General features: G+C 42.1%; 9 protein-coding genes and 2 long non-coding RNA genes across 23 annotated transcripts; 5 read left to right on the forward strand and 6 right to left on the reverse strand.

Moving 5' to 3' along the window:
- Positions 1-3,373: 3,373 nt before the first annotated feature.
- Positions 3,374-14,557, reverse strand: edn3b (endothelin 3b). Of its 2 annotated transcripts, none has more exons than XM_040194383.2 (4): positions 14,080-14,557; positions 13,786-14,002; positions 6,106-6,264; positions 3,374-5,916 (listed from the first exon to the last, which is right to left on the reverse strand). In XM_040194383.2, the coding sequence occupies exons 1-4, from the start codon at positions 14,147-14,149 to the stop codon at positions 5,862-5,864; spliced, it is 501 nt and encodes a 166-aa protein (XP_040050317.2). In that variant the 5' UTR covers positions 14,150-14,557; the 3' UTR covers positions 3,374-5,861. The 2 variants fall into 2 exon arrangements, with proteins under 2 accessions (XP_040050317.2, XP_040050318.2); XM_040194384.2 differs by having other exon boundaries at positions 4,756-5,880; positions 14,080-14,550.
- Positions 10,498-11,033, reverse strand: LOC144384522 (uncharacterized). Its single transcript, XR_013451306.1, has 2 exons — positions 10,922-11,033; positions 10,498-10,728 (listed from the first exon to the last, which is right to left on the reverse strand). It is a non-coding gene; the product is annotated as an uncharacterized LOC144384522 (long non-coding RNA).
- LOC144384516 (uncharacterized) lies at positions 10,662-13,140 on the forward strand. Its single transcript, XM_078083663.1, has 7 exons — positions 10,662-10,801; positions 10,959-11,092; positions 11,224-11,317; positions 11,546-11,875; positions 12,081-12,240; positions 12,314-12,441; positions 12,570-13,140. The coding sequence occupies exons 1-7, from the start codon at positions 10,778-10,780 to the stop codon at positions 12,723-12,725; spliced, it is 1,026 nt and encodes a 341-aa protein (XP_077939789.1). The 5' UTR covers positions 10,662-10,777; the 3' UTR covers positions 12,726-13,140.
- Positions 14,558-18,473: 3,916 nt separating the features above from the next.
- LOC144384984 (uncharacterized) lies at positions 18,474-19,639 on the reverse strand. The gene is made up of 2 exons (XR_013451455.1): positions 18,760-19,639; positions 18,474-18,621 (listed from the first exon to the last, which is right to left on the reverse strand). It is a non-coding gene; the product is annotated as an uncharacterized LOC144384984 (long non-coding RNA).
- Positions 19,640-21,580: 1,941 nt separating this feature from the next.
- Positions 21,581-25,573, forward strand: ttll9 (tubulin tyrosine ligase-like family, member 9). The gene is made up of 14 exons (XM_040193743.2): positions 21,581-21,739; positions 22,083-22,129; positions 22,224-22,317; positions 22,404-22,515; positions 22,639-22,824; positions 22,962-23,030; positions 23,193-23,283; positions 23,596-23,636; positions 23,738-23,825; positions 24,011-24,069; positions 24,195-24,391; positions 24,672-24,785; positions 25,069-25,193; positions 25,359-25,573. Exons 2-14 carry the CDS (start codon positions 22,105-22,107, stop codon positions 25,427-25,429), a joined length of 1,272 nt encoding a protein of 423 aa, XP_040049677.1. The 5' UTR covers positions 21,581-21,739; positions 22,083-22,104; the 3' UTR covers positions 25,430-25,573.
- A 152-nt stretch (positions 25,574-25,725) lies between these two features.
- fam217ba (family with sequence similarity 217 member Ba) lies at positions 25,726-29,610 on the reverse strand. Of its 2 annotated transcripts, none has more exons than XM_078083681.1 (4): positions 29,094-29,610; positions 28,883-28,982; positions 28,642-28,706; positions 25,726-28,523 (listed from the first exon to the last, which is right to left on the reverse strand). In XM_078083681.1, the coding sequence occupies exons 1-4, from the start codon at positions 29,198-29,200 to the stop codon at positions 27,053-27,055; spliced, it is 1,743 nt and encodes a 580-aa protein (XP_077939807.1). In that variant the 5' UTR covers positions 29,201-29,610; the 3' UTR covers positions 25,726-27,052. The 2 variants fall into 2 exon arrangements, with proteins under 2 accessions (XP_077939807.1, XP_077939803.1); XM_078083677.1 differs by having other exon boundaries at positions 29,122-29,578.
- Positions 29,611-29,689: 79 nt separating this feature from the next.
- ppp1r3da (protein phosphatase 1, regulatory subunit 3Da) lies at positions 29,690-31,884 on the forward strand. 2 transcript variants are annotated; one of them, XM_040193744.2, is made up of 2 exons: positions 29,690-30,087; positions 30,423-31,884. In XM_040193744.2, the coding sequence occupies exon 2, from the start codon at positions 30,451-30,453 to the stop codon at positions 31,366-31,368; it is 918 nt and encodes a 305-aa protein (XP_040049678.1). In that variant the 5' UTR covers positions 29,690-30,087; positions 30,423-30,450; the 3' UTR covers positions 31,369-31,884. The 2 variants fall into 2 exon arrangements, with proteins under 2 accessions (XP_040049678.1, XP_040049679.1); XM_040193745.2 differs by having other exon boundaries at positions 29,959-30,303.
- An 897-nt stretch (positions 31,885-32,781) lies between these two features.
- Positions 32,782-52,415, forward strand: sycp2 (synaptonemal complex protein 2). Of its 9 annotated transcripts, none has more exons than XM_078083721.1 (46): positions 32,782-32,870; positions 33,424-33,492; positions 33,607-33,747; positions 33,832-34,167; positions 34,266-34,290; positions 34,513-34,598; positions 34,691-34,785; positions 34,875-34,909; positions 34,999-35,141; positions 35,291-35,343; positions 35,862-35,907; positions 36,089-36,193; positions 36,305-36,365; positions 36,571-36,719; positions 36,830-36,904; positions 37,145-37,231; positions 37,646-37,754; positions 38,315-38,472; positions 38,545-38,613; positions 38,888-38,951; positions 39,054-39,099; positions 39,194-39,258; positions 39,395-39,843; positions 40,262-40,389; positions 40,490-40,526; positions 40,598-40,668; positions 40,744-40,786; positions 40,891-40,934; positions 41,030-41,090; positions 41,384-41,543; positions 41,655-41,719; positions 41,808-42,014; positions 42,168-42,323; positions 42,731-42,871; positions 43,241-43,394; positions 43,940-44,250; positions 45,033-45,314; positions 45,491-45,539; positions 45,798-45,926; positions 46,524-46,684; positions 46,864-46,958; positions 48,237-48,336; positions 49,112-49,170; positions 49,512-49,587; positions 51,723-51,779; positions 51,947-52,415. In XM_078083721.1, the coding sequence occupies exons 2-46, from the start codon at positions 33,469-33,471 to the stop codon at positions 52,001-52,003; spliced, it is 5,064 nt and encodes a 1,687-aa protein (XP_077939847.1). In that variant the 5' UTR covers positions 32,782-32,870; positions 33,424-33,468; the 3' UTR covers positions 52,004-52,415. The 9 variants fall into 9 exon arrangements, with proteins under 9 accessions (XP_077939847.1, XP_077939854.1, XP_077939865.1 ...); XM_078083728.1 differs by having other exon boundaries at positions 42,734-42,871; XM_078083739.1 differs by having other exon boundaries at positions 41,811-42,014.
- Positions 52,243-76,222, reverse strand: phactr3a (phosphatase and actin regulator 3a). Of its 2 annotated transcripts, none has more exons than XM_040193052.2 (12): positions 75,752-76,222; positions 61,422-61,586; positions 60,860-61,027; positions 60,287-60,496; positions 59,423-59,651; positions 58,988-59,238; positions 58,221-58,374; positions 54,506-54,561; positions 54,124-54,185; positions 53,863-54,003; positions 53,548-53,624; positions 52,243-53,124 (listed from the first exon to the last, which is right to left on the reverse strand). In XM_040193052.2, exons 1-12 carry the CDS (start codon positions 75,852-75,854, stop codon positions 53,109-53,111), a joined length of 1,632 nt encoding a protein of 543 aa, XP_040048986.2. In that variant the 5' UTR covers positions 75,855-76,222; the 3' UTR covers positions 52,243-53,108. The 2 variants fall into 2 exon arrangements, with proteins under 2 accessions (XP_040048986.2, XP_040048985.2); XM_040193051.2 differs by having other exon boundaries at positions 60,287-60,499.
- A 468-nt stretch (positions 76,223-76,690) lies between these two features.
- Positions 76,691-83,002, forward strand: pigt (phosphatidylinositol glycan anchor biosynthesis, class T). Its single transcript, XM_040193050.2, has 11 exons — positions 76,691-77,207; positions 77,474-77,651; positions 77,778-77,905; positions 78,276-78,376; positions 78,515-78,689; positions 78,763-78,860; positions 79,270-79,426; positions 79,747-79,947; positions 80,168-80,333; positions 80,500-80,583; positions 80,680-83,002. The coding sequence occupies exons 1-11, from the start codon at positions 76,787-76,789 to the stop codon at positions 80,927-80,929; spliced, it is 1,959 nt and encodes a 652-aa protein (XP_040048984.1). The 5' UTR covers positions 76,691-76,786; the 3' UTR covers positions 80,930-83,002.
- An 8,732-nt stretch (positions 83,003-91,734) lies between these two features.
- wfdc2 (WAP four-disulfide core domain 2) lies at positions 91,735-93,240 on the reverse strand. The gene is made up of 4 exons (XM_040193053.2): positions 93,068-93,240; positions 92,736-92,879; positions 92,470-92,607; positions 91,735-92,382 (listed from the first exon to the last, which is right to left on the reverse strand). Exons 1-4 carry the CDS (start codon positions 93,168-93,170, stop codon positions 92,249-92,251), a joined length of 519 nt encoding a protein of 172 aa, XP_040048987.2. The 5' UTR covers positions 93,171-93,240; the 3' UTR covers positions 91,735-92,248.
- Between the last annotated feature and the right edge of the window lie 14,440 nt (positions 93,241-107,680).

The raw sequence follows: 107,680 nt of genomic DNA on the forward strand, positions 1-107,680 counted from the left end.
GATACTAACTTGCAGATGCCAGGTGCAGTGTGTGGTCAGTTTACTCGTCAGTGTGCGTATCTGCAATGACTACTGCTGTCCCGTGTGATTGAATGAATATAAATGGTAGTACACAGTGAATAAACAGTGTGCAGGATGAACCGTGGATAACAAAGAGGTATACGGTCGCTCACACACAGACGGGCGGACCCACACGAAGATAAAACACAAAAACAATGAGGGTGAAATGGAGGTAATAGTGCATAATGAGGTAATGGGGCAGAATGGAGGTAGTAGACTGAGTGGAAAGAAGCTGTTCTGGTGTCTGGTTGTTTTTCCGTTCAGCGCTGTGCGGCGCCTACCAGAGGGGAGGACCTGGAACTGGTTGTGTCCAGGGTGTGAAGGGTCTGCAGTGTCTCCTGACTCCGAAGTCTTGGGTGGAGGGCCGGCTGGAACCGATTGTTTTCTCCGCAGACGTGACCGCGCGTCGTACTAACTGGTCTGGCACGGAGTGCACAGCCTCCGCTGGCTTCGTCTTCAAAATTGGTGTTGATATTCGTCCAATATTTAGATGCTGGGAGATTGTGGATCCACGAAACCCCAGGGGCTCCACAGCAGACACGGTGTTGAAGAACGTGGTTAGGAGGGCAGGGTTCTCATCTCCACAGGTTTGAGCGTGTTCAGGTCCAGGTTGTTCTGGACCACACTAGAAGGCCAGCTGTTCTCCAACTTATCACCTCCTCTGATGAGGCCAATGACCCGTGGTGTCATCAGAGAACGTCCGAAGCTTAACACGAGGTGTTATCCTTAGCTTAGAGGCAGAAGAGCTGTGGGGAAAGGCACACATCCCTGGGGTGCGCTTGTATGGGCTAGATGGGAATTTTCCCAGCATCTCCCGGTGGTGGAGGATGGCTCAGTGAGCTGGGAGAGTTGGGGTTTCAAGATCTTCATGCACAGTAGCCTAACACAGCAGGGTGACTATTTACTTTGTACACACTTCAGAAGGAAACATGCCGATTATTGCATACCAGGCACACATTGGGCTAACCAACCTACCCCATGAAACAAAAGCAAAAACACCATCTGCACTCATTTGCTGTGTGATAAATATGTTTGTGGATTGATATGTCGTTTATTTTCACTGATGAAAATGCACATGACATTTTATTTTCCCAACTCCGCACGTCAAATAATTGTGTTGGGTAGCACAAAATGGCAGGAAAATATTAAATGTCCATATTAGCTACTCAACATACATACATCTATATACATACACTATACATCTTTGCTCAATTTAATGAGTATTAGCAGCAGAGGTGGACAGTGATCAAACCCGAGTCAGCTTATTGGCCTGACAGCATTTGTCACGGTTCGTGTTTGGACACAAATGCACGACACACGACTCGGGGGCTCTTTGACCTTTTATTAAAGCTCCGGAACAACACGCAGAATAACGACGGGACAGAAGGGCTGTTAGGTTCACCGGGAGTTGGGCTAACGGAGTAAACAGGGGCAGGCAAGGTGAGCAACAGGAGCTCCAGGCTGAGCATAAACACTGGAGAGTCTGACATGGAAGCAGAATAACCATCTGGCTGTGAGTGAGTGAGTGACTGGGGTTTAAACACTGAAGGGAGTGAGTAGAGTAGACAGGTGAGAGTGATTGGGCTGACGAGGTGAATGTGCCCAGCAGGTGTAGAGAATGAACTGATTAGGTGGAGTGAGGGGGATGTGGAGCTAAACTGTGACAAGGTTGGTACGTAGAGAGGGTCCTTCAATCAGCTTACAGTTACAGGAGATAGATGATAGATGGGTGAAAGCGTAACAGTTTACATAATTGCTAATGTTTAATGGTAAGAGTTTCGTTTTTCCAAAACTTTATGAGGTTGAAAGCCTAATAAAATATAATAAAATCTACCCAAAGATGATTACTCTGTAGTACAATGTGCGCGTGGGCTTTGGCCTTGTGGCAGTTTCACATCCAAATCATTCATCTTTTCATCCTCCGTGCATGTATCTGTGTTCACAGTATAACACAATGACTTTGTAAAGGATCATGATAAACGGTATATGTCTGATACATCGACTCAAAAACCAACACTATGACAACTAGCAACACAATAGTATTGTGTCTGGAAAGAGCAGGGGTTGTCACAGAAGTTTATAAATAAAGAGGGGCTTTTCTGCCTTCTCGTTTAATTAACCAGAACACAAACTGTAAGCCGTGGTACCGGTCCTGAACCTGCCGACAAAATGTCAGGTTGTTCGCACAGAAATATTTCCCAGGGAGATCTGTGGGAATGAAGGCTGCCTCTCTGAGCGATATTATTGGTGCTCGTTGCAGAAGGTTCATATTGAGGCTCCAGGGTAAGCTTATTTAGGGCAGACTCAGCATGACATTCCAGGAGGATACGTGGTATTAGGGCATCAAAGGGTCTGGTTGGTCTCACGTTCTATCTAGCGGTAAACAGTGTTTGTATGGCAGAAATTAAGCGTGAAATCAATCTGATAACCTAGAAGAATAATGACTTTATAAAAATATGACAAATGAAAGTTCATGCTCCAGCAATCAACATTATTTTTCATTCTCTAAACAGCAAAGTAGGCTTTTTGGAACAGCAGCAACACAATCGTTTTCCAATTGTCTTGGCCAAACAAATTGCCATTTTCTTAGTAACTTTCGAGATAACCTAACTTTCTGCCTTTGTGTGTTTTATTACCGTTTTCTGCACCGCCCTTGATTGTATCCACTTTTATTTATCCATCCACAACATCCAGCGTATTTATAACAAGTTCACGTGTCAAGCGTTCCAACCATTTCCTACAATCCACGTTGCTGGTTTTTGATATAACTGCCTAGTTTTTCTAAACCACGTTTTTTCCCTCGTTCCTGCCTCATTGGTTTTCCATTTCTGCCAGTCTACCTGTGTACCGTATCTGATCTGATAAGCAAAGACAAGTGTTACCTGCACCTTATCTTCCATTATGGGTCGTGCAATCCAGTCCTGTTTTTCCTGCGGTTCGTGCATGTGAGTTCCCCCATTGTTTTGCTTATTTTTCACAATGCTTTTTACAATCATCACTTTCTTCAAATGTCAGAGATACCTACTGATATGGGCATGCTAAGCAACTAGCCCCAACTGTTTTTTGCTCTTGTATGACCACTTGAAGTCCTTGAGATGTAGGCTACTAGTGAGTCACTGCAGCGTCCAATCTGCCGTCAGTCCAACCAGGGCCTGAGGGCCTGTCAATCAGGTTGACGCCACTGGGTAGCCTACATTTAAGTTCTGATTGCCTCTCCACTGGAACAATTCCAAAGCGGCAGAAACAAGAAAATAACTCAACCTTGCCTCGCACTGTTGGCCTCTTGTTATCTAAAAAGGATGAAATTTGTAGGTAGTGGTATTTTTTTTTATTTTTATGGTGGTGTATAGTCGTATAGGTCGTATAAGTCTTAAATCAGCATCACAGTCCCACTGGCCAGCAACACTGAAGGTCTGTAAACACTATTAAGGTATTACTGGTACAAATAATTAAACAAAATGCATTTAACAAAATGTAGCCATCTCCAGTTTTTTGTGTGTATCTCAACAATGGCTGAAATCAATCAGATCAAGAAATGGGATTAACCTTGGAAACTTTGGAAAGTTTTCATGGTTACGATGGCGGTTACCTTTTTACCAAAGAAGATCGCTATGGTAACTTATGCTGCTCAAGTAACCTGCTGCGGAGAAACCAGCCTGTTTAGGCCATACGTGCTTTAAAAAAAATCATTCTCCCTAACCTGTCTGTGGCACTCAGATCCAGCCAATACGTTTTCAATGAGATGTCAATCTGTAAGAGAATTAGCCACAAATTCACAATATACAAAAGCTAAACTCTGCCTTTGTTTAGACATTACCTACACACCTGTAAAGTTTTAACTTCATCTTGCATGGTTGCAACGCTATCATGGTAACAAAATATGTTCACAGGCACACAATTTTAACCCACCTGGCCGAGACACACACTCACAAGTTGACACCAGTATTGCTGTTGTGACCCGTAAACATAACAATCTGCTGAACTGATAAGCTGTGTAAGAATGAAACCAAAGCTGGGGGAGACACAGTAGTTGCTGTTAGTAGAAAAAATGTACAACAATGCAATAAGATGAATTATTACATCCTTACTGGGTATTGTTAGCAATCATATTACTGTACCTCGGTATTGTTGCATGTAACATAATTAAAATGAATAATTTATGCTCTACCAGACGAGTATGCTAAATTACCTAAAGTCAACACACCCGTAACACTGCATCACTAACAGGTACATTCTGGATATTGACAACATGCTAAATACTAGCATTTCATGGTGGATCCTGCAGCGCGTAACTTTTGCGTACACTCAGAAACCTTTTTACTTCTGTGTGGCCTATTCTTTTGTTTGTGTCACTGACATGACTGCGGAACACAGGGGGACGGAGAGGCCGAAGAAATCAACAAACCTTCAGGTTAATTATAGAGCAATCAGCGATAGAAATTAATTGTACATTTATAATTGATGATCAGTGGTATGCAAAGTGAGATCTATAGAAATGTGTTGTTGGTTTGGACATGGGCTCATGTTACTCACAATATTCCAGTTATGTAAATGTGGGCCTTAAATTGCAATTTTATATTTATATTTTATTTATATTATATTCATTATTATTTTATATTTAGTTTAACAGTAGTATCACATATAATCATAACCCCCATTTTGCATACAAATTACAGGAAGAAATAAAATATGATGTTTTTCACAAGTTAAATTTATGCATAAGTACATTTGAAGCAATTAGTGGATTAAAAAAAAAGATAAGCAGCATCTTAATCAATAATGTAAATAATAGTAAATTGAAGTTCAAGAAGAGGTTTTAAATTAAAGATCCTCAACCACCTCAACCAACTACAACACTAAACTTGAGTATAATAATTTAGTGATATGCTACAAAAACAATACACACACAGACATGTTATGTTTAATACTTTACGTATTTTTTCCTGATTAAACTTAAATGCTTTTATTAATTTAATGTATTAATATAGTCCTTTTAATTGTCATCTTTTTTAGGGCTTAGCACTGGGTAATCAGATAAACAAGGCAAGCTGTCAGAATGGGATTGGAAAACATTGTTATTGGACTAATTTGAGCAGAACACAACCATAGACAGCTCATTATAAGGGTCATGACAAGTAACAAGTGATGTGACTTATTGTTTCCTTGCAAAGAGCGCAAATTATTGCTGCTGAAAGAGTGTTCAGACAAAATATGCAAACAGCTTATGAATGCTTTCCAAACTGACTGTAAATAGTCTCATAAATCAACGCTCAATAATATGCACCAGAGCACACTGAACCAAAACCTCTCCCATATTTTTGTTGTTATGTTTCAATATTCCCATGGCAAGATTTTGCACCATCCCTTGCTTCAACTTTACATGGCTTATTGTGCCACTCTTTGATTCCCAACATTGTCATACATGTGCCTTTTTCATCCCTTATAAGTTGGTACAAGTTTACAACAAGCATAGTCCTCAACACTATCAGGTATGAATTTTTGATCAAGTTTGATCAAGAGAGGTCTTAGGCTATTATTTCAGGGTGGAAGTAATCCTCATGGTGCTCTTAGGAGGGGGAAAAAAAGAGCCTCTGGGAATCTGTATTGAATTTGCTGAGGAGTGCTGGAAACCAGATGGAACCTGTTCCAAGAGTTGTGATGCGGAGGAATGTCTACTGTTAAACTCCAAAGTGTTTTCTTTGAATGTGTATCTGTGGAGGCAAGGGTTGCAAATGGGAAGGGAAGACGGTGAAGAGGAGGAAAGGGTCCATGGAGAGGGAGGATGGAGAGGTATCAAACTGTCATCCAGGACCAGGGACTCTGTGGAGACTCCTGATTGTCACTGTCTGCAGGGGGCTTTAAAGCAAATGTTTCCCATTAAATAAGTAATATCCTAATAAATGGATAAACCTTTTAATCATTTTTTCTTTTACCATGGTTAATTCATTTTACTCTTCACTTTTAATTAGCATGACGTGATGATTTAAAACTAATAACATTTAGGATCCGGTGAATGGCATTTTTTCCAGAAAGGAGTAGACTGACCTCGATAGGCAAAAATCACGGCACTGAGGGTCTGCATGGAGCACAGCGCAAACGCAGCGCTGAGCCTTTGCCTCCTCGTGGTCGGCCGCCTGTCTGCTGACGGCACGTCTGCTTCGCTGGGATCCTCTGTAGCTTGACATCCCATAGGGCACAGTGCGTCTGGGGAAGTAAAACAGACAGAAGCCATTCTCAAAGTAAGTAAGTAAAACCGGAGATTATTCACATACTTGGGGAAGAGAATAACAAGAGGTATTTAATACGGTTGGTTTTATTGAGAGTTCAAACATTAACATAACCAAAAGTGATATATAGGTTTTCACAGGGTCAAGACCTGCACAAGTGATGTTACGGCAGTTTTGCTTTACAAAAGAGAGGCTCCCTGCTTCTGCTGATGGATGACCTGCTCCGTAGGCTTCAAGAATACCAACTGAAATCCAATTTAGTAGAAATTGCACATTTAGAATTCATGTGTAATTAAAACGTTTTAATCCAAGCAGCACCTTTTTGTAATAACATTAGCAGTAGATGTTTCACTCAACAGCTCGTGTTTTGCTGTCAATTATTGATGAAAACTTTTGACAGTAAACATTTGCTTTTAGTTAAATGACCATAAAGTATTGTTAATGTAAAAATAAACGTAGTCTCAAATTGAAGTGAATAATAAATCTGAAATACAACTTTCAAGGATTAAATTGCTTATCATCTCTCCAATTTCTCCTTGACTCTCTAATCTCATAAAATCCGTGATGAAAATGACGAATGGCCAAAGAGGACGGGGAGTCTTTAAGCACCCGAGTTACGTTTGTGCACAGTTGAGAAAGGTCTGAAAAAGCTCCTGATCCATTAAGTCTGTTTTTACAACATTTTAAATAAATTGCTTTCTCATATAGATCTGCCAGATAGTAACGGACTGTCTGCTGCTTTGTTTGATTGAATACCTGCCAGTTTGGCACGCTAAGCGAAATTATAATTGTAGTGTATAGACTAGCTGTCAGGGGAGACGACGGACTGACAGTTGGTTGCTGAGCCAAAGTCTTATGAGCCAATATTAAGCTTGTATGAAATATATAGCTTGAAAAAGTCAGAGCATTTTGTGATAGTATCTTCTACCCCAGTTCACCGCTTTACCAAACGTAAGCATTCATTGCGCACCTACCACCTACTTCAAATTGTCCAAACATGCAGTACTAAAGTGTGCTAGTGGCAGAAGAAGAAAGAGGAAGCAAGAATGCCTTCTTAATGTTTTGCCAAGGATTGTAATATGCGGTTAATATGTAGCAAAGAAAATTCCTTTAAACGAGGAGTTGAAAATAACATTTCATGGAATTGCTGATAATTTGTGGTGAGCTAAGCCACATGTTGAACACACGTTGTTTGAGCACATGTGTGAAAAAATAATGTAAGCTTACACCTCCACCCGTCCCTATACCTTTGCAAGCTGCGGTGGCCTTAAGAGAGGGATGAATATATTTAGCAATCTATTACTGCTACAAACTACTTTTATTGATACTTTTTTAAACTAAATTGGATGTTCTTTTTGAGACTAAATTGTTGCTTATGTTACATTTATACATTTTTAAACTTAAACAAATTTCGAAGAGACTTACAATTAAAGAGTATTGAATTGCATTTTGAATATAATTATTATATTGTTTCTGAAGCAACAATAGTAATGTTTACAACTAAGTCATATATTTCTCGTTCAATGTCAAAAAATATTAGCTAAAATTCCTCAGTGAAGTTCATTAGAAATACATAACATCAGTAACATTTATTCCTCTTGTCCTTAGATGTAAATCGCTGTCTGTGTGTGTTTGTGTGCGTGTGCTTGTGTGTATTTGGAGAAGCTCAGCACGGACAGACAGAGCAGAGGGGATGCATGTTACAACGTGACAATGAGTGACACTGAGACAAAGCATCTGTTACTTCAAAGCCTGTATTTAACAATTTAGCACCATAGAGCCCGTTTTCATGATGATGATGTTTCAGATTTCTTCCCCTCCCCTTAGGTAACGTTGGTATTGCGAAAGCCTCTCGCCATAAGCCTATGTTTGGTTTGCTCGTTTTGGGCTGCTGCAGAAACATGGAGGTGTAACGTTGTGGACATTGAGGAAGAGGACCCACTATGTGTATATAAATGGCTTTAACTAAAGAAAACTCTTGGATTCATGTCAATATTATATCATAAAACAAAGTAACAAAGAATGTGTAAAAGATTCAGACAGAGGAAGAGTGACAGCATGAAAAACGCTCAAGGTTAAAATTTTCAAAGAGCCTGCATCCCTTATAGCTTTGGGGAAGGAATTCCACGGGCTGCTCCTCCTCCTCATGTTGCAGGAGACATGGAGGACGTCACATTAACGCCAGTGGTAAAGAACCTGGACCAAGTGAGAGTGCCGTTGCTGTCCAAAAGCTGAGCATTCAGGAGAGGAGGATAGCTGGGATAAAGATGTCTAGGAACAGGACTGATGTACTGTTTTCACGTTTGAAACTCCATAATTGATTTTCCAAATGTTATTTTGGTCTATTTCAAGGAGGCTGATGTTGGTTTTCAGCTTGGAGTAAGCAGGTAGACGTAACACGTCAACCATCAGGCTATCGGGTGACTCACTTTTGTGCGCCTATATTAAAGCAAACCTGAAAGAATTATCCTTGGAGTGAAGTCATGATAGATGTTCCAATATTCCCTCCCAGACGCCTAATGCCAGACATTGAGGAGGCGAGAGCTGACCAGTGTGCTCCATTTATTTTGAGTGGCTGGTGAGTTTGTACAGCAGCGTGGTTTCTTTCTTCGGACTGGCAGTGTGTCCCCCGCGACTATAAACCCTTCTGCCTCTCTAGCGGCTTTGCAATGCACTTCATTGTAAGTGACGTTGCATTTGAGTGGACAATAACGCACTTATGTCTAATTTGAAGTGTTTTTAATTAGTTTCCCTTCTCCACCTCCAATGGAGAGCAGCAGACGGCCGCTTATGTAAACTGTGTCAGACCCAAAATTCTGAGTGGCAAACAGGGTTTATGTGTATCTGAATAATGTCATGCACCGCAGACTATACAGCAGGTAGATTGTCTTATATTTTGATTTCATTCTCATTAAGGAGAAGGAAATATCACCAAAAAACTACCCCAGTTTATTATTTCCCCTTAAGGACTAAAATGTTACACAGCAAATTGAGCAGAGTTAAATTTCTGGTGTTGATAAAGATAGAGTCAATCGAACTCTATTTGGAATTGATCTAAATCTCTATGTTGTTAAATCTGTTTGATTTCACACTGCACCACAAAAGAGTTGGTGTCAAAATGGAGTGTTATTACTGTTATTGTGAAACCAACTCTATGGGTCGTCAGTCTCTCAGCTCGGGTGTAAGGAGTGACTACTCTCTGGCATCGCGCGAACAATAATCTCGTGAGAGCAACAATCTGGCGGGATTCAAGTAATTTACCTGCACAACTCAACTGGAGCAACGAGCAGCACAACGTTTTCGAGGACAGTTTGTTCAAAATTGAAGAAAACGTGTTGCATTGTGTCGGTAAGTAACAGTTAATTAGATAACCTAATGAGTGCTATTATTATATACAGATGGACATATATTTAGACATTAGTAATATATTTATAGCCGCTCTAATGTAGGTTAACTGTTATGCTGCCACCTTTACTGCAGCCAGGCTAATGTCAGCTAGCTAGCAACCGTAACCTACGCCCAGAGCGGACAAACTACTGTAGACTACGGTAACTGGCAAGCTAACGTTGGCAAGCTAATTTTGCCAAGCTAACGTTAGCAAGAGTTTGTTTCTTCTACTTTCACACGTTTTCTGTTTACTGGTCTATTGAGTCTGACTGTGAGCAAAATAGAATTCCTGTTGAGTGTTTCAAGTTTGTTAATGTAACGTTAAGTTACGTGACGGTACTTTAGTAATGCCAACATTCTTTCAAATAAATAAATGCTAGTTAGCTGGCTAGCTAAGAGCCAGAACCGGTTCCCACGTCTTAGCTGCATGGAAGCAAATATTCTCATACGAGGACTGGGTATATGTATATCTAAATTACATTTTGATTATCAGAAGTGTCGGTAGTTAATATGAAGTTACTATCGGAAAGTTAATCGGAAGGACTCCTTTCTCAAATACGTTTTACTGTGCTTATAGTTACTCAACGCCGCAGGGCTCAAGTTTTGAAGAATGGGGGGCTGAACGCTACGGCTGACCGGGCGTGGACACTACGTGCAGCGGTTACGGTTACAGACACCGTCTGGAAGGTTGGAGGGGAGCCAGCGCGGACTTTTTTTTCAGCGTGAGAAATACGATGTGTGGCGTAACACTTGACAATCATTGTCTTAAATACATATGATCTATCACTGGGTAGTAATTAAGGAAGAATATAATATGCTTAGTACTTTTTAAATGCTTTATTTAAGATTGAGATTGTTTTGTTACTGATAGGTACATTTAAATTGTCTTTGTTCTGTCTGCCATTTTGTAGATCTGGATGTTGAGCTGGTTGCAGATCAAGCATCCTCCTCTGTATTGACATCGCTGTCCCCAACTTCATCCCATTCATCCTTGGTAGTGGCACAGACTGCACTATCCCCAGCTTTATCCCATTCATCTGATTCCACCGTTATTCTGGAGTCCACAAGAAAAAGGAAAAAAAAGAAAGAACCCAACAGGGTTAATGGACCAGAATGAAGCAAAACAGGTAGAGCTTTGAATAAATACATTTGAAATCCAAAATTAATTATTTTTTGTAAATGTATTCGCAGTATAAAGTAATGTCATTAGAAAAGTTAAATTCTTTAAAAAAAAAACTAATTTTTACCGTAAGCATGCCATAACAATGTAATATTTCTTGGCAGATGGTTGAGGGTGTTCTGAGGGCCAATCCAAAGGGTGAAGAAGTCTTCAATGAGTATGATAAGACTAAAACACTAATAAACACTAGTAAACAAATGGTGAACATCCTGGTTGCAGATATGATAGAGCTACATGGGTAAGAATTGCAGGTCACTTGGTTATGTCATGTGTTGTAGCTAAATAATGCTGTTCTGTATAAGTGGTAAGGGTGTATTTATTCTTACAAAACATACATGCTTAAAAGTAAACTATGACTTATTTTTAAAGGAGGGTTCCACCGTCAAGTGTAAGGACCAATTATGCACTGGGAATTGTGACTCTTTTTCCATACCTCCGTGATCCATTCTCCAAACTTGGATATGTAAGTTCTATCTGAAAACCAAATCAGTGTGATTTCAATATCTTCTTCACTTTTCTAGTTTGTACTCATCTTGTTTCAGATGAGTTTTTGTAGGTTGCTCACCCTTGCATTTTCAACCTGTTTTTTAAAATGTTTTGCAGTCTATTCACTGTCTACAATTTTTGTGTTGAGTAACTTATTCTTAAATTGAAGCATGAGATGCCTCTGTTTGGGTCTTTCTTTAAAAAGGAACACTACTATGATCCTGAGGGTAATACTGGCTTCATTTCACGGAGGATCAAGACGGTTCAACGCAACACCTTTGCTGGCTTGCGGGGTCGTTCCAAGACCGTTCTTCAGGATGGTCCAAAAACCAGGCGAGAATCTCTATCAACCTGCCAACAGCTATTTGGTGAGGAGTGCAAGGAGGCGATATCTACAATAAGACATTCCAGCGATGAATCTGTGGTCAAAGAGAAGATGAGAGCGACTTTCCAGTATCGACAGAAGATGGTTGGGGATGATGCATCATCTTCATTCCTGGATGTGTTCCCTCGTTTTCTTGATGTACCTGGATTGGTAAGAAAACTCTTTTGCTTTGGTTGTAGTTGTCCAGTGTAGAACAGTAATATAGTCCAGTGCAGAACAATATAATATTTTTCGGCACTATACTATAATCTCTTTAATCTTCTTTTCAATCTTCCATTTCAGTATTTGACCTTTCATTCATTTTGTGATGTATGCTTGAACCTGTATATTAAAATATTGTTTTCCTTGTTTATAGATCGACCAGGATTTCTCAATGATGTTTGGTGACGAAGTGTCTCAGAAGTTCCTGTCCAAGTGGTCAACTTTCTTCAAGCCAAACATCACAGACTGCAAGACTGCAAAGAATATGGATGAGTTGCTGTCAGCAACTGAATCTGAGTCTGAAGATAACAATGGTCAGTATAAAACGTTTTCTTGAAATATATATTTCAGTGTTGTACTAAATAAATACATTTTTTATGCCTTTAGGATGGGACAGTGATCTGTCTTCAATCCTTTTGCTGCTGCATCTACTCCCTCCAACTTCAAGGGGCCAGAAAAAAACTACCAAGATCAGTTCAGCTCAAGCAACCAGCCGTCTTGTTAGATATCTTACGGTATGCAAAAGTTCCTACACCAAGAATCCCTTAATAGATGTTGGGATTCTGAGACAGTTTTGCTCTGTATATCTGCAGAAATGTGATCAAGATGTTATAGTAATTTATGTCTCTTAACTGACCTACAGGAAGGAGCCAGTATTCCTACCTTCCTTGAGAGTGTCGACGCAAACAACCGTTCCTCCTTTGCATCGGTGAGCAAAAGAAGAATATCCAAAGGTTCTACCTTATTATCGACCGAAAACCACTCCCGTGCAAGGCACACACATCAGTGGCAGCTTTAGACATTACATTTGGACGCCTGTTCAAATGTTACAAGTACAAGGTGGGTCAGATATTACGGTACTGAGTACCAGGTTGGGTTGTACTTATGCACTGGATGTACCGATGATCTTCCTGTGTTCAAAAAGATCTGTGATATTATAATACATGAACAGCACGCTTTCATAATATCCTGTAATGTACAAACAATGTACTATGATGACCACTTTAGTGCATACTGTATAGAAGACCAAATGAATGTGTTTTCTGTCATATCTGTGAAGGCACTGACTTATTTTAGACCATTTGACAAGCAATGCTCTAATGACAATAGTCAAAGATACATAGTGCCTTATTGTTACATTTAGATAAATGTACAGCAATGAAAAAAGATTTGGTAATGTTGATGCATTTGAAGAAATAAAAATGTTAAAGTAGTGAACTTGTCATTCGTATTTCTAATTATTGACATTTCATTTAAAGATTTTTTTTTTGTGTGGGGGGGCGGGGCAGCAATAACACTTTATAGTGTTAATGGGGCAACTCCTTTTATAGTATGCACATCACACTATAAGAGTTAATTAATGACTCCGATGAGTATTAATTTCTAACACTACCCACTGGTGTTGAGAAACTAACGCTTGAGTATTGTTAAATTTCAACTATATAAGTGTTAAAATTAACTCTATAACAGTGTTAAAATGGCAACACTTTAAAAAGTGTTACATTGACACTGCGTAGTGTGGACCCCATGGGACACTTTAAAAGTGTTGAAATTAACTCCAATAGTGTTAATTTGAGTCTGTCCATTTTGCTGTGTATGTTTAACCATATGCAAATGAAGAATTTGCATATAACATGCTGAACATTGAATAGTGTCAGGTTCAACAACTATTTGAAAGGTTGTTGACAGTGTGGGCACCTCACTGCACTATTTTCCAACACAAAATGATGCTCAAAAATTCTTTAGAATGCAAAAAAAAGCATTTGAAATGTGTCCAATGGTCAAACGAAGCGTCCTTGCTTGCACAATAGTTATTGGTAAAAACAGCAATTTTATAAGATTTAACAAGCCATCCTTACTCGGGAGTGTTGATCCAGATGATATCCAGGTGGCAGTAGTAGACGCACTCTTTATCCTTGTAAGAATAGCAGGTACAGCGCTTCGGTCTGGACTTTGGCTCGGTGGCATCAGACATCTGTAAACCTCTGGATCTCCCGGAGCCAAACGCACCGCTGGGCTGTGGGAGACGCGCGGGGTGGACCCCGGATGTCCCCGGGCCGTCGGACGTCCAGACTCCTAGAATGAATAAAGTCAGTCATCAAGTAGTAAATAAGGGGGGGAAGCCTGTTGCGCCTCGTTGGAATAAAACGTACCTTGTAAGAGAATCAACGCAAGCACTCTGAACAGCATGGTTCTCGCGAGGACGGGTTGTATCCTTGTCATGTCAAATATTCCCAAAATGAATCATAGCCGAATGAGGATGGTCAAACCGATCTCCCACCAGACGCGGGAGAGATTCCATCTACTTCTGCGAGGATCTCCATGTGCAGCTAATCCCACCGCGTCCAGGTGTCAAATAACGGATCGCAGGTTCCTTTCATGCGCATAGCTTTAGGTCATAAATCACACCTTTGTAACAACTACTTTAGACTGGGACTGAACTGGGGGTTTCTAAAAAATAAAAAATAAAACAGATACGCAGTAAAGTGTCCTTTATTATTGGACCGGTGGAGCAGAGAGAGCTGCGATGCTCCTCGAAGTCACTTCTCCGTCTAACGCGCAAAGCAAAGGTAAAAGGTGGAGGAGCGTCTGCACGCCCGCCTATTGCAACAAGTCAGTTGGAAATGAAGCAACACTGCGTGTGTGGACCGGGGTGAACTCCACGCCACTTGAGTTTCAGTTGATCCATGACACTTGACCACTTGAAATATTATATTATATATTATATTATACTTTGTGAAATACTAATCTTTTTGGTGTGGTGGGGGGGGGGGGGTATTTTTCACACAGAACCACCTGCAGCTGATTCTGCTTTGGTCTTTGAACAGCTTTGGAGTGTGAATGCCTCATCGGTTCCAGTTTTGTGGCTGAAAAAATCTAAAATCATCAATCAGTCGATTAGATGTGTTGTCAAAGTGAGAAAGTAGCAAGCTCAGCCGCTGTGAGTCATCTACCGGTGAACAATGTTATTTGCAGAATTGTACCAACTCTCCCAGATGTGTGCTGAGGCATGGCCGAGACATCAGCAGGAACCCCAGAAGGACACAAAGAAGTTGCGCGTTGCATCAACAGTCTTTTGAATCTATGATGGACAGAAAAGACAAATGTGTTTTACAGAGCTGTTTCCTTTTTTTGGAAAGTGAAAGGTCTGGAAACAGTTTATCACCAATAATCTCATGTGCCGCATGGGGACACTCAAGATGCAGCCAAACAGCCATAACGTTTTATTGATTCAAACTCTGGAATTCTGTTGACAGATTTAATTGCCCATGTTGAGACAAACATGTTTTTTCCTACTGTGGACCACATTGGGTTCAAAAAGTTATAGCGAAACAAGCGAAAAAGAATGTACGCTGAAGTTGAAGCCTGCAAGACCATTACGACGTGAAGTGTTAGTCAAATGAATTTTTATCATCGTATCTATCTCATTTGAGTTAAACAATAAAACCACTCTGGGGCATGAGTGTGTGTGACGCACATTAACTGGCTCGAGTTATCATAGGAGCTAAATGGGATTTGGGTATTTGAGGGAGATATTGTGTGCACATACAACTGAAAAAATGGATTTTTATGAGGATGCACCGCTCTCAGGTTGCTGTTGTGAAAACAAACACACCTCAGTGAGGCCCTAACCCCAATTTCCTTTTACTTTGAGTTGCCTCTTGAGGTGATTATTACCATCATTCACCGGGCTGCCGTAGACATCTGAAACAGAGGTTTACATAGGAAACCTGTAAAAGTGTCATACAACTGTCGTGTCATACTCGAACAAAGAGATGTCTGATGAAAAAAGGTTTAAATTGAACTTGACATACTCACACAAACACTGACAAATTGGGATATTTAAAAGTAGTTATCACGAATGCGCTTATGTGAAACGTAGACGGTTACCTTCGTTTCAAGATTGGCGCATTGGTTGATCCAAAACCCCTCATGCTGTTTACCCTTTCGCTCTCCGGGTATTAATGTGTTGGATTTGTGCTTTGCTACTCGGCTTAAACCTAAATCTGTCTGACTCATGACTGCCCTCTGGATCTATCCAAATTCCTTTAGGTCAGGGTTTTGTGCCATACCTCAATTCCCTGGCACATTCCTTACGCTTGGAAAAAGAGGAGAATTCCAGATAAATTAAGACCATATTTCCCCTGACGAGAATTTTGGAAACAGAGAACTACAGTACATGTGACCGTGTGTGGTTTAGCAGTGAAAGGATGTACGCATGATTTCAACGTGTTAATTCCGGGCAGTTTTCTGTGAAGGAACCAGTCTGATTTTGCAGAGTGATGATCATGTGATCATGGATGGTTATTTGATGCAGTCAGTGATTAAATGCATCGCGGTATTAAACATAAAAGCAAACTTAATTTCATTAGCTCTTTCTTGTTTTTTACTCGTTGCATTATGAATCACATTTAACTACTTAAGTTGTTTACATTTTAATCAACTTTGCCATTATAAAGATCTATTCTGGACCCAATAAATTGTGTCAAACAGAACCTTCTTGTAATTCCCAGATTGCCTCAGGTTCTACAGAATCTTGCTTGTATGTTTTTGTGTGTTCACATTACCTGCGAATATATGTGTCCTTTTCTGCCTGCCAACGTCAGCTGATTTTAGGGCTGCATCAGGAAAAGCATCACGACAGATTCTGCTTATTTGGGAAACGTGGGAATGTCGAGAAGATTCCGGCTGCCACTCTGTCCTGTTTTGCTTGGCCTCCTCATATGTTTTAGAAAAAAACATTTTGGGTGGGCAAAACCTGGGGATTTGCAAAGCCATCACCCCCACGGATTGCTGTGGAGCTACTGAAACAATATACAGGTGGGATTAACATCTCAGAGGCTGCGGATATGTAAGCCTGTTGAAATGAACCCGAGGATCTGTGATGTAAAATGTTTCTTCACATCTGATGATGGTATGAAAATCAAGCACGGAAAGGAAGCGGATTCAACTGCAGAGTCACTGAATACACGGCTGCTACTGGTAATAAATGAGAGGCCACCGGTGCACACAGACATCTAAAGAAGGGCAGACATTTCCTGACAGTTTGTAATATACGGACGGCACTTTAGCAGCATCGGTGAGTTATTATTCTAGCGATTATATGCAGGTCAGAAACAATTTGTCATGTCACAGCAGCAGGTTTGACCTCGACTATGCTACTTATCGCCTAAGGCGCACGGCCTTTTTACCCTTTCACGCTTTAATGCTTTGCCCTTAGTTGCCTTTGCTTCCCAGACCGGGATCTATGACATAACAGACGTGTTTCCGCCGGCTCACGGAGCAGGGCTGGGACAGGGTAGAGAAAGGCTGAGTTTTCAACCAAACATAACATCATAGGATTAAAGTCAGCAAGATGCCTCTCTTACAAGGAAAGCCCCGGGTTACCACAGATTTATGTTGTGGTCGCTGTTAAGGAGCAAATAGTTTACCACGTCCGATGATTATCACCCACAGGGAATTTATATTTTTGAGATTATGATCATGATTTTGAATGTGATCACGTTTATGTTGATATTTCCCCTTATTAAAATTGAGATTTATGTAACATCTGCCTTTTCAAACTTGGCTACAGAGGGCTTTTCAACCAAAATTGGGCAATTTAGTTGGTATTTAATTTTAAATCTTTAAGAAAAGACAAGAGACATTTTTGAAAGAGACAAACGAAAGATCCTCAAAAACACTCTCCCCTCTAAGATACCCGTGATGGAATTTGTTTTTTTGCCAAGGGGCCAAAAGTATATGTGGTTACCCAAAATGATTAGCATAATTGGTATAGCTACTATACTGATTTTTAAACTGGTGACTGCCAAACCATAAACCCATTGCACAGACGCTTATGCCGCAAACTGGCCTCAAGATTGGTGCTTGTTGAGAGGTTGATCCCTGGTTGGTCCTTATTGGTTTGAACGATTGCCAAACAAAGTTCTGCTGCGGCTGGGTTTTAAACGGCAAGTGAATACAATTCTCCAAAGACTAAACTACTGTCTGCCGTAATGTTTTTAACAGCGAATTATGAAATTACATTTGAAAAAGTACTTGATTTCATTCATATGCACGGTAGGAAGTCTGTAGTGAGTTTTGGCTCACTAACCTTTTTACAGACTACTGACTATGTGACTATGTGTAATTTACTACACAGTAAAATCGCCAGTGTTAATACAACACTTAAAGAGTCAATTTTAACACTACCTCAGTGAACATATGGTCCCTATCTACAGAGTGTTAAATGTACACTGAACACAGAGTTAAATTTCCAGAGTCAATTTTACTCTGGTAAGAGTTAAAATTTTACACTAGGTGCAGTGTAGTGTAATAATATTAACTCTAAGAAGTGTCAATCAAGTTTTACACTATGTAAGAAGTAACACCCATAGTGTTATTCACATGTAACACTAAAGAGTTATAAAAGAAATAACCTTTCCAGTGTTAAACCTACTTTACACTATGTTGATTATGAAATCACTCCAAAGAGTGTTGATTTTTAACCAACTCCTACCAGTGTTGCATATCTATGCAGGGGGAAAAACACACAGACAATTGTATCCATACTGTAATACATATTTATTCCAAGTAAACATGAAATATTGGCATCAAAAGTAAACCTAAAACATGTAAAGCTCACATCTTATCACAGTGGCAAAGATCTTGGTTGGTGCTGGATGACAGGAATGTTTTGATCAACATGATGGTATCTGCAAAGACAGCAAACTGAAATCAACATTATGATCTACAACCCCATACAAGCTGACAACCTGAAAATACCCTATTTCAGCTTTAAAAATTACAAACACAACTACATTTTCGGTCAAGTACATCAACTTATTACTTACCACCAGAGCACCACAGTACATTAAAGAACAATCTGAAAGAAAAAAGGAAAATATACATATTAAGTAACTACGTAACTACGTAGACCCCTCCGCCGTAGCCTGACGTGCACCTCCGAAAAGATCTAACTGCGAGTCGAGTTGACGTGGATCGCAAGTGCTGTGATTGGTCCGCTCAGAACGTAATTTGCGGCAGTTGCTGACATTTGAAAGTATCGAAAGTGCACTTGCTCGTCCAGGTCCCTCAGTGGGTGAACCAGTGTTGTAAATTCACGTCTTCTCCGTAGCCTGCGCTTCAATATGAGCTTCGGCTCACCAAGGATTCGGCACCCGCAGAAACACACAGCCACACCCGCCGCCGCCGTAACGTGGAAGCATAAATTAAGCTTACAGCAGCTACAGCCATTGACATAAAGAATAGACATCGACCGCTGCTGCCTAGTGGTGCTGACGAGCCGCGGGGCCGCCAACTTGGACCGGTCACCCGCTCCACTCAGTGCCAGCTGGCGCAACGAAGTGTCAGCGCATCACTCGCTGAATACAAAAGCGGATGTTCACGGGATTTTGTAGGCATGACACCGAAAACATGATTCGGCGTATTTTAATATTCATAGTAGTTGTAACAGTAATAATATTCTGGTATATAATATAATAATAAATATTTGTTTGCGCCTCAGCAGCCAGTGCAGCGTCTACTCTTTATATGTCTATGGCTACAGCAGCAGCTAACGGGAACCGAGCCTCTCGGAGCCGCGGCTCCGTTCACGTTAACTGGGTCGACTCGGTGCATTCCGCCGTCTGCCGGTGAACTAGCGGGTCCTATGAGCACGTCCGCATGTCCGCGACATGTCCCGCTATGCTCGACCAAAATTGTGACGCTAAAGCGATTTGCGCCGGCTCAAATAGAAATAATAAATATGACTGCTTCAACGAATTTTTGTCGTCATTTTACTGAAATAAATGTGCAAGCATGACACATAACACACCACGACAGCTCGTCCTCGCTGACATTAACGTTACCTCGTGTCGTTTTTGTTCAGTTTGGTGTTGCGAGTTCAGACATGTGGCTGCTACATTTAAGCTAACCGCCGACCCGATAATCACGTTAGCCATTTGAAATTCGGTATTTGAAGACACGAACCCAACATTGACTAGTGTGGTGAATGAAAACGTCCCTTTATTCTTATACAGATTCTACTGGAATGAAGAAAAAGAACGGGAATAGTTTATAGTAGAAAGACTTACCACAGTATTTCGATGCGAGGAAGATGGCGATGCCAGAATCCACATTCTCAGTTTGACCGGGAAAGTTGGTGGGCGGGGCTTTCCAGAGTATTCTTTGTGATACTCTGGAAGGCATCTTGCTCTAATCAGTGTTGAATCAGGGCCTGAGAGAGTCAATAACACTGACAGAGTAAAACCTCTGCTAACTCCGATTATTTTCACCAACACTGGAAGTTTTCTGGTTCAATTTTACTCTGTCCATTGTTGGAAGAACTCCGGAAGAATTAAAATAGTTTGACACTGCCTTTTTGACACTGGCAAATTTACTGTGTATACTGTATTGACACATATAGCCAAACAGTATATCCAAATAAAATTGAACGCCCTGTACTCTAGCCTGTACTGATTAGTTGTGTCAGACTTTAAGATATGGTTTATTTTTTGATTAGTAGTGGGTGGCAAGAAAAGAAAAAAGGTTGAGCAACAGCATATTAAATTTTAATCTTTGCATTTATTTAGCTTTTCAAAGGAATCTGACTCAGGGTTCAGGTGAATGCGTTTAAAGCAATACATGTAAATGTTTTTATAAATTTCGCATATATCCAGCTGTTATGCTTCATTACTGAGAAAAAGGGAAGAATCCCTTACCCTGTTCCCCAACCTTCCATGGCTTGATCCCATGAACGACAATCGAAGGATCCATGAAATTCGTTTAAGCCAAAGTATTGCAGACAGAAAAAAATACATAAACAAATGAGACGGAGTCCTCGTTCTATAAATGTTGATGATCAGTCTTTATATTATTTTACTGGTGGATAAAATTTGTCTTTCGATTTCAGAAAACAATAAATGTGAAATCTTTTTAGGAACAAATATGAAAAGGTGTTGATTTGACTTATGTCACATTGACACTTTTGCCTGGATCGATTGAGTAAGCAATCCTCTTTATCTATATATTTGCAAACAGCTTTTACTACTTTGGACCTCAATTATGTTTTGCAATCCACTCACATGACCAAAACAAACAGTTTTCTGTCAACACTGACAATGTCATAAGCAAGTCGATATTTAGAAGTTGAAATAGCTTTGATTAAAAATGGATGATCTTGTGCAGGAGAGAAAAATCGTGTACGAAATGTACAATCAAGGGACTGATTTGGATGAGGTTTTGGCGCCACTAAGTGGTGATTCTGTAGTACGCTTGATGAGGGCTGAGTGATTAAATGGGTTTACTGTGTTTTTAAGACAGCGTGTTTATTTAAGACTAGATGCTTTAATAGTAGACTTTAGAATAAAATGACACCATCTTACATTGTTGTAAAAATGACAACATTGTTCATAGATCCTAACAACATGATCCTAACAAGAACTACATACCCTAAAATTGACATGTATACTCATAATTATAACTCAATCGAAGATATTTTCATTCTTTTGCAAGATACCTGTTGTTATTATTATTATCTAGTAATACATGCATTTAACACCGTTAGCATTGAAATAGTTTGACTATTTTTGTTTGTCTTTTTTTTGTTTGTTTCCCTCAGATATCTGTAATGCGTTAAGGCACAAAATGGACCATAATAAACAATTCTACGGGAAGCACAGCGGGACATCCGCTTCGTCCCTATTGTGACGTGGTTACCATAGCACCCGTTGTCAAACACTACTGTGACTAGCTAGCTAGCTTACCTGCCAATAATACTACGTTAGTTCATTGGCAATAGTCTGAACAGGTTTCACAGCGTGCGTGTTAAAGGTAAATAGTGTGTGACGGTACATTTTGTGGTCTTGTGGCCTTTTGTCCTGACAAGAAACAACGATCGCTAACGTTATCTGTGTAACGTTATCTGCGTAACGTTAGGTTAGGTAGGTTAATGTTGATTCAATTTGATTGTCTCATTAGCAAAGTTCCAACTAGCAACACAGGGCTACGTTAACCACCATAGGCTAATAAAGAGTAGTAGTTACAGGGTTGTGCGTAAAGTTATTTTGGCGTAAGTAATTAGGTAACATTAACGGTATTGAGGTTCGGCGCTAGCTGCTACAGCTGTGCATCGTAAAGTACGGACAACTTGTTGGTGCTTTCTTCACCACTGCAGACTTCTGGGCACAAAGGTTCTCATGACTGCAGCAAAAGTGAGGAGTGGTGAGTATTGTTTTGTGGAAGGTTGCACATGAACAGCAGTAAAAACTAATACTGGTAACAGTTAAAATGACAATAAATGACAATGTCTCCACAGGGAGGGAAAGTGTTCGTGTGCGCTACAAATGTGGCCTACTCAACACTATACAGGATGTCCTGCGCCGAAGACAAGGTTGGGTGGAAGTCAAAGAGTGAGTAGTGGAGAGTTTCCATCATCATAGCTTTTTATTTGTCATATCCGTGGCTTGAATGTGGTATGGACTCTTGTTTCCCACAGAGAAGGAGAGTGGGACTTCAACTGGTGTGATGTTGGCTGGATCAGGGAGAATTTTGATCATTCATATATGGAGGAACACGTGAGGATAAACCACTTTCGCAACCACTTTGAGGTGAGGCAGCATCGATCCAGCGTACTCTAGATTGTTCAGAGGAGTGGAGAATAAGCATAAATGATTCATATCATCAAAAGTCAGGTTGACTCTTCTTTTGTGTTTCTATGTTTGATGTTACAGTTGACTCGCAAAAACCTCATGGTGAAGAACCTAAAGAGATACCGCAAAACTCTTGAAAGGGATGTTGGTCGCACGGAGGCCTCCAAATGTGATTTCTTCCCCTGTACCTTTGCACTGCCCAGTGAATATCATCTCTTTGTTGAGGAATTCAAAAGAAGCCCCGGTAGCACCTGGATCATGAAGCCGGTTAGCTAAAGCAGACTGCGCATGTGATTAAGTAAAATACATTTATATTTGATTTAGTGTTTGCGTTAGCTTAGAAATGTAAACAGAGTTATCACTACTAAATCATGACAATTAACTGTTGGGGTATGCTTATTTAGGTCGCAAAATCGCAAGGAAAGGGCATTTTCCTGTTTAGGAAACTGAAGGACATCATGGATTGGAAAAAGGTAATGTGCAATAATTTCTTTGAGGAATTAAGTGTCAGTTAAATTTCTGAAAATGAATGTTGTACAGTACCAGTTAAAAGCGTTGACATACTTTCTCAGTCAGACTGTTTGCCTATAGATTCATAGCAACGTATTCAGTTCTGTACTATTGTGTTTACACAGGATGGAACCCGCTCAGAAGATCAGAAGGATGCAGCTCAAGTGGAAAGCTATGTCGCTCAACGCTACATCGAGAACCCTTACCTAATTAATGGTTGTCATAATCAGAAGGATTACATTTACCATGTATACAGGGATTTGATTTAGTATTACACCAAGAACATTAAAAGGGTTTGAATTTTGAAATTTATATAAAGATAATTCTAAGAATTAAATGCAGTTGTTTGACTAATAACATTCTATGTTATACTCCAATGAACTGAATGAAAAATACATTGTGATTCTAAATTGTATGTAATTAAACAACTACCAACTGTGCTAAAAAAATATTTACAGAAACATAAAAGTGAGCAAATGGAGTTAAATGAATATCCCTGCTTATTTGTTTTGTTTTATGTCCTTGCAGGCAGGAAATTTGATCTGAGGGTCTATGTGCTGGTCACATCTGTATGTAGTAAACCTTGAAAACTACTTACTTACTTATTTTATTGTGAATACTGCACATTTTAGTGTTACATTGTGGGTGCATATGTTTTTTTGTTTTTAAGTATGTTCCCTTGAAGGCCTGGCTGTACCGAGATGGCTTTGGCCGCTTCTCAAGCACCCGCTTCTCCCTTAGCAGTATTGATGACAAGTGTATCCTTTTTTTATCATCATGAAAAATGTTGTCCATTAATTTAAATGTTGATGCACTGATCTGCTTTGGTTCTGAGACATACCTTCTCAAGGTGAACCATAATTTATTTTAAGGGGTCGTTTTAATTTGCCCTGTTGTGCGTTTTTAAGTCATTAAAGTATTCTACTTAGCGCATCTCTTTCAGATATGCACCTCACCAATGTGGCTGTTCAGAAAACAGCGCCTGACTACGATCCCGAAAAGGTGTGTAACATCTTAGTAAGACAAATGCAATTTGGATGCATATTTTAATCTGACAGTTTCCAGAATTTTCTCTCCTTTGACCACTTTATTCTGGCATTCCTATTTTTTTTTCCATCTCAAATTAGGGATGCAAGTGGCAGATGCAACCGCTTCGAAGATACCTGACCGCAAAACATGGCAGAGAAACAGTAGAATCTCTGTTTAAAGAGATGGATAACATCTTTGTCTGCAGTCTACAAAGTGTACAGAAGGTCATTATCAATGACAAACACTGCTTTGAGCTCTATGGCTACGACATTCTTCTGGATCAGAACCTCAAACCGTAAGTGCTTAACAAAGTGCATCAGCACCAACACGTATCCACCTGAACACATGCACTAAGACATGCATGCCCTCAACAAAGCCCTAACAAGCACATGCTCAGACAAGCAAAAGTGACACACGTCTGACTTTCCTCCGTTGGTAAACAAACAACGCAGTAAATCTTAGGTTTAATAAATACCAGTGTTTAAATAAGGTTAACTATAGCAATCTTCAAGTGCTCATGGATTGGCCTGATGCCGGCTGCAAGGAAATGTTCGACGAATGTCATCACCCTGCAGATGGTTGATTGAGGTCAACGCCTCCCCGTCGTACACACCAAGTAGTCAAGAGGATTATGAGATGAAGTGCCGCCTGCTGGAAGACACTCTGAATGTCGTTGATATGGAGGGAAGGTAAAGATCTCTTTGTCATCGTGTGTATGCCTTTGTGTCATCAGGAGACGAGACGCGAAGGCTCTCACCCTTCTTTCATTATAGTCATCGAAGTCTTTATTGATAGGCGCAAATCAATACAAATGGAATTGTTTTCTCGGGTTATGGTATTTTTAAAAATGAAAAACATGGTTGGAGACAACCACAAACAATAAGCAACACACTGAGGCTCGCCGCACAAGGTGAGTTATCTACAACAGGCGATGAGCTGCATTCTAATTAACTGTGTTTATTTTCTCATTAGGCTGACAGGCAAGGAGAAAAGGGTGGGTGGCTATGATCTCATGTGGAACGATGGGCCTGTCTTTAGGGAGGACGTCAACCTGGAAACCTTCGGCAGTTCATGTTTCACTGCCAACACGCACTTAGGTAACCTGACTGTGCAGCTTGTGCAAACCTTTTGAGTCAACAGTTTAAAAAAAATTGGATAAATTTGCAAAAGTATGTACGATTATTAACAAAGCATTTGATTGTGTGGAAAGGCGGTAATCGTGCTATTATTACATTAGAGCTGCAAACTTTTCCTTGTTGCAGGGTGCGTAAACGACCGGGAGAAACAGCTTCGCCGGCTTCTGAAACCATTTCCAGGACAGAAGAGAATGTAACACACGCATGTATTGTTTTTATGTCCATCCAACGTGGCTCTATGTTGTTTCTGTCAGAAGAGAAGCCCCACACAGATAACTGCAAATAATTCACGTTCTGTGATGGACTGTTGAATTTTGAATATGTAAATGTTTTTCATCAAAGAATGGCTAAACTTGTGATTCTTTCAACCCCAGAGTTTGCAAAGTTGCAAAAGAAAATTAATTTTAGGATTTTAGCAACGTGTCAGAAACAAGGACAGGTCCGCTGTGGGACATTCACACGTCCCTTAAAATGACTAGTGAATCAATGTCCCTTGAGTGCAAAACATTTATTTCTATGCCTTACAAACACTTGCATTCAACATTGAGAAAATACATACTACAATCTTTCTGCGTCCATGTCAACCCAAAGTACACAATGTGTATAATGCATCAATATCTCCCCTCCAGGCCCCTTATCTATGGCTTTAATAATGAGTAATGAGCTGCAATCTTGATATATTTCACATGTTTTACATTGATGTAGAGTTCCCATGGATCAAGTGCACAGGGTGAATCACAACAAACATAGGACACGCTAATGTAAACAGTTTTCTACAGACTTCAAGTATGCAGTGTGAAATGGACGTGATATGTACAACATCACCATGTTACAGCATAACAGCTATGATGTTTAGAAGTTCCATTAAATTACAGGGATGACCAATGCCGTAGACCCCAAGTTACATCCAGCTCTTGACTAAATATTGTCTTCTTTTGCATGACAATGTTAACGAAAATAATGGCAATGATAAATACAAGTCAACCACAACACTTTTCATAAATATAACTATGGTATATAAAATTTGGAAAAATATGCATTTACATTCGTAGCAAACATTACACCGTGTCCATTGATAGAAAGAGCTCAGCTCTATGCAAAATACAGTATCATATCATAGCCTACAATTCAAGCTGTTCAAACATGAAAAGCCCTTGTATCCAAACATTTTAAACAATTGCACAAGTCTGACAGTCAAATCACATCACTGCAGTACACCACCGCTCACTGTGCCTCCTTTTCAGCCAAAGATGCTTGAATTGAACATATATCTTAAAACATGATGCGCCAAAGGAATGATAAAATGTAACGTCAAGAAAAGTAAGAGCATTGAAAACGACTACATTCCAACATCACAAACCCCACTAGTAACGGCTATGGTCTTTAATTTAATGATCTGTGTTTAACTTTACTATAGATTAAAAAAGGTACAGCAGAATCTTATTTTCTACCTATTTAGACATTAGTAGTATACTGGGAGATGATGATGATGATCATGATGTGCAGCAGGATTCAATTTACATAAAAGCTGGGATTTTCGTTTTACTAGCAGTGGTTTGGATCACATTGAGCCTTGTGTCCAAACACAATCCAATAATTGAATTGTATACTTATTGTGTATTTTGAAAGACATACAGTGTGTATAATTCGGTTTTCTATTCAAGCGTCATACTATGCCTTGAAAACATTGCCTGTTTTATCTCTAGCTGCATAGCGTCTTGTTGGCTGACAGTTACAACATGTTAGTATAATATATTAGACAGAAAGCAAGCTTAGCTTCAATTTCCTGCACCAAGTAACCACTAATTACAGTTTAACTGTTACTTCGCAACAAAGTGCACATTTTTAGTTTTGCCATTCTGCTTACTTATAGGCGGCGCTTTGTAGAGAGGCTGTGGCTCTTTAGCAGCTCTTTTCATGGCAGTTTTAGAGGCCTGGCCTACAGCGTCTATCCTCTGCCAGTCCTTCTCCACTCTCTTAGAGGTGATGACCTCTCTCTTACCTGCAGCAAAAACACGTTTCTCTGCAACAGCTGTTTTACTGACGCAGGGCTCTTTTTTAATATCGGTCTCCGAGTTAGCTCGGACGCGGCTTTTCCTGACCTGACCTCGGCTATTTGGGTTGGTGCCGGATTCCTGGGTTGGCTTGCGGGCGTTGCCTGAAGCCTGCATGTGTCTGAGATGACTTTTGCAAGCTGAGGGGCTGACTGGGGTCTGGGCTCCTCCTCCTCCTCCTCCTCCTCCTCCTCCTCCTCCTCCCCCGCCTTGTCCTCCACCCTGTCCCCCCGGGCTCCTAACTTCTGTCGAGGTCGCTCGGGTCTCGCTGCTGCTCCTCTTGGCTGCTGCTCCGGGTCTCGCTCCCCGCTCAAGCAAGGGACTGAGCCTGGAGTGCCGCTGGTAGGCATTGGCGGAGCAGCTTCCATTACACAACGGGTAGCGAATATGACAGTGAGGGCAAACCGGAAAGCGGGAATGCTGTTGCTGGGCTGACGCAGGTGACGGGGGGTTGTTGACGGGTGAAAACGGGAAGGCTCGCTGGCTGTGCCGCTGCCCTTTGGGGGAGTTGAGTCGGGATGGCGGTGCCGTGTGAGGCCTCGGTTGTTGGGCGGTGGTGGCGGAGGGGAAGCTCTGAGGCCTTGTGCGGCTGCCAGGCGGACGGCTGCTCTCTGCTTGCACCGTCTGGATCTGAAGCCACTCCAGCTGCAGCAGCCTCTCCAGGTACTTCTCCAAGTGCCCCACAGGCTTGGGCCGGGGGGCGCCGCGGCCCTCCGTGTGAAGGAACACCGCCAGCTGTCTCAGGCTCCAAGTGTTGAACGGAGGAGGAAGAAAGTCCGGGTAACTGTAGGCGGGCTTTTCGCTCACATCTTCATCCCCCACAGCCCCATGAGGTCCAGGGAAGTCCGGGGGGAAGTCGTTGGTGTTGATGACCTCGGCCCTGAGGTTGAGGTGGGGAGGGGTGCAGGGGGTGCAGGGGGAGGGCAGGACAGGCAGCCTCTCGGAATCCGACAGATCACTGGCACTGTCTGTGTCTTCCTCCTTCTGGTGGTAGTGCCGCTGCAGCGCCTCCGGGGTGAGGCCGGGGGAGTGTGTTAGAGGGTAGGCTGGCATGTGTCGTAGCCCCGATATTGGGGACAGAGGCAGGGAGAGAGCTCGCCGACTTTTCCCCACCCCCCCGCGGTTCGGCAGGAGCTCGTTGCTGCACTGGGATACACGCTGACTTTCCTGATGCTCCTCTTTCCTGTGCGCAGATAAATGTTTGCGAACTCGAGGTCTTGAATCTCCTTCTTCAGGGCTGTAAAGAGACACACACGTTTAAGGAAAAGCTAGTGGAGGGGGAGGGGGGGGGGGGGGGGGTCACTGTATTCCAAGTCAAGCGTCCAGTAAGAATACCAAACCCTCACCACACATACCTGGAGACTTTGCTTGTATTGCGTGTAGAGCCAGATTTGATTCTGCCACCTTTGGCCTGTGCACCCTGTAGAACATCCATCAAAGAAATTATATCATAATAAATTATGTAATTACATCAGCCTTCAATGTTATGATACATAGCACACTGCACATGCTGCAACACATGTGGTTCCTGGTAAAATGAAAATAACTGTTAACAAAGGAGTGTCTTTAATAATTCACCAGGATGCATTCACTCACCTTCTGCACTGTTGTCGCTGTGTCCTTATCCTGACTTGGTCCTGGGAGACCATTTTTCATCTGCCCCCCTGCTTTCTTCATCTTGTTACTTTTCTTTGAACTGTGAAAACATTAAAGCGGTTTGTAAGGCTCCCCTCTATGTCTGAGTCATAACACAAGAGATTTCAATGTAGTCATATTCTGGTCACTATTAAGCTTAGGGAGGTCTCACCTGGTTACAGAACCGTTGTTTTCAGTACCTTTTACCCGGATCTTCTCTTTGGAGACGACGCGTTTCAGGGTCGTGGATGCTGTGCGCTCCTGCATGATGGGCCCCATGTTGCAGGTCGCCGCAGGAGATATTGTTCTGAGTCCAGCACAATAAAACGATACGGCGGCTAAAGAACCGAGCCGACATCTCGGATCATGTACTCTCTCCTGAGAATGAGGCTAAAAACACCCATTTTCTCAAAACTGGTGCAATGCATCATGCGTAGATGTCCAGTAGCGACAGTCGTTCTAGATTAAACTCGATTAAATCCCCCCTGTTATCGTCGACTCGGCTATCCGTCTGATTACGATTCACCGATTAGTTTTAAGAAATGAAATGCTGCTAACAGGTGTGTCTCTTTTTGAAATGTCATCCTCCTCGCCATTAAAAATGCAAGACGGTAAAACAGCGCATACGCTTCGTTTGTCTCTGCGTCCCAGCGAGATAACGTTAGGTTTGTTTACCTGGAGCTCACTGGCTGCGGCTGTGGAAGTGGCCACTCGCGGTGCATCATGGGACTTGGAGTCAAGTCACACCGGGCGCTCTTTCCAACGAACTACGCGCTCGCTCTTTGGCGAGCACTACACGCTGCGAATAATGGAGCGGTTAAGTGAATGAGAGGCCAACGCCACGTTTAAGGAGAAACGTTCAAAAAACAACGCTGACAAACGCGAGCGCTAATCTTGAAACACTCCATCTCCCACGCGACATGCGCGGTGTTTTGGACCTTTAGAAGCTTCCGGTTAACTGCGCGCACCTTCGCCGATCTCTATCGTTGTCGTGCCGCGGCCGTGCGTGAGTGTTGGAGAGATAAAGATGGTTACGCGTTACGTTACGTTTAGCTCAACCAGCTACAGATCTGGTAATGTGGCAGCGTGACGCCCAGAAACTCTTTAACTACGACTGCTTTAAATGAAGGATTTAGGATGCAACCAACGCCTTACATCTGCACACGGTGAGGAGATATCAGCATCGAATTGTAATGAAACATATTAAACGTAGTTGGAGAGATGCACAATTGTACTGAGAGAGAAAAGGGGTTGGATGCGTTTTTGCACGTACTCCACAGTACACGCCCACTCTGATTCCTGCCGTGACGTTTTCTGTCTTGTCATATTTACAACCACGAGATTGTTCCGTCGAATATGCACCAAAGCGTTATACGTTTGAGGTAAATCGATGTTACAACTGTGGTTATTATGCTTTAGATATGCATTATGTTGTGGACATGAAGGTGCCATTATTTGTGGCTTAATAATAATAAACACTGCTCCACAACTTTCTTTACAGGTAAGCCGGACACCAGTTCTCACAGAACATGGACAGAGGCTGGTTTATTGGACATGAGAGGATTCCCCCTCCAGAGGAGGAGCCGTCCAGCTGTTACAGCAGCGTCCCGAGGCGTTGCATTACTATCAACCTGACTGAAATGCTTCAAGCTGACAAACCCAGTCGAGCGAAGAAGCTGATTCCGATCCGCCCCCCTAGCCCCAGAGTGTCTTTGCAGGGGGAGAAAGGGTTCCATCGCGGTCTCTCCTGTGAACCCACGCCTAAACCCATCATCCGACAACGATCCCGCTCCCTGCCGTCCGCTACAGAGAAGAAGAAGCAATGCCGAAATGTGGGCGTACGCTTCGTGGATTCTTTGGGGCTTGACCTGGAAAACATAAAGCTTTTCAAATCTGGAGAGGATCCATTTGTACCACATCATGTTGCCTTTAAATTGTTGATGGGTGCAGAGTTGGCAGATGGAAGGCATCTGGAGATATCCTTGCCATATTTAAAGCCGGTTTTTGCCCAACAACCTGGCGACCAGCACGGATTTGTGCATCGCCTTTATGAGCAGAAAGTGTGTCTTGAAAGAGTCTTGTGTTTTGAACTGGGTGTCATCGGAATCACCCAAGTCCTCAATGTGGACTTCGAGAAAGACGTCGTAGCTCGCTATTCATTTACGGACTGGAAGAGCTGCACAGAAACTAAGGCCTCCTGGGTGTCCACCATCACCAAGAGCGGGGAGAGCGGAGAGGGCCAAGTCAGTTGTGATACATTTCGTTTCCACTTGCCTGTTCCTCCATTCCTGCATCCAGGAGCAGTGTTACAGTTTGCCATTCGGTACAGAGTCTGTGGCGCTGAATACTGGGATAACAATGATGGAGAGAATTATAAGTTAGTTTGCCATAACTACAAGCTCAGCGTTCCCAAAGAATGCGAGGACAGTATGGTGCACTTCATTTAGGATGCCGACTTACGGTAGATTCAATCTGTTTAGTTTGGTGGTCAGCAAGACCTAAATATGAACTGCATTGTGACATATACTGTTAGGTTTGTTAACTAAGAGAGGACTTCTTTGAATCAAGTCAAATTCAAGCTAAACGGTCAGACCTAGTAGTAAGGTATGGTGAACAATAACACAAACATTAATGCACTTCTACCTTATGCCCACTGGCACCACTATTTTACTTTTTTATTGTTAATGCAGTCTATAATTTTGTTTTCCTAGATTTAAAAATTGAAGTAAAAGCCCTTTAATATGGGACCCAATATTATTATTTTGTTTGATCGGTAGAACCATTTTGTATTTATCAGACAAAATTGTCAACTCATCATATCAAACTCATCAAAAAACCCTGTATTTAGAGTCTATTTTTTAATCAAATGTTGTCAAACCAAATGCCATAACCATGCAATACATGCAATTTTAATGAATCACTAATGTGCATTTTCTTTTCCAATAAAGCACTGTTCCAAATAATGTTAGGCTTGGTATTATTTGTGGCTGTGTAATTTATATTCTTATTAAATGCTGAAATATCCTGTTAGCCGCAAGCATGGGGTCATGGGGGGGTCACCCCTGTTTATAATGATGGGAAACACTGAACTGGCAGCGGTCGGTTACCAAAACATTGGCCAAATAACCAGTATTTTCAGGCTTCATGAGCAAATACAGAATCCCTTTGTGTTCATTTCCAAAGCCGCATTAAGACACACATCACTTTATTTAATACGCTGCACTACTTGCAAGTCGCTGTGTTGTGCCAGACTCTCAATAAAACACTTAGCACAAACCCAAGGTCATGAAGATGCTCATCTAACGTTACATGGAATCTGCGTGAGGAAGAGGAGGAGGAGGGTCCGTGTCGCTAAATACCAACTTTATACCGACCACTTTTCGCACCCGGTGTCACTCCGATCGGGTGTCTGGATGCTAAACGTTCATACTTCTCAGCCAAACACGATCAAATGCACTCTGACCGGATAGCGCCATTTATCTGGATAGGTTTTTTTGTGTTTGTGTTTTTGAACTACGACAAGCCGGAAGTAACGAGACTGTTTTTAAAATGTAAGGAGTAGAAAGCACAGATATTTGTGTGAAAATGTATAGGAGTAGACGTAAAACGTCGTCTGAAAAATAAATACCCAAAATGTCTACTTACAGTAACGACGTATTTGTACTTCGTTACTTGACACCTCGCATATATGCTATTAATTTAAGACTCGTTCCAAATGTACTGCTACTGCACGGGAGTAGTACAACGTTAGCTTTGCCCATTCCGCAGCTGGCAAAGTACTAGTTTATGTTTTTACCAAGCGATGGTTTGGGTTCAGACAATAGACCGTGAAGTCACCGTCCTCCTGCGCGAGGCCGCGCGCATGCGCATTGAAGGGAAGTACTGGTTCGCGCGTCTCGAGCGGAGTCGTGTAAAAAAGCCCCGTTTCTTGGCGGCATTTGACATCGCGGTAAGTGAATATACAAAAATAACAAACGATTATATCTATCCAGTGACCCCTGAACGGTAAAGTCGGAAATTTACGTTAGCGAGGAAGTGTTAGCTCGCCATTTAGCTTTCAAGAAGCAAACCATTGATCCTTAAACCACCCGTTAAGTTAGCTTGAGGTAGCATGAGTTTAACTTTAACATTAGCTCATTTCACATTTTGTGTACACTGATTGCCGTTTTATAACGTACACCAACGTTTTCTATTACAGGTTCACGTCAGTAGTAAATAGCGTTGAGATATAACGTTAATACAATCATTTAATCGTTAGCTTATCAGTGATTAACTATTGTTAGCTTAAAGTTAACGTTAGTTAAAAAGTCCGCTAACGTTTCGAAAATCCCCCCCCCCCCCCCCCCCCCCCCCCGACTTCCTGTCCTGATGTGTGCTCGCTATCTAACTAACGTTAGGTCAATGACTTCATTTAACCTCACGTGGCGTTAGATAGCAGATTGTTTGCCGTATAACGTTACATTTAACGTTAACATAGTTGACCTTTCACTACCTTTTCGAAGAGAGCAGAGGTCAAGCGGCGGTAAAGCTGTTTCCCGACCAGAGAAATGGCCCCGAAGCACGACACTCAGGTGGGAATACGGACCATGAAATTAACTATAAGCTCCTGTCATTCTACGTGGTCGTGCTTATTTGCTGTTGTAGAAGTGACGGAAAGTTAACCTTGTTGAACTTTGCCCGTGCAGTTGGAGAAAGTCATCGATGAGGTGCTGAAGAGTAGGAATGTCCAAGCACTGGATGCGTTCCTGCAAAGGAACATGAATAAAGAGGCCCCCATAAAATGTTCCGGCCAGTTTCTCTCCAAATTGGATAAGCTTGTTTGCAGGGTAAGATGTATCCCAGTATACCCAATATGCCACGTTGTCTAAATGTGTGGATTCATTTGAACCACGTATTTGTCGTTTGTATAGAGTTTGGATCAAAAGGATTCCAAGTCAGCCAGTTTGGGCCTTGCTATCCTTTGCAAATGTGGGAAATACATGAAAGCACCTGGTGGTTGTCAAGGGCTGTCAGGATTAATAGCTCAAGGCCTGCTGGAAAAGATAAGTACACACATAATACACACAAGCAAACAGTGTGTGAGACCTTCAGCACAGCAACATGCACTCAGTCAGTTGTTTATTAAACCTGGTTTTGTGCACATGGTACAGTGGTTTGAGAAATGCAGGCAACTGTGGATCCAGTGTGGCCCACAGTGGCATGAGGCATTGTACAATCTGTCTGAGGATTTCTTTGATGCCTTAATGGTGAGCTGATGTCCTACAGTAAAACACACCTTGTGTTATTCAACAATCGACCACGTCAGAGTCCACAATGTTACCTGTATTCTTACCTCTTGTTACAGGTCGTTCATGAAGCATGTAAAGAGGGTATGCTCGTGCATTTTCTTTTCCTTATTTGTCCTCAATATCGGTGGTTCATCTTCAGTTATCCCTTTTTTAGGACCATTTGTATTTCTAAATGATTAAGAACATTTCAGTCATCAAACACAGTTATTACATGTGTAGCAATAGTTTCTGGGGAAAGATAATTCATCATATCGGATGAGCGTATTAGGGCAGCATCAACTTTTCTGGTTTTTTTTGTTGCAGAAACAAGCAAAATAATAGAGTCCTTCCTGTATCCTGTTGGCAAACTGGCAGTGGACCCCAGAGTCTACATTCTCATCCAAAAAGAGGTTTGAAATGTTTTCAATGGAAAATTCTTTGGGGTTTGTATCACCAACTGAATTATTTTTTCATATATTAATTTACAACAATCTCCTCACAGGCAATTCGTAAATTTAACTCAATTCTGGACAAAATACCGGTAGAGCTTAAGAAGGAAAAAAAGATCCTAACATCACAGGAGGCCTCAGATATCATGTATGTCATGGAAGTTTCCTCATGATAGTATTATTCACTTTACCCCGCACACTCTCTTCAACTCTTGCTTGTTCTTTACCTTTCTACAGGATGAAATTAGCTAGTCAGATATTGAAGGGCGGTGGTAAGTATCTTTGTTCGAATAGTTCCATTGCACTTCACCCAGAACCATGAATGGACACAAGAATGTAAAACACCTTTTGTTTGTTTCAGATTACGACTTGCAGACAGCCCTGATTGAGGCACTGTGCAGAATGGCCACTGCAGACCAGAGGAAGGAGCTGGCGAATCGATGGTTCAGCATGGAGTATGTGGCCAGTGCCCTGGTCAAGATCCGCGATTCAGAGTTTGAAACGGTAAAAATGTGTAATTTTATTAAAGAGCATCACCGTTGCCTTTAATTAATTAACATTTATATTATTTTGCATGACAGCGGTAATTGTAATAACACCACAACAGGAGCTCGGCTACATAGAATGTAATACTAGTATGTATGTGATTTCAGGATTGTCGCAAGTTTCTGAACTTGGTGAATGGGATGCAGGGAGACAAGAGGAGGTAAACAATAACACAAACATAGTGGCATGAAGAAACATTTAACAACATAATAATAACCAGAATAATTCATAATAAATGGCGAATCAAAGATTTTTTTCCAAAATAGAATCACACAACCTAAGCAAGATGTTTTTAATTAACAATTTAAAGAACAAATAAAGCCAAATCGGCCAATGATTTGAGGCAGGGCATGATCTTGCTTTTGTAAAGTATTGTCCAGTTTTCCTTAGGAGATGAGAAAGCACTGAAGTACCTTCCCTTTAGCATTTAGAGAATTAGTCCATCTCTGACCATGGCTGCTGCTTGGCTACTTCTAGGTCACTAGGAACCTTCCTAAACAAAGAAAGGTAAATTTGACTGCAGTTATGGATGGAGAAACCTGGGGGGGGGGGGGGGCTAAATCTAGCTGGGTTATACTCCAAGTTATGCCTATTTTTCACGCTAATGTATCATGCTCCCATGTAAGCTTTTTTTTGTAATTCTCTGCACATAATCACTATGTCCACTTTTCACTATAGAGTGTACTCCTATCCTTGTTTGGAGGTTTTTCTGGACAAGCATGAGGTCAGTATTAACACAATTTATATCTTAAAAGAAACTAAGTAAAACACAGATCTTGAGTATACCAGCACATTCAAAGTAATATATAGAGTACATAGAGTTGATCAAGAACACATAATCTGTTTGGCACAATTGTTTTTGTGTATTAGTAGATGTGTTAGAATGATTTTGGTTTTGCTGTCAGCTGCTGATGCCTGCTGATGAGAAGCTTGAAGAATTTTGGATTGACTTCAACCTTGAAAGCCACAGCATCTCCTTTTACTTCTCTTTGTCTGATGAAGAAGCACAAGTACGCCACACGCATTTGTGAAAGTGAAATCAAAGTTAAAGTGCAGCTACTACATAATCCACAGACTATGCATATCTGTCACATTTATAACATGGTTTCCTTTTTGTGTAGGAGGGCCAGTGGGAAACAATATGTATCAACGAGAATGAAGTCCAAAGCTACACGGTTACAGGTAATCGAAACAGGGAGCAGTTTTCCCTAACTGAATCCCACCCACGTGTTGCACATTATGAAGAATAAATAACATAAATATTGTCCTGTAATATTGTTAGGAAACATGCATAACAAAGAACACTAAAGGAAGACAACGTTCCTTTTTCAATTTACAACATATTGGAGGCTATGTCTTTAAATACTTTTTTTATTTTTATTTCCAGAGGCGGGCAAGAGGAAGGTTTTGCAGTTACTGTTGTCAGAGATGGTGGTTGTGGGTGAGGTAGAAGGATCGAGTCTTACCATCCACTTCAGCTCCTCGCTGGACATCCTGCAGGCTGCCCGTACAGTCTATGGACACCGCAAAAACAAAGTAGCTTGTTCCACTCTTAATGATCGCACAATGTTCAAAACTTTTTCTTCCAGTCGCACCAAAATATGAAGCGTCCTTTGTTTTGTTTAAAGCGCATTTCTTCCTGTCAGAACTTTGTGGGGAAGATGGGCACATCGGTAGTAAAGACTACAGTAAGAATTACAATGAAAGACGAGATCTCCCAGGTAAACAATGGCAGTTAAAATGTTTCATGACTAATGCAAAAATGTATTGCAGTAGGGGCAGGTTCTTATTGTGAAATGGGATTGGTTTATTGTTTTAGACAGGCTTGGATCAAGCAGTCAGGAGACAAGCCTGAAGTTATGTAACTGTGATATGGCTACAGACAGTTGAATGTTGTGCCCGGGGAACACATGAGCGTGACTGCATTTGTGCGTTCATGCTGCATGCCACTCTCCATGTAGGTCGTTCCAGAGAGTCAGATGTCCCCTGGTGAAAGTGAGACAGATACTGCCCCCTACATTTTACCCCCCCAGGCTGCAGCTGCTCAGGTGAAATAGTGTTGTGCTTTATATTAGTAATACAGGAAAATATTCTATTTGTGTTCTTACTCCAAATAAACTAAATGGACGATAATAGTTTTGTCAAATACAACACTCAAAAAGAAGAAGAAGTCTTTTTGGTAAGGCAACACCTTAAAAACAAACAGTTGAAGCCAGAAGGTGGCAGAAATTCCAATGGAATCAGCCATGTCGGGTTTAGGCTTTTTACTGGCCAATATTCTCACAACCAAGGATTGAAGTCACATACAATGTACAATTTCAATATTTCCATTTTGCTATTACCTCCATTTGGCATGGGACTATAAATTTTTGTTTTAGTTGTCATTTTAGTTCCATATGTTTGAATTGACCATCCATACTGGACACAAATAATTCACAGACACATTCTGATTTTCCATCCAGATGGTGACCCCCTGCAAGAGGAGACTTTCAGAGTCTACCACCTTCATCAGCAGCAGTGCAGGAGAAAGAGTGCATGGTGCCGGTTCCTTCTCTGCTGTTGCGCCCTCAAGTGGGTGTCAACGAAAATTGTCCAGAACTGCTGACACACCAGTTGAAATTTGTGAAACAATTCATAATGCATTCAAAACAGTCATAAAAGTTAAGCTTCTCTGAACTAGAGTCCGTCATCAATCAATAAATCAATCAATTTGTTGGTGCCGTATTTTATATTGCTTATTTACTTTTATTTATGTATTTATCTCTAATTAATATGGGTTTTACAGTCCAATATGCAATCAATCGTTTTACAATGAATTTGCTTCACAAACCTATTTTGCGGGATGTTTCTTATTTCAGGTCATACTAAAATTGTGCATAACAAGGCCTGATAAGCAGTGTACTGTGAACCTTTGTTTACCATTTATAATGTCATAATTATGCCTTGTAGTTGGAAAGGAAATTATTAGAATAGATCATAATAGGTCACACTTAGTCAGACAAATAGCGATATATTAAACTAAACAAATGTATTCATTCTCTTTTTTATTGTGAGAAATTATAGAAAGTGTCAAATAAGATCATATTACGACTTATGAATTATGAACTATTTTCTTCTTCTTTGCCTTCTAGAACCGTCTGCCAAGGGTAAAGGGAAGCCATCTCTGGAGATGGTTCGTCCATGTTATAGGCAAGATGAATTGCACCTGGGAGAGCAAAGGACAACTGCTGCTAAGACCTGCAGTAATGGCACGTCTAACAGCACAATAGCAGGCGGCATGTCCGAGCAGGTATGAGATATGTTGAACTCTGCAAGTCCAGAATGTGACATTACAGTATTCTAACTGCGATTTGTGCCTCAGAGTGCTTCGTCTCTACGGAGTATGGCTTCCAAACAGTCCAGTACGAACAAGGTTGGCAAACACAAAAAGGTATAGCCCCCAAATTAATATTTTTCTAATAACGTTGTTTTGTGTTGTCTATTTTTGCATTTTATTTTGTGGATATGTATGAGAGTATGATGTGATTGAACTATGAACACAACAACATTGCTTTAAATCATTTGGGGTAGTTACCATCAGTAACTATTAGAATTAAATTGGAGGGCTTTGGATAATGTCTGAAGATGCCCTCCAGATGGAGTTTCTCTTCCAGCCTTTGGTGCAAAAGATATCATTGTATTTGTTTTCCCTGCTTTTTCTGCAGAACAACCCATTGGCAGAAGTGGCAGATATGGTTCTCTCTGGATGTGGAGAAGAGCAGTCTCTGGGTATTCTAGATGCTACAGTGACTTTCGTTTAGCCAGGAAACGTAGCTGCATTTTTATTCCTCAGAAAATATTGAACCCTTTGCTGATCTTTTTTTCCTTCAGAGTGTAGCGTTGTCCCCGACACACAACCCAGACATGAAATAAGCATGTAAGAACCTCCATACTGTGTGCATCTACTGCCATTGGATTGATTGTTTTAAACAGTGTGTGTATAACTTAACATGTTTTTGTTGAAATTGCAGAAATGTGAGAAAATGTTCAGTTACTGAAATGATCACACAGAAAATCAATTCTCTGCCAAGACCCGGTAAGCAATGAAGTCATGAAACATTAAACCGTCTGACCAAATCATTTTCATTTTAAAAGCTACGAACTCACATAAAACCTTGCTTTTAAAAAAATAGTGTCCTCACTTCTGTATATCTTATTTTAATTGACTGTAGCGCATCGTTCCAGTTTTGAACAACAGCAGGACGCCCCGTCATCAGCACAGCGAGTGTTACCTTCAGGCTCAAGCCCAAGCAGCCACAAGCAGCTCCATGCCGAACTCACTCAGCGCCTGCAGAAGGTCATCAGTGAGAGGAAAGGCAATCCGGCGCCACAGGAGCAGTTTGCACCCCGGAGAAAAAAATCGATTGATATCAGAGGGGACTCTGAAGGCGGAGGCTCTGCCGTTCAGGTTCGGTGCGCTGCCGGACTTTTTACCCCCAAAGAGCAGCAGACCCAGAAACGTGGCCGTGCCAAAGGGAGGAGCAAACGCCCGAAGTCACCGGAGGCAGATGCTGCCGTGATGAAAGATCCGGCCAAGACCTCCGCGTCTAAAGCTCGGAGGAAGAAAGTTCCACCCACTGTTACTGTTGGGCCTGATGCTGTCCTATCAAACAGAGAGACGGTATGAATTCAGAAGGCACAAACACACTGAAAAGTCTATACAACTTATTTATTTAAGATGAACAGCAGTTGAAGTGAATGTGAAAAGTCGCATCACGGTATGGATAACGGATCAAAGCCTCCAGTCAACTTGTGGTTGTACAGTGGCGTTAAAGCTTCTCTTTGTGAACATCCTAACTAAGCACAGATGCCGTTTAGCAGTGACCCAAAGCTTCAGGATAAGCACTTAGGGCGCAGGGTCCTCTTTTGACGATCTGAAATTGAAAGAACATTAGATTCGATTTGTCCCGACACTTAACTCCGTCATGCTTGAACAACATTTGAAAAAATGTTTACTTACAAACGCTTTCAGTGTGTTCAGTCGATCCTTTGGCTGATGGTGATGTATATAATGATTCTCATACCCACTGTCTATTCAGAGAGAGGCAGAGGTTGCAGGCGGCCTGGTGAAGCTCAGCTCTAGTCATTATGCGGTCAGCACCCAATCCACAACTAAAGACACTGCAGGAAAGATCCCTAAGAGCTGGATTCCTCCTATCGTCAACAGGTACACCGATCGATGCCTGTAGGGCCACGTTGTGTTGTGGTAAATTATCAAATGTCATCGCTAACATGAGTGTATCACTTAGTGACTGTTTTTATTACAGGCCTATCTTCAACATGAGCTGGTTGTCAACTGTTAAAGTAAGTGATCACTACTTTGTATATATTGAGGAGTAATGCCTGATGAACTAAACATGATTAATCTGCTATAGAAAGATGGGTCAAGAGCTGTAAGCCTAATGAAATCATACAGCAAAACCACGGCTAACTACACCCAACAGAGGTATTACTATTCAGCTCAAATATTTGGATCTTCAGTGACTTTTAAGTGTCATTAATGCTTGAGTTTTTTGTACAGAAAAGATATTTTTGCATTCAACATTGATGCACCGTGTGCCACGGTAAGCAATACTTAATCATATTCATTTGATACTTTGTCAGCTGGTTGTATTGAACTTACTTGGTATGCCACTGCAGGGTGTGATGTCTGTTTTATTGCTCTTAGGGAGAGAACAAAACGTTCCCTAACACGTCTGCAGCCTGCAGCAGGTAGGTCTGACAGTTGGGAAATCCGTAACCGTTATATGATTTTATTTTATATTAAATCATCAGTCTAATTTCCCATTCCCTACATTGTTTGACAGTGGCATCCGTGACTCACCAGCATTCCCAAGCGCAGCCAAGAAAGCACAACCTGTGGCAAAAGTATACATTTTTGTATTCCAGGGTTTTATTATAGGTATTCAAAGGTGCAACTGGTAGAGACACTGTTTGTGTATTTTTTTCTTTTGTAGACATGCGGGTGTGCACGCTTACTGCACTTTCCAAATTATATATTATACATATATAGAATATACAGCTACTATCGGGGTAATTATTATGCAGCAAGCACCAAATTGAAATACATCCGGTGCCGGCCAATAAATCATCTTACTCCATGCGTCTCTCTTTCTCAATCCACATCCCTGTCTTCCACCACCTTGCCTTCTGTGTTACAGGAGAAGCGGTACGTGAAAAAGCATCTCTTCAGTGACATGGACTATAGCACCACAGATGTCAGCTGGCTGAAGGAATCGTGCAGGAAACCCAAACCTAAAGTTACCAAATACTCCAGACAGGCGCCTGACAAGCCTAGACCACTGTCGCTTCATACTTCGTGTAGGCCACTGAATTCTCACAAGCATGCTGCTCACAATCTGGAATTCCTTTCCTTCACAGCTGGGTGCAGTTATTTCAAAACTAAATGCAAAGCTCTTTCCATCTATACAGATGAATCCCCAGATCAACCCCCAGCCTCTCGAAAACCTGTAAAGGGCAATACCAAACTCAGCAAGGTGCAGAAGTACTCCTTTTAGATGCTGTCCTTCAAGTGTGTAAGTATGCAATATTCCAGTCAGCCACAGTGTGTCACTGTTTAATCAGAAGAGACCAGACGAGAAGGTGAGAGCGGAGCAGCCAAACCAGGCGGTGAAGGCAGCACCAGATAGACCGCATGCTGCAGCCAGAAGGCCCCAGAGAGCTGCAGCCATCTTTACCAAGAGCTACATGGAGCCGGAAACTGATGACAGCCTATCAGAGTTCGAGCATCCTGCTGTTTCCAAGACAGATCTCCCTGTACTTTCAAATCAAGTATAATTATTTCTTCTCTTTTGAAAGCAAATTATCTAGTTATTTTTCAAATTGTGAAAGCACCTTCCTAAGAGAAAAGGTTTGTCTTCAGTTGTACTATAGTGCTGTTGCTAGTAGACTAAAATCATTGTGTCTCTGTTTGCATTTTAACAGCACACCTCCGCTCATTTGAAGAATGCTGAGAGAACAAACAAGGCTGCTCCAGTGACAAAGAAAAAGGCTGCCAGCAAACAACAGACCGAAAGCTGCATACCAGAGAGCAACCATTGTAGCAGCAAGTCTATGTTTGGACAGCCACCCACTTCCACGGTAGAGGTCATTGTCATATCTCGTGTTATAGTGATCAAGTGTTGTATTTTCTGCATGCCACAAAGCATCTGTGAGTCCGAATATAGCTAATAATGAGTCTAGTTTGTGGCCATGTATAGGGTAGCATGTATCAAAAACAACTACATTACAGCTTAATTTAAACTCCCCAAATGGATGTAGTTGTTTTAGTCTCATTATAACTTTTAGATGGAAAATAACAAGGTGGAAATCCAATTGTCTTTTGGCACACAGTGACCAACATAAAGTTCAGCCAGGTGTAACTTCTCAGCTGTGAAGCTTGTTGACAATCAACCTCTACGGAGCTCTGGAGAATGTGTAACTCATTTTAACATCATGGCTGTAACAATAAATACTTTATGTACTTATGTACTTTATGTACTCGCCAGCAGGCGACGACTGAAAAGACCCTTTTAGAGGTTCCAGAGGTACAGAGGAGAAAAAACACCTCAGCTGAGCGATCCAGAGGTGCATGCAGGAGATCTGACAGCAACAACCAGTCAGATGTGAAGAAGCCATTGGGTCTGAAGGTGGGAGTCCAGCACTTTATTAAGGTCATTGCAGCCTATGTGTGAAATAAGGACAGGTTTTTAGTTAATTTCAGAAGAAATATATTAAAAATAGATATGGAAAATAGATAATATACACTAGTATATCTAGTTTTAAAACAATGCAAAAGTACTGGTGAGTGCAAATATTATAGAAATATTGTAAACATTGTAAACAATATTGTAAACATCATAAAGATTTTTCAGTCAAATGTATAATTATCCATATATAGAATACCAAAAGGGGAAGAAGAAATATATATTTATTAGTTTTTTCTATAAAGTCGGGAAGGATTCGTGGTTTTCAACGTGATTTTTTTACATTCTGAACCGAAACGCTTTTCTTTTCAGAAGCAGAGGCGTGAGAATGTACTTTCAGAAACTTCCAAGTTAAAGAAGAAAAAGGTTGTCCCTGCCCAAGGACAAATGAACAGATTGAAGGATTCCTTGGCCGCCCGTCAGATCTTCTTCAGTCCTTCCCCTCCTTTGATCGAGAGGATGAGATGTAAGACTGTCGGAATTACACAACAGTCATTTCTTTCACTTAATGTCCGTTACATGTTTCATACTGGCTCTAATGGTTGTAAATGATTTTATTGCACAAACATGTTTGGCTTTCACTTAGTGTGACGTCATTTCATTTACTCAAAAGTAAGTGAAGGTATCAGCCATCCGAAATAATTCACGTTTCAAGCCCACCTTTAGGTTTTGTAGTTGAGTCCTGTTCAAAGGTGAGTATGAAGTTTTGGATTAGTTAGATGGATACATTTACAAAATAATATATTTCCCATAAAACCCGAATTGCTGCACCTATTTTATGTGAAGCATTTACTTGCAAAACATTGTGCTTTTCTTTGTATTGTTACGCTAGATAGATTTTCACTCACTTTTATCCAGAGCGTTTTGAAACAGTCACATAATTGACACTATTGCTCTCCAAATTCTCAACTGTAGATATTTAGAAAAGCATGTATGTATTGACCTTCTACTCCCTCTCCAACTTCTGAGAGCAGCTGCCTGAACATCTGTGCTTATTTTGGACCCTCGCAGCTGCTGAGGGGTCAGCCCCAACCCTGGGTTTTACCTCCTCCCCTCTCCTCACCCCGCGGGGATCCCCGCTCCCCGCCTCCCCTGACCCGCTCCACGAGAGCACCCCCTCACCCATCCTGCTGCTACCTAGACCTCGCTCTACAGTCAGCAGTGAAGGAACCACCAGGCCCTCCTCTTTCCACAGCGCGAGTGGAGCAAAGCGCAGCTCATCCAAGGCTCGATCCAACCAGTTTTCACCCCCTCTCCCCTCACTGACCCCAATCGCTCCAACCGCTACACCTGCTGCTCCCACTGGGCCTAGTGCGGCAGAGGTAAAGCTGCGCTTTTCTGACTCCTAATGTTGGTGTCAATTGCTATTCCGTGTTAAAGGTTACATTCACATTTGAAATGTTTTTACTACAAAGTGCTACCTAGCCGAGAAAATGTTGTATTACTCCGTGGTAGTAATTGCAGTGGGCATTAGGCAGTCACATCTGGGTGCCCTTATTTTAAAGCTAGTTGAATACATCAGTCCTAATGAGTGGTGTGAGTTCATTGATATTTTACGTCTTAAAGTGATTCACACACCTTTGCACCACATGGCGGCCATCGAGGTCACGAAACAACCAGGTGAGTATCACTGGAGAAGTGAATGGAGTGAATTATTATGTAACTGGGCTTTCAAACTAAGCTAAGCATTGCTTGCTAAAAGGGCCAGAAAATATGGTTAGGAAAAGTAAAAGAGTAAAGCTTCCCTCCGTACACATTTCTGAGCTTTGAAGTTTAGACACAATCAACAACTGCTTAACAGTGCTTAGGAGTTTCACAGGAAGATTGAGGATACTGTAGTTTGGACCCTAACTTTCCAGGATAGATACACAACGTAATGAATGACAATCCGATTGATTAAAATGACCTATTTCACTCAAATGAGAGCAGATAATAGCTGCAGCACTCAATCTGTGCCTCTTACTGCGCCGTTGAAAATGTTCTTCTCATTTAGCTGTGGTTAATCCATTACAGAAACGGTGATTACTTAACCATCAAATGAGGGGGCATATTTATTTTGTCCATCTCACATTCTGCCCCTCTCCGTTCCTTCATTTGTTTCCAGATGAATCCGAGCGAGCGGTGTCTTTCCTCGTCACCTTGCTCTCCTGTTTCTCGGTGCGCTCGGCCCTTGTTGACATCCACGCTTCTCGAGCAGGACAAGCCGTCCATGCCGTCCATACCGTTGCCTCCTCCGTCCCCTGAAGACTCCGTCAACCACGGGAGCTTTTATGGCTTCAGCAAAGTGTCTCCAGTATCTTGGGTTTCGTCCTCTCAGTCTTCAGTGCGTACTAGTAGGGTTAAGACCAGTCCCACTACCAGCCTCGCTGGGCCTTGTAAAAGAGAGGTAGGGCCCGGACACACTTCATGTTTTGTGATTGATTGGTTAGAATTGGATGGATAGGGAAGTGATGGATAAGAGAAATGAAAGACCACCAATGAAAAAAAGTAATTAATTTCTTGTTTTTCAAAAGGTGTAGCCAACGAAACAAACGACTAATGCATTTCTGCCCATCGTTGCAGAAAACGCCGCCTTCAGACCGGAGCCGCAAGTCTGAGCAGCTCCGCTCAGGTAAAAGGCATGTGTACAGTGGATCTCCGACTTGCTACACAGTCTATCCTCAAATCTCGCTCCCTTTTACACCAAAACAAGGTTGCAGATCAGTATAAGATTACAAAATGTATAAGTAATTAATTAAGTAATTCAATTAATTTAACTTGTCTTAAATGGGCCTCCATGGTCAAATCCCCGATCTGCTTTAGAGGAACGCCCCCCATGTTGAATGGTTGGAAATGGGTCATGTGTCATGGCTGTTGGTTCTTGTTACAGGACCCAGTCGCAAGCGCCACGTCTCCACGTCCAGTAACTCCGAGGACGATGAAAAGAGAAGGACGAAGAAAAGCAGGATGCGAGAGCAGCGCTCTCCTCGAATGAAACCGAGGAAGTTGTTCAAGTCCTGTAAGACACATTACTTACATTCTTTCTCAACATGAGGAATGTGTGCGTCATTTCGTAAACCAACTATACTATTTTTGTGATACTCAACACAATAGAGAGTCCGGTACTTTTCATTGATTTGCCTCTAATTTTGGAATGCTTCCAACACAAGAAAGTACGAGAAATCTCCTCATTGTTTCAGCAACAATGTATGGGTCAAGCCCAGGACTGGGGAGAGACAAGTAGTTTAGATGAAGATGAAAGCAGGCCAAAGGATATAACTTTCAAAGTTACTAAAGAAAGAATAGGTCAGAATATCAAGAATAAGGCACATTGCACAGGTACCCTTTCCACCGACTATGCATCACACTGGAACACATCTTAAGATTAGACTGTTATTCTAAAAATTAAAAAGGATACGTTGTCTTGGAATCAAAGTTAAAGTGATGGTTACACGTGGGATACATTGATTATATACTAAAAAAATACAACTTTATACCAAAAGGAAAAAACACTATTTACAAACGGTATAACTTAAATAATAATATCTATTTGTTTAGATAGGGTTATCTTCTCTAACACATCAGTGGGTCTTCCTGTCGTCCTTGGTCTCTGAAGGCGAGGTGAGCCGTGTGACGTCTGCTTCCCGACCGACGAGCTCCAGTCACTGGGATGCCGAAGTGGTCAAGGGAGAAATGGACATTGAGGAGGATTCTGAGTTCGCCAACATATCTTTATTCCGGAATAACATGTGCAAGCAGTTGAAGAAGAAGTTCCAGGTTTGATTATGGAGACCCGCTTCTTCAGAAGGAATTTCTTACAATTCAAAAGAATTTTGTTCCTTAATAGATCCTCAGCACTTTGTATCTCCTGTCATATTTATATTCCAGAGCCACTTAAGTGTTGTTAAAATAATGGCCCAAGTCAACCGTTATCTGCTACATTTGTTTGTATTCAGCTCCATAAAGATATGGTGGAAGTTTACAACAAGCAGTCCTTGAAGACCTTCCAACAATATGTCTCCTCCCTCAACATGCAAGTTACCAATTACAGGTCAGTTAGTGTTGTAAGTGCTTCCATCCACTAGTCATGTGAGCTGGAACATTAATAAATACATTTGCACATTTGGTGTTTCTTTTTACCTACAAAATATGGTCTTATGTAACCTTGACCACATTTCCAATAGATTCCTGCCTCACTGACAAATAGGAACAACATGTTCTGAAAAGTGACTTTCAAACAGGCATGAAAATGAAACCATCGATGAAAACCAAAATAGGTGACCTACGTGAATCGTGTAGATTCGATGAGGGTTTTTTTTGGGGGGGGGAGTGTATTCATATTGAGTGATCTGCGAACAGGTGTGCGTGCTAGAAGGGAGCGCGAGATTCAGTGAATTGCGAACAGGGTTGAGTGAGGGTTTCAATAATTTTGATATTTTCTGGTATAAGTTAAGTTAGCCAGCAGCTTTACATAGACTTAGCTAACGTTAGCTACAGCTTGATGAATTGAGTCATTTAACACAGCAGGAGAGATAGCAACGTTGGCCAGCTAGCTAAAGCTCCGGTGGAATATTATTAGCTAACGCTACCGTTTTTGAGGAGGTAGATTTTGAGGTGAGGGGACTGACAAGGCAGAAGGTAAAGTGGTCCACCGTTCTATCAATACGCAGACCTGCCAACCTGATACGCATTTTGACTTCAAAGTACGCTGGTACGATTTGTCACTCTAAACCACGCAAATATTTGTCTAAAATTAATTTTAGACTAGTTGACCAGCACACATTATATTCAATTCAATTAATTTTATTTTGTATAGCCCAAAATCGCAAATTACAAATTTGCCTCAGAGGGTTTTACAGTCTGTACACATACGACATTCTCTGTCCCGAAACCCACCATTGGCAAAGGAAAAACTCCCCAAAAAATGAAAAAAATTATTATAAAAAGACATTATATGCAATGTAATATAATGCATGATGAGTATTTAATGACTTGTCCCCTATTAGCTGTTGTCAATTCCCATCCCCCCCCCTCGTCGGTAGGCAAAAAATGATCCCTGGGACAAAACCAGTTGAAAACCCCTGCCCTAGAGGGGTAATATACTCACCTTTTTCACCTTTGACCTGTTTTCATGCCTGTTCTAAACTGTCACCAGGTGATCGTTTTTGTTTACTAAAGGAGATTAAATACCATGGCTGACTATTTTGATTACTTGTGAAATCTTCTTTGGATTTGATTGTTTCCTCTACTATTTATTAAAGTTTGCATTGTACTTTTACCTGTCTTATATTTTAGATTCCCACTTAAATTTAATTCCACCTTTTTACAGGACTCAAAGGCTGGATAAGGTTCAGAAGGTCCTCTTGGAAGCGATCCATAGTCTGGAGCAGGATGACGCTGTGCTCGATGGCATGGAGAAAGACCTGACTGTATGTCACTCAACCTCTCACAACCACTTACTCTCTCTCACACTCTCACTGGGGAGAATGTGTAAAGTTTCCCTTGTCAACGGGGCCTTAACAGCTTCACAGCTCTCCTCCCTGGGACCTCGCCGCTTCCCCGGGTCATGAAGTCGGCCTTTGCCGGGAGTGTTCCTGAGTTTCCTCGGCAACAGGGCGGATCCGTTTTGTTTACCGTGCCTCGTCATTGGGACTTTTTTTGCCGTGTCCTTGCCGATCATAATTATACAACCAATGTTTTTATGATTAAATTGACTAGATGGCAGTGTAAATTAAACCCACAATGAGTAATGAGTAATATATATATATAATTTCAAACAATTTATTTACGGTAGGCCTTAATCGGATTACTGGCTTATAACCAGGTTGGCATTAGTACTATAATTGTACCACTATCTCAAAATAAATGATTATGGGAATTACTTCAGTAGTTTAAATATACTTTGTGACATTCCACCTCTGCTAGATCATGAGCATACATTGTTTATAAGAGCACAACGTTTCTGCTGAATCTCTGCTCCAGAATAATACATTAAAACGTTAAAATGCACACGATTCTCTCCCGGGTGACGATGCCCCTGTAACCACCGAGGGAGTCCACAATCCACCCGCCGGAGTCCCAATACGTCCCACGGGAAACACTGTCCGCACGCAGTGTTTAGTTAAATGAAGGGTTCCGCTACGTATGATGCTTTCTTAATGTTGATTCAACTACTTCTTGATCAGTGGGTCTCTTTTCTTCCAGATGTTCTGGAAAAAGCAGGCCGTGACTTTCCATTCCTACCTGAAGCAGGACACCAAGAGGTGAAATTTATGCCTGTGTGTGTGTGTGTGTTTCCCTGCCATTCACTGAACGGTTGAATAACGAGAATTGAAGAGCTTGGAAAATAAATTGTCACGCTTATCCTCAAACACTAAATGTGTATTATGTAGCTACTTTTTAGTGTTTTTAAGTCTTGATCAGATCGATTCCTCAACGTAACAAAGGCTTTCTTAACCAGACTTTGTTGAACGGAACAAAAAATAAATATTTTTCCACACCAAATGCAGGGTTTAATAGTGCATTTAGTGTTTATCAGTGCCATTTACCCCCCTCGTATTTACATTGTTCCTTTACCATGAGCTGTGTGTTGCATTCCTTCCAGAAACGAGGCCTTGAAGAACACCCTCCAGAGTAACATGTGTCACAGTGTGGATGAGCAGGAAATATTCACATCCCAGGTGAGATGCAGCTTACATCTGACATGTGCTTCATTTTCGTTGGGTTTCTAAATTGCTCATGAATTTGCTCATGAATTTGTGAAAGAATAAGTTAAACTAGAAAATGCATTTCCTGCTGAAAATGCGTTCGAATGCAAGAAGCTGAAAGCTGAAATACATTTTTAAAAATAGCTGAAATTACAGATAGTTGAAGGGAATTTGAATACATTTGCTGAAATTACAGATATTAGAAAAGCTGAAATTAATTTGAAATTGCTGAAAATACAGAATTGGGAGAAGCTGAAAGGAATTTCAATAGATTTGCTGAAAAAGCAGAAATAAAAACAGCTGAAATAAATGTGAAATATTGCAAAAGAAAATACAGAAATGAATATTAGAAACATTGCTGTTAATACAGGCATAAGAAAAGCTGAAATTATTTTAAAGGACTGCTGAAAATACAGGAAGTGGGGAAGCTGTATTTCAATAGATTTTCTAAAAAATACAGTTGCAGTAAAGTTGCAAGAGCTTAAATGAATTTAAAAAAGTACAGAAATAACAAAAGCTGAGATGAATATAAAGAGGTTTAAAATTGTTTGTAGTAATAGTAGTAGTAGTATTAGTTATAGTTGTAATTATGGTATTAGTAGTACTAGCTGTAGAAGTAGGTTTAGTATCAATAGCAGTAGACAGCTGTTATACTAATACTATTAGCCATAGTAGCATTTGTAATAGCATTAGTAGTAGTTGTAGTATTAATAGCAGTAGAAATACTATTAGTATGGTAGTAGAAGTATCAGTTGTAGTACTAGTAATATTCATAGTGGTTGTAGTAGTATTTGAAAGACCAATACGTATTTCAACGAAACCGCTTCATTCTGAGCTTCATGGTTAAGGTACAGATAATCATTGAGGCTTTTATTTTAAAATGATGGAATTGGGTGAGGGGGGGTTGGGAGACAGAATGTTTGTTATTCAAACTAAGAAGTTTTTAATTAATAGGCCTCATCACAAACATTACAGTAAAAATTCCCTCCATGGGGCTTTTGTTTTGAAATTATTGAATTGGGTGGGGTGGGGGGGTGTAGATAGAGGGAGGGAGGGTGAGGAAGGGAGGGGTGGTGAGGGGGAGAGAGAGGAGAAAAAATAGACAGACTGACTGTCTATGATTAAGAGTGAGTAGAGGTGAAACTCAGAACAACAACAAAACACAGCGTGGAGGAGACGACTGCGAGCAAGACATTTACAAACCAATTTATCAATCCAGCGCGTGGAAACATTTTGGCTTTTGCAAACGCGGAGGTGTTCTAAATAAGTCGGTCGCTGTTTGTAGAATATGTAGAAGCCAAATAAAAAAACACGGAAACACGACGAATCTTTCTACTAAGGCGCCGTGGGATTAAACAACGCCGACAGTCAGGACCTCTAGCAGCGTCACCGCTGCAGCAGCAGCAGGTAACTCCAGCTCTGCAGACACCTCAGGCCTCGCCAGCACCAAACTCAACATCACAGCAACAATTGCCAAGTTTATCTGTAAAGACATGCGACCCTACAATGTGGTTGAAAATCCGGGGTTCTGTAAACAATGTTTACATTGAAAATGGCACTTGATGCAAATAAAAGGTTAATACATTTGCCATTAATTGTTGTTTGCTTGTTTATAATATCCATAATTAATTTAAACCTGATTTCCTTACAAGAAACAACAGGGATCTCAGAAACTTTGCCTGCACTGCCCAGTAAAGTTACTGAATCGATTTCAAGTCACTGAATCGAATCGAATCGTTCTAAATTAACCCAAATCGTCCATGAATCTAATCGGCAACCATGAATCGCGATTCGAATCGAATCGTTGTTAAAATGAATCGTTTCACCCCTAATATTAATTCAAGCTTAAGAGGTAGAAAGCTGAATATTTTAATATTTGAATGGTTTTAATAGCTGAAAGTGTAAAGGAGTTGAAAGGTGCCACGGAGGAAATAGAATAAGTTGAAATAAAGATTCGAAGAACAATACTTGGAATGGCGCACGGTACCTCTGCCTGTCCGAGCACTTTTCACTGAGTTGCATTACCAACATTTTGCTCATCTCATTGTCTCATCTCATATTCCATGTTCACACCCCTAAAACGCCGCTGCTCGCCCTGCTCTGTTCAGATGTGCATGATACGAGACAACATGAAGTCAGTCCAGGACCGACTCCTCAGCGAGATGGTTAGTGGACACAGGACACTCTTCTGCGTGGATCAGAACAGAACAATCAGGCTGGTTTTCCCTTTGTGTCCTTCACTCGTTCCACAGCCTTTGTAGAACACGCAGCCTTGACAGAATTTATGACTCAGTTCATTTTAATGAGGCGTCTTTTTTTGGCTTATTTGCAGCAAGAAGTGGACCTCCAGAGTGTGAAGACAGGCCTGCATGCTTTCTTTTTCCCCTGATGGAGCCTTAGTTTTGGGCTGAACAAAGTCCCGCCCAGGGATCGCTACAATATGAACATGGTTGTGTGTTTCACCCCATGATGTACACGTTAGTGTGTACTTCCACTGTGCTGGTTTCATTTCAGAGGGTTCGCACTGAGTACTGATTCTTCCAGGTTCTGCTTCAATTGTACTTGGATGTGTTTGGTTTATTCTGAAGTGGATGTATTGTTGCTTTATGTTTAATATAATTAGAAATGTTTTTCTGATATTAATTATTTAATGACATTTTTTTAGTGTTCTTTGAAAGTAAGCACAGGTAATAAGCGGTTTGGCTCTGTCACATTTTTAATACAAATTCCTGATTTATTTATGTATACTAGTAAAGTATGGAAAATTGCCAATTCATTAAACAATGAAATTGTTAAATCTATCAATTGTTTTTAAGTCTTCAATCTGATTCTTAATTGAAAATAAAACTGTTTACAAAAGAGATAAGCCATTCTTAAAAAAAAGACCTTGTATTTTGAAGACAAGTGGTGCTTACAAAGGTAATTCTCATTTCAGTGAAGACATTTACGTCCCATTCAGATCGACATACTATATGTACAGTTAATATCAAAATTCATCCCCAATACCACCCCCCCCTCCCCGAGGATCGCACAGTCTTAACACAGTCCAAGTGACACATTATTCATGGGTTAAGAAAAGGTGAAGCTGGTCACATGCACAACTTCTTCCAACAACACCGCCTTGTCAAAGGATTCCATGAAATAGTACCGAAAAAAACCCAACACTGACTGAATGACATAATTGTTTTTGTTGTTTTCCCCTTCGGGCTCTCATCCAGAGAGCCACCGGTCCACTTCCACCAGCCAGCGTCCACATGGCGCCAGTCGATGGTCTCCAGGACACGCTGCCGCAAAAGCCCCCAGCGGCTCCTCTCTCACACCCTCATACGGAGGGTCTCACAGTCCAGGCTGCTGCAAGAATGTTAAAAGACGCGCTGAAGACAAACGGGCCTCAGGCTCTTTCAACTTCGCCGCCGCTGCTCAGCTTCAGGCATTTTTAAAAATGTATTTCAGAGCTCAGCATTTCTTCACAGAAGAAACTTCCCCCGCCGCTTTCATGGCCGGTGGAACCTGGAGAGACGAGCAGAGAGAGAAAAAACATGAGCAGAGGGTTCCTCTGTCATCGCACACGGTGTCACTGCAGCTGTAATCAGTTTTGTGGGGCTATTTTTAGCGCAGTCATTACACGCGCGCACACACACACGCATCCAGTCCTCTCTATAACTCACAACAAGGATCCCTGCTTTCCAAACACATTTATCCAAGGACATCGAGGCATTTTATCCTTTCTCTCTCTGCCCGGGAGGACAATCTCTCCAGAGGACCCTCCCCCCTTAACCCCCGTTCACAAGTACTCCCATCCATCTTTAGCTCATTGTGCTCTCCGGATGAGCAAGGAGAGCTAAATATAGACTGTCGCAGCCCAGAATAGCCCACGCATGCATTACCATACGCCTACCACACCCAGCAACACACGCAGCAACACACACTGACCTCGTAAGGTGTTTGCTTGATGCGTGCACTTCCATCTCGGTGCTTTTGAACTCATTAAGCTCTTTTCGGATTGCAGCCTGTGCAGAAGAGAAAACAACGTTAGTGCATCCTAAGCCATTGGGGTGCTGTAACCTTTGGACAGCCAGGGGACCACAGGAGGAGCAAGAGGGGAAAAAAACAAAGATAACAGGGGGCTTTTTGTTTGTCCTGAATGGTGAACTTGCTCGGTGTGACCAAGTCCAAGTGACCAGTGGCAGGTCGTAAGGGTGGAAATGAATGGCTGTGATGTCTTCGCTGTCAAATGCGAGTACGCACCTTGTCTGCCGCCGAGAGCCGAGTCCAGGGCTTGTCTGCTCTCCTGTCGTAGTCCTGAGCTTTGGCCACCTCCACGTAGTCACTGAAGCGGATCAGAATCTTTCTGTCCCGTAGTTCGTCTACCGTGGGCCGCTGGTTGAGCTGGAACATGAGAGATTGAGCCAGTTCAAAACGGCGTTCATTTGGTTGATATTGTTCTGGAACCAAATGTCTCTAATGTAAATGTATATGACAAATCCATAATCACACGGCGTCGTGTACCTTTCTGTTTAGCCGCTGTTTGATCTCCCTCCTCTCCTCTTGCTCTGTTTGATCGTTTCTCTCTGGAAAAAGGGGAGAAAAAGGGCAAATTCGAATTTCAAACCCATTGAGAATCAACACACACAAAAAATAAATATATATATAAATATAGATATGGAAATATATATGTGTAGATATAAGATTGTATACTGTAAACACATATATATATTTGTGTGTTATTTTGCTCCTGAATAACACACCACACTGCAATCCGCCTTATCATTAATGCATCATCTTGCCCTGTTGCTTAAGTGTTCTCCATCCGATTTTTGTTTTGTTTTACACATTTATTTTGAATAGTAGCTCCAAGTTGGGAGACAGCAGTGCAAGTGCTTGAACTCACGTTTCAGTATGTTCCGACTCTCCAGCTCCTCCACATTGGGTCTCTGGCTCAGCCTCCTGCGGAGAAACACCAACACCACGTTTTGAACCATGTCGCGTCCGCTCCCCTTTACACCGGCTGCAGCTTCTTGGCTGTGCGCGTTCTCGAGAGGAATCCCCTATGTCTCCATCTCGCATCCAAACCGCGGCTGTGGTGCTTCGGCAGAGGCGCGCCCCACATCTGGAATAGTCGGAAGAAGCGCGACTCTCTCGTTTGAGAATATTCCAAACCGGATTATTTCTCGGTGTCCGCGCGCTGCATCTCTCGGCGCGGCAGTCCTCGACACTCCCGACGCAGCGAGCACTACGAGCGCTTTTGAGCTGAGTCGTGATGGGCTGCTGGCGCGCGACTACCCTAGTTTCCCCGGTTACTGCATGCATAATTTCTAGGGGGCGGAGCCATAACAGGCTCCCGCCCACTCACGGCATCCCCAACCTCGTGCTGTACACGGAGGCACGGGCATTTTACTCATGTGGTTCCTTGTGTTTCTGGTCACGTAGACCAGGACAGGGGTTTTTTAATTATTATTTTTTTTAAAGAAAGTCAAATAAACCCAGAATAGAATACTTGGTGGATTAGAATAATTGTCAATGTCTCCTTTTCTCTAACGTTCAGATCACACCTACAGTGGTAGATTCATTTCAAGCTGTCACATTCCACTGTCATCAAAGCATCCCAAAGGTCTCCAAAATCCAATGTTTTCCCGGAGTCCCCTGTGTGTTTGAACTATTCATGCATGAATAATAAATGCAAGCTGCACAACAGGGCTGCGGCCCAGACGGCATGTGGCACGGCACACCTCCAGAGGTGGAAAGGACAGAGGGGGCAGAGTGCCGCCACGCAGCAGGACTCCCTTTATACCCTCACCCGAGGTAACGCTGGGGACTTTAAACTTCTGTTCTGTGAAACATCAAAGTTAGGTCACACGGACTGAACGCCCAAAGTCAACGGGCAAACGTGTGTGTACCTGGCTGCATGAGCACGGAAGAGCTATGAAAATAACATCTAGCTATCTAAACTCGGTTAATCAAGCGGGATTTTAACTGACTTTACAAAAACAGGTTGTTCTTTTCTTAATTATGCTATTAGATTTGTTTTCTACATCACAGAAGAAATAAATCTGGCTGCACGGACACAAACCCCACTGAATAAATATTGTAATGAGTGCAACAAAGCAGTCTGGTTGGTGTCTAATCAACATGCATGATAACCCAGTTTTTGGTATGATGGATACATTTCTTTCAATCCTCCTCCTCTGTGGAGTTCCCCTTTTTATCATAGTGCTTTTTTGTTAGATCAGTTGTACAATCCAATCCTAAAATCTCATCGGGGGGAGAACAGTCCAAGACAATGGTTGTTTTGTGACTTAGATAAATAAACAAAGAGACAAAGTCTTCCCAGAGCACTCAACAGTATTACATTTCAAGCAGATGAAACACAAAATCACTTCCAAAGCCCCAGCGAATACGACCATCCACCGTATTATTGACCCGGCCACCGAGTTGCTAAGCAACAACACTTGGTATCCTTGAGACAATGCAATCCCTCAGAAATTCTCACTTCTCCCTAGCAACACGGTAATGGGGATTTCACCATCGCACACAGAGACGTATGCGCTTGAGAGAGAGAGAGAGAGTCTGTGGCTATTTTTAGCCCCAGAGCGGTTTCCTTGCCGGTGAGATCGCTGTCAATATGAAACACTATTTTGGCGGTCGGATTTTCCTTCCTTGTGAGCCGCACAAATCACAAAACCGTATTACTCTGCTGCTATCCGGTGTGTGAAATTGGTAAACAGAGATAATCACTACAAGAGATGGACTTTGCACCCGTGAATCACCCCGTGCGTTCTTCATCAGCGATTAGGGTTCCCTTTCATAGAAATTGATTTCGAAAGGTATCCCCGCAATACCGGGATGACGCAACGGCCGTTAGCTCGAGGGTGTCCATTTCCCACTCGGGATATCCTGCATCAAAATAAGTTGAAATAGAAAGTCTAACCGTGTGGGCCAAAGGAGAAATACAAAATCTAAACAAAGGAATAGAAAAGCAAGGAGTGGGTGGCGGAGGCTTCCCGTCTGTTCTCTTATTTCAGTCCCCAACTGTGCAAGGAGATCAAATTGGCCTTTCCCAGCTTTCTTCCTCCTCCTTAGTACAGTAGCTAATCGCCACCTGCTCCTCCCCTCTATTATTTCCCGCTGATCTAACTCCCCAACAACACATTTGCGGAGAGAAGGGAGAGCGTGAGGAGATGCATTATTGAACAGTGTCAGTAGCTATGATTAGAAACAGCAGAGTGCGGCTGCAGCACAAGTCTCTAAAGATAGAAAGGTCGTCTATCACTGACACAATCACAATGACGAGGTGTCGTTATCCACCGTATGACCTGACGCCATTTTCCGCCTGATCGGCAGCACGTGTAACAGTAGGTCTGCATGGTGGGCTTCAGATAGGAAAGGAGAGAAGAGCAGATTGAATGTAGGTGGGAGTCACCCGGAAAAATCCAGATGAGTGTGTGATGGGTTTTTTCCTCATTTAGTGCGAATGCCCTGGGGAAATTAGCATTTTCCCTCCCCTCTAGTGTTCTAAGCTTTTTTTTAGCAAGGATTTCCTCCCCAAATGGTGCATAATGCATTCAATGTATCCATGTACTGTACTGCGTGATGAAAACGCATTTTCTTGCGTTTGATTGACAATCCAGGTGATATTTACATAAGTTACAAACGTTATTTATAAGTGTCAGTGTGAAGCATACAAATCTTATTTAGTCTGCATTATTTTATTTTTATGCTTTATGTAACAAGCAGTGGATCCTTCCGTCAAAACACAAACCCCACTGGCTCCTTTGCAAGCTGCTGTCATGCTCCGTCCTCACCTCATACACAAGGTCTTTGCTCGTGATGTACTTTCTTTGCAAATGAGAATAACAATATGTTCTCCCGGTGAATCTAAGAACGGGTCGGGGAGGCAGTGTTTTCGGTTGTCTCTCAGACGGTGTATAAATCTTGGATCTCAGCCACGTGTGTCCCTATGGCTCCATTGCACTGGTGTTAAAGACCGCGGCGTCTTGAGACACAACATTTCACACTGTCGGATGTATTACACGGTTCTATTAATAACCTGGCAGGCAAGCACAGATACAAACATCAGCGGTACGTCTTGCACAGGGAGGTTTCCTGGAAGCAGCATCTGCTTGTTCTCGATGCATCACAGACACACCTGTTGTTTGCTTTTGAAAGTTTGTTTTCTCGAAAGGAGTTCTGGGACTTAACTCCATTTGGACGCCTCACTGGTTAAAATAGAGATACAGTTTCCCCACATTGGGAATCCTCTCAGTTTTAGTGGTTGAGTGGTAATGTAGAATACAATACGCGGACTGAGTAAATAGATTTACACCCAAACAGTCTCCTCTTTGCAAGAGCAGATTCTATCAAAACCATCGGATAATGCTCCAGATCACACTTTTTATCTGGCGCCATCCTGCTACTGTTGGGTGTTATGCAACTGATGCAATTGAGCCTACATGTTTACCCAGGAAGCATTGGCTACATCTGTGCATAGTTGTCATTAGCTAACTGCAGAGTGGATTTAAGGGATGTTTAAGCAGAGATAAATAGAGGATATGTTACTGATGTCATTAAAACATAAAATAGAAGTTTAGGGAGCATTTCTTTCTTACTTGGCAAGTTTCATTTCGATCTGCTGGCGAATTTCCTGGCGCTCCTGGTCACTCCTGACTGGGAAGATATTTCGGTCTTCCAACTCCTGCTTGCTCGGCCGGTTTCGTAGTTTGACCGTCAGCAACTCCTTCCTTAGCCTGCGAGGAAGTGTACCTGCAACCGTACATATGCCGTACAATCACGCATGTTAACAATTTGAAAAGTCAATATGTTCCAATCTCTCACCCCAAAACCAACCATGACTGCTTGATCTCAGCAAATATACTCACAAAATGATTGGCGTTTTCTGTTGTTTTTGCTCTATATTGCAGCAATTTTAATCTAAAAATGAAATGTCTCCTTTGTTATTTAGATTACCAAATGTATTTACCAGGCTACACTTCCTAAAGTTGTAGGATTAATTAGTTTATGGATATTTCATCACAATATCAACTGAAATATAAGGAAATTGGGGGGGGGTCCAAATATGTTTTTATTACCCATATAATTTAACTTCATTGCATCAACGTCTCAACAATCTGCACGATGTGATTCTGTTGGCCACTATAGAGACTTTAGGGTGGAATTGTTGCGTATATATACACAGAGTAACACCAGCATTCAGTCAGAGCCGTCGTTGGTTCGTCTCATGACATGAAAGTAAGACAATGACAGCATAGCACTGCTCTCTCGCAGATCTGTTGTAATGTTCAACCCTCCAACCACCTTGTCTTTGTTTTGATTTAAGACCAAACTATGAATCATACTTTCAAGCTCTTCAACCCACCAGAGATGACGGAGTCATTCCAGCCGTCCAAGTCGGTGGGGAGGCCTGAGGTGTTGGAGAAGCACTGGTCCAGCCGCATGTTCTCCTTATTCTCCTCCGCCTCCTTCTTGGGCCAGTCCGACCCTCCACCTCCCACACAGCCGCCCCCAAAAGACATTTGGTGTTGGTTCTCGGAGCTGCAGGAGCGAGAGAGACGTCCATCCGAACACCACAGCCTTGGGGGTGAGGCCTGCTCACACCCTTCATGGACACTGAGGACACAAAGGCAGGAGGGGAAATGTGGCCTTAATGTTGATGCCCATCAGAGGATAACGTCTGATGACATCAGAGTGTGTTAAAGGTATCATTCACGGGGATGTCTTAAAGAGTAGACTTATACACGCCGAGGGAGGGTGCTGATATAAAAAGGTGTAAGGGGACCTTCTGAGCACTCACCTCTCTTGTCGGTTTTTGGAAGCGAATGCTCTCTGCAGTTCCTCCATAATGCAGCTGGGGGGCATGAGAGGATGCATCATATTGCCTATGTGTGGGGACCCTGAGGTGTTGGCCAGGGGCCCTCGTAGCGTTAGGATGACCGAAGCCATGCTTTCTGAGGCCCTGGGTGGAGGCTCCTTGGGGAGGTAGGAGTTGGGCAGGTGAGCCGGCAGCGACATGGGGCCTGGATCTGAAAGGGAACAGTTCAAAACGGGTGGTAACAGAATCACTCTTCTTTTTGCCTCCATCATCTTATCCTTATATCCGCCTCATCCAAGACTTCCACTTTGTCTATTCGTGGGGATTTAGACTTCACAGGACAGAAAAACTAACTCCACAAGATTGTTTTAAACGAAAGAGAAAACTGCTTTACCAACCTGCCATCTACAGAATGTGTGTTCTCCTTAATGGCGAGTTGGTATGGACAGAGAAGTCTACATGAACCTGAGTCACTTCTACTTTTAGCTTTCAAACAAGGGATTGATACCGAATTTAGGATTTGACTAACTACACGATTGGCAAAGTGTCTTGGCAGCCTGAGCCGGCAGAGCCGCTTCAATGAACCCTCAGCTGTTAATGTTTCCAAGGGGAACGTTTATCTTCGGCCAGGTAAGACATAGAACCCACGCAAGCGTAGACACACAGACCTAGGTACAAAATACATAATAATACACATACGACTAGATCAAGTGACAGCAGAAAAAAGTATGCATCGCTGGAACGATTATCTGACATGAGAAAAACAACCCGTTGATCAACTCACAACCTCCAGGTTTCCGCTTGTGTGGGAAACAAATGAGGTATCGTCGACTCCTCGGCACTCACCATCTCCTGTGCTCTGCAAATGGGGCATCGGTTTGGGAGGAACTTGCGGCGGGGACGTTAGTGGAGGAATCTCTTCCTCTGGTCTTTCCTCCGTCTGCTCGCCCGGGTCCTGCAGCCCCTCAGGTACATCCGCAGGGTGCACCTCCTCACTGCCCTCCTCCGTTTGCTGTACATTCTCCTCCGCTGGTTCACAGTCCTGAAGAGGAGCAGCTACTGCAGTATGTAATGAAAGCATTTATGATTTAGGTAAGATGGATTTCGCCGATACAAATATGGGTATTGCAGTACTCTTATGGTAGAAGGCAATGTGGAGAAGGTCATTGAATTGTCTCTGCTGCCCTCTAAAGGCGCAAACGCAAATGTCTCAGTTTTGTCAAGCAGTAGGTTTGTGGATTACATTAAAAATGCAAAGTGTACACAAATAAGACTTTAACCTGTTGATACAAACACGAGGTTAATAATAAGATTTGTTTCTCATACTCTCATCTCGATACAACCGTAAATCTGAGGAAAACCATGTTTTCTTTTTGCAGCTGTATACAGGCGTGTGCGCACAGGGAGGGATTGTGCTACCTGGAGGGGGAAGCTCCAGCTCGGGACCAAGGTATTCCACACTGCTGACAGTGAGGTTTGAGGTCAAGGATCCCCCGAATCCTCCAAGCAGGACTGCGCCCTCTGAGCAGCAGCCCCGGGTGGGGGAGGTGTGGTCGTGGCATAGAAGACTGCTGGATAATGCTACATCTGGCAGAGGACACGAGGGGAGAAGTCAGGATTTCAGTGTTGACTACAAACAAAACCATGTGCCATTCTTATGAATCTTTTGCAGTGATTATAAGCCATATTTAGTAATGATTCTATTTCTGTGTCTTTTCACACGGCTGATGTATGCATTTATAATGAATCATCATTTTGAGGTCATCTTACATCGTTGATGTTAGTGTTGAGAACAATCTTAATTAGCCATATATGTTAAGGTACATATCTGTGTATATATCGATCAATCTGTCTTTCTGTGTCTATTTTAGGTTTGTTTCAGGACTTATTTTCACCTTTTACACTATGAGAGGAATCAAAATACACACTTTCTAGATATGTAATATATTTTAAAACACACATCCTCCCTCCTGCACTGTACCTGTGGAACTCTGCTTCAGCTTCTCATTTTTCTTTTTCCTCCACTTCCAGGGTTTGAAGATGCGCCCCAGCGTGGCCAGTTTGCTGTTACGTCGGATGGGTGGGGTGTGGACCCCTGTCACCAGGCAACCGGTCCTCAGCACCCTCTGCTGGTCCATCGACTCCACTACAGTGACAGAGGAGTCGGGAACAGGAGCCCAGAGAAGAGTGAGATCAAAGAGGGGTGAGGACAGTGTGGGAGTGGGTTTGTGGAGGAGGAGGAGGAGGAGGAGGATCAAAAGGGAAGAATGCAAAAAGGGGGCCAAGGGGGAAGGGAGTATTGAGGTGGGGATGAGGCAATAAAAAGTGGATAAGAGGAGGGAGAAAGAGAGAGAGAGGGAAATAAACCAGAGCACAATTAGTATGCTCACCTTACTGAATAAACCCCGATGGACTCCAAGTGCAGTGAACAGATTGAATTAGAAGGACGAATTTGATCAAGGCCCACTTCCTAACAGTTCTTACTTCCCTGCCAATCCCCTCCCTCTGAGATATACGTCACGCATCAAAATAAATATCCCTCACATTCCAAATTTGGAGGGAACCTGCACGCACACGGACAGCCTCATTACTACAAACGATGCATTTCCCCTGAGACCAACAGGTTTGGCAGCCTCTCCGCTTTCCCAGATGAAGCATTAGACTCAGCTGTCTAACGGTCGTTAGACGGTCGTTTAACTGTAACCTTCTTTTTCTCCAATGCTCCTCAACGTGTATATTTTTCCCAAGTGATCACATTTGCATTCAATACTTCAAATTTATGTCTGGATCCCACCGAACTCCCACAGAGTGACTGCTGATCTTGTAGCACCTGAAAAGCATACAGGAGGCCATAACAAAACTTTAATCATTCCAAAATAAGTGAGCAAGTGAAAATGTAAAAAAAAAAACATAAAAATATTTCAAAACATGTCAAATTTAGCAGATGTAGTTTAATTTAATAACTAAGTAACTAATAAGTAAAAGGAATACAATCCAATAATTGTATTGGTATGTGCGCTCCCCATAATAAAATAGGCAACAATCTTCCCTCTATAAAGGAATGCTTTTCAATGAATTCTGTCTCTGACTCATATCTTTAAGTGTGGATCCATTTGGGAACATTGCTGCTGGGCCAGAACCACAAACCGCGCCAGAAAGAGAAAATGTACAATAAATTCCATATATGTAAGAGCTGCATGCGTCAGAGTGACACAAATTCTGCAATATTTGGCTTCTGGAGGCAGTTGTCTTTGTTCAGATATTCACCTGAGGAGGAGGCAAGGATTTGTGATGGGTGAGCTTGGGGGAGGAAAGAATTGGGTAGGGGGGGTGCAAATTAGATCAGGGTGTGATTTTTAGTACAGTGATGGAGGAAGGAGGATACTGTTGGCTTTTTTTCTGTAGTTTTTTTTTACTGCCCCTTGCTTCTGCCCCGAAGCACATGGGTTGGGAATATAAAGAGGATGGTGCTTAAGGGAGGAGAGAAATGGAGATGAAAAACAAGGGGACGAGAGGATAAACAATAACAAAGATGAAAAGGGAGAAGAAACGGGGGAAAAGAAAGCTGGTGGCCAATGGCGTGAGACATCCAAGAAAGAAGAGGAGAGGAGAGGAGAGGAGAGGAGAGGAGAGGAGAGGAGAGGAGAGGAGAGGAGAGGAGAGGAGAAGAGAAGAAAGAAGACAACAGTAAATGAAATGCAGTGTCGGGAGGAAAAGAGGAAGAAGAATCAAATGAGAGCAAAAGAGACAGAAAAGATTGGCAGAAGACAGAACACGTAAAGGAAAATATACGAGATGAAAAGAGGTCACGTCCATTTTAACACTTGACCCTTAAAGTTCTTTGAAACAGGGTCAGTTGACCACGCACACCCGTCTCTCATCATCCCCCCTGTCACACATTCAGAGTGGCAGACGCGGCGCCACACACGAAGAATCCAGGTCAAGCTTAAAGGAAGCAAACCCAGTCGGGGGAGAGAAAAAAAAGAGAAAGCTTAAGAGGAGGAGAGGGGGAGCACGCGGGGCGTTGTGTCTGTGTGAGACGGAGCGGGAGTGTGTGCGTCTACGCGTGGGGAGGGAAGGGAAAGGGGAGAGAGCGGAGGAGGTGTGGTCAGGCCCGCTGCTGTTGCCATGGCGACCACATCCAGATGCTGCCGCAGCAGTGGGAGCCGGCGGGAGGAGCAAGTCAGTCTGTAGCTTAGAGGAGAGGAGGAGAGCAGAGGGGCCCCATACACAGACAGACACTGCTGCCACATCTAAAGCCAGTGGCAGCATCCGATGTACTGTGGGTTTAGGTTGAAGCCTGACGGAGGACGAGGTCCGCCTGCATTTTCTTTTTTTTTTATTCAAAGGAAGGAGACGGGAGGGGGGAGGAGGAGGAGAGAAAGGGGATTCCAGGGAGAAGCGGTGATAAGGAGCGATCGGAGGGGGCTGTTGCTATACGGAAGAGCTTGCAGGAGAGTCTGGGCTCATCCAATCAGGGAGCAGCTATTTACAATGCATACCAAGTAACTCTTCATTTTTCATGGAAGGGGGTTTTTGCTCAATAGAATGGCAGGAGCAGAAGAATTAGGTGAAAACACATAAATGCACAGCATGAAGCTTTCCTTTATCTGCTGGATGAGGATGAAATGAAATGTGTGTCAGATAAGCAGGAATGATCTACATGCACCATGTGGGGATTATTTGCTATTCTAATTAATATGCTAATGCCCTGGGATTAAAAAAAATCCAAGTGTCATGCTGATGCTGTTGGTTTGCTGTACGCCCATTGTCCTCTTCAACATACAATACAGCGGAACACAATGGAATTCCAATCAGGTGGTGGCGTTCCGCCTTTACGCAAGTTATCAAATGAAATCCCTGATTAATAACGTTATTAACTTCATGAATGACCACACAGTTGCAGGGAATCACTGTAAAAACTGCTGCACTCTTGTTGCAGTGTGAACTCCAAAATGATTTAAGAGTGGAATGAAGTAGGCAATATGATAATGTGACTTGGCAAGAGAACTACATCAGAGTGTTAGTGTGCCATGAGGGACCACACCCTACTTCAAGCGGCTTGTCAGCACTTTCAGCAGCATGAGATCTCTCCTAACAGCCCCTCCCCAAGTGCAATATGGTTAGAAGACTATGGCGAAAATATTGTATTGAAATTAGGGAAGTCTTAACTAAACATGAAAGGTAGCTTAGAAACAATCTATTGGCTCCTCTGTGGCCATGATGGTCAACACGTTAGAGAATGAGGGACAGTAATGGTGTAGTTTTTCCCCGTGAAAATTGGGAAATAAGAGGGGGTTGAGTTTTTACAGCTTTCTGTAGTATTAAAAGACACATCTAAATAAAATCATTCCTGTATTAATCAACAGATAAAAGTATTTTTACCATTTGACATTTAAAGTACTTTAAACATTGACTGCAAGTGTTGTCACAAAGCAGGTCTGCAAAGCACAATCGGGACTGAGCTCTGGCACAGCGATGCTGACAAGGCCTTGGAGGGTTGTCAGGGGAGTCAGACAATATCTTAATTGTTCTAACACAATACTTGCAGCTTAAGATGTGTGCAGTCTGGTAGCGCAACAGTTAAGTTCACATTTGACAATACATGTCTGTTTCTTTTTCTAGCCGTCGCTCCAAGGACTGCGATGTCAGGCTGTTAGTCGGGCCGACTTTCATGTCACCTCTGGACCAAACCTATAACTAACATCAAACAATAAATCTTGCAGCGCAACCCTCCCTGCTAAACACTGAGGGTCACCGCCCTGCAATCACCTGCCTCCGCCCGGGTGACTGACAGCGTGCCCTTGAACAGACCGACTCTTTACCCGCTGCCACGGCAGCTATAGCCTCCTCTCTCTTTACCCCCTTGGCTTTACAACTGTGCTGCCATCTGTCTGTAGCCCCGCTGCCGCCGGCGCCCGGGTAACAACTCACAAGGAGAGAGTGAGGAGACCAGGGGCTCTTGGCATTAAGCAAGTGAAAAGAATGTGAATGAGAGACAAAAGCTGAGGTGAAGAATGGTAGTGCTTATTTGTAGGGTGGTTTGCATAATTACTCTCTTCAGTCAGACCACGTGGACATTAACAACATCTGAAAGCCTTATCTTTATCTATCCTCTATGAGATGTCACATTTATGAGATGTCGCATTTGATTATACACACACTAAAAATTCAAACTACGATCAACCAATATATAAATACTAAATCACGAATGAGTCTTATTTTTGTTTCATAGTCCATTTTGGACAAAGCGTGAATTCATGATGCAGAGGACCAGGACCACCACTGATAATTATTGATGACGGTCATGTTGTGCATCATGTGCTTTTTTATAATAATAATGGACTTCACTTGTATTTCTTCATTCAAAGAAAGAGGAAAGAACATTCTTCTAATCATGATAAATCAATTCTGGTAAAAAAACAAAACGAGCTAGTGTTGCTCCTATGGTAAACTTGTTTAGGAATGAAGCTCCTTTCTGGGAGAACAGGGTGTAAAGGTGTTTGGCTACATGAGTCTGCAAACGTAAAGCCTCCAGATCATCCAAGTGATTACAGCCCAAAACTCCAGCATGTGGGCTACTGGCATCAAGAGAGTGAAATGATGTCAGTGAAGCCAGTAACCAATAGGAGATGCCCGAGGCCCCTGTTTTTTTTTTTTTACCATATGTTGTTGTTAAGAATGAGGACTAGCGGGAGGCTTCATGTGTAAGCCTTTGCTGCAGCATCAACAAGAAGAACAAGAATCTAGTTCAAGCTGTTTCTCTGGTTTCACTCTTCAGCCTGCGTGTAATATGGTGGAGGAATGGATGTTAGGACGTGTGAGACTATGTAGATAATATTGGTGATTGCTGGAAGGTTGCTGTACAGGCTAGTGAATATTCTTAATATTTTTGAAACCTTATTTAAAGTTAGGGGAGTTTGATTATTTTAGAATCATTTTAAGTTGCATCTTATATTTGTTCAAATAAATGCAATGATCTGGCAGTTCCAGTACTGTGATAAGATCGGATGGCTAACCTGCCTTCCTACCTGCACACACTGAGCTCCCACCTTGCGTCCTTGTACATGACCGGAGTCTTTCAAAAGCTGCAAGCTTGACAGCTCTGAGTAGAAATAATAGCCATGATCTGATTTCACCTTTGTGATCATGTCAAATGTTTTCTCACATGTGAATGAGACGTGAGCAATGCGCTTCACTTGCCTTCATCATTGATTGGAGACTTTTCATTACCAACATTCATCCTCATCCTGAGGACGAATAGCCAGGATGTTACAAGATGTTCACTCCCAACTCCGTCAACTTAAGTGCCAAAACGCCTCTTAAAAAAACTCTTGAACTGTTGATGGAATTCTGTAATCTTAATCAGTAAACGCCCCACAAAGTATTTAAATGTTGCTTTAACGTAGTTGATACACAGAAGCATACAACATGTTTTCCCCACTGGGTCCAAACCATTTCAAACCAGTTGAGGTCACTCTTTTTTTTGTTTTTGTATGGAAGGATATGGAATTTAAAAGCTTTAAAAACTGTAATAGGACTGAATAAAAGTGAGTTATACTGTACTTAAACAGAACTATTCTAATGTGTAGGAATTACACAAATGACACATTAAGACGCCTTTGCATTCAAACCGTAAAAAAAACCAAGACAAGCTATCAACTGTGCAAGTCGCTGCAGCCGTCAGCCCCGCCCCGCCCCCCCCCCCCGCTGGGCTGAGAATGTTCCTGCTAATAGTGCTTTTCCTGTGCCCCACACAACCGTGTGAGCCTCCAACAATGTCCTTCCAACCTAATCAGCCTACAGCAAAGCCCAGAAACAGAGTTTACCCTGAACGAGTGCAGCAAGACTTCCAGTTCAAAGCTTTCCTAAACAGGAGCGTGGCCAAATCATCCATTTCCATCAGAAAGCTCCCTCATCCAGGTAATGGAAGTATTGGTTCACCTTCATACCGTGGCCTGTTCCTGCAGTCTATCGCATTCATCTAAAAAACTGCAGAATTGACAAATCAAAAGTCCTGCTTTCCAAAGATTAGCTTTGTCACAGAGAGGCTTTAATAAAAAAGTTTTACTTTTTACACCTGATGACAAAAATGTGGAGGGCAGTGTTTGTGTTTCGAAAGACTTTTCCATCAACACAAATACCACGCTTTAATCCTACAACTGGATATTTCAGTGTTTTTTCACCATATTCTAAACAGCCTTTTTTAATTCCTCAAGACGACAGCGAATGTAAACGTGAGAAGCCACCGTTACTCTCACAGTGTCTGCTCAGACGAGTCCTCAATGGGTCGTGGGCGGTCTGTGCGACTACATGAGCACGTTGAAAGGTTGTCGCGTGCGTTCCACTGGGCTCCCCGTCGCTGCGCGGGGAGGAAAGCGCATCGCAGTCTCCGAGCAAGTCAAGATAACGGGAGATGCACAGAGAAACAAATCTCCACTGTTAGCACTGTAATCCCCGAGCAAGTTCCCAAAACAAGGGTACCGCTCGCGTTTGGATTCCCTCAGGTGTGCCAGCGTGGGACGGACTGGGGCTACTGAAAACAACTTAATTCATCAGCCCATGCAGCGGGTGGGAGCTGGAAGCAGTGATCCATGATGTACAATAGCATGTTCAAAGCCGCTACCTCCTCAAGGGGGAACACACAAAAGTGAATGAAAATAAAGATGTGTTTCAGCAATAAGCTGGGCCTCAAATAGAACACGCGTGGCCCCGATGAACAGTGGCCAAGAGCTAATTTAGTGACGCCAGACCGCTTACTGCCCACTTAACTCATTTGTCATGGACAGATACACTCAAACAGGATAGGCATTACATGCCAATAGTCATGGATATCATAGAAGACATGGGGTCAAACCAACATGCTGTGTGCTAGTTATATTGAGAGATCAGACATAGGAAATATTTGTGTGTTTGTGTAATACACAGAATATTACACCAGACATTATTGCAATTATTTTTCTTATTTTTCTGCTCCCAAGTTCATTTTAGGCTTCGTTTCTTCGATCAATTTATTGCATCACACCTGCAAGTAGACCCACACTAGAATCTGTGTGCCTGAAATGATGAAGATATTTCTTTTTGGCTCTGTGGAAAGTTTGTCAACAGGGTGTGAAACAAATATGAGTCAATCCTCCTGTATAATCTGTTGTGAGAGATGTGAAAGAGGAACATGCTTATCATTTAGTCAAACAGGTTTGGGCCATATGATGAATCGGTGTTGATGGAGAAGAAGCCACTCACTCATCAATAATGACCACAAACTGTGTACTACAGACTTGGCCACTGTTCTAATAGCAGTTTTAATAAGATTAGGTTTGAGCTATTGGCATACATGAATGTATGGGTTGATTGAATTAAATTGAATATGTGCCCGGACTTGCACACGTGCTTTCCTCATTAATGTGTCATGGCTCAAAAAAAAAAAGTTTTCATTCCCAGCAGATGAAGAGCCGGCCGGTGTATCAGCACACGGACGCGGCGCTGCTCGGTTCAGCTGCCTGCTGCAATGCAAAAGATGGTGCTGTCCATGGTGCTGAAACACACTTCTTTAATACCACAAGCTCTCAGGGTCCAACATCACTGCCTATTGGCACCCTACATTTTCCTTCCACAAAATTCTCCAAAATGATTGACCACAAAAGCTGTCATATAGTAACTGAAATAGACAGATGCGTCTGCAATTGTCCCCTCTCAATTCCACCACAGCGAAGCTGCAGCTTTTTAAAATTATTTTTCACTTAGTCTGTAGATTTTCCTGTTATTTAACTAATTTTAATTTTCCAGGAATGTCAAAGAATTGTAATGAAAAGCCAAATGTTAACACAGAGGTCCAAAATCCAACTCAATCTACAATAATAAACGGGGTAAAGCTGCAAATCCTCCATGGATTATAACAGTTATATGACAATGATGAATAGAACCTTATTATGATCCATAAAATGTCAAAATTTTACCTTTGTGTAAACTCAATTGAATATTTAGTGATATTGGACTCTCGGTCATATGGAACAAGCTATTTAAATACCTAATCATGGGCCCTGGGAAAAAGCAGAAGATGTTATACACCTGCTCAATATTTTATTGGTAACACGTAATCAATTTAAAAAATATAATCAACAAAAATAATTAATACATCATCAATAATGACAATACTACTGTAGTGAACTGAATGTCTAGTGGCTATTATTTTACGTTATATATTCTCATCTCACAATGCAACCCGATAAAAGTAAGACTCTCGAATCCTAACTTCTCTCGCTGCCGATCTCTTTACCTCACCCACAGTCAGTCCAACAACACAATGAAACAATGTATAAAACTGTATAACTTCAACTACAGTTCAGTTATCTGATCTGGCTATCTATTTAATTTACCATCTCCTGAGAGGCCCTGGAGGAGCTGTTCAATAATACTGTTGTGTAAGTGCCTTTCAAACAGCCACTCAACGGAAGGCCTCACACCATTCGCCCTCATCTCTTCCCTCCTCCTTCCATCCTTCATTCATGCCTCCTCCTCTCGCCCGTCCCTTATGTTTCTCCATCCCAGGCAGTACGGTTTACCGCTGGTGGGGCCTGGGGTTCTCCTCTCCCCTTTAGAGAGGGACACAGCGGGTATGAACAGGTGTGAAAATACAATACATTGATTTATTTGTTGGTCTGTGTGTGGGAAGGAGAGAGAGAGAGAGAGAGAGAGAGACTAGGAGGATATTACAAACTGACAAGCAAATTGGAAAATGTTCTCATCAAAGAATTAAAGAGCACTTTTTGTGTGCACGCTTCATTGAAAACAACTGATGGACTAAAGATATATAAACAATGATGAAGATAATCATCATTTGCAGCCGTACAAGAAAACTACCAAATTCTTGACAGTCTCCGTGCATGTATGTTGTTTGTAGTGTAACTACGTTTTATGTGTGTCAGCAGATTAGTTGAGTAAAATGTGGATGTCATTCGGTCACTAACGCAACAACAACTGAACTTAGTAAATCAAACCGAATGTTCGCCATGATGACTTATGCGTGTAAAGCAAGCATCGTAAAGTCTCTACAAGTTGACACTCGTATGTATATTGCTATTAATGGCTGTCATGGTGAATAAATGGGAAAAATACTACAAATATGTTAAAAAGAGGAGTTTAGCATTCTTGGCTTAACTACTAAAAGGACTACTTAGGGTCCATGGACAGTTCTGGAGCTCATGCAGAAGGCTTTCCAAATAAGACCCTTGTATAGCTACTGCTCTTTGTTAATGGTCTCCTGTAGACTATCCATCATCTCACCCAGTTTGCGACAGAGACAATTTCTAGGCTTCTTTCCAACGCCGCCTCTTCCTCCTTCCTCTCTCTCCTCGCTCAGTTTCCCGCTCGTCCACCTCCTCTCTGCCTCACTTATTCAGCATCCCACCCTTTTTATTTTCCTTTCCTCACAAAAATTGTCTCCACTGTTCTACAGACTCGATCCCCCTTCGGAATTCCTCTCTTTGCTCTTTACCCTTGTCAGGATAACGCATACGACTTCCTGAACTCCATGTAACCTCAGCAGTTAGAGGCTAAATAGCTCCATTCCATAGTGACTTTACACTGGTTTCTCTGTGAGGTGTTGAGGGCTGCTCAGGTCTTCATTGTCCGTTCTACAGGGGCTGTCTGTTCAACTGCCTGATATTTGCCTGACATCTGCCTGACTCCTTCCATTTCAGCACATTCCGGGCTGTGATTTTGTGATTGTTTCCAATGCACGAGTCTGCCGGCTCTCATACAGATCAATGCACACTTGTATTAACACGCCCTAAAAAAAAAAAAAAAACCTGCAAACACGCATGCGTGTGTCTCCCGCAAACAGCAGGCGTAGCCAAACGTGGCTCGAACTTTGTCAAATACCTAATCTGCTCCAGCATCCAGGGGGAGCGGGGCATCATGTGGAGCTTTTGTTGTTGTCGTCATTTTTGTGCTCCATTTTCATGGGCAGCTGAAAGACAGTGACGGCGTCCCCAAAGCACACAGCTCAACAAAACGTCCAGATGCAGCTTATTACCATTCACTACTCAGCGGCCGGGAATCCACATTGTGACAGAACTGTCGGTACAACGTGCACAAATGTTACAGACAGGGAGGACAAAAGGAAGAATAACGCAAAAAGCAAGTTTCCTGGATACAATGTTTGTTGCACTTTCTCTTGATGTAATTGATGTCAATTGAAATGCGCCTTTACTTTACTGTTTGATTGGACAAAACCAGATAGTTTCCAATTGTTTTAAGATTCAATTGTGATGGTTATTGTTGCAAATCGATAGATCTGCTTTATGGAAATATCTATCAATGTAATGAAGTGCCTCGATTGACAAGAATGTAATACCGTGGATTAGCCAGGACCTCCCCACATTGTTATGTTGAGGGGTTTAAACAACTGTCCAATTGAATTGCAAGGAAACAGCTTCAACTAGCCGTGGCGCTACTGATTATCCAAGAGTTAAATGTCAGGGATGAACACTGTTCCTCCAACAGATACTTGTGTCACACTAAAAGGTTAGATGACAATGAAAGCCACAGCATGATTTGTATTTATAATTAGACCCTAAAGGGACTTCTTGTGTCCCATATAATATCATGTTTTGGATTATTTGTTCTGTTTTATATACAGTATGAATAGGGAACTATTATCGTATTAATTCATATTTTGCTTAAAGAGAGGCTGAGTTGATTCATTTTTTTAAACAGTTGGAGTAATCAAAGAATCGACTAATTGTTTTAGCTCTCCTGAGAATATTTAGCGTTGCAAACTAACAGTGACATAAGCAACCGTTGGTATGAGCAGTATTTGTGCCATTTACTCGTGTAGTTTGTAACCAAACTCATTTTGCAAAAAGACTTGACGGAATGGAATTTGAGGAACGCTTTAAATACTGAATCTCCCTTTAAACCTCTCATACCGGCAAATACTTGGTTCACTTCCTCAGAGGCAAAGTGTATTTTTGACTGGTAATGCCGATGACTTAGCCAAACATAGGCGGAGATATTTATAGGCTTTGATTGTTATATAATAATAATCTTCTTGTGTCTAATTCTAGCTTCTACCAACTTTTCTTATCGCGAACAACTTCTCACCTCTCAGTCACTGACTCGCTCACTCCTTCATCGTCTCAACACATGCGATTCACAGCTGGAGGCAACAAGTTCCGACTCTGCTCGTACATTCCAGATGAGTTTAAAATCATTCAGAAAAATAAATAGAATAGGAAGAATTTTTGGGATATCATCTTTTCTTTTCTTTTCTTGCTGTACGTTACCTAAGCATACGGGTACCACTCTTTTCTGTATAATAATACAAATGTACACATTTCTAACACATCTTGCGTCCATTATGACCTCTTCAATGGTAACACGTTTACCAGTTGTAATACTTTAATTATATTTATAATGGCTCTTATAGCAAGTTGTAAATTGGCTTTTTTGAGGAAATTGGACATTCTTGTTTCCTGTTCTTCTGGGTTTGTATCCTTATGGTCTAAATACACTTATTGAAAGTCGCTTTGGATAAAAGCGTCAGCTAAATGACATGTAATGTAATGCTTTTGGAGGCTTGTCAAATGGGGAGAACATTATATAAGATCAAAATTCTAAATGACCCACATGTACTCTTCAAGGCAATTTAGGCATTCTGCTTTTGGACATTGCTCTGGTTTGGGGTTGAGTCATCGCCACAGCTCGGTTCTAAGCTTTCACAGGGTTTTGATGTATCAGCTTGTTCAGAGGGGCTCCGCTTATACCTGCAGTCCTTCTGATGTCAGATCCGAGAGGATTATGCGGGTATCAGTCAGAGCGCTGAAGGAGGATGAGAGCTGAGATCCAGCGTGGTGAAGTTGCCTTGAGCAAGATGACACGTTTGAGGTGCACCGTCCTTTCGCTTAGCCAGCATTCTGACACGAGAGACGGCAGACGGAAAAGCTCACTTGTTTACAAATGATTGCAGCATTTTGTGTGGTTGGTAAATTGCACCTTCAGCAGCACTTAAAACGATTTAGCTTAAGTCTTATCACTCGTAGTTATTTTCCACTTCTCAAGGAGGAGGATATGCTGCGTTTCTCTGTTTTATTCATTGTTTCACATGTATTATTCGGGAGAGAGGGGGACAGGGGGAGGGGTGATGAAAAAATATCCACTCTTCAACTGACTCTGACTCTAGGAAATTGTGATGTGCATTTCTACTCGAGAGATTTTTTGTTCTGAATAACTGATATTTCAATTTCGTTCTCTCCAGTGCTTCTCTTTCTGTGCAGCCACAGTGAACACACAGCTTGGACACTCATCCTCTCCACACCATCAACTTGGTCGACACTCTGCTATGACTAAGAAGAAGTTTGAGTGAAAGGGGCATTTTATTAGAAATAGAAATGAAAGGGGCCCTGAACGAACTGACTAAACGAGTACTGGCGCTCCTGCCACCCGACTTATTTTCCACAATAACTGCGAAATGTGAATCAGACTATTCAGTTTCCACCACACAAACTCACAGAATAACTAAAATATTGGAACAATGAGAGAAAACATTATCAGAGTCAAGCCTGAACACTTTGAAATGTAATTCCACACACTTAATAAGAAGTAGGATTGGATTGTTGCACAGTTTTGTCCTGCTGTATATTTACTGCACCTCTTTGCAAGAGAAAACATAGCTGGGATTCTGTGTGATGAGCAACTGTGACTGCTGTCTCTATTGACTTGTCTCGCCAGTGTTGAGTAAGTGGATGAATACAGTGTCAGCCTCTGCAGCTGCAAGGGCCACTGTGTTGGGGGAGAAGGCACTCTTTGCCCAAAGTAATCCTTTGGCAAAGAGTTGGCGCGCCAACTGCTTGTGCAGTAATGATGCACATGGAGATGGGATGGGCAGCGCTGTGTGCTTTGGGTCGCCAGACACTTACATTGTCCCTGCGGTGTATCGACAACCGTATTCACATTTTTCACAGTAATGCGCAGCGTATTGCAGGGAAAGAGGCCGATATTCAGGAGCAATGGCTGATCTGCCGAGCCGCTGTGTTGTTTATTCAAGGTGTGGCAAAGACCCAGTGTGACATTATCACATTCGCCTATGTGTGAATTAAATCATCCATAGGAGGGTTGTATTCAGCAAGGGTCCATTAAAATGCGCTATGAGCAGTTGATGGTTGCGGACAGGTGGGATTTTAGGGATGTGTGAAACACATTCCTCATTAGTGAACAGTTGGAAGGTGTGTGATGCCGTTTTTTCACTGAATCATTCTCTCAAGCATTCTTCATGCGCGTAAAACTCACCATGCGTGGGAGTAAAGGCGATGACTCTTTCGAAAGCCCACACAATCTGACCATAAATAGCTTCACTTATACAAAAACAATTCCAACCGTGTACTTGCACAAAAGGTGTGTTAAGGAACGAGAAGAATTTACATCAAACAGAAGGGACACATGCTGTCAATTTGTTGCACTTCTCTGAGTTCATCAGAGAAGTGCAGGACGCGGCTGCCTATTATTTATGCAGGGAGATGACAAACCGACCACAGAGAGAGAAACGAACGCTCCATGTAGAAAAGCACACCTGCGGGACGCATGAATTGGTGAATCAATAGCTTGTGTGTGCATGCATGGCTGTGCAGAATTGTAGGTATTTCCAACCATTGCCTTCATCACGTGGAGAGCCGGCCATTGATCACAACAGTGCTCATTTCAGTATGGAAAAGTGAAGGGGGTGGGGTGACAGAGCTGTCAATATGCAGGCTCAGAGCTATGGGCTTGTAAAAAATCAAAAAATCAAATCAAATAAATTGAAGACACCTAACGCCAAAACCCATGTGTCCGCGGAATAACGAGGCTTCAATGGAGGCTTAGTTAAGACCACGAATGCACCCAGCCTGGCATCATGGGAAACACATGCATGCGGATTTTTGGAGGAATACACGCGCTTTTTAGGAAGGTTGCCATCATGCAAAAGGCAACAAACGGGACATGTTGCACGCGTTGATATCATATTGAACGACCCGCACGCTGAATCGGCTACAGGCGTCTTTGCAACGCGCAAATCTGGAGAGGCATGCAGCCGTTCATAGACGCTGATCTGGCACATTCATTTCCTATTTGCAGCTCCGTGATTCGGTGCTACAGCCCGTATTTTATGTCCAAGTTTGGCAACACATGCGCTTATTATCCCTCGGTGTCGCGATGCCCCACCGGGCGAGCAACGACGCCTTTTAGAAACCGCTGCATTGACCAAAGGATCGAAAAATACAATAGAAAACCGGCATATGGAGCAAATAAATACCCAGACAATGACGTGTATCCTACCTGTGCAATGAGCCAAATCGATGCCCGGTTCGGTGAGTATGTTCGGGTCACTTTGAGATCTGCCTCGTTGCAGACAGCCGTCTAGTCCATCCGATGTAGCCATTGGGGAGACAGCGCAGGAATCCGGGATAAAATATTAAAAGCCCAACCAGAGGCGGGCAAGGTCAGGAGGAAAGCAGCGAGCGAGGGTTAATTCGCTCTGACAACAGCCGCTTTGAGCATCTACCGGGGAGCCATGGCTGAGCCCAAATTCAGAGCGCGCGCGCGTGTGTGTGTGTGCGCGCGTGCGTGTGTCTGGGCTGTGTGCGCGAGGATGTGTATGGATGAGGGAGGGGGGGAAATGCCCCCGATGATGCCCGTCCCCGTCTAGCAACACGATAAAATACCCCCCCCCCCAAAAAAAACCATCTAGTAGCACGCTGCACACATCGGGGCATTGTTGGAGCTTGTGATTCATATGTACAGTATGTATTTGATGAGCAGATCTTCCTCTTCCCCCCCCCCCCCCCCCCCCCCTCCCATCTGTAACCCCAAATACCCCGCACCGTTTACCGGGGTTTTTAGTGTATGCTTTCGGTTAAAGCAGAGGAGATCATTTAAAGGCCACAATCCAGAATGTCATTGGATAGTTAGAATGCACCAGTGAACATGTGACACAGGTCAACTGAACTGATGATGTATATGTTCTGTGCACTAATACACGTATATATGGGGGTATGAATTATGTGTTCTCATTTCCGAGTGGTCTATTAAAATGGTCCTGGAAAGCAAGTCAAATCTGTTTATTATTATGGCATAAAAATAAACGACCTTTATCACAAGACATCAAGCAAGTATCCCTGCTTAGTGTAATTTCCTGGAATTAACCAGATAAATATCATATATAAGAATTTTCTCGTAAAATGTAATTCAACGCGATGTCTTTTACTTAAAACAAAGACGGTTCGCAGCCACAGGAACACATGGGGACGCCGCTCATTGGCCGGATCCACCGATGACGAAATAACGCGGAAGTGAATCTCCAGACGAAGGAAGATGGCAGCCCACAGGTGCAGCCGCTCGGCTCTGCTGCTTGTTCTCTGTAGTTTGTGTCTGTTTAGCATCGCGGAAAGTCAAGAAACGACACCAGCGGGTGATCATCGTGCCACTGGGGTCGATAATCCACAAAGCGTCACCGGATCAACGGAGCAAATGGCCGAGCAGCCCACGGTGGTGGAGGAGGAGGAGGAAGAGGAGGAGGACAGGCGGTGGGAAGCGACTCGGGATGAGGTGGAAACCGAAAACACATCTGCCCCCGACACATCTGCCCCAACATTCGAGGTCCACTCCTCGGTACCGAAACCTAAAGACGATTTCCAGGAGGAACTGGTCATCAGACCGCTTCACTCCGGAGATATTTATGCCAGCTTCCAGTTCCGCACCCTGTGGGAGACGGACTTCACGACAGGAAACAAAGGTGAGCAAACGTCTGCTGACAGCTCGATCCACACATTTCTCTATACGATCGATACGATTTTTAGGTTACACATTTGACCATACTTCCTCCTCCTTATTGACATTAAAATGTCTTAAAATTCTACATGGCTCGTCACAAAAGGAAATCTCTCGTTTTCCCGTTTTTGTCTGACGTGTGATGGTCAAGTTCTACACTTGGCGAAATGAACTTAACGAGAAGGAGGTGGTTTTCAAACCTGCTCACCGCAATCTTGTGTTGCCTCGCAGTGTCCCACTACCGGCTGTTCCCCAAGTCGCTGGGTCAGGTCATCTCCAAGTTCTCCGTGCGAGAGCTGCACATCTCCTTCACGCAGGGCTACTGGAGGACCATGCAGTGGGGGCAGCCCTTCCTCCCGTCCCCGCCGGGCGCTGAACTCTGGGTCTGGTTCCAGGACTCGGTGACGGAGTAAGTACGGCTCTCTGGTGGCCGTAGAGCACCAGAATGGAAACAAATATTCCGATTTTTGTGGATTTATAAAAGGGAAAAACCCTTTCTGCTTCATTTCCTGCCTTTTTCTCTTTTTCTTTTTAGTGTCGACGAGACGTGGAAGGAGCTGACGAATGTTTTGTCCGGGATCTTCTGCGCTTCCCTTAACTTCATTGACTCCACCAACACTGTTCAGCCCAGTGCGTCTTTCAAACCGCTGGGAATAGGAAACGGTACAATTAGCCTTCTGTTATCTCCAGTAAAGCTTTCTGCTATTAACCTTAAATTTCAAGGTGAAATTGTATGTCAACATTAATGTTAATTATGACACCACATACAAATTTGAACATGCCATAGATCACATTCTATCAATTCAGCAAGGCAACCTTTGGGGGGAAAAAAAACAACTTTTCCCCCCTCAAAATTAAGACCTTGTAAATACATATGAGAAAAAACGCTGCCATTGTTGTGAAAACATCCACATCTAATTGGAAATCATTTGCCCAACCAACGATCATTCAATTTTATATATAGAAATTGTTATATAAACCGTTCAGTGTATCAACTAATCGACTGATTTTGTTTATCGTGTTGATCGTGAAGTGACAGACCATCGCTTTCTTCGCTATGCAACCCTCCCACGAGAGATTGTTTGCACTGAGAATTTAACACCCTGGAAGAAACTCTTGCCATGTGGATCCAAGGTGAGTGTGTGTGTGTGTGTGTGTGAGAGCGTCTCTTTATTTCTGTCTTTCTTAAGAAAACACCGATGTCAATCAAGATGATATTTACAAACTTGCATTGAGTTCCTCCTTCTGTTTCTTTATGTGTCCATGTTGCAGGCTGGTCTTGCCGTGCTGTTGAAGTCGGAGAAACTCTTCCACAGCAGTTTTCATTCCCAGGCCGTGCACATCCGGCCTGTGTGTAAGGACTGGCAGTGCAAAACAAAGTCTTGGGAGCTGAGACAGACGCTGAATGTGGTTTTCGACCTGCACACCCCTGGACAGGGCAAACAAGGTGAGCAAAAGCTCTCCAGAGGCATGTTTGGTAAAGTAGAAAACGGTTAACTTCAGCCCTTCTGTCCCCTCAGAGTGGTCTCTTTTTAAGATGTTCTCTCGGACCCTGACGGAAGCCTGTCCATTGGCCTCATCCAGTAAAATCTACGTGGACATCACAGACGACCCTCAGGTTTGACTCCCAGCCTCTGCTCTATATGTTATTTTGAGTTATTTCCCTCAATGCAAACTTCAAAGAAAACAAAAGGATTCGTTTTACTGACCTGTCAAAGACGTATGAAGGAAGAGATATTTAATGGTTCCCTTTTAAAGCTTTCTTTTGTTACCTTAAGTTGGGCCATTGAGCTGTTTATTTAAGAGCTTGCAAAGACACGATGCAACGCGCCGACTAATGCGGTGAGGAAGAGCACACCTAGCAAGCAAAAAAGGCTGTAAACGATGCAACATTTAGAATCCCCAAAGATTCCCGATTGACTTTGCAGATGTTTAATGAGGTGGGAAACGCTTTCGAACGATCTGTTAGAGATACAGGACATGTATGGAGAAGTGCAGCGCAAGATACGTTTGATGTCATTCCTCAGGGTGAGCAGTTTGAGGTTAGCCCAGCCACGCACTTGCTGAGCCAGGCAATGGTGCTGGGGGACAGACGGACCTTCTCGCTCTACGACCTGACCCAACAAATCACCTTTGGCACCGTGCGCTCCCTTAACCTGCATATCCGCTGGAAATCCAGTGAGGGTGAGTGGCCGAGCATGAGACACTGTAGGGTAATCATTCAAATGCAACGAGAGGAACAACATGGAGTTAATAGAAACGTGTTAACATCTCCGTCGGTTACATCTGGTGAGCAATATTCTGTGTGTGGTCTTTGTGTGCGTTGCCATCCCCCATTTCATTCTGTTCTGTTTTTTCAGACCGGAATTTTCAATTTCAAATGAAATAAAGTCATTAATCATATTCTCCAACTCTCAACATTGGCAGTGTTTTTATTTTATTGTATTTCTTGTCTCCGCAACAATTCCTCCCACATGACCGGCCATTAAATCCCTCTCCCGCAGGAGACATGCTGCGTCCCCTGCTCCACGCTGAGCGCTACGTCGCTGGTTACGGGCTTCAGACCGGAGAGATTCACACGCTGATGTACAACAACCACCCCTACAGGGGCTTCCCTGTCCTGCTGATGGACTCCGTGCCTTGGTACCTCCGTCTCTACATCCACACCCTCACTGTCACCAGCAAGGGAAAGGACAACAAGCCCAGTGAGTCACTTCCAGCGGGATCTGTGTGCATAATTGTGGGTTTTGATTGTAATTAACAATAACAGTTTTTGTCTCTAATAACACATGAGTGAAAGCCACTCACAAGTGTAGTGGGCCGTCTTTTGGAGAGTAATGTGCTGCATTAAATACGGTGCAGACTACAAATGGCTGTGAATGAACATTAGAATAGTGTCCAATGGTGTCTTTCTTCCCCCGCCAGGCTACATCCACTACCAGCCCTCCAAGGACCGTGTGAGGCCCCATCTGCTGGAGATGCTGGTCCAGCTTCCTCCAAACTCGGTCACTGAGGTCACAGTGCAGTTTGAGAGGGCTCTGCTCAAGTGGACCGAATACACACCTGATCCCAACCACGGCTTCTATGTCGGGTATGCAGCACGCAGTCATTCTCAGACTGATCTACAGAGGTCGCTGAAAGAAGAAGAAGAAGAAGCAGCACAGATGCTGCTTCGCATGTCCTCTCACCAGTTGTAGTTGTATGGTTTTGAGAAAAGAGTGCATGGTTTGTATTTGTTATTTTTCTGTAACCTTCAGGTCCTCCGTAATCAGCTCTCTGGTACCAAGCATTGTCGCCATGGATACAAACAGCACCCGGGAACAGCCTCTTTTCAGCAGCTTGTAAGTATATAGCTGAGGGTTGCTCCTCATTCACAAGTTCTTTGAGTTCCTAAAGAGGAACGCAGTAAGGTTGATGGCTCAAACTTCTTCTTCCAGTTTCCCCTGCAAGGAAGAGTCCAGCTACTTTATGCGCGTCTACACTGAGCCGCTGCTGGTTAACCTTCCAACTCCAGACTTCAGCATGCCTTATAATGTCATCTGCCTGACCTGCACCGTGGTGGCTGTGGGGTACGGCTCCCTGTACAACCTGCTGACCCGCAGCTTCCAGATAGAAGAGCCCAGCCCGGGATTGGCCAAGCGGCTAGCCAACATCATCCGCAGGATGAGGGGCGTGCCGCCACTCTGAAAAATATCTGCCAACTGGTTCTACTTGTGGAAAGGAAGTTGTCCCTTCTGGTAAAAACCACTGGCCAACATGGGATATTCAGGGAAGAACTGAGTCAAGCACTGGTATGAATGTTTTTTTTTTAAATGGTCAACTTGAGGAAGTTTTTGAACATAAATCTTTGCAGGATTCTTTTCCTGCTCACTATGGACAAGAAAAAACAGACATTTTTCCACTTGGATGGAAAGCAAGAGCTTTGTTTTTGTTCTACAATGAACCCAAACTGTGCAGCTTGCTGCTGTGGTGATTGCATCGGAGGGTTTTGGTGTGATTGATTGATTGTTTCTTGGGATGTGTAAAGCCATTACTCTATTTCATCATAATTACGCCACAATGTGTTCCTACGAGTGCTAAATTGATGTTACTATCACGTTAAGTATGAGACTAATGGTCTCACACAACATTGCAACGCCTCAGAGCTCAGATAGAAAAAACTTTTGTTTTCGTACTGCTTGATCTGTTAATGTTCCTGCTAGTAACTATAAATAAATACATACAATAACTTTTTAAGTCAGTTACTTAGTTACTCAGAATGTGACATTTCCTTGAATTGCATGATGCTTATGACAGCATATATTTCCCTGTTCCAACTAACAATTAACTCTAAAGCCTTTTTTTTTTTTTTTAATTGTTCTAAGAAATTGCATTATTCATCCGAAACGATTTGTTTCACAGGGAATGCAAAGCCCTCTTACCAAACATTTATTTTTTACTTGTTGGATGCATGCTTGAATGTTAAATATGATTGTCTGCAGATCTCTTCACAGGTAACGACGGCCTGTGGCTGGTTGGACTGTTAACCCATCTGTTCAATGCAGTTTCATAGCCAATGGATGTCTGTCAATGTGGAAAATATTTAACTATCATTAATTACTGCCATGCACTTGTTTGTTAAACTGTTTGTTTGTCTGCCTAAAAGACGTTATGCATCACTTGCTGTGGAAAAGTGTGCAGAGTGGGAATATTTGAGTGATGTTTGTGTGTGTGTGGCATAACTATGTTCTATTGCCTTTAAGATAAACCAACATCTTTCGGTCATTTAGTTCTAGTAAGTAGCAGTGCAAGAGGGACGTCGCTCCAAACTGCACCGGAGCTGAAGCTCTATTACTTCCCAGTGAGTGCCTACGTTTTTTGTGAAAAAAACTTAGCACCACTTCTGGCAAACTCAGAGAAAAACAAACACAGAAGTATCTGTGTTTGGCCGGTAAACACTACCCCTGCACGTCTGTCAACAATATGGAACAAAAAGAAAAGAAAAGCATTATTCCACGTATTTGGTCGCATCTTGTTCGCTGAAACGTTGTCATCTCACCGTGCAGGATATACAGATCACACAGGTCTCTGTGACATAGCTGGCTGTGTCACAGAGACCTGTTGAGTGTACGCCTTCACTTCATTTAGCACAAATGTTTGTGATAAGACAAGTACACACATGGTTGAAAAATCAATTTCAACAAATTCTCTCGGCCACCTCATTAAATAGTCGTTCCATTGATGGCATTTTTCAATTGTTTTTCTTACCAAGCATAAAAGCAACCTGTAGCCTGGATAAACAGCACTGTGAGAAATATCTTTCTTGAAACATGTTTATTGTTTGAAGCAACTGAAAAACAAGTACAGTGTGTTTTGGTACACTACCAATTGTTTCCAACCTGCAGGTTATTTTACAATTCTTGCTGTATTTTCTTTTTGTACATATTTGAAGTACAGGCACATAAAATGGCATCATAACAATATTGATGGAGAACAATTTACTGTCTCCCCCAAAGATTTCCACTTTATAAAAACCAGTGATTAAATATCATACCAAACTGTGCTGCCATGAATTAAAAAATTGTAAAGGAAGAAGTGACACTATGATACATTTCTGTTTTTGAAGCCTAGTCTCTGGGGGATTTCCTCAACGGATCGCGGCAGTCGAGGCCACAAGATGTTGTGCAGCACTTCTTCTCTTCTGGACACTGTCCATCTTGTTGGCACAAAAATGCACACAAGCTGATTCCCACGGGAGGGGGACAGAGACCCGGCTTCACTGACGAGACATTAAAAAAAAAGAATTAGCAAACAACCACCCCCAAAATAGTTATTTGTCCACTTTGATCAAATCCAACCTTTGTATGGCGCAGTGCACACATGTCCACATCCATTGGAGCAGCACTTCTGATCATCGGGACAGACACTGTCATTGGAGCATAATTCAACACACAGTCCGAAGAGCCGGTGACTGAGAGGACACACTCCTGGCTTGTCTGATGGCAAAAAGATTAATTCATATATACAAAGAGATCTTTGACTGAAATTGCACGAGCTGTCCATGCGTGAAAAAAAAAAAAAGCAGGTGGGACACATTAACACAGTAACTGAGAGAAAGAGGCAGTGAAGCAGAAGAGATGTGATCATGACGGACAGATCAGCTGGACAACAGGACCGAAGGGGTCTTGTAGCCAAACACGATTGTGGAATGAAACACACAAGAGGAAAATAATAAACTTGCAGATTATACATTAAACAAAACATACGTACCTGGTACATAACCACCTTTTTGAGCAGTAGCTATGCCATGGTGCACAAAGGCACTGAGTGCTAAAATCACACAAACTGCGGGCCCGAGTTGCTCCATGTTACCTCTTTCTCATGAGAATGTATTCATGTTTGGAGAGATGCACTTATACACAAGCTGCACACTGAGGAGCCGCAGGACGCAGGGTCCCTGTGCCTGCATGGTTACCTTCCCATCTCTGCACTTTAGTGGTTTAGCTGAAATTTGACAGCAGGCCCCCTCCCCCAATTCACTTGCTTCTATACGACTTCTTCCAGGATCCAGTACGTTTTTGGGAGGAAATTATGTTTGAATCATAGTTTGTCATTTTGAGAGTTTCCTTTGTTGCCAACTAGCAAACTGTGGTTTTGTTTTGCCCGTGTAATGTAATGTAATGTTAATAGATGAAAAAGAACATTATGAAGACTAATTCTGTCATAGAATTGTCTCTGGAAGAATTAAATGCTGCACACATTCATAATGAACATTTAAATATGGTCTGATTTTGAGAGTCAATCAGTGGCCTATAATGGCAAAAATATATGTAACCCTTCAAAAGATTTATATTATATATTTATATATATATATATATATATATATATATATATATATATATATATATATATATATATATATATATATATATATATATATATGAGCGAATCTCACCCTGCACATCTGTCAACAATACAGAACAAAAAGAAAAGCATCATTGTTTACTGCAAAGTCACCGTGCAGGATATGCACAGCCAGAGAACACAGATCACACAGGTCTCTGTGACATAGCCTAATATGTCACAGAGACCTGTTGAGTCTTCTTCTGCAAACAGGGTCGCAGGAGTCCATCCCAGCCAACTTCAGGCAATAGACAGGGTACATCCTGGATTGGTCGCCAGCCAATCGCAGGTCCAACACAGAGACATACAACCACTCACACATCTACGGGCAATTTAAAGTCCCCAATTAACCTGATCCCCAGAGCATGTCTTTGGACTGTGGGAGGAAGCCAGAGAACCTGGAGAGAACCCACACAGACACAGGGAGAACATGCAGACTCCACACAGAAAGGCCACTGGGCGGAATCGAACCCAGGACCATCTTGCTGTGAGGCAACAGTGCTAACCGCCATGCCACCGTGCCGCGATTGATGATTATTGTTTGAATTAACTGTTAACGAGTACAGCGTGTTTTCATCAACTTAGATTATACAATATCAATAGTGTAACAGAAATGCTGACCAAGACTGCATTGGCATCAGAGTAAGTCAAGTGTTAAACTAATCAACAATCTGCAAATCTTTACACACTATGAATGGTGCAGTAGCAATTGTTTTCAACTAGCAGGTTATTTTATTATTCTTGCTGTATTTTCTTTTGTTGTACGTCTTTAAAGTACAGGCACATAAAATGCCATCATAACAACATTGATGGAGAACAATTTACTGTCGCCGCCAAAGATTCCCCCAACTTCACTTCCTGCCTGGTCCTGTCATCGTCTATGATTGTCTGATCACATTACATTACATTACATTACATGTCATTTAGCGGACGCTTTTGTCCAAAGCGACGTACAATAAGTGCATTCAACCATAGGGTACAAACTCAGGAGAACAAGAAACAAGACAGTGCAATTTCCTCAAAAAAGCCAATTTACAATTTGCTATAGATGAGTGACGTTAGAAGTACAATTTAAGTGCTACAATTTGTTAGTCTTTAGTCGAGGTAGAGTCTGAAGAGGTGTGTCTTTAGTTTGCGGCGGAAGATGTGAAGGCTCTCTGCGGTTCTGGTGTCTTCAGAGAGCTCGATCCACCATTTCGGCGCACCATTTCTTTCTCATCAGAATGTATTCATGTTTGGAGAGATGCACTTATACACAAGCTGCACACTGAGGAGCCGCAGGACGCAGGGTCCCTGTGCCTGCATAGTTACCTTCCCATCTCTGCACTTTAGTGGTTTAGCTGGAATTTGACAGCAGGCCCCCTTCCAATAATCACTTGCTTCTATACGACTTCTTCCAGGATCCAGTACGTTTTGTCTCAGAGCGTCATATAAAAGTTGCATTTCACCTCCCTGCCTGAGGGGGGTGCTGTTATATATTTGCCTTGCTCTGTGGTGGTGTATAAGAAGGATCCTGTGGGAGCCAGCCGGGCCTTGTTTCCTGTCTCTCCAGCTTCCAACCGGGCCATGCTGCATCGCACAGATCTTTGGGTGGTGGGGTTAGCAAGGGTGTTGTCAGTGGTAGGGGAGAAGCCCCTTTTGCTTGACCATGTTTTCTCTTGTTTTTGGATAGGGAGACAGGTAAGATACTTGTACTTTTGATTGTTCCTTTGTGTGGTCTAGGGAAGGTAGGTGACCTGCACAGATTGTTTTGTTTGTTGTTTTGGGCCATGCTCACTCTGAAGGGAGCTCAGCAAGCCCATCAAACAGCACTCATACCGGATTAATCCAGCAAAGCGGCCTGCAATGCAGAAAGAGCTTGAGTATCTCCTGGAGAACGGATTTGTGAATACCAAGCTCCGTGGAGTTCCCCTTCCCTTCTGGTCACAATATCTGACCAAACACCTCATTTTTGTAACGCAAGGTAAATGCAGTTACAACGCCAGATTCGTTTCCCCTTCCCTGTATGGATGATTGCGTGGATTGAGTTGGGTCAGTCAAGTTTGTCACTAAGCTGGACCTCCCCAAGGGCTACTGGCAGGTGCCCCTTTCCCAACGTGCGGCAGAGGTCTCAGCATTTGTAACCCTTGACCATTTTCTGCAGTACACCGTCATGCCCTTTGGATTAAGAAATGCTCCAGACACTTTTCAGAGGTTGATGAGTAGGGTTCTTTGTGGAGTTAAGAATTGTGAGGCGTACTTAGTTGATATTGTATGTTATTCGTCCACGTGGGCTGAGCATCTGGATACCTTACGGGACGCATTCAGTCACTTGGGCGGTGCCTCATTGACGTTAAATCTGGCCAAGTGAGTTTGGTAAAGCGGTAATTACCTAACTGGGGAAACAAGTGGGGCAGGTGCACTGTTTATCTGCCAAAATCCAGGCCATACTGGATTTTCCTGTGCTGGGGACGCGACGGCAACTTTGCCGATTCCTGGGGATGTGCATTTACTATCGCGGTTTCTGTAAGAACTTCGCCAGTGTGGTGGTGCCCCTCACAAGTTTGTTAAGCCCCTCCTGCCAATTCGTTTGGGCTACTGTGTGTCAGGAGTCATTTGATTCTGCTAAATCTCTTCTTTGCAGCGCGCCTGTCCTGTCGGCACCTATTTTTGTGTGTCCTTTCAAAATGGAGGTAGACGCCAGTGCTCATGGGGCAGGCGCTGTTCTTTTGCAGGAAGATGATCGTGTTATTGATCATCCCGTGTGTTATTTTTCGAAGGAATTTAACAAACATCAACTGAGTTACAGCACTATTGAAAAGGAGGCTTTGGTGTTGCTGCTGGCAAAGCATTGGTCCTAATTTGAGAGGTGGGGAGACTCTTTGGTATGTTTCGCTCCGGCTCCCCTAGGCCGGGCGTAACAAGCTTGCCTAAAAAGCCCATAAAAAGCAACCTCTAGAATTCAAGACTTAAATGTTTATTGGTTGAAGCACAAATTGGTTCTAGGCTAACAAGCACAGTGTGTTTTCATCCATTTAGATCATACAATGTCAATAGTGTAACAGAAATGCTGACCAAAACTGCATTGGGATCAAAGTCAAGCAATAAACGAATCAACAATCTGTCGGTCTTTACAGACTATGAATGGTACACTACCAATTATTTCCATCCTGCAGGTTATTTTATAATTCTTGCGCTATTTTCTAATGATACGTTTCTGTAGCCTGGTTGCTGTGCTGTCCAATCAGTAGGGATCGCGGCACATGACGCCACAAGATATCATGCAGCACTTCTGGTCTCCTGGACACTGTCCATCATGATTGCACAAAAAAGCACAGGGGGTGATTCCCTGGGGAGCGGGACAGAGACCCGGCTTCACTGACGAGACGTGAAAAAAAAAAGAATTAGCAAACAACCACCACCGAAATAGTTATTTATCCACTTTGATCAAATCCAACCTATGTATGGTGCTGTGCACACATGTCCACATCCATTGGAGCAGCACTTATCATCATTGAGACAGTCACTGTCAGTGGAGCATAATTCTTCACACTGTCCGAAGACCACGTAATCGCGAAGACACCTGTCTGATGGAAAAAGAAGAGAGAAGAAATTAATATATAGAAAGAGAGCTTTACTGAGATTGTACTAGCTGTCCATGCTCGATTCCTTTCACTAGACGTCAACGGTGAACATTGTGGCTCTTACTAAAAGCAGGTGGGACACATTAACACAGAGAGAGAAAACTGAGAGAAAGAGGCAGTGAAGCAGAAGAGATGTGATCAGCTGGAGAACAGGACTGATGGGGTCTTGTAACCAAACATGATTGTGGAATGAAACACACAAGAAGAAAATAATAATAAATAAAAATAAATACATTAAACAAAACATACTTTACATTACCAGGGAAAGCTATGCCATGGTGCACAAATGCACTTAGTGTTAAGATCAGTGGACAAACTCCTGACCAGTGTTGCTCCATGTTGCTTCTTTCTCATCAGAATGTAATGTGTGTACAATTCACATACACACAACCTGCACACCGATGAGCCCAGCGACAGGACGCAGGGTCCCTGTGCCTGTAGGGTTACCTTCCCATCTCTGCTGTCAGGAGATTTGACAGCAGGTCCCCTTCCCCTTATCGCTTGCTCCTAAATGACTTTTTCTATGATGCAATGTTTTTTCTGTGGAAATAATGTCTTGTTTTGCCTTTATGTAAATAGCTGAAAAAACGAAATCATTTTGTGATAGAATTGTCTCTGGAGAAATGCTGCACACATCCATAACTAAAGTTTAAATATAGTCGTGTGTGTGTGTGTGTGTGTGTGTGTGTGTGTGCATAGACATTGAATTTTTGCATAACATGGTTGTTACATGTTGCATGCGTTGATTTATAGAAAGTGTGGGAGCTTGACCAACATGCAATTCTAACAGCTTAACACCTAATCAATACAAAATTAATTGGAAAATATTTTTAGTTTTACGTTTTAAAGGCAGTGTATTAATATTGACTCATGGCTTCAGCTGTCCTCTTAATGGAAGGTGCCACTTTGAATACACTATATAAAGATCAAAGATAGTGTCCTAATACTGTTATACGTATATCGTACAAAGCACGGAGCGCTCTTGATTTGACCCTTTGTGGCCATCTATTGGTGTAATCAAGAGTCACATGAAAACTCTTTCATGTTCTTTTTTCATGTTCTTAAAATCTGACAGTCACAAACACTGTCAGTGTCTTAATGTTGTTGTTACTGCCCATCATCAAGAGCAAAGACAATCAGCTGACATTTTTACTCTATCTGCATCACGCTGCAGACCAGTTATCAATAAAGTTCATGTGCAATGAAAATATGTTGGCCCTTTGAAGACAGGGAGAGGATTACAGACACTAACCTAATTTCACAAAATATAAATTAAAGGGAACAGAAATCTTAATCGAAAGGCTTAGTTTTGTTGTTTCTGGGAGCTCAACTGTTCTTTGCAATAATCTCCTCCTCTCTCACTGTTTTATCGGCGTCGCTGAATAATGCCAAAACAAAAAAAGGTTGCATTTACCTTCATTAATCATTGATTCAATGAACCACACCAGCAAACCGACTAAGCCGCTAACATGCTGAACGCCATCATGAGACAATGCATAAAGGCCTCCTGCCCTTTATGATGTGGCTTAATAATGATTGGATGCAGGGCCCATGGAGTCCATTTCTATTTATTGTTGATCTGGGCACTGCAGGAATACGTTTTTATTTGTGTTAAGTCATGTCTGTCATATAGCATCATATTGCATCAATTTTTCTGCACTCCTATTATCTTTATTGAAACAAAGTGCAGTGCCTTGTATGACCTCTGGGTGGGTGTCTCCACTTTAAAATCTCATCAGACAAAAAAATCTCCCACCATTCTGTAAGCCACATTATTACTGAAGTCAAATAAAAGTTATCCTGCACACAGGGCGGCTGAAGTCTATCCCAGCCAACTTTTGGGCAATAGACAGGGTTCACCCTGGACTGGTCGCCAGCCAACAGCGGGGCTACACAGAGACAAACAACCATTCACATTCACACACCTACGGGCAATTTGGAGTCACCAATCAACCTGATCCCAAGAGCACATCTTTGGACTCTGGGAGGAAGCTGGAGAACCTGGAGAGAATCCAGGCCACTGGGCGGAGCCGAACCCAGGACCTTCTTGCTGTGAGGCAACAGTGCTAACCACCACACCACCATGCCGCTCCAACTAAATGTTATATATAATATAATTAAACATGATTACAGCAGAACAGGAACCACTTAATAATGTAAATGGTTTGGTAATACTTTAATGTATTGTTAATTTACATTTATATACAAAACATATATATGTATATATGTTTTTTCTCTTAGAAGCTGCAATATATTTTGATTGGCAGTTATCCACCACACCTTAAAACAGGGTGAATACAAAGGATTCTTATATGCAAGATGCAGAGAGCGGTCATTTTAGTCCCCGGCACGGAGGCCATTCAATTTACACGTTCAACTGCAATACTTGTAGCAAGCATGGTAGCCAATGTATATGTCCATATGTAAATTTATATCGATATATATTCATAAATATAATATAACAGTAAAGCACACACATTCTTTCCCCTCCTGTCTTCAATTCAATCATGGAATAATATGTCTGGACACTTTCCTCTATGTATTCACGTAACAAGGCTTGGCTAGTGGCTGTTATTGTACGTCCTTGAAATAAAGTAGATGCTATCAGTTTCACTGGTGGCTGTGAATGCAGAACATGTGAATATGGGAAAAGACAGTTCTGTGTGACTGAAGGTGAAAGTTGAAGCAGGTGTGGTCCCGACTGGAGTTGTGGGAAATCTTCCCATTTTTAAGGGTTCCTTTTTTTACGGAAACCTGGAGCCTTTTTCTATTGTTGCCAAAGACGGGATTGTAGACGGATGGCGATGAACAATAGCAGATTGAAATGCTCGCACAATGGAACCAAGGAAAGAGAAATATGGCAGTGTGACAAAATATGACAAAAGATAAAATGAAGACGTGTCAGCAAGTATTAATAGTTGTCTGCATATTTCCCTTTATGACACACTCTCAAATGCAATATCTACCTCTTGTGTGACAATTAAAGATCTAGTAGCAAATACTATTGCAGATTATTCTTTTAAGGCTATGAGAACATGATAACACATATTTTAGATAGGTGTGAAAAATGTAATTCTGAGTGTTTTGAAAATAAATGCCTACTATCTCCACTGAGCGTACATCCTACACGTACATTACATCTCTCAATTCACCTCAAAATGTGTTGAAACCAACTCTACAAATGTATTTTAAAATTTCTTACAGAAACACACATACCAGGTTAGTGTGCTTTGTGACAGTAAATAACATGCATGGCTATTTATTTGACAATTCAATCAAGAATCACATAATAGTCTCTCAGTTCTTTTGGTAATGCTGCTGTAAACACAATAAAAAGCTGTTTTTTTATACGCAAATGTTACTGTGTGTGTGAAACAACCAGTGTTTTTTATTGCCTTAACTCCAACATCTTTCGATCATTTAGTAAGAATAAGTAGCAGTGCAGGAGGGTACATCGCTCTAAACTGCACCGGCGCTGAAGCTGTATTACTTCCCAGTGAGTGCCCACATTTTCATGTAAACAAACGTGGCCCCACTTCTGGCAAACTCTGAGAAAAACATACACACAGAAGTCTTTGTGTTTGGCCGGTGAGCGAATCTCACCCCTGCACGTCTGGCAACAATTTGGAACCAAAATAAAAGCAAAGCAACATTCCTCATATTTAGTCATTTCTCAACTTAGGGTGCATCTCTTTGACGATTAGAGGCTCGTCGCAGGTTTCTGTGACATAGCCTACACTTAAATTAGCACAGATGTTTGTGATCGGTAATATATGAAAATTATGAAACATCATGGTGAGCTGGATTTGTAGATGTGTGTGGTTGAGGTGCAACAGCGACAAACGCTCTCGGCCACCTCTTCAAATAGTCTTGTTTTCTGCCAATAAGCATTTTCCATTGTTGGCATATTTCACTTGTTTTTTTGGCTCGCATAAAAACCCCATAAAAGCAACTTCTAAAAGTCAAGACTCACATGTCGATAGAAAATAATTTTCTAGGTTCTGAAAACATGTTTATTGGTTAAAGCACACATTGCTCCTAGGCTACAAGCAACTGATGTACAAGTACAGTGTGTTTTCATTAGATTCATTTATACGATATAGTCAATCAATACAGAAATACTGATCAACATTGTATCGGCATCAAAGTAAGTCAAGTTTCAAACTAATCAAGAGGAACACAAAATACTAAAAGTCTTTTAAAGACTATGACTAGTACACTACCAATTATTTCCATCCTGCAGGCTATTCCAAAGTTCTTGCTCTTCCATATTTAGGGTATAAAACAATTTGTTTTGTGTGTGTGTGTACTTAAAGTACAAAAACATAGAATGCTGTCATTTAAAGGAGATTTACTGTCGTTCACAAAGACTTCCACTTTGTGCAATCCAGTAATCAAATATTGCACCAAACTGTGCAACCACAACATAAGAAAATGGTAAAAGAAAAAGTGACACAATGATACGTTTCTGTTTTTGTAGCCTAGTTGCTGCGCTGTCCAATCAGCAGGGCTCGCTGCAGGCGTGGCCACAAGACGTCTTGCAGCACTTCTGCTCTCCTGGACACTGTCCATCATGATGGCAGAACTCAGCACACATGGGGGTTCCCCGGGGACTGGGACAGCGACCCAGCTTCACTGAAAAATCGTTAAAAAATGTAACGACGTTTAATGAACAACCACCACCAAAATAGTATGTTTGACCCACTGTTGATCAAATCCAACCTTCGTATGGTGCAGTGCACTCATGTCCACATCCATTGTGGCAGCACTTCTCATCACTGGGACAGTCACTGTCATTGGAGCAAAATTCAGCACACGGTCCGGAGCCCCAGTGTCTGCGAGGACACACTCCTGGCTTGGCTGATGGGAAAAAGAGGAATTAATATGTACAAAGAGAGATTCGACTAGAATTATACTAGCTGTCCGTGCTCCATTCCTTTGACTTGAGTCAGTTCACTTGCGCAAAAGTTCAACATCGTGGCTCTTACTAAAAGCAGGTGGGACACAGACGGCTCCACAATCAAAGACACAGCATTTGTGGTCAGCAGGACAGTCTTCATCACACGCACACCCTTTGTGTGATGGGACGACATTAAGGAGACGTGGGCAGTGGCCTCGTTTTGGAAGAATTCCTGAGAGAAAGAGGCAGTGAAGCAGAAGAGATGTGACCACAACGGACAGACGGGCTGGACAACAGGACCGAAGGGGTCTTGTTGCCAAACACGATTGTGGAATGAAACCCACTTAAGCACCAACTTTTTTTTTTTTTCAGAAGAAAACAATAAAATTGCAGATTATACATTAAACAAAACATACGTACCTGCTACATTACCGTCTGCTTCTGCAGCAGTAGCTGTGCCATGGTGCACAAAGGCACTGAGTGCTAAGATCAGTGCACAAACTGCCGGCCCGCGTTGCTCCATGTTACTTCTAGACACAAGAATGTATTCTTGTTTGGACAAATACCCTCACACACAACCTGCACACCGAGGAGCCGCAGGCCGCAGGACGCGAGGTCCCTGCGCCTGTAGAGTTACCTTCCCATCGCTGCACTTTCCCCTTATCGCTTGCTTCTAAACGACCAGAATGCAGTGTTTCGTTTTTTCATGGAAAACATGTTTGAATCAAAGTTTGTATTTTCAAAGTTGTCTTGTTGCCAAATAGTAAACTGTTCTTTTCTTTTGCCTTAAAACATTCATACCTAAAGTTTAATTGTAGTAAAATGTTAGGAGTTAAAGAGACAATCCTAGTTTTTTATCAAGTCATCATAACTTTTCTTGTTTTGTTACCTGCATCACTCCAGAAAACTCTCTCTGTCCTCTTGCTGTTGTACCAGCATCCGTGACAGGGATCATTGTTTTCATTCTGTGGATAAAATCAGACTTTTGTCCTTAAGAACTTGAAAATACCACGACATCCATGGGCCACGATAGTGGTACTATAATGAGACATTCTGCACTATTACTTTAAGAGTCTTCATGCAACAGCCTGAAGCTTCGGATGAGATTGTATTTCGTGTCGTGTCAAGGACGGATTCATGAAAAGATCACCTACACTGTTTTCATAATGACTATTTCTGATTCTGGAGAGGTTTTTGGTGGAGTGGATTTTAATGTCGTGTGCAACAACAAACCCTTCACCTTCAGGAGAAGTCAAACTCTCTAGTGGTCCAAGAAGATTTAATGAACAACACATTTGAAAACATACAGTTATAAGGCAAACATCTTGATTCTAAATTGTACCTCAGTAAAAGTAAACACTTTATAGTGAGAGTAAACCTACTTGAAGTGTATGCAGGCGAATGGCCCTATAAGTTAGTAAAGTAACCACAGCTGTTAGGTTGACATTGGCATAGTGGAGTATATATGTATAGTATGTCCCTGTGAAACGTGTGTTAGGGGCTGTGGGAGGAAGTGACATAAGTCACTTTCCAGAGAAGAAGTTGCTGGTTTGCTGCATATTTTCCTGGCGATGCAGTCGTGATGTGCGACACTCTGAACTTGGTTTAAGATTAAAAGAGCAGGGAAGTTTAACTTGGAGCTGGTTTAGGACGACACAGGACACAAGGTACACAAGTTGTCTCTATTACCTTCAGACAGGTTAGTACGACGAGGGACTAAATCGCTGTGGAGTTTTCCTCTGCTGTGGATTCTGTGAGTGTGTCACAGTTTATGGGGCTTAATAATGATTGGATGCAGGGCCCACGGTGTTCATTTCAACCTGTATTGTCTAGTTATGTCGTTTTATTTTTTTAAAATCAGTTGTACCCACAGGCTGCAATTGTTAGTTAGGAACACGTGTTTATTTGTGTTAAGTCATGTCTGTCATATAGCATCATATCACGTACATCATTCTGCATATTGAAACAAAGTGCAGTGCCATGTATGAACTCTGGGTGGGTGTCTCCACTTTAAAATCTCATCGGACTAAAAAATCTCCCACCATTCAGTAAGCCACAATATTACTGAAGTCAAATAAGTTACATCATTACATGTTTACAGCAGAACAGGAACCACTTAACAATGTAAATGGTTTGGTAATACAGTGATGTATTGTTAATTTATATTAAATACAAAAAATATACATATACATTTTCTCTTAGAAGCTGTAATGAATTTGATTGAAAGTATCCACCACACCTTAAAACAGGGTGAATCCAAAGCATTATTATGCAGACATAATCCCGGCACGGAGGCCATTCAATTTACATGTTCCACTGCAATACTTGTAGAGAGCATGGTAGCCAATGTATATGTCCATATGTAAATTTATATGGATATATATTCATAAATATAATATAACAGTAAAGCACACACATTCTTTCCCCTCCTGTCTTCAATTCAATCATGGAATAATATGTCTGGACACTTTCCTCTATGTATTCACGTAACAAGGCTTGGCTAGTGGCTGTTATTGTACGTCCTTGAAATAAAGTAGATGCTATCAGTTTCACTGGTGGCTGTGAATGCAGAACATGTGAATATGGGAAAAGACAGTTCTGTGTGACTGAAGGTGAAAGTTGAAGCAGGTGTGGTCCCGACTGGAGTTGTGGGAAATCTTCCCATTTTTAAGGCTTCCTTTTTTTACGGAAACCTGGAGCCTTTTTCTATTGTTGCCAAAGACGGGATTGTAGACGGATGGCGATGAACAATAGCAGATTGAAATGCTCGCACAATGGAACCAAGGAAAGAGAAATATGGCAGTGTGACAAAATATGACAAAAGATAAAATGAAGACGTGTCAGCAAGTATTAATAGTTGTCTGCATATTTCCCTTTATGACACACTCTCAAATGCAATATCTACCTATTGTGTGACAAATAAAGATTAGGTAGCAAATACTATTGCAGATTATTCTTTTGAGGGTATGAGAACATGATAACACATATTTTAGATTGAATGGTTGAATGTGTGAAAAATGTAATTCCGATAAGTGTGTTGAAAATAAATCATAGCTTTTTGTAGTCGAATGGCAAACATGACAAATGAGTGTAATTTCATACGTTGTGGTCATACTGTTTCCAGACTGACCCAAAACAAGTCTCAACGGCATCCCTTGACCTCAACGCACCCTCCCCCACCCACCCCCCCACCGAGCACCCATAGTCAATCATGTATTACATTGTGCATTAACCTGCTATTGACCTCTGTATGCTAAACCCAATTGCTATATTATCTCCTTCGTAAAGTTATCTCTCCAGGACTGAATCAGAGTTTGGGTTCCGCTTTACCCCCAGGCTAAAGAAAATGTCTCAAATAATTGTTAGCTACTGGATAGATGTGAGGATGGAGGCTCGTGTCATCTAAATCAACACAATTTGGGTCTGCTGTAGAAGCAGCATTAGACAGGAGAGAAAATGTGTTCTTCTTCTGCAGGAGAGCTTCAGGTTGGGGTCTAAAACAGTCCCTATGGGTTTTTTTTCCATTAGAATTGATGAGTATTTTCTTAATGTAGCCCCACCCGGCACCCAACTGGCTTGAGCAATTATTACTTCTGTTATTATGACCAATACGCTTGATTCACGCTGCCACAAATGTGTCTACTTATGCCACTAATACCTGGAATAACGATAATCCAGTGAAAATGTTTTGAACTCAGAATAATGCTAATGACTCTAATGATGAAGCATGCTCAGAAATCCCTCCCCGTCATCCCATTGTTTCCCCGTGGCGGAGGGGCGAGCCCCCACGGCCCCATGGGAAATCTGTAATGTATTCAGCCAGGCCTTGGGAGTAAAATGAAAACAAATGTGGTGTAATAAAGGAGAGAAGATGAAGCGATTCTGTGATGATGCTCTCGACCAGCCTAATAAATCAAAATAAAAGTGGAGCAGGTCATATGTGCCCCCGCCCTCACTGAAAATAACGCACAATATATGAAAATGGTGAAAAATAAGATATGTGAATATTTGAATGATTGCTTCATCTTGCCCCGCTATTCAACTGTTGTAGAATTTTATATATCAAACATTTCTTTATTAGGGAATATCGCTGCAAAAGCAGAAAAGGTTTCCTTCTGTCTCTCTGGCCTACAAGCGCCTACAAGATCAATCTAAAATTCTAGAAGTTAAAATAACATTGATAATCAATACCTTAAACTTCAAACATAGTAGCAATCTTACAGCTGGAAAAAAAACACTATTTGCCGACTTTTATCCTCCAACTCCTGAGCCTGAAGTAATGTCGTCTTGTGATCCATCATCACCGTCTGTTACTTACAACCAGCTCAGTTTTTTTTTTTTTGTGGGCTTTCAGATGCCTGAAGAGGTAAAATATTCTATCCATTCACAAGGAAAAACAAATCACACAAAGAACCCCTGAACAAAATGATGCAGCTTTGTGGACTTTAAAGTATTTCTTCCTGCTTTCCCCTTTTAATCATCGCTTGATTTATGTAGCGCGTCTCCGACCCCAGTTTGGGAACCGAGTTAACCGTAATTAAACGAGACTGAAGCCGATGGCGGTGCTGCTACTGCCGTCCCACTGCAGGGGCTGCTGTGGTGTCAGCTCGCCCGCTGCATGAAGCCGACGGTCCTGGAGCAGAGAACTGCAGGCCGGCTGGTGATGCAGGCAGTGGCAGCAATCAAAAAAGAAATTTTAAAAATCCCTCAAAAAATTAGAAATCTCACAAACAGCTGCTTATCTTGGCGCGGTTTCCGAGTGAGCAACTGAAGACTCAGAAACGAATCGAAGGGGAAAACGGGGTTGATTTGAAAATTGTCACCCTCGCAGACACGTGGGTTTTAGGGTCAACAGCATGAGGTGAGGTTTTCATTCTTTGCGTAGAACAAACTGTATTGTGAAGAATCTTCTTCTTCTTCTTAAAGTCCCAGTGGACGTTAATAACGGCTTTATTACGCGGATAAAGAATAGTAAACAGAGAGTACAATAAATAATTGATCCCTAATAAGTCGAGCTAGGGCTCCTTCTTTATATTTTTTCGGGCCAAGAATAGAGAAAGCCTCGTTGTTGTTTATTTCCTCCCTTCGTTCTTTCTTTTCATGTCCTTCTCATTTTACGAGCCATGAGTCAACACAGCACACGTAAACGATATTTTGACACAGAGCCCTATGAATAATGCATTCAAATTTACTTTTATGCTGGAGTTGGACCCCTCGCAGCACCCTTTCGCTCCCTACCCATCCCTAATTTCTTCTCCTCTTGGTTCCCCCCCTTTGCCTCTTTCTCCTCAGCGCTCAGTCCCTACCCCCTACCCCTCCTTACCCCACCCTCCTCCTCCCCTTCCTCTTCCTTATTTCACTATTCATCCTCATGAATGCTCAACTTCATTTATCCTTCCTTGTCCCTCCCTCTTTTTCTCCCCCTCCTCCTACACCTCCATCCGATGGCAGAAAGGAAGCGATACAGGATGAGACTTGAGCTTTCAGAACTGAAGATCTACTAAATCAGTGCTTTTTATCTGGTTCTCACTCAGTGGGCGGCTCAATGTGACGTTTTTATACTCATAAGATAGGAAATGGGACGGACACAGATGACAAATTTGGTGCAAAAACGAAGTGCAGAAATGTACTTGCTTGCTAAACCATTGATTCACTGTGAGCCCCCTGATCTGAAATAAGGTGACTGAAGACTTTGATGGTGACGTTTCATTTTTTAAGTAAATACACCATTTAAAGATAATTGAAGCCTTTTACAGATGCCGCCTTACGCTACGTAATGAAGGCCTCTCGGGTCAGCGAGAGGAAGCTAGCGGCGCGTATTGATTCACTGTCGAAATGAATCATTAATAACATGATCTGTTCCGATAAAGTCATCAACAGCTGGCACACTGCATGATCAGCAGCAATCATTCTCACTGCCATGTTGCTGAAGTTCTGCCCGAGGCCCACAAACCACAAGCCGGACGCTGCCGCGTCTCGAAAGTAAATTGAAAGCATTTATTCTGCTGCTCAACGTCTCGCTTGTGGAGGACGTGGGCACGGAGAACAAAGTTCAGGGTTCTGTGACTATCTGGTCATCGCTATTTTCATGCCGTTTGTGCTCCACCTACACAGCATCAGTATCCTCATCATCTTCAGGCAAGTGACTTCACAAACCAGGATTCACGTTTGGTAGTTTATCGTGTAGACGGTCAACAGAAAAACGCCATATTCAAAAATGTTCGTTTTTTTCACTCTCTGGAGACTAGATATTGTGTTATCGTCGTCATCATCGGCCCTTTTCTGTGCTAATCGACTTGCTGTGTCTCTTTTTGGTTGTTATTTCTATAAACTCTCCTGCCAGGACTTTTTGGAAATTAGAGATACATTGACAGTGATTTGAATTTACCATAAAAATCGCAGCAAGGTCCCCTGATAGGACCAGGGGAGTAGAAGGTGGGCGCGGCCCCCGGTGGCTACGGCCACAAAAGCTAAATCATTTTATATAATGTTGCATAATTATGCTAACGCGCTTCACTTCTCATCATCTGTTATCATATTTTGTTGCTGTGTCTTTCCTTTTGTCAATTCACACATTCTAGTCAAACAATATTTCATGTTAACTGTTCTGTTATTCCTTTAACATTAAAGTGTACTCTGATCGTGGCCAGGATCCAGATGACATCAACCCCTACTGCGAAAAATCTCAAAGCACATAAAACCGTATCGTACAGAGGCCTGGGGATGCACGTATATCAATCTCTGACATTCAAATGTTTGGGAACCTTTGATCCAGACCATAATCCAGATGGCGATAGCTGTCGCTGGCCGCGGCCTGTAATCTACTTACTTCAGTATTTGGGAGAGTCCTCATCCCTCTGGTGTGAAATCCCTCCGCTGGGCAGAGTGTCTTTCAGGGGAACGGGGATGAATAATCTGCATCATCCTCATCGTCCACAGAGTGGTTCCTCATTCATAATTTAACACCACCTCCATTACATCTGATGAAAGCCACTGACCTGAAAATACAGAGGGAATGAGCTCCCTCAAGTATGGTGTTAACTTTTGTCCCTCTCCCCCCCTGTACACGTCTCCAGCTAACCTCCGTATTAGTCCAACGGCAGCTGATCTCGTTCGTTTCTGTTCGTCCAGGTGGGAAAATGACACCCGTCAGGTATTTGACTCGGGTACGATAAATTCTGTTTGAAAGTAACACTGAAAACGTCCACCTTGAATATGATATCTAGCATTTAATGTGCATATTCGAGGGATTTTTGGAGCGTAATTGGATGTTTCACAGCAAGAAGAAAAATCTATCATTTCAAGGTGCTGTCAAATGTTTAATAATCCAGGACATTTACACAAAAAAATCGCACACTGGGCTGTTTTATAAGTGAGAGAACATCAAAGACTTATTTCCTTTCAAAGTGTTTTTTTATATGTCCTCATGCATTGTATACACAGTACAGTGCAGCGTGCATTTGTCCACACAGTGTTTCGCTGAGGCTTTGTCCAGGCTATAACCCATAAACTTGCCTTTTCCCAGTTGTATTTGAAGTGAAGTGCGTTATGCAGTCACTTATTTAAATGAGTGTGTGGGAGAGAGAGCTCACATTAATGGTATCCTTGTGGCCATACATTGAGCGGAGCGCAAACCTCTTTTATTAGACGTCCTTTTGTTCTGCTAATTTGATTGTGATGAACAAGGGAAAAGGCTTAGACTTCAATAACACGTAAACAGTAAATTGGTGCATCCCCGTCTTCCAAACAAAGCACTTCCTTCCTCTGAGAACACAACAAAAAGCTGTATTTAAATGACTAATTTACGCTCTAAAGGAATCATTTTAGCCGGGATCGGCTAAAATGATTTTTATATAAGCAGCTTTTTGACCAACACAACATCAATGCTCGCCCTTTTTCTTTCTTGTAAGACATGACCAGTTTCCACATTAAATATATAGGCTGCATAATCGCAGCTAAATGCATTAGTCACCGTTGCCCGAGGCAAAGACTGTTTTCACAGCGAATCATTTGCTGTGATATCTACTGCTGCCATTCCCTTTAAGCGTAGTTCTTCTTCTTCTTCTTGCCAGAGTTTCTGGTTTCTCCCACAAAGTCATTCACATCAAGCTTTCTAGAGATGAACTCATTTCTGAGCCAGTTTGAGAAATGTCCCTCAAAAGGTGGAGACAAAAAGGGAAAACGCAAAGCTGTCTTAACACTCTACCCATCTTGTATTAGCATGGAAATGAGTTTATATCGAGAACCTCAGTGTGACTCAAACGCACCACATGAGTCATCTGGGATAATGAGGCATACTCTACCTCAACACAGCAAGGGAAACTTTTCACGGACAGAAGTTGCCTCCTCAGCATGCCTTCGTCTCTCGAGTGCGCCAAAACAAGGACATTGAATTTTTCTGTAATGCAGCTCAAATGTTCAACAGATGTGACAAGATCAAGTTTAAACTGCCTTTGGAGGTTGAGCCATTTTCACAGCAGTGAGAAAATGATGACTGACGGGAAGCGTTTGACCGGTCGAACTGCTTTTGAAAACGGTGCAGTAACCCAACTGTGGGCTTCAAGATATTTCCTTAAGATAAAACACGCTGTAGCTTCAGTAATGATGCCAATTAAAAACAAACAAAGCGTAGATCCAAAATGAATGCAACAGAAACCTTTACAAGGTAAGAAAAAGAATACTTCCCCTTTTTATGCCTCCTCTTTAAAGGTGCAAGATCTGAGGCTTACAGCATATTTAAATTCCCTCTCAAGAACTCTAAACCTGTCAATGGAAAGTTGGCGGCTCTCAGCTAAAATGACTAACAGAGCAAACAGTGAAAACTACGTTGTGCTTCGAGCAACCGAAGGGTGGCTGCTAAATGACTGTTTGGAATTGTAAACAGCCCCTTCATCAGCCATCTTGATGCTGAACTAACCGCCTGTCCGTCTCTCGGGTCCGAAATTAAGTGGAGAACTTCAGCCGTGTTTTTTTCTGTTGCTTCTGTTTCTGTCCTTTCTGTTTTTTTTTGCATTTGCGCCATTTATGGAGCTGCATCGTGTTTCTCCTACGTACTTACATACGTAGTGTGTGTGCCCTAGTTGGCAAATTAAATCTAAAAAACAAGTGCATGAACAGAACTTGGATTCAGGCAAAACTAAGTGAACTTCAACAGAAGTTGCAAAGTCTGTGAATCGGATGCATCTGTGCCATTATAGGGAAATGATTGTGGCCACTTTCATCCCCCGCGCAATTAGATGAAGGACAAGATCAGTCAGAACCTTTGTCACTACTCATTCCTATGTTGTTTTTTCAACGCTGGATCAGTCTGTTCCCTCTAGCTGAATGTCAACAACTCGATTTGTCTTTAAGGCTTATTTCACACCATTAGTGCTTGTCTTTGGGTTGATTCTGTAAAACTACTAACCGGTGCTGCAGGTCAAGGGGCGTCGGAAGCAGTGTGCACTACGTCTTTGTTATTTCAGGCACAGATTCCACTACATTTCAACACAAAATGCTTTTTGAGCATTGTGTAGTTTTGAAATATGGGTCTACCACTATTAATATGGAGTCAGGATAAGTTATTGTAGTGACATCATCACAAAGCTGTTGCCTACAAAATACTAATAACATTTTCAATATTTGGATTTTACATCTGCACCACTACATCTGCTTGACAGCTTGAATTCCTCTTGATGATTAAGATTTTTAAATACTTTGTTATATTCCAATAATATCCCACTGTTAGAGAATTTATCGAAATGATGAATACATTTGTCCTAAAAAAATCATCTCAATACATGTTAAATCAACTCTGTAAGACGTTTCCATGTTTGCTTTTAATACACACAATCAATTTAAAATAAATGTTTTGATTGCAATACTTTTCCTTGTAGGGGAATATAAGTATAAATATTCCCCTACAAGGAAAAGTATTGCAATCAAAACATCACCTTGCAGCCTTCACTTCATGTAAGTAAAACGCTATGAAAAATTCCCATATCACTTCCTTGACTCGTCGCTGGTGACCAACCACAGCTTAAAGTGACGTATTGTCCTGCCTTTGGTGCACAGTCACTCTCCGTGGCACCGCGGTGAAGCCCAGTGAACCAAAACTACAGTTTGAACCCCCCCCCCCCACCCAACCCCTCCTAATAAAACTGATTTGCTCTGGCATGTATTGTTTTTGGAAAATAAATCAGTCGACTCTTTCCACTTCATGCACCCATGACATCATTTGTTTCCCCTCTTAACTCAATTATTGTCACTTAGTTCATCTACACGGCAACAATGACCTGTAGCTACAGTATACAGGGCCACTCTGTGAAGCAGGGGGCAAAGGAGTGGCAAACGGTTACGCCTCAAGCCTGTAAGTTTGTCAAAGTTAAATACAAGAGAGCAATATTATCCGTCTTATTTTTCTGTCTCCCAATCCTCCTTTTCCCGCCTCGAAAAATAAGCTTTAATGTAATTGTGTCATTGTGTCATGAAGCACAGGGGGGAAAAAAATGGTAATCCATTAAATTGTACTCAGTGTTCTCTGTTGCTTTTGTAGTGCAGAGCGACACCACAGGATTTTAGATGAATTATGAATAATTGCCTTTGATCCGGGGAGCCTGACGAGTAATAACATTTAATACTATAGCTGATCAATGACACTTTTTATGTCCACTTGTGCCATCCGGGGGGGCATCCGGTTGATATCATATTCACAGTGTTTGTGATTCACAACAGGTATATTCCCACAAAACTGTAACTTTTACTCCGGTTTACTTCGGTTGAACTTTTAACCTTTGCTGCCTGATGCGGTCATCATCTGCTGAAACATTAAGTTGGTTTGGAAGCAAAACCTCATGTTGAATAATTTAGCGTTAAACATGAGAGAGGCCTGATGTTACTGAACACACACTAGAAAAGGTCTTCGCTGTGTCAATTAGTTGATTAAGTATCATCTACTCCCCTGTTGCTGGCGGAAACCCGATCTGTTTTTAAACCGATTCAAATTACAGGGACAGTGGCGAGCAAAAGAAAGGGGACTTTTTCAATTACATGTCAGCATATTTGACTGTCAGCCATCATTTGATCAAGCTTTTACTATAATTGCATCCATTTAATTAAGTATAATCGTTTCTGGGGGAATTTAATCAGTGTTGATTCAGCAACACACTGTGTAGAAGGCAAACAGACCGCAGAACACACTCAATTAAAATATGAGAGGTTTTATCATTAACAATATGTTGGTGCTTAATGAGATTCATACCACTTGATTCAACATTTTATTATTGTTTACACACAGGTCAAAGACATCAGCACAGTCAGGGGGCTAATAGCAGTGCAACGAACACAGAATTAGTGAGCGAAAACTATTTAGTTCTTAATGTTGAAAAATGAAACACCGGAAGTGATGAACACGTCTCTCACCACTAATGTTTTAAAAGGTTTACCTGAAAAATGTTTCTGTGGTTCTGTTTCTGACCGGACTAATGCTATTCAAATTCAAGCGGCTCTCAATCGTTAGTGTTTTAGGAAAAAAAGAAAACTGGTGAAACTTGGACGTCGGGTCTAAACGTGGGAACAAGAGTAATAAATATAAATAAATAGAAAGATATTAAATAGAAAGCAACATCCACACCAATAGATATTGGTGTGGATGTTGCTGAAGACACCAGTTGTGAAAGAAATGACAGTTTAAACATTAACAAGTCGTCACTTCAAAATGTTACTTCACTGAAGGTACAGAACTGTCACTGGCTAAATGTACACTACATACAATTATCAAAAGAAGCACCATTAAGTGTATACTGTTATCTATGTCATTCATACTTTATATACTTTAAAGATATATGTATATTAACTAAACCTCTTAAATATATGTAGGGGAGGAAAAAGTACATTTTATGGACCAGAAGTATAAAGCAACATAAAATAGAAAACTGTACGTGACGTACGAGTACAAAATCCAAATAGTACATTCACAGACTCCACCACTGAGACACAGAGAAGAAGCTCTGAGCTGAGCTCTTAGTGCCTTTGCCCAGCAGGAAGCTTTCATCCTCCTAAATATTTAGTAAGCACCTGATTCTCAGCTGATGGTCCGGACCGTCCAGACGTGGCGTTATTAGGAACATCACAAGATCCTCCACCACCTGCCAGAAGGCCGCACACTAATATTAATATACTAATATTCAACTTCAAACAAGCTGTATTGGGATGAATTGCAGTGTTGTTGCATTAAACAAGAAAACTAAATTAAAAAAAACCTCTTTAGATGTTTATTCTTGAATTTAAAAATGTTAAAATTGCAATACTTTGGCAAAGAAAGCATCTCGAGAGCACCACTGTAAACCTGAAGTGAATGGACTCATGACGAGCCGCTTTGTTTTCAGCGCTGATAGCGATGTGGCTGTGGAGGTGGCAACTTTGGTCCAGACTGAAAGAGAAAAATAAAATAACAACCATTGGAAGAATTTTCATGAAATCTGGTATAGAAATTCATGGTCCTCCGAGGATGAACCCTACTGATTTCAGTGATCCCCTGAAGCTTTTGCTCTAGAAAAGAGCCCTGAAATCGACACTTGCATTTTTAATTGAAATGAACCAACAACTATTCAATGGATTGCCATAGAATTAGAATCAGCGTGAATAACTTTGGCGTTACGTGTTCATGTGTCATCACCAGGGAAAAAGTTTAACCGGTCAACAACAAATTCCATCAGCCTCAACTGAACGTGGTTTCTTGCTCTAATCAGGTAATGTTAGCATGCTAAGCAAAGTCGACAATACGTGTATACATTATTGTGATCATGTTTGCATTTAGGTCAAAGCACGGCATTGCGGAGCTGCATTCGATGGTTGTAGACTCAGTCTTGGTGTTGTTAGGATCATTTAAATTAAAGTGACTTTTCATTCAAATAAATTTATCTACCTGTTTATCTATCTGTCTATCTATCTACGTGCATCCACAGCCAGATGTCTGTTTACAGATCAGAATGACGTGTGCTTGGGCCTGTGCTAATCTCACCCCACGTCATCTCGCTGGTAATCCATTCAGTTTGGTCTGATAAACAGAAATAGAAGGCGGCACTGCAGGAGACCAGCATAAACAAAACCTTCTCTTCAGCTTTCTTTGCTGACATTGTCTCTCCGCAAGAAATGGGCAAAACCAGGAGGTAGTAGAATCGCGTGACAACGCGCGTGGGTGTTCACCTAACTCACCCTGATGTAAATTACAATCAGGTTATCCGGTGAGAAGAGGGGCTGCTCATCACGGATGGGCATGCAATTTGCATAAAAGTACACAGTGCCGTGAAAGCGTCGTTGCTTGTGACATATGCCTTCAGTTCACGTCATCCGGGAACGCACAGCGCCAAGACAACAGGCAAGAAAAGAGAGATTCACGAGCATTGCAGAGAAGCAGTTCACCCCTCCTTGTTAAATTTGTATTTTCATAAATACCGCAGCTCTGTGTGTCGTTAATGCTCGTGTGTTTCAGTTTGTTCGTGTTTGCCAGACAGTTTTCAGCAGCAGCCTCCTGGGCTTGTCTCCAGCCAAACAGGCATTTCTCCTCTCTCTCTGTTTTCTGTCAGTTTTAAGTGATGGAAGACAAGGGTGAGAGATGTCAGCAACCAGCAGCTGTACAAGAGTACTCGTCTCTTTATTGTCGAGGCACAAAGGCAGACGTGATAAATCTTTGACCACATCAATTTCAATTTGTGAATACTGTTAAGCGTGAGAGAAACCTCAAAACCTTTTTGTAATGAGTTACTACTTTATAGTAATTAGTTGATATCTTTGTTATTGAGTGCATGTGTCAAAATTAGAGAAAGAAAAACTACTGTTACTGTTTTATTTTCTCAGTTTGCTTACTCTTTTGTATCGTAATGGCGATATTTTCACAATGTTCCCCCACCATCTGTGGGAATGTGATACCTTTCTATAGCTGAGTGAAAGAGGGGTGGGGGGAGGACGTGGTGTTCTCTAATCCCAGAATCCCTCACATCGAATCATGCAAATTTGGTGCACTTTGAAGCGAATCCAGCTCCTACCATATGCAGAGTGAAAACAACAATCTATTATGCATGCATTGCACCAAGCTTATGGTAATGTTATTTTACTGCTATTCCTATAAAGTCAAATTTGCAGATGTGCAACATATCTAAAGTTTATTTTTAAATAATGTTTGTTTGTCTCATTGAGGTGTGTGTTTGAGAATCCCAAGGCAACATTTGTCAAGTTAGCTGCATTGTTGAGATGTGTTTGTGTCGCACAGTGGAAGTGATGTTGGATTGCTGATATTTTCTTCTATCAATCTGTGCAAAGAGGTTGTTTTTTCCCATCTTTCCTCCAAGAATGTTCTCATGATTCAAGTTCTGCTCAAGAGAACCTCACAATACAAAACTTCCCACCATACAAGGCTGTTTTTTTTTCCTGGTGTTTGTCACTCCCACAGCACCAAGGAGTTTAGTGTTCATGATGTCTTTATAATATGATTCAGACCATTTTATCCTCAAAGCAACACGATGAAGTTAGAAAGCTGCATCGGCCAAAAATATACTTTAACGATATGTTGAAGCTCACATGCTGCTCATCACAACAATCTGTTGGACTCTCTCGCATTTTATCTCGCTAGCCAGAAAGCTGTCAGTGCGCTTTGTTGCTCTCTGTCTGCGGGTGGATTAAGAACACAACATCATTGATATTTCCATTTGTTCAATGGATAATTAGGGCCCACGACATGCCAAGAATCATTTTCCATCTTGGCTCATCCTAATTTGGGGGAGGAATCGTGCAAAGTGTAATTGGCAAGACGAGATGTGACTAGCGTCTCCCAAGCGGATCCGTGCTTTGTTACAACACGGAGCTCTTAATGAAAGACCGGCAGCTCGCTTGATTGTGGCGCGTCGTAATATACATTGATAGGCATACACTTTCCAAAAACTATAAGTAAACTAAATCAACACTCAAAGCATTGCTTCTATCCGTCTCATCTATCTGTTTGTTTATGCGCTTGCTAGTTGTTTCATCTCTTTCTCAGCATCTGGGCAGATCAAAAAG

Source organism: Gasterosteus aculeatus, chromosome 2 (assembly GCF_964276395.1).
Source record: "Gasterosteus aculeatus chromosome 2, fGasAcu3.hap1.1, whole genome shotgun sequence".
Classification (NCBI taxonomy): domain Eukaryota; kingdom Metazoa; phylum Chordata; class Actinopteri; order Perciformes; family Gasterosteidae; genus Gasterosteus; species Gasterosteus aculeatus.

What these genes read in the sequence shown, in the direction of transcription:
- LOC144384516 (XM_078083663.1), top strand. Translation starts at nt 10,778, where the DNA reads ATGGACCAGAATGAAGCAAAACAG. An exon ending in GATATGATAGAGCTACATGG is followed by an intron (nt 11,093 to 11,223) that starts GTAAGAATTGCA and finishes TTATTTTTAAAG; the next exon opens with GAGGGTTCCACCGTCAAGTG. An exon ending in GTCTTGTTAGATATCTTACG is followed by an intron (nt 12,442 to 12,569) that starts GTATGCAAAAGT and finishes ACTGACCTACAG; the next exon opens with GAAGGAGCCAGTATTCCTAC.
- edn3b (XM_040194383.2), bottom strand. Translation starts at nt 14,149, where the DNA reads ATGACAAGGATACAACCCGTCCTCGCGAGAACCATGCTGTTCAGAGTG. An exon ending in TGCGTTGATTCTCTTACAAG is followed by an intron (nt 14,003 to 14,079) that starts GTACGTTTTATT and finishes TATTCATTCTAG; the next exon opens with GAGTCTGGACGTCCGACGGC. An exon ending in ATCTGGATCAACACTCCCGA is followed by an intron (nt 6,265 to 13,785) that starts GTAAGGATGGCT and finishes TTACTTCCCCAG; the next exon opens with ACGCACTGTGCCCTATGGGA.
- ttll9 (XM_040193743.2), top strand. Translation starts at nt 22,105, where the DNA reads ATGACTGCAGCAAAAGTGAGGAGTG. An exon ending in GGTTGGGTGGAAGTCAAAGA is followed by an intron (nt 22,318 to 22,403) that starts GTGAGTAGTGGA and finishes TGTTTCCCACAG; the next exon opens with AGAAGGAGAGTGGGACTTCA. An exon ending in GAACCCTTACCTAATTAATG is followed by an intron (nt 23,284 to 23,595) that starts GTTGTCATAATC and finishes ATGTCCTTGCAG; the next exon opens with GCAGGAAATTTGATCTGAGG.
- fam217ba (XM_078083677.1), bottom strand. Translation starts at nt 29,279, where the DNA reads ATGTCGGCTCGGTTCTTTAGCCGCCGTATCGTTTTATTGTGCTGGACT. An exon ending in AGAGAAGATCCGGGTAAAAG is followed by an intron (nt 28,983 to 29,121) that starts GTACTGAAAACA and finishes ATGTTTTCACAG; the next exon opens with TTCAAAGAAAAGTAACAAGA. An exon ending in AATACAAGCAAAGTCTCCAG is followed by an intron (nt 28,524 to 28,641) that starts GTATGTGTGGTG and finishes GTCTCTTTACAG; the next exon opens with CCCTGAAGAAGGAGATTCAA.
- ppp1r3da (XM_040193744.2), top strand. Translation starts at nt 30,451, where the DNA reads ATGGACAGAGGCTGGTTTATTGGACATGAGAGGATTCCCCCTCCAGAG.
- sycp2 (XM_078083701.1), top strand. Translation starts at nt 33,469, where the DNA reads ATGGCCCCGAAGCACGACACTCAG. An exon ending in ACGTCTGCAGCCTGCAGCAG is followed by an intron (nt 40,935 to 41,029) that starts GTAGGTCTGACA and finishes ATTGTTTGACAG; the next exon opens with TGGCATCCGTGACTCACCAG. An exon ending in AGGAAATATTCACATCCCAG is followed by an intron (nt 49,588 to 51,722) that starts GTGAGATGCAGC and finishes TGCTCTGTTCAG; the next exon opens with ATGTGCATGATACGAGACAA.
- phactr3a (XM_040193051.2), bottom strand. Translation starts at nt 75,854, where the DNA reads ATGGCTACATCGGATGGACTAGACGGCTGTCTGCAACGAGGCAGATCT. An exon ending in CGATTTGGCTCATTGCACAG is followed by an intron (nt 61,587 to 75,751) that starts GTAGGATACACG and finishes CTGTCACTGTAG; the next exon opens with TGGAGTCGATGGACCAGCAG. An exon ending in TTTGCAGAGCACAGGAGATG is followed by an intron (nt 59,652 to 60,286) that starts GTGAGTGCCGAG and finishes GTTCCCTTTCAG; the next exon opens with ATCCAGGCCCCATGTCGCTG.
- pigt (XM_040193050.2), top strand. Translation starts at nt 76,787, where the DNA reads ATGGCAGCCCACAGGTGCAGCCGCTCGGCTCTGCTGCTTGTTCTCTGT. An exon ending in TTCCAGGACTCGGTGACGGA is followed by an intron (nt 77,652 to 77,777) that starts GTAAGTACGGCT and finishes TTTTCTTTTTAG; the next exon opens with TGTCGACGAGACGTGGAAGG. An exon ending in AACCACGGCTTCTATGTCGG is followed by an intron (nt 80,334 to 80,499) that starts GTATGCAGCACG and finishes TGTAACCTTCAG; the next exon opens with GTCCTCCGTAATCAGCTCTC.
- wfdc2 (XM_040193053.2), bottom strand. Translation starts at nt 93,170, where the DNA reads ATGGAGCAACGCGGGCCGGCAGTTTGTGCACTGATCTTAGCACTCAGT. An exon ending in AGCAGACGGTAATGTAGCAG is followed by an intron (nt 92,880 to 93,067) that starts GTACGTATGTTT and finishes TCTTTCTCTCAG; the next exon opens with GAATTCTTCCAAAACGAGGC. An exon ending in CTGTGTCCCACCTGCTTTTA is followed by an intron (nt 92,608 to 92,735) that starts GTAAGAGCCACG and finishes TTTTCCCATCAG; the next exon opens with CCAAGCCAGGAGTGTGTCCT.